The following is a 143,359-nucleotide window of genomic DNA, read 5'->3' as shown; positions in this document are numbered from 1 at the left end:
TGCGACATGACACGTCTCCATGCAAATGAATTTATTAATTGATTTGTTTATAAATGCAAGAAAATTAAAATAATTAAATATTGAATTGTTGATTAAAAAAACGCAAAAAAAACCTCCATAAATAGCGAGAAGGAATTGAAGCATAGCAGTATTACACAAAATCAAGCAAAACAAATAGTAAGTAGAAGTGAAATAACATTGTCTGATCGATCTGTGAAAATGGCTGCTATCTCAACACTCCAGTCCTCGAACCCAAATCAGCATGGCTTTCCTCCACATGCCCCCTCTCAGGTATAATATCATAAAGTATAATGGTACAAGTTTAAGACGGTTTTAAACAAAACTTATTACCGTTTGAGTTTTAACTTACTAATGTATAAGTGTTGGTGGTTGGTGTGGTGTGCAGATGACGGGGGATGATGCTGACGCTTCTGTCCTCGTGTAGAATGCATGCATTATCCTTTCCTCTTTCGCCTTTAGATATTTCCGTGTGTCTCAACTTATCTATTAAGTTGAATTGCGTCTGTTTTCTTTAATGTTTTAAGTCGGACTATGTTGTTTATATGTACGTACCTCATCATCAACAACTTTAATAAAATCTAAGGGCGTTTATCAAGTAAATATGTGTGTTTTTTTTTTTTTTTTTTTTTTTTTTATAATATATGGCTTCGTTCTCTTATTAGTTTCTTATTCCTCTCTTCACCGCATCTACACTCCATATTTGCACTTACTATCTACCTGCCTTTTTTAGGGCCAAAATCATATCGAAGATCGATGACCAACTCTATTAAATACGATGATCCATAGATAAAATCTGAGTATATTTATGAACATAAAATATAGTCGATTTGATATTTTGTAATGTGTGAGACAAATATAACTTTGTACACAAAATCTCATTTGTGACGCACATATCCGTCACTCTGGAGTGACGGATACCATTTTACCTCACAAAGTACCCACTTTTTCTCTCTCTGCAACACTATTCATGTGGTCCCCTTTCTTCACTAACCCATTTTGTTACTATTTTAACTCACAAAATATCCGCCACAAATGGTAACCCGTCATAAGGAAGACCAATTGAACTTTGTATTTATGAGACTATTGTGCCATATACAATAACAAGGCTCGTTTTCAAAGTTGAATATCTAACAATACTCCCTTCTATTTTGCTGGATAATAGTCACATTGTGTCCTTGAGACACAAGGAAATGATTTAAATAATATAAAGTATTGTGGTGGGGTGAGGTAATTGGGGGAGAGGAAGGTACTGTGGGGTATTAATGTATTCTGGATAATAGTCACGTTGTGGGCTTGGCACACAAATTAAGAAAATGATTTAAATAATGTAAAGTATTGTGGTGGAGTGAGGTAATTGGGGAGAGGGAAGGTATTGTGGGGTATTATTGTGAGTGAAATGATTAAAATCAGAATTGTTTTGGGTTGAGGTAGGATATTGTTGTGGGGTTGAAGTGATTAAAATAAGTATAAAAGTTTACCAAAAATAGACAATGGGACATTATTGTGAATAGACGAAAATGGACAATGAGACACTTATGTAGAATAGGAGGGAGTATTTATTTTCTTGAAATAAGTACATGATTAAAAATAACATGTTTACTCCTACATATACTAACTAGTGTTGGTGCTCGGCTTCGCTCGAGCTACCTCTACCTACCATAATTTTTTTTCCATTAAATAAAATTATTTAAAGTTGCTTAACCCATAAATTTATTATTAATATATTTTTCTATGACATATTCTAAAATTACGATGAAATAAATTTTGAGACAAATTCATTACTCCCGCTATTAATATTTTACTCTTATTAATGAAACAATAGTAATAATATTTCAATAATAACATTTCACTACTTACCCGTAATCATTGTTACTTTCACTACTCCTGCCATAACTATTGTTACTGTCACTACTGCCGCATTAATATGATAATTTCACTACTCCCGCCGTAACTATTGTTACTTTCACTATTGTCGCATTAATATTGGTTATTTTACTACTCATGTTGTTGTTTCCACCACTTTCACTAATCTCGCTGATAATATTGTTACTTTTACTATTCAAATGAGTGATTACTATCATATTAGTGACAAAGTTACTTTTACCACTTAGCCATGCAATTTTAAGAGGATTATATATTTATATAAATATATTACATATATGCGTTAAATTAAATTTGAAAGAATTATGAAATATTAATCTAACTTGAATTATTTATAACCTACTTATATTATATTTTTCTTATGTTAAATAATTAATACATCCAATAAACTATAAAGTTTAATAAAATTGCATAAATTTTAAATTTAATATATAATTTAATGATGATAATAGTTAATACCATAAGTGTGCATGTTTATATTAATTAATTATTTTATTTTAAGGAAATTGACCATGTTATAGTATTCTATAAATATTTAGGAAAATTACCAAACATCTTCTTTCTTTTAGTTTCCTTGAAATTGACCATCTTAATAAATTATTTTAATTTAAGGAAATTGACCATCTTAATTAGTTGTTTTATTTTAAGGAAATTGACGATGTTTTAGTCTCTTAATAATGTTTAGGAAAATTACCAAACTTTTATATAATTTAATTTTAACCCAAATTATATAATATTTGCATTGAGATCCCTTAATAGGGTCCATCACACGGTGCTAGTGATTTAAAACTATATAATATAACTAATTTGTATAACTTTCTTTAATTACATTAAAGTCCCTTGGTTTCTGGATTTAATATATAGTATTGATGGGTCAAAAGGTTGTCATTATGTAAGGACCAATTTACATCCAAAACAAATTATGTGGACCAATGTTTTTTTCGGGTTAAATGGAACTTTATTTTTTAATTAAAGAAACAAAGTTAACACAAATTCAAAGGGGGGTGGATTCAGTGAGAGTTTGGCACAACTAGACCTGGTAAAATAAACCCAAACTCGATTTCTCATTCTGACATTTAAAATTTATTTAACCGTTCGATTACTTTATTTGTTATTTTTAAATTATTTAATTTAATTAATCTCCTTTTGAACATAAATTTTATATAAGTTACATTTTCACAAGCTTGTTTATATAAAATAAATATTTTTGTCGGATAGTATTAATAGGGATAATAATAGTAATTTTCCGTCTTAAATTATAAGCGTATTTCCGTCTAGCAAGATCGTTGCATTTCTATTATAAAGCTGTTTCTTTTCGAACCAACCCGATTCCGACAACACATCACTCTCACCTACCCTCTTACACCCTACTTTAATAATAATTCTTTTATTGTTATTATTATTATTATTATTATTATTATTTTTGGAGACAAGGATCGATCTTTCAAGGGATGGGATTGTTGGAGATTGTGTGTGTGAATAGGGAAGAAAAATAGGGGTCTGCGTAAAAGATTTTGTTTCAAATGAGAAGATGAGGACCAAGACTATTGCTATATATATATATATATATATATATATATATATATATATATATATATATATATATATATATATATATATATATAGAGAGAGAGAGAGAGAGAGAGAGAGAGAGAGAGAGAGAGAGAGAGAGAGAGAGAGAGAGAGAGAGAGAGAGAGAGAGAGAGAGAGAGAGAGAGAGAGAGGAGAGAGAGGTCGTGATAAGCGACCCCTAGCCATTTAGTATTGCGTCGGAATTTGGTTCACATTCAAACGTACTTCTATAGTTTGACTGAGAGATATAACATTCTAACAACCTCTAAATGTTTTTATATAATTACAATTTGATCCAGCAATGAATAAATTATGGTTGTTATTCGAAAGAAGGGAATTTGTTGCATCATTGAGTTGATTATGCATAGTAGATATTATTGTTTTTCTTAACCAATTGAAAAACAAACAGACATTAATGAACAAATTCTAAAAACTATGAGTCCAAGTATCATATATATAAACTTTATATTGGTTTTATTTTCCTAAAAAGAAGTATTTTATTAATCAAACACTTTTTCATTCTTATGTCAATATTATGTTAACGAGAATTATTTATAGGTCATGCGGCATACATAAAATCTTAGACATAAACGATGTACTATATGTCTATATTTCATTTTATTGTGAAATTTATCACACATTATTTTAATATCCGTGCAACGCACGGGCAAGAAAACTAGTTATATATTATTGTGGTAGTGTACAACCCGTCCCTACCCCTTCATTTATCCCTCCTTGTTTGTACCACCTGCAACAACAACGAAACCAACAAAAATCAAATAGAACCATACAGCTCCATTCCCGTCGACATTGAACCACAGATCCCGCCTCCGTTTCTCAACCAAATTCGATAAATTTTGCACCAATCTCTTCCTCTTTCCTTCCTTATTCTTTCAAGGTAAGAAAGTATTGTTTTTGTGGTGATTTCAGTTTGACCCGTCTCATGAAAGTTCTGATTTTTAGCTCTTTTATCTCGTTTACCCGGAGGGAGGCTCTTACTTTTTAGACTTTTTCCTCGGAGTTTTGAAGGGCAAAAAGGTAACGGTGATAGGTTACTCGACAAATGTCGAAATTTCCGTCTTTTGTGTCATTTTATATCCTCTTATTTGTTAAAGTTTGGTCCTTTGTTCCTCTCATTGGTATGTTAATTTCCGTCTCAAAATTATACTGATCTGGGTAGCTGAATGGTTCGAGATTGTGCAATGATACTTAATTTGGATTAGCTCAGAACAAAGTCTGATTGGTATTGTCTTTTAAGCAAGAAAATTGATATGTTATGAATGGCGAACCGATAATCAATGGTCAAAGAATTTGAATGACCTTCTGTACGTGAGTAAGTTGTTAAGTGAATCACACATTACAAGTTTAATGTGGCCAAGTGGTCTTAAGGATGTGATTTTGGACTTTGTTAGAAATCTGGGAGTCGATTATTCTCATAACAGATTGACAGTTTTGACGTCTTTATTTCCTTTACTTTATGCGCTGTTTCTTTGTTACTCCTATTTGGGTCACTGGGGTTCAGTTGGCCAACTCATTGAAATCAACGTGGTAGAGGAAGGAAGGGCATATAATAAAGGCTAAAATTATGCGAGAGTTTGTATTAATGTCTGTGAGTCATTATTGCATTTGGTTTTGATAGTTACTTTGACATTGAGCCTCTGTCTTGATAGCTAGACGGGCCTGGTGGCCTGTTTCAGGCCTATTTTTGGACTGATTTTGGAACGGGATATGGAGTGGTGTGAATTGGGTAGATTGTAGGTAAGAAACCCCGTCCATTTAATGCTTAAAATTTAGTCTTAAGATGGCTTCACAAATTGTCTAGAAGCCATGTGTATAGATTGTTGATGGGTGTATTTTGTGGACTGTTTTTGGAGTTGGTTTCTTGGGTGGTTCGAGCCAACTTTCTTATTTCCGTCTCAGGTGCATATCCATGTATGAATTGGGTCATTTGTATGGGAAAGATTTCATCTTTTGTATGCTTAAAAACTCGTCTTAAGATGGGTTCAAACTGTGGTTTTGATCGAATAAGGGGTTGTGTCGAGTCATGTTTGGGGCTGTTTTTAGACGGGTTTCTAACTTGGGTTTGAGCCAATTTGTTTACGTCCGTCTCAAGTGTATATGCAAGTATGATACGGGTCATTTGTATGGTTTTTCCGTCTCCAAATGATGATGAAATGGACTGATTTATGGGCTAACAATGGTCTGTTACGGCCTGGCTGGTTGGCATAGTGGAGTTAGGTTGTGTGCTTGGCTTTGAGCTTCTGGGTTTTCATGTCATCATTACCTCTTTGATTGTTTCAAGTTAATCCTCCGGATTGCTGGAACTTACGAGGCTAGTTTCTTTCCAAGGAGCCTTAAGAGAATAGCACACCATTTAGCCAAAGAGACCATGTAAGCGTGGTATTCAAATAGTTGTGAAAAACAAGTAAAAGTTGTGACAATTTTCTTGGTATGCCTGTCAAAAGGGAGGGTCATAATGGTTTATGAACATAAGACACTAGCTGATGAATATGATTTACATGTTTTGATTTATTTAAATTCCGTCTCGTGTTTTATATAACGTAATTCGTCAAATATCATTCATTTACATATTAGTTTAATTGGACTTGTCTAGTTTACTTATTGGGGGTATGAATGAGTCACTTGAGCTTTGTCACATTTTATTCCGTAATTTCATATAACATAATTTATTCATTATCATTTATTATATTTTATTTAACCGGCATGTTAAATTAGAAAATGGAATATCTAGTAACATAAGACAAGTATGAGTTATCATTATTAAATAGTTAATTGTAAAGAGTCATATTCTTGATAATGTCTTGTATTGTTCGGTTGTGAGAGTCTTGGTCCTATCGGATACTAGGGGTGAGCTATAAGCCCTCTAGTTGCGATATGATCGTCGGGATTGATGTTCCCAGCCGTACTCATGGTGAGATGCAAGCCATGAGTATGAATGTGACATTAAAGATCCCGTGTCATATGATGTTTGCATGATCATTCTTACTCTTATTGTGACTCAAGTGTGACGTTTTACATTGTGTGACGACTTGACATTCCTTTTTACCCCTTTCGGACCTTTGGTTACGAGTGTGTGCCATGTTTCCGGATTGGGTTATCTTTCCTCTTTCGGACCTTTGGTTACGAGTGTGTGCCATGTTTCCGGATTGGGTTATCTTTCCTCTTTCGGACCTTTGGTTACGAGTGTGTGCCATGTTTCCGGATTAAGATATCCTTCCGCCTTTCTTCGGACCTTTGGTTACGGGTGTGTGCCATGTTTCCGATTAGAGGTTACTCGACCTTTGGTTACGAGTGTGTGCCATGTTTCGAGTCTTGGATACGATTAGTATATCGTATGTCGAATCGGGTGACGTCCATCCCGAGAGTCTGGATCCAGGTTTAGACTAGGACCGTATTATGATCGTCGTCCTACCAGGAGGTTGGAGTCTAGGATGTAGTCTTGTGTGTGGTATCTCGGACATGCTTTAAAGGTAGCCTCTGAGTCGGATACTCCGTCTACACTTTGTGTTGGTCTTACACTTGTGAGTCGTGTCAATATGAGTTGGTTGACTTGGTTGCTCCATGCCCTTGATTGCATGTTTATTTTAACATATCATGCCTATTCTATTAAGAAAGTATTATGCATGTCTCATCATGATTCTCATTATATCTTCTTGTCCTTCATTATCTACATGTGATGCATGACTAATATGTTCAATTAAGTGTTTGTTACTTGCATTTTGACATATTGTGGCTGGGAGAACCTTGAGTTACTCCCCACTGACTGTGGCGTTCGTGTTTACATGAATGACAGGTGGTGAAGATGTTTACGTGGGGAAGACGTGTGGGCTAGCGAGAACTAAATCCTTGGACCTTAGTTTCTAGTTTAAAAACCCCTTATATGTTTATTCGTGGGATATCTTTTCCCCGCTTTCTAGACTTGGGTTGTAATAACCTATATTGGTCTATTTTAGCATTTGTTTCATTTAGTTTTGGCACCCGCGTATTAATCCTTAACTTATAACAAAAAGTTTTTAAAAATCTCACAATTTCCGCTTTAATTTAATAGTTATATTTTCCGCTTTATCGCGGGGTGTCACACAAACTCGATTTAAAAACCGATCTAAAATATCCGAAATGATAAACGAGCGAACATCCGATATGAGCGAACATCTAGCGATCGAAAATATCCGAATTGATAACCGAGTGAACATCCGATATGAGCGAACATCTAATACTCGATTTAAAAACCGATCGAAAATATCCGAATTGATAACCGAGCGAACATCCGATATGAGCGAACATCTCATATAAATTCATATTTTAGGTGTTTTTTTTATTCTTTGTTTATTAATTAATGATATTATGAATTATTACAGTTAAATTTGAAAGTATCAGTCATATAATCTAACTTTATAACTATTAATTAACTCTAGAAAATTACGACCCGAAATTAAATTGAACTGAAATTGACCTGGCCTGAACTGAACCGGACTCGAAATAACACAAACTGAATAAAATGGCTAATTGAAAATCTGAAATCAACCCCACCGAAATCGAACTGAACTCTTAACTAAGGCCAATCCGATTTAAATCGATCCGAAATCAAATCGAATGATCCGTTTGCCAGGTCTAGGCACAACCCACTGACTTCAAGATAAAAGAATGTAGACAAATGCTGTTAAGTATTTGGATTTTACTCGACCCGGTAGCTTTGTTAAGTTAAGTAACTTAATTTTCAAAAGTAAAAAAATAAGTAATTAAAAAATAATAAAATAATTCAAACTCAACCTCCAAATCGCCCCTAAGTATTTTGTTTTAACTTAATTTATGTTCTTTACGTCAAGAAAAATAAAAAAATACAACTCATCTCTTTATTAACTAAAGAGAAAATGATATGAATTATGTCGTCGAAAGAAGAGCAATACGCTTCTAATTTGAAGATTAATTGTATATATTCAAGTTCGATATTTTTGTCATTAGAAGTTTGAATCTTTTTTATGTTTGAGTGGGTGATGTCGGTGCCGATGGGTTGGAATCACTACTACAATTCCCTTACTTTCTCGACGCTTTATGATCGGCGCTTTTAAAAGCGTCGGCCCACTTTTTCCACAAATATCTATTTTAGTGAGATAATAATCATTTTTTATTGAAAAAACCTCTAACGCTCTAAAAACATTACATTTCCGCGCCCTAGTCATTTTTCCCAAAAAAACCCAAACCGCTGTTGATTCATCTCCTCACTTTTTACCGAAACTTTTCATTCTTCTCGCTCCTCAGTTGCCGACCTAATCCATCGCTTCAATTCACTTTTTCCCCCAAAAAAATCCTAATTAATTAATTAATCAAAATCTAATTCATTTACTGTCCCTTCTTTCTCAATTGCTCATCACACTGAATCGCGCCTCTCGTTAATCATCATCGTCATCGGCTAAATAGGTACGTAATTATTCAAAACTGTATGAACGCTTGTGTTTAGTTTCTTGCTTTCGATCATGTTTTGTAGATGGAACTAGTTATGTTGGAATAATTCTCAATAACGCCATATATCCTGATTTTTCTGTTGTCTCTTATACGGAGTACATGGTTGAATGTCCATTGTTATTGATATTTCATAAGTGTCCTTATATTCGGATCATAGAGTAACAAAGAGGGAAGGAGGGAAGGCTATTGTAGCTTACTTCTGCTGATTAGGCTTGCTCATTGCGTTGCTATCTTCGAGTTTATGAATTGATTGTCTAATTGGTATAATCTTGATAAGTTAGCCCTTCAATCCTTGTTATTTGACGTGGTGTGGTTCACTCTTACTTCCTAGGTTTAATTCTTTCTGCTCTTTTGATAAGTTAGCCCTTCAATCCATGTTATTTGACGTGGATGTTCAATGATCTTATTTTTATTTAACGGTGTTACTGTAGTGTATAGGTTGCTCGAAGGACTCCAGGTTATGCGTTTATTGAATTTGACGACAAAAAGGATACATTGGATGCACTCCGTCAACTTAATGGTTTTTTCTGTGTGGTCTTGTCTATCTATCTTATTCTTAATGTGATGTGTACATTTCATTTAGCGTGTATGGATAGCAGTCATGGTTACACAAGGAGCTGGATGGTGGGAAGAGGGAATAGATTCACTTTTAAGTTGCTACGGAGAGCATGGTACTTAAAAATGTGAGTAACAACAAAGAGAATTTGAGGAATATGACAGATTGAAAGATAGAGAGCGAGTAGAGATCTTGAGGGACAGAATCAGTGGACATGTCCAGAGATGTTAGATTGGTATTTTCCTCCAACAGTCTCTTCCCAATTGGGATGTAATGGCTTTTGTAAAAAAAGTTAATTGTTGGAAATTAAAGCCCGATTCCTCTGCTGCTTTTCCACGCCTCATGAAGTTGGTTATCAAACAATGATTCCCCCATTCCCCAGCTGTTTTTTTAGCTCAAATTCTATTGAATCTTCAGCATATTTGAGTGGGTATTGGTGCATGGTTCTTGCTAGTAGTTGGTTCATATGCCAGTTGCATTATATTTCATTTCTACTCATGTAAACGCCTTTAATTTGTTTTATTGTTTGATCGTTAGCATTGATTTGTGTTGAATTTTCCTTGCTTTATAACTATTCTCGTGTTCGCCTTATTGGGTTATGAGTGTCATCTGGTTAATGAACATCTCAGGTCATGAGGTTATTTATCAGATCTCTCAAATACAATATGAAGCTTTGGCTTTGTGGATACTGAACTAAAATTTTTTAAATTCGTGTGAATAATTAATATTTTAGTTGACATTGTAGTCATGACATCCTAACTTGGTCCTTAGTGTAGTTTTCATCCAGTTAGGTCATTGTGTTAGTGGTATCTTTATAGCATTGACATCCCAACTTTGGTTCTTACTGTCTTGTTACACACACTTAAAGTTTCAACATTTACCGACTAGTTCTACGATTTTTGCAATCGAAACATTTACGAACTACTACCTCCGTCCCAATCATTATTTGCCTTTGATTAAATACGTCTCACAAAGATTATAAAGATTATTTACTGATCGTTCATCTCTTGTACTTAAGGTACCAATTTTTTTTAGTTTTCAAGGTCAAATTTATTGTCTTTGTGCCGGATTTAAATATAATTGTTGTTTGAAACTGGGCAAAGAGTTAATTATTTGATTGTATCTTTCATGGTTTTGGATTTAGACATTCAAATTGGATATTCGTTGAATTTCTTCTGATATTGTTTTTTCCCCTAGCATTTCCCCTGTGCGTCTTTCTTGGTTTAGTGTTAGAACTTGAAAGTCGAAGATTCGTCACCATGATGAGTTCAAATTTTCGCTCATATTGGTTTATTGTTACTATTAAATATTAATTTTCAATTGTTGAAACTCAGATATGGATAATTTCAAGAATTGCTTAATCTTATACATTTTTTTTTTGTTAGTGGTGCTGTGAAATAGGATGGCGAGAGATGATAAGTTCCTTCCATTTACCTGAACTATTTAATAAACTGCTATAATGCTAATATAATCATTAATATGCTGATTTCCATGTACTGTAGAGTATATTTTGGTGACCTATCAATTTGTTTTTGCTATGAAATTCAAGAAAAAGTTCAATAAGTCAAATTTCATGAGAAAACACTCAAGTCCATTTCTTGAAGTAATTGGATTTGTCGCTGAAGTTTGTAATTTCGACCATTACAATATGAAGTTGTGGTTGTTTGTTTCTTAAGTTTGGGAGAAGCCAGATTAATAGTGTATTTTTGGAGTGTTTCCAATCTGGGAATGTATATTTTAGGCTGCATTTCTTGTCGATTGAGTACGATTTGGCTTATGATAAAAATTATAATTTCTTATGTGCTACTTTAGATTGACAGAATGGATCTTTACTGTTGGGAGTATATCGCAACATGTACTATTGTGTGGTCAGTGGTTTGAATTGATAGCGTGCGTGATTTGATTGGAGTTTACCGGTTTTTAACAGTTGCTTTCTTGTAAATCTATGTGCAGATTAGTTAGCCAAACAGAGCAAATTCATGTGGAACGGAAGGTACAAATGTTAGATTTTATACTTCATCTTGACATTAATTAGTACTATTAATTACTGCTTATGAAAAAGCTAGCTGCAAACTGGCATCATTTTTCGATTATGGAAGCCATATTTATCATGCAGTTGATGGACTTAACTAACTCAGTTTCATTCAATCTTGGCTTATTGTCCAATAGGAACTTAGTGATTCCAAAAATCCTGTTCTTCCCAATTATGCGGTATGTACTGGATTACCTTTTCTATGATTTTATGTACAGCTACCTATGCATAGTTTGTTTGTAATCTCTTGTTGTCCTTGTTTTTGGTGATTTTAGAACAGAAAACTGTTAAAATATTCTCTTTCTGAAACAAACAATTTTATCAACTTGGAATGATTCTTTATTGTGTGGATTCATAGCAAGAAATTGCCTATATTTTAAATGTTTTAAAAGATCGTAGTCATGTAATGCTACGAATAACATCTGATAGGCAGTTTCAAAGTCATTAATGTAATATGCATGACTCGCCCAATTTATTTTCAGCCCCTCGGAAAGACATGGCGGTCAGTTCCGTCAATGAGCTGGTGCAAGCAGTAAAAAGGCCTCGGGCACTTAGCGAATCGGGGAATAAACCCTTCAGGAGAAATTCTGGGGGCACTCATGCAAAAGAAGGATCAACTCTTATGAGAAGGAAATCAGAAACTGTAGCTCCAGGTATGCGTCCAGTTTATTGATGTGCCTAGTAATGCTTATCTTTGACAGTAATTGCAAGTTTTCATCCTATGTGGTTTAAAGAGTAATGGCTCGATGTAGCTTGATACTTCCTCATTTCCCATCCCCTCACCGTGCCTTCCTCTTGCTACCCTGCAACCTTCAGAAAGCTATTTATTTAGTTCAGTGGTTAAAAGACTATAGTATTTGCTTTTGGAAAATCTCTATGGGCTTGTGTTAGGAAAGAAGCCAAAACCCTTTGTTGAATTCGCAAGGAGAATGATAATGTGGCCTGGTAATGCTGATCTTTGACAGTAATTGCAACTGGTGTGGACTATCTTCCTGTACGTAGTTTTCAGGGTAATTGGCGGAGATAGATGAGTGCGATGAGAAACGTATATTCAACCTTTTCGAACTCCCTTCTCCGCATAAATGAAAGGCAATATAAGAGCAAGTCTACTTTTGCTAATATTAAAGCTAACTAAACCATTGAAATTGTTTACTAGCTTAGAATGATTGTAGCTTATGAATTTGTCAAGCTAGTTGATTGTTGCTTACCATTATGCTTGCTCTAATTGTTTGGTGAAAAACAGAAGTATTATTAGAGGTTCACTTGTGATGTTACTTTTGCAGTCAGAAGGGGAACTTTAAAGGGATGCAGTTTTATCGGGTGATAAAGCATTATGTGATACAGGCAGGCGAGATCAACAGTATTGGAGCTACTGAAAAATGGATCCTTAGGGGGAAGCACTACGACCAACTTGATAAAAGGTAACTAATTTCTTATTGTTAATTCAATGCTTTGGTGTTTGTTGTTTATGTTTATTATAGCATGTCTATATAAGTGAACTTTTCATGCATATACAGTGTAAAGCACGGGGCAATTATGGTTGGTACCTCTATTGCAAAAAATGATCTAACAGGTTTCCAGCTTTACATAACGACTTAACGACAGCACCTATTTCGGATCTCAATGAGAAGATCAATGTCTTTGGAAGGGTGGTTAAAGGAGAGGATGTCGTTCAGGTAAATGCTTATGCTTTCTTCAATTTTTAAAAGCTACAATGCCGAACTTGCAGTTTTATGCATGTGTAGATCGGTCGGTACTTCCTAGGATTTCTTCGAACATAGTGGGCATAAGCCATGCTACACAGATGTGCAATTATTCATTAAGAGTTTGAGACTGATAAATTTACAATTTGCTCACTTGCTAATTCATAAATTTCCTTCTACTGATACGGAAACCTATATGAATCAAATCCCGCTGTTTTCACCTTTATAAGAGTGTAACTAATGGACAATCCATTCAAGCAAGTTCATGTCTTATTTGTATCTGCCAAGTATCCTCTAATCTTTACATATCCATTTGACCAGAAGAGCTTTGTAGATTGATTTACGATTTTTTCTTTTGGCCATGCAGGTAGATATCAAATCCATCACATACTCGTTACAGTTCATCTGGATGAAAAGAGCAATTTCTGCACACTTTCGGGAGCGCTAATTAGATAGAATTTGATTTTGTTTAGACATTTTTTATTTTTTATTTGCTTGTAAACATTTGTAGCAATATTTTTTTCGATTTCTCTTGAGTAGATGAAATAACTACAATACTTTTTAGGATTTAGAAATATATTTAATTTGACGATGCAATTTATGCTATGAAGTAATGTTTTGGATATATGGACTCCTCAAATTATTATTTTTCTATACCTTTTATGATGTCATTTGGTAATTTATATAATTTAATACGTTTTAAATGCTAGCATACTTCTAAAATATAAATGGTGGCAAAAAAATTAGGTGATGGATAAAAGCGTCAAGAAGGAAAGTATCTTGATGCTTAAAAGCGTAAACAATTAAAGAGTTTCTTGACACACCAAAACGTCGACAATTCCTGACAAGAAAAAGCGAGAGATCATTGACGCTAAAAAGCGTCACAAATTCTTGATGGCTCAAAAAACCACGCTTTTAAAAGCGTCGAGAAATAAAATGGCGACGCTTTTAGGCATCGAGAATAGCCTAAAAAAGCGTCGAGAAAGGAAGGGATTTGTTGTAGTGAATAAATTGTACTCGCCTGTAAATTGGCGAAAACAAATTCCTAACAAACATCACCACTATTCAATAAGATTAAAAATTTGGGCTGGTTTTGTGTGAAAACGCCGTAGGGTGCGATATAGTAAATGAGACTGTTTATGATAAAAACTAAGTACTACTCTATAATAATTTTATTTTAAAAAGTGATAATTTTTTAAAAAAAATTATAGGAATAATTCAAATTATTGGTCGTCTTCTCAAAATAATCCCAATTTTAATTTAACTCCCAATAAATCATATTGTACAGTTTGGTTTATTCTTGTAAAATAACTTTAATTTTTATTATTAAAAATTGACTATTAGGCATTTATTTCACATTAATTAATTGAGCAAGTCTCTTGTAAAACAAATTTACGATAAAATATTGTAAAATCATTAATTAAGTACTTAAAAAACCTTATTTAGCCAATCATAATTTTACATTAAGTACATATTACTCAATAATTTTACAATGAAGGTGAGGGTAATTAAGTAAATAACTACCAGTTTTACAATGACTTTGTGTGCCAGTGCAACTGATTTATTCAAGTATTATCGTAACATTAAGTACATACTAGTTTTAAACTCGTGCAAAATTGCACGGGTATGTATTTGGGCCAGTATTAATGTTTTTGGATGTAAATTTGTTTTTGCATTTCTATTGTACTTATCTAGTTGGTCTAAATCTACGATCTACATAATTTATGTTTAAATTTGTTACACACACGTGTTCGCATACACTGGTTTATAACGAAATAACGTAATCTACTCTTGTAAATAAAAATTGCATACATAAAAAACTTTACATCCGGTTAAAAGAAATATAATCTAATAATCAACTTTAACATATGAAAGTTATTCTAAAAATTGAAAAATTTAATGATACACTACATTAGTAGTCGTAGTAGAAGTACGCATAGTCACAAATTAGAATTTTCAAACCTTGTTTTTGGGTGACATTGGAAAGTGCGACATAAAGCTGGCCATGGCTAAACATTGGTCTTGGAAGATAGATGCTGACCTGAGATAAAGACTGCCCTTAACTTATCGTGTTGTTATTATTAAAAAAAATATTTATTACAACAATTGCGAATTATTTCTTATAAAAATTTTTAAAAAAAATTTATTAAATTTTTTTTAATCACTTGTAAATTAAATTAAAATTTATTTGTTTTTTTTACAGTAAAAAAAAATTAAAATTTGCTTTAAATTATAGTTGAAGACTAAATTAACTCGGTTGCCTATCATAGTCACCTACCATATTCGGTGTGCGCGGCTGATAGTTAAGTTGCTGAGTTTTATATTCCAAATAAATACTCCGTCATAATTGATTTTTTAAACAAAAATTTTTGTACCATGTAGTTTTAAAAAATTATGTTGTGATGTTGTTGCTGCATGGTACAATAATATTAACTAAAATACATGAATATTTTATAGTCCAAGTAAATACTCCGTCAAGATTTATTTTTTAAACAAAAATTATTGTACCATGTAGTTTTAAAAAATTATGTATGTAATTCATTTGCGTTTTATGTTCGATCTCGTATATAAATGTAATTCCTTCTTGAAATTATGTAATTTTATTATTTTGTTTTAAAAATTATGTAATTCAATTTCATTTACTCGCATTTGTAATTCATTATGCGTATATGTTATTAATTTTATTTACACAAAATGTATAAAATTATTTCATAATATTAATTCATAGAATTTTTTCATAATATTATTTCATAGAATTTGTTGTAAGACCGAATTTATCGAATGTTTGAAAAGACGAAAATCTGAAGAAATAAACACATTGCACACTCACGGGTCCCACCATTAACATGAATTTCAAAAAAAAAAAGCATGCATTAATGACGTGGCGCGCTGAGAATTGAGTATTGTCTTTTGTATTAATATAGATAAGATTACTCAATAATTTTAGGGTTAATTAATCATTACACCCTTATAAAACCAACTTTTCTAAATTGACACCCTTATAAATTTTTTTTAATATTTTACACCCTTATAAATCACTTCTGATCAAATCTTACCCCCTTAGTCGGATTCCGGTATAAAATATAGTTAATTTACGATATTACCCCCACTTATTAACCCATATACTCTCTTTACTCTTGTGTCGTTCCTTCTCTTACACTACATCACTTTTAACCCTTCATTTCCTCCTCCCCAAATTCTCTTTCAGTAATTTCCCCAAAAAATAAATAATTCACATTATTATCTATCATTTGCAGTCATCATCTTGTCGTCTTAGTACTACGGAAAGACAACCAGGTGGGAGGCCTCCTGTTCAAAATGAATGGGCAAAACTAGCAAGGGAAAAGAAGGAAAAGAGAAGGGCACAAAATAAGGCATATGCAAGGCAACAAGGGACTTCTGTGCAGCACCTACCAGTTCCAACATCAAGCTCTGCCACTTACCCACAAATGTCAAGCCCTTCATTCACAGAGTTGTTGACCCAGGCAAGCTCTTCAGTGGCAATATGAAATACATCAGAATTTAGTTAAGTTTGTTTTGAAACCATGTGTTTATGTAGTCTTTGTTGAACAATTTAGTTAAGCTTGTTTTGAAACAATGTTCTGTTTTAAGCTTGAACAATTTGGATGTAATATTCGGGTGAATTATGTTCTGGTTAGGAGTTTGAACAATGTTAGTGGAATGTTATTGTGGTTTCAAGTTTGCAACTCTTCAGAATTTAATTCGAACGGAAGTTACACCCATAAATTCGTAAATAAAACTAAGTACCCTAATTTGAAGGGGAAAAACGATTGACAATCTGAAAAAAATACAAGGAAGTATGCTTCATTTGAGGTTCAAGATGTCAAGTATATCATTATAGATATAATATAGAATGAAAGATAAAGAAGATATAAAGAAGAAATAAATAGGTAGAAAGAGAGGGTGAGATAAAAGAAAGAAATAAGGGTGGGGTATTTTCGTCACAAATTATGGATTTTAGAGGAAAAATTTAAAATTTGACGGAATATTCCCTTTTTCACACCGGAATCCGACTAAGGGGCCAAAATTTGACAAAAAGTGTTTTATAAGGGTGTAAAATATTAAAAAAAAAAATTATAAGGGTGTAAATTTAAAAAAATTGGTTTTATAAGGGTGTAAAGATTAATTGACTCATAATTTTACAATAACATTTACTCCGTCTCAATCCGAAAAACGATTGAAGATGCAGGGAAAGGAACAGGAAACTACAGTAAGACAAAAGTGGAGGAGTATTAATTACTTCCATAATTATTCAGTTAATTTTTTTAATTTGTTGGAATGCTCAAACATGTGGGTAGCGATATAGCCAAAACTAAAATTTTGTGTTTTTTTTCACCATCAATTAGAAATGATAAATACAACCCACTTGGTTGTATTTAAATATTTAATATCCTTCTATATTTAACATTAATTTAGAAATTAGAGAGTAAATTACACATAAATCAATGTAATTAATACATATATTAACTATTTATTTCCTCTTTTAGTTGCTTAAATAGAACCCACTAGATTGTATTTATCATAACCCATCTTTGTTAAGGCCTTTTTCCAAAAAAATTCGGTAATAAAAATCAATAACTTTAACTATTTTTTGAAACTTGAAATATTAAGTGCTACCATGCTTCAACCGTCTTGCGAGCACGAGTAGTCTCCTTGCATACCTTCAATTTATATCTAGCTCACAAGCATAAGATAAGAGGGAAAGAAAAGATGAAAGACTTGTCATCATCAACATACTAGGGGCAATACTCAAGCATGTGGCACCACGTGATGTATGTCTGAATTCAGAGGCGGTTCAAGGATTTGATGGAGAGGGGTGCGTAATATTTTTTAACAATGAAAATATCGAGTTATATGAAAAAAAAATATTGTTTAGTTGGATAAAATGTATGATATATAACATTAAATAAAAAATGTTCAATACAAGGATAGAGCCCATAACCTCTAACTAAGAAATAGTCTTAATAACACTAAACCCACATAACTAATGTGCTCCTTTACTAAAGAATACTGTAATTATTTTTCGGGAAAAGGGCCGGGTGCAGATGAACCCCCTGCACCCCCGCCAATAACGCCTATGTCTGAATTAGATGTCTCGGACTTGAATAAGGTAGCTAGGCGACAATTGCGTAGTTGCGTTTCGGACATGGGTACGTGCATACGCATCCATGCAAATGGATTTATTTTAATTAAGTTCGTTTATGAATGCGAGAAGCAAGCTAAAATAATTAAACAATTAGATATTGTTATTGGTGAAAATAATATGTTAGAGGCTCTATAAATAGCGAGACGAGAAAGAAAGGAAGGCGGAAGCATAACAATCAATACACAAAATCAAGCAACGAAATTAAAAGCAGTATTGATCATACAAGTTAAGTCCAATAACATTTTCTGTATCCGAAAGTGACTGCTATTTCAACCCTCAACCTTGTGGGGCATAATAATCTGTTCTTCCTCCGTTTCAGTCAATAAAAAAATAAAGTAAATATAAAATATTTACTAGGACAGTGGAAATAATCTTTATCATCTAACGATATATATACAAGATTATCCCACAATTGAATTGATGAATATAATCGTGATTAAATACTAATGCAAGTGTATCATGTATGTGCCGGAAACCGTTGATAACGCATCTGCCCTGGTGTAGCATGTCTTCACTTTCCTCTTTCGGCTTTAGATAATTTTCACGATTGATGATGCATGATCATTATTGTCATGCTGCTTCTTCTATTTTATCATTTTTTGAGTTTCAGTTTGTTTCTTTTTAGGTTTTTATTTAAGTCAGGCCATATTATACTCCCTCCATACCACACCAATGGTAACATTGATTTTTTCAAACTTGTCGAGACACGTTTTATAACGTGAATATCTTTCGTTACCTATTATTAAAAGTTATAAAAATTTGATATTCTTATAGCATTCATGACGATAAATCAAACAAGATCTCACATGACTATATTTTGTCTCATAGATTATGAATAATATCGAAGATTCTTTACGACCATGAATAGTGCCAAGATTCTCAATGTTACCATCGGTGTGGTATAGAGGTAGTATATGTACATGATCATCACCAATCTCCGCAATAAAATCTAAAGACATTTGCGACATGGGTGTGTTTTTTTTTCTATCGTGGTTTGTTGGGATTTTGGTACAAATAATATAAAAGTGCTAAGACACACAATATTTTGTTATGAACTTAACCATTCCCAACCTTATATTACTAGATTTTGTGCCCGTGCGTTGCACGGGTTACAAAATTGTTTCTCCTCTAATTGCTTTGGACTTTTTATTCGTGTTCAATAATAGAAGTTACATAGAAAACACGTTAAAAGATACGGAAGAGCTGACTTTCAATGAGTAGTCACTTGTTCCCTGATCGTCTTAAAATGTGAATTTCAATTAAAAAAATATCAAAATATTATTAAGTTATTGATCGCAATTTTTGACGTTAATTTGGTTTATTTCATCTCCAAAAAAAAAAATCCTCAAATCACATAATATTCTCCTATGTTTAGGGTTTTCTGTTGTTCCCAACAATGGCAGTTCGATATACCGCAAACTTCTCCGCAACCGTAGCACACAGACACAAGCGCCTCACCAATTCTTACCGTTTTCATGGACTCTTCTTTTAATCATACTTGGTTTTGAATTACGGTTGAAAAGACTATCAATAACAATACTCACAAGTCAAAAATAGTCTTCTCGTCGATTCTTAATCTTTGTGCCAAAACTAAAAGTAAATAAACGGCTGCGACGAAGGGAATATATTTATAGTAACATAATTGATGTAACTTAAATAGTGTAGATCACTGGATGAGAGGGCGAAAGGCAAAGAGTAATATAATTGATATATAGTTCTAAGAACAGATCATGAATCATACTACTTGACAAACTCATAAAACTAATCATACTACTAACTAAATTGATGTTTGTTAGATTGCTTTCTCAACACATGCACGTTAACAAACTTCTGCATGTCTACACAAATTCAAACACATGCTCTAAGCTGTTTATAGTCATTGTTTTCATCTTTTAGTCAAACTTGAAACTTACATTATCTTGTCTAAATATTAGTTCCATTTCTTACATACTGAAAACTATTGCTCATAAAAGCATTAAAAATAGGATGGCGATAGGGCGCCACCGGGTGGTACCGAATCTCGGCGCCACCGTAATTAAAGAAAAAGAAAAAAAAATAAAAAAAAAATTTGGGTTTCGATTTTGCGCCAAAATTTTAAGGGTATTAATGTCATTCATATGTATTCTTATTTATTCAATTAAAATTAAACTCTTAACTAAACTAAATTTTATCAATAATTTTACATCTAAACAACTTATTTAATATTAACCCAATTTACGATAAATTATCTCCATCGGTAAGTTTATTCATCATTGTATTATGTTCTGATCTTCATCTCCTCTGATTTACATCTCCCGAAGAGACGAATCAAATAAAATGGACACAAGCTTGACCTGACAAATAAATTTAAGCAAAATTTAGGCCATTGTGCTCCGTTGTTTGCCTTCTCACTAATTCACTACATCACCATGACTATTGTGGTACTGCTAAAAGCCTAAAACCATAATTATCAACTTATCACCTGCATAATATAATCCATTGTTACTCTGTATAGAAGAAACATAGCACCATCAAATATTCAAATAAGAGCTCGGAAGTGAAACCCGAGCCCGAGTCAAGCAAAAATTGAGTCGCCGTGGCTCAATCTTTTCGGGTCCGCCGCATCTCTTGCCACAAATCCACATATCCAACACCAAGAACCATTGCTTGTCCACCATTAGACTCATCTAAGTACGACGTCGGTGTATTCGTCCAACCATGGATGTTGCCTACACTAAGCTCTTTATCAATATATCATGTAAACAAATAAAGAACAAGCTTGTGGGATCGGAACAAACCGTGTAAACAACAAAGAACAATCTTATAACGCATCCCTCCTCAATAAGTGGCAAAATGTCAGGGAGATCCTACTGATATATATTTTTTATATTAGTTTTGACTATAATTAATTATGCATTAAGTTCCTAAACTACCCTTTTCGACTAATTTGTTAAAAATTCAAATTTTAAGGGAGATAATGAAAAATATCTATGCAATTTACTATAATATCCTCGGTGGCGTCCAATTTGGGTACCACCCGGTGGCGCCATCTCATTTTCCTTAAAGATATGGTCGTACTTTTTCACATACGAATTTTACAATATTACGCTCGTCATTTTTTCTCCTCTCCTCCACTCAAAACCTAATACCCCTCACTCATCCCCCTTTACCGTCCCCGCACCACCCATCCACCGGCGTCCTCTCGCCTATTCCAGCCTCCCCTGTCAAGATGAACCATAGAGTAATTCTGATCCATAATTTAATGGTCTATGTCTTATCATCCGTGCACTGGCGGCAACAATGAATTGTTCATCCTACAAATTGCTTAATGGCATGCGGCTCAAGTAGATATGCCCGTGTATTAGTCTTGTTGCAATAATGGATTGTATCAAAGATATTCAAGATGGTGTGTGTGTATCAGATTTGATTATATACTCCGTATTAGTTTTCCATCTGTCGCGCACCACCACACTGTCTCATCAACCATCAACCTTAATGATAAAGTGTATGTGAAAGAGTAAAGTTCGTATGTGAAAAAGTAACCCGTAAAAATAAGAGAACGTGTATAATTTGAATAGTATTATGTATGCTCCCTATTATTCATCTTGATCGAAAATTTGTTGAACCTGCGAAATCAAACCAACAAAAACTAATTAACGTTGTATTTTGTCACAAAAACTTTAAATATGTTGTAGTTATCCCGGTCATTTGTTTACCATTTTTATTTAAGGGTGTCTTATTCATTTATTTATCTTTCTATATTAGGTATGTGTCAAATGCGCAACCCCCACCACCCCCCACCCCCCTCTTCTTATTCTTTGTGCCACAAAAGTAAACAAATAACCCGAATGAATGAAGTATATGAAAGCAAAACAATGCGAGCAAAGATGTAAATACTATGCAAATTGATACCTTGCTAGTCAGTGTGGGATAACATCATCAAAATAATTACGATGAGCATATAGGATGATCCAAAGCTAATTTAATGTTCTATTTAATAAAGTTGAGCGTTCTCGCGTTGTGTTGGAATCAGGCTCCATGCTTTCTAGCATTTCGTTGGAATCAAATACTGGCACCTGTGAAAAAAACAGAAATAATACATTATTAAGAGAAGATTAAGACAAAATATCAACTATAATAATATCATCTCTATCTTTCTCAAGTAGTATATATATATTTATATTCAATAAAATTGAGCATAAAATTCATGTAATTCAAATAGGTATACACAGAAGAGTATGAGAAGCGTAAACGATAAATATGATCAATATATATAGTAATGAGATTGAGCCATTGAGGTGCGTGTTACTTATAGAAGGATTCAATAATGATCCATCATCTAGGAGACTCTTGAGAAAAACTAAATAATAATCAAATATACTTCAATATTTATCTTCTTTATTTATTTAATCTATATTATTTATCTTCTTTATTTATTTAATCTATATTTATTATTTATTATTATTATTCTGTTGTTATTTGTTATTATCTTTTATTTCAGTTTTATTTTTATTTTATTTTAGTGTTTTGAAAAAGTTGGAGTCTCTAGAATTGCCTGAAAAAAGCCTCTTTTATATATATATATTGATTATTCACACAGTAACAATAATACAATTTTAATGCTCCAATTCTTAGCTACTAGCTAAGATTTCCAACTATATGCTTAATTCGGGATATTAAGCATACACTCATTTTTTTTATCTACCCTCACTAGTGACCCTTATATAGAACTATAGAAGGTACCAAGTCCTAACTTACTTACCTAGTAATATTAAGACTCATTAACATCATCCTAAATCTAATTTCATATATTTACTCTTATTTACATCTAACATAAAATAACATCTCATTTTAATGCTACTAATTAAATTCATAACTTAAAGTACATTAATGTCATGTTGGGGTTACTTCCCAACGTGGTTCATCTATAAGTCTATAACCTCCATTACTCCGTTCTTCATTGCTTTATCCGCTGATCAGGCTTCTTCTATGTCAAACATGTATGATTCGCTTATAGAGATATCATTATATCAATTAAATAATTAGGTAATTCTCACTTTGTTTCATATCGAATAAATAAAGTTATTAGAATATAATACTCCCTCTCTTTATTTTATACGACATTTTTTATTTTCGGGACATTTTTTTCTTTCTCTTTTCAATATCTCTCAAAATATAAGAATAAATATAATGAAATGTATACTCATTCGAAAGATCTTTTCATAAGAAATTTTATGATATAACTTTTAGTCTGATATATTTTTGTAAAAATATATAGAACAGAGGGAGTATAATGTAGGATAATTATATACTCCGTACATTATAGAACAAAGGGAGTATAATGTAGGATAATGGGCAAGGTTTTAGAATTAGGTTTAAATACAAGTCTCTACAAAATACCGTTTTAATTATGTATGTAAGAGACGACTTGCGAAATCCTCTGTTATTTCAATTCTACCCTTCATCTTAGAAACAAATTAATAAGTTTTCTTCCTTCCCTCCCTATCAAAACTTAAATCAATTCGTTCATAATTCGATAACTATGAATCTTAATTCACACATATCACAAATAATTTCGCTGTTTTATCAACAATTTTGTTACTAAACGTCTTATAACCAATTGGATGAATGTTTTTTTAAGAAGGAAAAAAATCAGAGTTAGGTTTTGATTTTTAAGTTGTTAAACAAGTTTGGTTGTCGACCAAATTATTAAGGAGCAAATAGCTTTCCTCATCAAATGACAAAATTATGACGTGATGTATGTCTGAATTAGATGATTTGAACTTGCTTGCATGTAGGCGACACCGCGACAGGACACTTGGGCTTCGAATATGGCCACGTCTCCATGCAAATGAATTTATTAAAAAAAAAAGAAAAAAAAATTATTAATTGATTAGTTTATGACTAAAATAAGACGCTAGAGCTTCTATAAATAGCAAGACGCGAAAGAACGGAAGCATAGCAAGGAGTAAGTAGTAGTACACAAAATCAAAGCAAATAGCGTTAATCATATAAGTGAAAAATGGCTGTTATTTCAACATTTCTCTTTTTAAACCCAAGTTATACCCTTCGTCCCCTTTCCCCTCCCTCGCAGGTATATATAATAATACGAGTAATATTTATTTAAATATCATCTAATGGTACTACAACAACATTATTTGAGTTTTAATGTACGATAATTGACGACGATTATAAATAAATGAATTTTTTTCCAAAATGGGTTTAAATAACAAACAATTTAACGAAATAGGATAACTTTGAAACTAATTACCAAAAATGGGTCCACGTAGGCTCGGTTTTGGCGATGGTAGGTTCAGGATTAAGGTCGCTTAGCGGGAGAGCGACTTGAGGGAAAACTAGAGGTGATCAAATGGCCCAAGCTCATTGGCCCGGCCCAGCCCAGCCCGCTTTTTTGAAGGGCTTGAGCCTTTTATTTTAGCCCAAAAAAGCTCATGGCCCGGCCCAAAAAAGCCCAATGTACTTTTGGGCCGGGTTTGGGCCAAGCATTTGGCCCAACTTTTGGCCCGGCCCATATTTATTAATTAAAGAATATTTTTCTTATAAAATTTGTTTAAGTAGCGTAAATTTTATATATAATTCCTTATAAACTCATGTATATATTTATTGAGATTTAAAAGCGATGTTCACGTAACATAAATCATATCTACTAGATATGATTAAGCATTATAATGTGTCGATGATTGTCTTTTATTCTATTTTTGGAGATTAATTCATATGTATTTCATCATACATTGTACGATTTTTTATACTAAGTGCACATTTAAAGTACAAGTTGAAGGTATTATATTACTTATCTCGTTCGGTAAGTCGTAAATTTTAGGGCCCGAAAAGCCCATATAGGCCCAAAAGCCCGATTTAGCCCATAAGGGTCGGGCTTGGGCTTGCTAAATAGGCCCTCTCATTTGGCCCGGTCCGGCCCAACCCGCACATGTGGGCCATTTTTATCATCCCGGCCCGGCCCAAGCCCGCATAGGCCCGGCCCATGATCAGCTCTAGGGAAAACGCTCAGCGGCTGGGCGACTTAGTCCAAAAAAAAAAAAAAAAAAAAGATAAGTGAAGTGTAGCTGATGGGAATAGAACACGCGATCTAATAACATTTCTCTCCCAACCCTTACCATAACACCAAGTGTAATATGATGTCTTATTAAGGGGATTAAATTTTCATATTTAATGCTAATAGCAATAAATGTGTTTTGGGACTTGAATAACAATTACTTAATATTATCTTTAATCACTTCCTTTTAACATATAAACTTTCTTGCATTGATGGTTAGGTAATATTGAATAAGTGTTAGTTTTGCGGAAGGTCCTGTGTTCGACTCTGCATGTGACTTTTTTTTTTTTTTTTTTTTTTTTTTTTTGCGCAAGCACCTAAGTCGCTGTGGGGGAAGGCGATTTGAGCTAAAATCGCTCACTCCCGGAGCGACTTGCCCTTTAAGTAGCATACTGAGGTTTGGGTGGACATTAAGTGACACTTTGGGTAAGGTCGCTGAGCGGGAGAGCGACTTGAATCCGAGCCTAGCTTCGATGATGACGTGGACCCATTTTGGGTAAATACTTTGAAACTCAACCCATTTGGTTAATTTGTTTGTGTTTACGCCCCATTTTGGAAAAAAATTCTAAATAAATACTAATGTATATCTATCTATGTGTTGGCCGTTGGTGTACAGGAGACGGGACGGATCTTCATTGTAGTGCACAGGGGCCAGGCCCCCCCTGCCACATGCGCTTAACACGCATATTTTGTTAGTTAAACAAACATAAGTGAATAAATTAATACTATTGGCCCCCCTAAACTTTTGTGCAAATTGCTGAGCCAAGAATGAAGATTCTAATGAAGACTTATGATTGTGGGCTGGGCCATAAGTTTTCAACCGAAAAACAATGAAATCCATGTCAAATTAGAATTACTTGGCACAATAAATATTAAAAATACCGTAAATTTTAGACGGTCTCACATTTAAGACGTTCATTTATACAAGAAAACAATTCATTTATTGGTGTTAATACATAAGTTGTTATTATACAAGGAACTGTGAGATCGTCTTACACAATAATTACTATAAAAATACTTTCATAAATTGAAAAATAATCCATATAATTACTACTCTTTGGTCCGTCTTTTGATTTTTACCATAACAAGAGATACGGCTAATTGTACAAAAAGGTCATATTATGAAAATGGAGTTTAATGGGAAAATAAGAGGGAGAAAATTATAAGGTGAATCCTACTCTGTTTGTCTCAAAATAAACTTTTCATTTGACTTTTTTTTTTGTGTTCGAGATGTTACTTTTATTAGATTTTTATTTATTTATATTCTACTCCCTCTGTTCCAGTGATATGTTTACACTTTCTTTATTTTGTGAGGGAAAAATAAAGGAAGTGTAAACATATCACTAGAACGGAGGAAATACGTTTTTGGTTTAAATAATATATTATGAATTTGTGTATAATTTACTGTCGTGTTACATTAATTTTATAATTTTAGCTTACTTGTTTTAAAGTTTGACCCTAAAATTCAAACCAAGAAGGTTATTTTAGGATGGAGGGAGCAACTATTTACATTTCTTATAAATTTTTTCCCAAAAAACTATATTTTAAATAAAACTAACGATAATATATTAATGGAAAAAAATATAGTCAAAACATCATCTTTAAAACCATATAAGTGAAGACAGGGAGTCATTTTTCTGTATGCATGAAAGCGACTAATTGGCTCAAAATTATTCGGCCCCCCTCGAGAAACCGGTCAAGATCCGCCACTGAGACGGGTGATGGCAATGACACTTCTGTCCCGGTGTAACATGGATCAACTTTCGTCTTTGGCCTTTAGATATCTATCTATATATATTAATAAACACGGTTGTTGATGCTCCGTATATATGCTGTCCTTTAATTTTACGTTGTGCACGTCTCTACTTATGTATGTATGTATATATCTGTGTGTGTCTCTTTTTTTTTTTAATAATGGTTTGTTTGCTCCTTTTTTATGTTTTTAAGTCGGACTATGTTGTCCATGTACCTCATCACCAACCTCTATCCAATAAAATCTAAAGGCAATGTCAGTTTTATCTATGTACTAGTTTTATGCCCGTGCAGAAATTGCACGGTCTACATTGATAAAATTTGTTGAATATATATTTTGTTGTCAGAAAATCCACGATTAGGTATTATACTCATGATACGGAGTACTAATGTATATCTATGTGTTGGCCGTTGTTGTGCAGGAGACCGCTGATGGCGATGACACTTCTGTCCCGGTGTAACATGGATCATCAACTTTCGTCTTTAGCCTTTAGATATATTAATAAACACGTTTTTAAGTCAGACTATGTTGTCCATGTACCTCATCATCAACCTCTATTCAATAAAATCTAAAGGCAGTGTCAGTTTTATCTATGTCTTCTCTTTTTTGTTTAATCTTTCAACAATCTGACCGTATTACAAGTAAACATACACCTTTCACTCATATTATTGATTATTAGTTTATGTCCTTACCCGAATGTTTTTTGAGCTTGAAGTGTGGATTCAATTGTAGGCTATTTCATTCCTGTTACTAATATTCCATATTAGAATTGAAGGGATGGAATTCGAATCCATGAACTTTTGGTTACGCTAGTTCTGATATTATGTCAAGAAATCATCTCGATTAATCAAAACTTAAAATACTGATAGTTGACATCCGAGATCGATTTTATCGCCAAAACTTATGAAAGTAGATTGAAAGCCATAATCTTCTACAACTTTAATTATTTCCATACGTGCGTGATGACTTATGGATAGCAGCACAACAATACCGAAATAATTATTTTTATATGTTTGTATATTGCTTCTTACTCTGCATTAAATTACCTTACTCAAAAAAAAAAAAAAATCTCTAACAAATCTCGCTACAGCTCATTAGGATTTAAAAGACTGATGATTTATTATTTAATTTGATATGGTTTGCATTGCATCTATATGTGTGTTTAATTTGCTTGATTTTGTACACTGATGATGATGATATGCTTCCTTTCTTTCTCAGCTCGTCTTCCTATTTATAGAGGGATCGATGCGAGGGTCTAACATGTTGTGTTTTCATCAACAATAATATTTTTATATTATTATTATTATTTTAGATTCTGCCATTCATAAACTAATTAACTTAAATCAATTAATAAATTCATTTGCATGCATGCATGCCCGGAGACGTAGCCACGTAGCCTAATTCCAACCGCAAGTGTCTTCTACATTCAAGTTTAGACATACATCACGTGATGCCATATGCTTGAGCATTCCAACAAGATGAAAAACTAATTAATTTAATCAATTAATAAATTCATTATTATTATTATTATTATTATTATTATTATTATTAATATTATTATTATTAGGGTTTTTTTAACCTCTGCTCACTAGGCATAGGATAAGAAATCAAAAAAAGGAAAGAATTGAATGCATTTCTTGTAAAAGAGAAGTAAAAGTGATGAGATATTGCAATTTCCCATAAAAATAACATTTAATTCTTTCCTTTTTTGATTTCTTATCCTATGCCACGCATAGGTTAGAATTATTATTATTATTATTATTATTATTATTATTATTATTATTATTATTATTATGTATTTCCTCGCTTGTATCGCCTCTGCTCCGGTCACATACTTCATTCCATTAGAGACTAGCAGTGTTAAGACGATATGAGGGAAAGGTTATGTACTTATGTTTATTGATTAGCCAAACGATGACATATATAGTTACATGAACGGGCTTCTATGGGCCAATATAGTTTTAGTCAAATCAATACATCGTAATAATCCTAACACCCCCCTCAAGCTGGAGCATGGAGATCAAGAATGTCCGGCTTGCGGAGAAGATAAGAAAACTGGTTCACACCCAAAGCCTTTGTGAAAATATCGGCCAACTGCTCGGTCGTAGAGACATGTGCCGTGGAAATCAACCTCTCCGTTATCGCATCACGAACAAAACGACAATCTATCTCAATGTGTTTAGTACGTTCGTGAAAGACCGGATTCTGGGCAAGATGTATGGCGGACTGACTGTCACAAAATATGTTTATAGGCAATGGCAAAGTCATCCAAACTGACTAAGAGACCGCGTAACCATTTGAGCTCACAAACAACGGTGACCATGGACCGGTACTCAACTTCAGCGGAAGAAAGAGAAGCAATAGTTGTTTCTTGGTTTTCCAAGAAATCGGTGAACTTCCAAGAAACACAAACCATCCAGTAGTCGAGCGACGAGACAAAGGGCAACCAGCCCAATCAGAATCAAACCAACAAGAAATAGGAAAATCACTATCAGACTGTAAAATAAAGTATTCCTTGACCCGAACTACCTTTTAGGTAACGAACCACGCGAATAACTCATAAGCCACTAGGTCAAAAGGTTGCTACTCGTATTATATAAGAACCAATTTACACCAAAATTTTTTTAAATGTAACGTTAAATTTTAATTAAAGAAACAAAGTTAACACAAACTCAAAGGGTGCAGGGTTCGATGAGAGCTCGGAATAACTCATAAGCCACCGAGTTAAGGATATAAAAAAGTTCAAGACAAAAGTGGTGGAAAATATTGTTTGAATTTGAATTCCACTTTAGACCGATGGAGCGAATATGATCTAATCGGTAGAATCAGATCACAGGATTGTAAGATCCTACGTACAAACTCCATAAATATAGTTTTTTATCAGGTAAAAACATATAATTTAAGATCAAAAAACACGTATTTACTAAAATTATTTATAAAATATTGATAATTAATATTTTAAGTATCATTGTATGAACATAATTCTACAATTTACACGAATTTTGGCTTTTACAATAATGTCATCATTTTTATATATTTCTTCTTTTACGATAAATCATGTTTTATCATGTTGTAGATCATAATTAGATCGTTTACTATTACAAAATAAAGTTATAGCAACATCACGAAAGTGTTGCAAAATGTCTTAATAATATCGCTGTGGGGTTGAGACAATGATAATACTTGTACACAAATTCTCATTATAGACGGACACTATCCGTTTATATGTATAGACGGATACCATTTTCCCTCACAAAATACTCATTTGCCATAAAGTGGGAAGCACATGGGGGTGCCCCACCTTGTCCCCCTACCCATTTTATTAGAGGTCTTTACCCGTCTGTTCGCCCCACCCGTCTATACCAAGACCTATTGATACTTGTAAGAGTGCTACCTAAGTATCGTTACATTAGTCCAAACAACACTTTCTTCTTAAGATTAAAGCAAAGCCCTTTAAAGCGTTGCAACACTTTTAATGTTAACATGCAACATTTTTATGTTGTGAAGCAACACTTAAAATGAGAAGCAACCAAAGTGGCTTGAGTGTAGTGGAGTGCGGGAGTGCCTCAAAGCGTTGCAATGGCAACGAATTGAGAGGTCCCGGGTTCGACTCCCTACACGGGAGTGCTGCGGTTACCTGTCATCCTAAAGGATGTCTTACATGACACATGTGGTTTGCAGGGTATTGTATGTGTCCGGGGGAATTCAACTCCTCGTCAAAAAAAAAAAAAAAAAAAAAAAAAAGCAACATTTACTTTGTTTTGTTCAAGAAAAAATTGCAACATTTATAAAATGTAATGCAACAATTCTCCGATTACAACGAATAGATCATATATCTCACCAATTCTTTCTAGTCTTGATAAAGAATCTTGATGAAAGTTAAAAATAAATTTTGGAAACAATCAATCAAAATCAATATAAATATAAATATATTTGAGTCTTTTTCGAACGATGTGATAGTCTCCAACTTTTTTAAAACACTGAAAAGAAATTTTAAAATTAATTATTTACAATTTTCATACTAATATTAGGAAATAATTAATTATTTACAATTTTCTTATTACAATTTTCTTAATTATTTACAGTTTTCTTCTTTCCCTCCCTATCAAAACTTTATTAATTTGTTCATAATTCGATAACTATGAATCTTAATTCACACGTATCACAAATAATTTCGCTGTTTTATCAACCATTTTGTTACTAAACGTCTTATAACCAATTGGATGAATGTTTTTTTAAGAAGGAATTGAAAAAACTCAGAGTTAGGTTTTCATTTTTTAGTTGTTAAAGAAGTTGATTGTCGACCAAATTATTAAGGAGCAAATGGCTTTCTTCATCAAAAGACCAAATTATGACGTGATGTATGTCTGAATTAGATGCTTTGAACTTGCTTGCATGTAGGCGACAGGACACTTGGGCTTCGAATATGGCTACGTCTCCATGCAAATGAATTTATTAAAAAAAAAAATATTGATTGATTAGTTTATGACTAAAATAACACGCTAGAGTTTCTAAAAATAGCAATACGCGAAAGAAATAATCATATAAATGCAATTACATAGAAGTAGTATTTACATTTACATTTACATTTTCTGTGAAAAATGGCTGTTGTTTCAACATCTCTCTTTTTAAACCCAAGTTTAGGTGGCGTTGGTATCTTTATGCCCTCTCAGGTATATATAAATAAATATAAATATATAATATGAGTAATATTTATTTGTTATCTAATGGTACGACATTATTATCCGAGTTTTAATGTACGATAATTGACGATTATACTCATGATACGGAGTACTAATGTATATCTATGTGTTGGCCGTTGTTGTGCAGGAGACCGCTGATGGCGATGACACTTCTGTCCCGGTGTAACATGGATCATCAACTTTCGTCTTTAGCCTTTAGATATATTAATAAACACGTTTTTAAGTCAGACTATGTTGTCCATGTACCTCATCATCAACCTCTATTCAATAAAATCTAAAGGCAGTGTCAGTTTTATCTTTGTCTTCTCTTTTTTGTTTAATCTTTCAACAATCCGACCATATTACAAATAAACATACACTTTTCACTCATACTATTGATTATTAGTTTATATGTCAACACGCTCCCTCACACGAATGTCCTTTTAGCTTGAAGTGTGGATTTAATTGCAGGCCTTTCCATTCCTGTTACTAATATTCCACATTAGAATTGAAGGAATGGAATTCGAACCCATGAACTTTTGGTTACGCTAGCTCTGATATCATATTAAGAAATCATCTCGATTAATAAAAACTTAAAATAATGATAGTTGACGTCCAAGATCAATTTTATATTCTTGAACATTATGGATCATGAATTTCATCAAGCATTTTGTTAAGTTATCACCAAAACTTATTAAAGTAGATTCAAAGCCAGAATCTTCTACTCCCTCCATTCAACTCCACTTTACAAGTATTCTATTTCCGTCCATTCAACTCAACTTTACAGGTTTCCTTATTTGGACATGTAAAAGACTTTTCTATCCTTATTGAAAATCTATATTTACAAAAAATGACATTCATACCCCACACAAATCCACCATAAAACTCACCTTTATATTTTTGTAATATCTTTAACCCCACCATTCCCTTTCCATATGTACTTTTAATAGTTTTTTAATCCGTTTCTTAATACCCGCGCAAAAAGCATAGTTGCAAAGTGGAGTTGAATGGAGGGAGTACAACTTTAATTATTTCCATGCGTGCGTGATGACTTATGGATAGCAGCACGACAATACCGAAATGAATCGCTCCCCACCTTGCTAAGGTCGTGATGTCCAACGAGAGGACGAGCCCCCTACAAATGGAATCAGGCTAAATAAGGAAACATGACTTTCCTTTAATATAAATTGTTTTTTTATTAATATAATCTTTTAATCATAATACTCTTTTCCAAACTCCAAATTATATTCATTTAATTAAACTAAAATAAAATTAGAATAAATTTAAAAATTATAAATTGCTAAATCTTTTATTAGTTTGTATAAAAAAAACTATAAATTGATGTTATTAGTTTTGCGACAAAAAAAAATCATTAAAATTACCAGATTATTCATCTTTCTAGATTCTCCTTCATCTTCGACATTCCTTTTATTTTTCCTTCCTTTTTTATCTTTTCTCTATTCTGTTTATCAGATTTCCTGTCACAGTGAAAAAGGGTGTGTTGTCATACCTTTCTCGGCCTTTTGGCTAAGATCAAGTGTAGTATCTATCTGTTCTAATATCTGATATGTGGACAATTGGTTCACACGATATTAAATTTATTTTTTAAGGGGAAAGGTCCATCAAGGTAGCTTGCTATATGGGCCTTCACATGTCGCCCATGCGTTGCACTATTGCACGGGCCTGGCGCACTTCAAAAAAGAAAAAGGGTGTGTTGTCTTCATCATCTTCAAAGTTCAAACTCCAATTTAGACAATACTTAACCATTGATGATGAATTGATGACGACCGTTCAACAACATTACCAGGTTCGACAACATTACCAAGTGCGGCGGCGCCTTAGGATACTCGACACCACTAGCCTTGTCGAAAATACAAAAACTATTTTCAATTGACACGATAAAATCGGGTTCAAAAATAAATCAATCAATTGTTACCGACTAGCCATTGAGATGCTCGACAAGATCACAAAAATGTTGCTCACATATACTTAACGTGTCAATCATACACAGTACAATAAACAAGATCACTGAACAAGGAGCTACGACACGATTCTAAAATATTCATCGCTTACATAAATTACGTTTTGTGGAAGACGCCATGCATCTTACGCAACAATTTGACTGGTTTGTGTGCGACAGGAAGACAAGGAGGTTGTCCTTCTTCTTCGGACTTGTTATGCTTTTCTTTTTCTTTCTTTCTTCTAAGTTGGAAGAACTGCTGCATTGCTTGAGCGCATTCTGATTCAAGTACCCCTCTCCGTATTTTCATATTTGGGTGAAAAGGATGAGCAGGCGCAGCTGGTTTATCTGCTACTTCCGAGCGCACTTCTCCTTCGACCCCTCCAGGGAAAAGTCTGATGGTCGGGTCAAAACGAACATTTGAATGAATATCTTTATTAGGATGAAATAAGATACAGTGAATCAAAAGATATTAACATACCTTATCCAACTGCCATCTGCTCCTAGAAGTTTATTAGGAGCACCCCATACAAGTGTACCAATTCGAGCTTGAAGAATGGCTCCCGCGCACATCGGACATGGTTCAAGTGTAACATACAGTGTGGTTTCCTGTACAAAGAATTTTTTTTCAAAACTTGCTCAAATGAACCCATCTGAAATCGAACGATTTGTATGCAATTTCCAGAAAATTAATACTAAAAACTTTGGTATACTTCCATCAAGAACTGGCAAGAATAGTAGTGTTTGATAATCGAATAAACGCACGTGTAGAATACAGACACACAAGTCCATTTGACATTAAATCAGGCTGAAATGTTTGGTTGGTGCAATAAAATCCAGTTACAATTGCTTTAGCGCTGCTCTAATCGAGCAGAGATCCTACTATTATATTCTATTTATTATAAGACTCGCATTGTTGGCTCCAGTTACTGCGATCTCGCTGGCATCGTTCATACAGCTACCTTCTCAGAAAGATGGCAAAGCTGAAATATTTTGAGGTCTGTTCACATTGTTACTAATAGAAAAAATAAAAAAACTAATAGACTATTTGCTGGATTGTCTATAATATACTCTTATACCACTGATAGTTCCTCTCTCATTTCGGATATTGTATATCTCAACAGCTAAAACAGAACCCTGACATTACCCTAGTGCCTTAACGGTTCTTACCTATGTCAAGAACAGGGGTAAGATGTACAGTCTTACCCATGTGTTGAAAACATCGAGAGATTACTATCAAATAACCTATCGAAAATTGCATTGACCTTCAGTTCAGGATGACCTAAGGTTAAGGGGGTCATTTTGTTTTATTCCCTTATATTTCAAAACCAAAGAATAGCTAGTCTTTGCACCTAGAATCTGTAATTGACAAATGTCCTACTTCACTTTCAGTTCCATGTTGAAGATAAGAGTAATTAGCTCGAATTAAAAGGTTAGTAACTGGAACATTATCTAACACACACGAAAGAGAGCTGAAACGCAAAAAAAAAAAATGTTCATGGACATTATATCACACGTATTGCACACTTGCACATGGTTATATGTCTACTAACAGAAGAAATAGTTTCCAATGGTTACAGGAGAAGTATAAAGGATGTTACCGAAAGCCTCCATGTTCGAAGAGCATTTGAGGCCTCCCTTATGCAAATCATTTCAGCATGAGCAGTAGAGTCCCTTAATGCCTCCACTCTGAAATGTGCAAACTGATTAGATAAAGATAATATAAAGTTGTTACAGATACTTTCTGAACCAAAGACAAATACTACTTACAGATTATATCCACGAGCAATAATTTTCTCATTTTGCACCAGTACAGCCCCAACTGGCACTTCCCAGGAATCAGCAGCCTTTAATGCCTCTCCAAGTGCTTCCCTCATGAAGATTTCATCAATTTTTCGCAGTTCATTTTCACGTTTAAATGCCTCTTCCCATTCATCAAATCTATCTGATAAAACTTGTTTGCTTCTTAGAAGCTTTCTTTGTTTCCGCTGAGCGTCTGTTTCTTCTGAAGAAGGAACAACACTCTCCGTCACATCAACGGAGTCACTCTTTAATTCACTAGTTGAACTAATGAGTTCCTCATTTATTCGAGCCTTTTTAGACTCTTCAAAGGCATCGGATCTTCTGAGTTGTCCAGCCGAGGAAACGAATAAATCTTGAGAACTGGACTCCCTCTGTTCACTTGTAGAACTAAATCGCTCACTGATTTCCTCAGACTCTTCAAATGCATCTGATCTTCTCAACCGTCCAGCAGACGGTACCAATGGACTTAAAGGGCTGGACGCTAATGTCTGTTGGGTCATCTTCGAGTCAGTATTTGACCCAATAGAAACACTTCCGGATATTGAACCTCCCTGTGAGGCACTAGCAGGGGATGAAACATATCCTTCAAGAGGCCTTGGTCGGTCATCCAAGCTTAGTAACCCAGAATCTCCCTTTTGACTTTGCTTCATGGAACTTCTGAGTAGGGACTGGTCCAAAGTAGGCTCTTGTGACGTGTTTCTTTGCTCTTTTCCAATACGGTCCTTCTTACGTCTCCTAGTTGCATTTTCCTTTATAAGAGATTGTTCAGAAACAGGTTGTTGCGGCATGCTCGCTGATTCTTTCTTCGTCCTATTCTCCTGTCGACTCCTAGTTGCATTTCCCATAATAAGAGACTGGTTGGAAGAAGTGGGTTCCTGTGACAAGGTTATTTGTTCGCCTTGCATTCTATCATCAGTGCCTTCATCGTGTTCATTTCCAGAAAACCATGTTTCATCACTCTCAGAATCATTCAGTAAGCTGTGCTGACTTGTTTTAACTGAAGACTTCTGGGTTACAGAACTTGAGCCCCATCGAAGTCGAAATGGACGACCAACAATATTCCACAAGGACTTCCCTGGTCTTCTAACAACAAACTCTGACTCCAAAGCTTCCTCGGCATTGTTATCTTTAGCATCTTGCGTGTCATCTACCACTACCTTGGTCCCAGAACCCCCAGACACATGACTTGATTGCTGCTTCACAACCAATGCCTCGTCAACATGGAGTTGAGAAGATCCAGTCAGCATGTGTTTTTTATCAACTTGTGATAATTCCTTGTCAATACTGGTCTTAGAAGCTGACGAGTCATGTCTCATTGTCTCAACAAACTCACCAACAATTTGAGCGGAGGATTCGTGCATTCGTTCCAGTGAACTGATTGCGTCCTCAGGAGAAGAATCCTCAAAAAGCCCGGTCCCACTCTTATTTGCTTTATCAACGAATGACGATCTCCTTGCTTGAGGCCGTGAAGACCCACCATCACTGTCAACCCTGGTTGTCCTTCCAGTACTATTTCTCCTCACTAGACTACTTTCTGGTTCACTACCCGAAGAATTCAATTCTATTAACTGAAATGATGGACGCATCGCTGAAACCTGTAAGTCACTCTTAACTTCTACCTCAGTAACTTGCTGAGCTCCTGTCTGAGAAGTTGCGCAGAAAGTAGGTTGACATGTTTCAGCATCTCCTGAAAAGTTTCCAGTTTGCACAAATGCCTCGTCAACCAGCTTGTGTTTCTCTACATATTCCTTCACTGACTTTAACTTTGATGCCAAATAAATTTTCTCATCATTTATTTTACCAGAAGCAGAAGGACGATTAATCTCCACGCTTGTCAAATGAACTTGAGAATCATTTATCCCAGTTTGCAATAAATTGTGGGATTCAATTTCCTTAGTGGCTCTACCGCCTCCCTCCTTCAACTTTTTCACATCTTGACGTGATTCAACTGAGGTTGAGTTATCCCCCAGAATCTTTATTTGCATTTCTGGCTGCTTCGGTGACCTCAAACTACCTTGATCGTAAGTACTATAATCACTCTCTAATGTTTCACTGTACTTTCCAGAAGTTTTTCTAGCATCAACTTGTCCAGCTGCCAAGTGCAATTCATTCCACTCCTTACTCCCCTCCTTAACTAATGTTTGAGATGAGCTTGTAACCATTTCCTGTTTATTGCGTCTACTTTCAGATTGACTCTGAATGGATGTAGTCCATCTAGCATCACCATGAATCTCTGAAACCTCAGCATGATGTTCAATGTTAACTTCTGACTCGTTTTCTTGCATACTTTTCCCACATGTTCTGCAGTAGTCACATCCTGTCTCTTCCACTAACTGACCAACAATCACTGCTCCTTTTTCCGGGATAGGTCTTCTCATCGTGGTGGCAGCTGATTCAACATTTTGTCTATTAGTTTGTGATGACTGATCATGTTCCCAGCTGGATTTCAAGTATTCAGTTGCTTGATTGTCAATCGTCATTCGGGATTTTGATTGCCCACTAGAACTCGCAACAGAAGTTGACTGCTCACGTTGATTGCCAGATACCAAGTGTTCACTCACTTGATTGCCTGTTTTAATATGAGAATTTGAAAGCTCGTGGAGTCTTAGATCTGTAACTGAGTGTTCATGCTGGCCACTGAATTTCGTGTTCCCAGTCACGCTGTCATCTTTTCTAGTACGAGTTCTCGACTGCCTACGGGAACTCACATCTAAAGTTGATTCCTCTTCGACATTACTGGACTGCTCTTTTGAACTTGAAGCCTCGTGTACTTGAGACAACTTAGACTGCCTCATGATAGATTCCTCCCTAGACCCGGCAAACTCAGTGGATTCATCAGTAAGCTTCTTCTCCGACTTCTTTCTCCAATCCCATTCCGCAGAGCTCCCAATTCTTACATTATCACCTCGACTACTTCTCAATTTTTGATCTTTCTCATCTTTATAGCTCTCTAACACATCATTCTTCACTTCACTAATAACAACACCCCCCATTTTTCTTGAACCCTTCCTCTTGTTGGATAACGACTCTCCACCAAATCTCTCGTGTTTTACATCAACCTCATTATCCGTCTCACATTTATCCGATCCTGAAAGAGAATCATCTGTCGCAATACTTTCTCGTTCTCCTCTCCTCTTAGCATCCCTGCTGGATACCAGTCGTTCCTTCTTACATTTACTTTCCAAATAACCCGAACCCCACAATACACTAACCTTCACATCCTTATCCTTCTCAATCAACACATTTTGCTTCTTCAAAGCACTCGCACCCGCATTCAATCTCTTTCTCCTCTCCCTAACTACCACACTCTCTCCAACCCCTTCCTCACTCAACAAACTAAGCATAGCTTCAGCATCACCAAGTGCATTACACCTAAAATCACGCTCACGCTCGCGCTCACGCCTAATCACCCTACCCCTAATTTTATCAACATTATTACTCTTACCCTCTTTACAATTCCTCCCCAAATATTTCCCTTCACCACCACCACCACCCCTACCACCACAACAACAACAACAACGACAACGACCTACATCGTAAATCGAGGAGCGATCACTAGACCCTAAAACAAGTCTCCTAGAAGGGGGAAAATTAATAAGGGTAGATTGCCTTAACCCATATAATAAATTAGGGTTTATATTAACAGGTAACATTAAATTAAACCTAGTTGAATTAACAGGAAATGAACAACAACAAGAACAAGAGTAATTTAATGGGCATCTTTCAATTGGATAATCATTAAATGCAATAAATGTTGTTCTTAATGATGTGATTGAGCTGCTGCAACTGATATATGTGTTGTGCATCATTTTAATTTCTGGGATTTCTGCAGCTGAAAATTGATTAATTAAAGGAATTAGAAGAAAGAAGATACCTTAGAACTGAAGAGATTGAAGAGATTTAAACGTTGATGATATGAAATTCATCTGGGTTTTTCATTTTTGAGTGAATTGGATCTTCAACTTCATTATCAGTTCACTTTTACGGGAGTGTATACGTACAAAATTGTTACAGCTCATTATTTGGAATTGTGTCTTTTTAATTTTTAACATCTTAAATTCTATGTTACTCTGATCCTTCATTTGGCTATCGTATCGCGTGTTCGACAGCTAACGTCCTACCTTATCAGATACTGGCATAACATTTCGACATTTCATTTTAGACCAAAAAACTGAAAAATTCTTACAAAATAGTCGTATTCGACACTTGACACGTGTCAGACACGACACTCATATTGGAGAGTCAGGGTAACATAGCATAAATTACTGTTTTTCGTTTTAGGAGTATGTTAAACTAATTGTTGTAAATGGAGAATGTCGTTGCACAAAACAATGGTTTTACGATGTTTTTTCGTTTCCGTTAAGGGGAATGAACATCAACGTGGTTTTATCTCCAACCAGTAGTTACTTTTAGGCCTTCCCTTTTAAGAGTCGCCACCTGCACGACTCAACCCGCCCTTGAACGCGGCCGCGTTGAGTCTCTCATAAAAGGCTCATCCCGCCCAAGCCCTCCAAAAAACACACAAAAAAGAAAAAAAATTATAGCGTCGGGAATCCCAAGATAAGGCGATGTGTAAGCCAGCTCGGCCCAACCCTACCCACAACATTGGCCCATTTAGGGCTTGGTCGGTTCTAATCCGGTCCATAGCCAGGTGAGCCCAAGTCTAGTAAAGTGGATGACTCGAGTCAACTAAAGACTACATTAAAAATCACTTTTACAAGTCTACAGACTACATACACTCTTTCAGATAATTAGTTTGATCTCAAACTTAAACGATACTTACTTTCGTTCAAAAACATTAAAAATGTTACAAATTTACTTTTAAAATTTTACTTTCAATTTTTTTTTTTCTGGTATTTGGGCTATTTTTTTGGATTGGCCTCTTTTAAAACAACTATAGCGGTTTAAGTTGCAAAACAGATTAAATACTAGCTCATTTAGATAATTAGATGGGATAAAATTATAAGAACTCTTGCATTATTCTTTCTATCTCAACTATTAATCTTACTTGTTTTTTACGAGTATTTAAGAAGGACATCGCTTTAGATAAGAATTTGTGGTTTTTTTGCTTGTGCATTTTGTGAATTTAAACCTCGTATCCGATATTCCCGAGGTTGATAAGAATCGTAAGATTCATGTGAATATGGGCTAATTGGGCCAAGTGCTGATTTGCATTAAGCTGACGAGTGACGACGATGCATGCTATTTGTACTATCCTACTCTTGTACGAGTATATTCCAAAGTCCATACTTAGGCCCACTTAGTTTATGACAAGTTGACAACTAAAGACGATTTTCTTGGAAACACAAATTTTCATTTAAAACGTTACAAATATATACCAAATCACATAATAAATTGCTTTAAAAATGTCTAATTATTTGTTTCTATTACCCACATGTGGTCGAATTTAACTTGTATCCGTCTTAATCAAAATTTACTACTCGAAAATCAGAATATGCACGGGAGTAGGGCTGTAAATGAACTGAGTCTGCTCGACAAGCCCTCGGGATCGGCTCGGTCAAAGCTCGGCTCGAGATCGGTCAAACTAAGCTCGAACTCGGGCTCGAACTAAGCTGAACCCAAACCGAGCCGAGCTAGAACACACTAAGACTCGGCTCGCGAGCTCGATTGAGCTTGTTATTTTTAAAATTACTTAATGTTTTTCAATATATTTACTTAAATTGTATCAATTTTAAAAATAATAGATTAAAATATTAGTTTATAAGATAAAATTACATAATAATTGCTATTATAAGCTAACAAAAAGATAATATTATCGTTTAAATTTGAATTTTTAAATCAAAAATTACGTTATAATTAAAATAATGCTCGAAAAAATGGTATGCAAACAAAGCTCGGGCTCGGGTTCGGGCTCGGGCTCGTAAAATATTATATGAGCCGATCCTGAGCCTTGATTTCAAGAGCTCGGGTTCGGGCTCGAACTCAATTTTTATAATATGAGCCCAGCTCGATCATAGATAAGCTCGAGCTCGGCTCGGCTCGGCTCGGTTACACCCCTACTCGGGAGGAAAACTTGGAACATTTTGACATTAATTAGGAGTAGTTTATTATTACTAGGGTAACACTTATTAAAATTTATGGGCTTGTTTTTTAACTTTTAAATAAAGTTCATTAAATATTTTTGTGAAATGAAAGTTTTTGTGAAATGAAAGTTAGACGTGCACGCTAATATTATTGTATGGATTATGGAGTATTGGTGAATGATGTATAGGAACAGAAAATTATCCCTTTTTAACATGGTTACGAATCATAATTTTATTAACCCTAAAAAAATGTGGAATTTTCGACAAAAATATTGTGTCATCATGGTCATATAATTATCAAATTAATCAAATGCAATTTATAAAATGCACACATTGTTTTTGAGCACTCCACGGCGTCAGTCTCATACTTTAAGATCGTCTCAAATAAGATTAAATGATTTCACATTCCTAATTTATTATAAATAATTTTTTAAATATCAAAATTTGTATGACTTGCTTTATTTCATACTCTTATATTTTGTACAGTAATTTCATAATTCGCTAAACATCATAAAAAAAGAATTGTACTATAAAATTTAAAGTTATTTAATATTAGGCTGTCGTATGCATAACTTTTATAATTATCCAAAAATTCTTACTTGTAACGACTCACAACTGATTTAAATAATACGGAGTGTTAAGAAGGGAAAGGGTTACAAAACGTCAAAAGTTTGAGACCGTCACAAATAAGACTTGTTGATATTTCTATAGCATGATTTCTCATTTGAAACATCATGCACACACTCTTGTCATTATTGTTCTATTCCCTATTTTGGTAGGAGGCCATGGTTGACAACCAATACAATAAGTGAGGAACTTTCCTGGTCAAAATTAGAATGTCTTGACCTGAAAGGAAGCCCAACGGAAACCACTATCATTTCTAGAATCCTTAAATATCTTATAAAATCTCAATCAATTTGACTCAAATGATTATTATTATTATGATTTATTAATTGTTTTGAGTAATCCTAAAGTTAATCAAGTCGAATAACATGCCAAATTGCCAATTAAGACTTAAAATTGCACTTTTAGACACAAGAGAGAACGAGTCTCGCTAGCTAGCTCGGTCTCTTAACTTTTGAAAAATCGTATTCCCTCCATCCTAATCATTTATTTATTTTCTATTAAATATTTTTCACAAAGACGATAAAAGTAAACAAATAATTGAGACGGGAAAGTATTAGTTTAATATTAATTATTCAAATGATCAATAAAAGCACTAGATATCGAGTTAATTTTTTGGGTTGGTTTGGAGGCAACTTTGTATATGTTGTTGTTTCATTACATGATATAATCTAATCACGCATGTAAGTATGTAACATTTGACAATTAAAGTACGACTCTCATTATTGAATAGTGCATTAATTCTTTTAGTTGCCACTTCGAACAACTAGCACGGGAGTCGACCTGGGAAATAATACGTCTAGGTTAGAGGTTTGTTTATGAGCTTAGCTGATTCTCATTAGGTTTTAGAAGTTTTCCATATATGCTCTTGTTGTTATCTCACCTCGCAGTTATGCATATCATAACTTTTGCATTCTGAATCCAAAATTTGAAACTTTCTTAATATCAATAAAATATTTCTTCCTTCTACTAGTGGACGTAGATATCACATCGATATTGATTGAATCACGTAAATCTAATTGTCTGTTCACTTGTTTATTCTTTACGTTTTCTATTATCTTTCTTGCGTCTGTTATAACACTACAAAAATTCAAAATCCAAAATCTAGGTTGCTTGTCATCCTAAAACAAATCGACGATACAATCGTTTTCCTGATTTAAAATGTTGCTAACTCCGGTCTGTTTTCTAAACATAACACAATTATAGGCGAACAAATCTACCTTCATAGGCGCGTGAGAGGAAGAACTCTTCCACAATTCCACAAGCAAAGGATAATGGTTAATGGTTACACAAATTCTCATCTAAGACGGATGTATCTGTCTTAATTTAAGTTTAAAATGGGTTAAATAATAACTCATTTGCATAAATATGACAAATATCTTGTTATTTTCTAGATATTTCAATTTTGTCTTATCCATATAAGTGAGATACTACTTAACCCGTTTTAACTTAAGAATATCCGTCTTAAGAGATACTTATTTGGCAATGGTTATGTAAAACTCTATATGACCCACTTCCTCGAATTAATGCTGCGCCATAATTGTGTAACAGCGTGATTATGTTGGTATCTGTTAATTATATAAGAAAATGTCACTTGTTATTTAATATGTAAACAACTAACTTTTGGCTAAGATTGTGACCTTGCTAGATCAATTTCATCACAGAATAAAATTTAAATCTGTCCACACACCCCATCTCTCAAATTATCTAACTAGTTTTAAACTCGTGCAGAAAATGCACGGGTCGTAATTAATAACATGCGTTATCAATTTATCATTGTATATAAGAACACTTAAATGAGTATGATTAGCCTTGACTTTTTTTATTGCCATCGCAAAACAAACAACGATGAGAATATATTCAAGCAAAATATAAGTTTTTTTTTTGCCAGCAGTAAAGATAAAAGCAAAATATAAGTATATGTTTTTAAATGAATTTTAAATTCATGATCAATTAAATTGGTTAAAAGTATCTAGTGAATATAACATGATTTTAATACATTTAAACTGATATAAAGAACAAAGAAAAATCTTATATGGAGGGCCGACGGAAGTGAAAATAACTATATATTATCTCGACATGTTAAAATAAATGTACATCTATAAATTATACTCCTATAATATTTAGATCAACAATCCTAATGTGCCTAAATTGTAATTGGACCGACATTTTCAGTTCTTTAAATGCAAATATGACTAAAATATGAGTTCAAAACTATTATTCCCTCCGGCCGAATAATTTGTTATCTGTTTATTTTAAGTATATTATTCATTCGTTATCTATTTTCATATCGGGTAAATAACTTTTTACAAAAGGACAAATATTCCCCTTACACAAATTATAGAATAGTATGACATCATACTGTAAAACGGTCTATTTTTATTAGAAAACTTTTTATTTAATGCTGATAAATAATTTGTATTTTTAGACAATAAAATCGTCTTGTCGGCAAAACCGCTTCACAAAAACTACCATATCCCATATTATTCACTTCTATCGTACGCTCTATTATTCACTACTATCGTACGCTCTATTATTCACTACTACGTACTCCGTAAGTCCGTATTATAAATTCTGATTTTGACATATAAACGGATAAACCTACCAAAACTTAAAAGCTAAACAAATTATACATAACCAAAAATATGTTTTAAGTAATTAACCATACCCAGCCACCTCCTCACTCATTTTACCCCCTCGTCCCATTTCATGTGGCTCTCTACCCCTATCTTAAACTCTTAAAGTTCCGTCGCACTCCTCATCAGTCACCTCTTATATTTTTAAGCTCATTTAAACCAATCTTTGTCATCATCATCTTTCTCCTTTTGTGTAGCTACCCATTCTCAAGTATCACCTTCACACTTTTCACCTCTTATTCCGATCTCTATCGGGTCTCCACCCTAACAGAAAAAATAAAGATAAATTTTCCTCTAATTTTTCGCCTATCGACAATTTACATCAATATATATATATTCTTTAATCTTTAATGCCTTTTAGATTCGAATTTAATAAATTTAATGTCAATATTGGAGTTAATTGAAGAGTATAAGTAGAAGAAATTCATGTAAGTATGATCCAAAAATTATACTCTGGGTTCTTTTATTCGCTTGGTCCATTTCAATGTACATGTTTTTTTTTTCGATTTTTAAAATTTTGTAAATATGTTTTTTCCAAGATTTTTTCAGATCTAATATGCTTCTTATTTGACTATTTCTTATTTATTATATTTTAGTATATTCATTAAAGTGTTTTTTTATGTTTCTTTTAGAGAATTATTACTAAATATTTTTTTTTTTGCTTTTTTTCTCCAAATATCTCCACTTCTACATTCATTGTTACTCGTATTTTTTTCATTTTAAAAGATTTATCAATATTTTTTTTCGAAAACCTTCAAATCTACAGTTTTTAAAAGATTCAGTAGTATAATTATAATTATAATTATTATGGTGATTTAATTTTTTAAATAGGTCGATGTATTCCGAATGATTAGATTTATTTCCGCAAAACAATTATACACATAATATTTTTAGATACCTGATATTTTTTTTATTAAGATATTATTTTTTAAGGAATTTATAATTATTTACTATTCTCCGTACTTCTTTTTTAAACATCATTTTTTTTAACATGAAACTATTTTTTTTTTTATGTAACAGTTGACTTGTTGAAATTAAAAGCCAAGAAGATTATTTAAAATGGGTTGGAGAGTGATAACTGGTTTACAATTATTATCACTAATTATTGAATTGAGTAATTAAGAATTGACAATTGAATAATCAGAATAAAGTAGAAATTTATTAGAGAGGAGAGAGGGTAATTAAATAAGAGGTAAAACATGAGGGGACCCATACAAAGTTGAATTTTATCGGCCAATTAAAAGTCTTTAAAGAACCTAGCTTTTATACTAGGTAGATTCTCCTTACCTAAAAAAAATAAATTATAATTCCATTCAACTTTTTAATAGTACTATTAATAATTTCAATTTCAAATAAAGATAATCTCATTGTGTTGAAACTTGAAAGGTAATAGACATTCACATATAGTAATTTTTTTTTAGTCTTTTTTTAATGAAAAATTCTTGTATCGTTCTCCTTATAGCTAAACATTTATTACGTACTCCGTATAATGTTTCATTTGGTAGATTGTCTTTAGGTGTAAGGAGGACGCGCGGTCCTCCCGGAGAACACAAATTTTTATTTTTATTTTTAATATTATGAGACGATGAGATCTCCTTAATTCTCACATGATGACTCGCATAGACTCTACATTACCAAAAGCCCTTTATAATTAGTATTTCTTCTTTTGCTCTATAGTTGTCCACACAACATTATAAAAAAAATTCCAGTGAAATATATTGTCCTAGTAGTTTGTAAGTAAATTTTCAAACACTACTCTTATAAAATTTTGTTTGATAAATGTTATATAGGGGGTCCTTTTTTTTTTGGCACAAGGCTCTCGAAATCTCCAAGACAGCCGTGACAACCACCACCACTTTCCACCTCTACCAAAACTCTCCTTAAACGCCTTTAGAAATTACACATCCTCTAATTGATATCACCACCACCTTCTAAACGAGTGAAACGACAACCACCTCAACCTCTCATAGCAGTATATAATTAAGGATTTCATGGCAGTAACTAGTCTAACTTTCTATTGATATGTGTACAAATGTACAATAAGCTTGGATTAGAACATGTGTACACCAACCCATTTTCTAGAAGTAGAACTAACAACAATAATAAATAGAGGATTTCCATGTCCTCACGAGTCACGATTAGTTACATCAGTTAATGAAACTGATGGAAAGTGTAGAATCGTTAACAAAAAAAGTAGGCAAAACTATTAAACTGCAGTATAATATACAAGTAAATATTACTCCCTCTATTTTTTTATATATGACTTTCTCACATTTCGAGACACTCTCTTCTCTCTTCAATATCTCTTAAAATATAAGACTAAATATTATGATATGTATACTCATATAAAAGAGTTTTTCGTAAAGAATTTAATGGTACCATTTTTATATTTTTTGAACAAATATACTCCTATTTTTGTAAATATTAAAGTCAAAGGCTTACCTCGTAAATACAAAACGTCATATATAAAAAAGTGGAGGGAGTATTATAAAATATGATGGTTTATTTCTTTAAAAAAAGTTACTCATTTTTTATTAATAAATGAATAATTGTTACTTTATATAATAATGAAATCGTCTGAAAGACTAGGGCCTAATAACGGTAAAAATTAAGTCAAGGCATTCTAGAAAATCAAAGGTGGAATAGTAGTATAGGTAGCCACCAATTGACTTGTGCAGTTCGATTACTTCGATATGATCTTCTGAAATTTATGGTTAGCACACATATTTATGTTCTTCCTTCCACCAAAGCTGGCGTCTCATCTGTTGTTGCTTTTAAAACAGGTTTTGTCAAGCTATTGGATAATCATTTAACGACCATAATTAAAGACCATCTTGTTTGTGACGGTTAAAAGCTTGTGATATTTCACAGCCCCTTTTTCACTTGTCTTCCCACTTGTTTTTTGTGAAAGGTCACAAGATTATGACGGAATAATGCATTAATGCGGTCACAAATGAGAAATGTGAACTAATAATAAGTGACTAATGTTGATATGGCAAAGGCCTATGATAGAGTGGAATGGGTCTTTCTGCGACGGGTTCTGACAGTGATGGGGTTTGATACGGATTGGGTCCAGCGAGTTATGGCCTGCGTTTCTACCGTGACCTTCTCTGTGTTAGTCAACGGGTCCCCTTCGAGAGAGTTTAGACCGAGCAGAGGATTGCGACAGGGTGATCCACTATCTCCGTATTTATTCCTCCTTTGTGCTGAGGCTTTATCGAATATGCTTCGTAGGGCCGTTGAAAGTCAAGCTCTCCATGGGGTCCGTATATCGGCTGAGGCACCACCCATCTCACATCTTCTGTTTGCTGATGATAGTATTTTCTTTGTACGGGCAACGATACAAGAAGCTGATGTTGTGAATGAGATTTTAAGGAAATATGAAGCGGCTTCGGGTCAACTCGTGAGCTTAGAAAAGACGACCGTGGTGTACAGTAGGGGAGTAATTCAAGGCCAACGTGATGCTGTGTCGGCCAGATTGGGGATTGAGGAGGTTCGGGAACATGCTCGGTATCTTGGGCTCCCGACGGTGGTGGGACGGTCGAAGAAGGTGATTACTGATATTATTAGAGATAAACTTAGCAAAAGATTACAGGGATGGCGCGGGAAAATTTTGTCTAGGGCTGGTAAGGAGGTTCTTATAAAGGCTGTGGCCAATTCACTCCCTACCTACGTGATGAGTGTGTTTAAGATCCCGGCAAATTTCTGTGATGAGCTAAGAGCAATTGTAGCACGCTTCTGGTGGGGTCACGATGAGAGTAAGCGTGGGATTCATTGGGTATCTTGGCGAAAGATGGCTAGGCCGAAAGGTGAGGGTGGATTGGGTTTTCGGGATTTCCGACAATTCAATTTAGCTCTTCTTGGTAAGCAGGCATGGAGATTGGTAACAAACCCAAATTGTTTGTGGTCACGATTGATGAAGGCGAAGTACTTTCCCAACAATGAGTTTATGACGGCTGGGGTTGGCTATAACCCAAGTTATACTTGGAGGGGTATATTGGAAGCGAGAGAAGTGATGGTTCGAGGACTGAGGAGACGAGTTGGTGACGGAAGGACAACTAGGGTGTGGGGTCATTCTTGGCTGCCCAATACGCACACGGGACGCCTAATATCACCGTGTCCACAAGGCTTGGAGGATATGTGTGTTGATGAGCTGATGATACCGAATACTGCTGCGTGGGATGGGTTAAAATTGAATCAGCTACTCCTTCCTTTTGAGGTGCAGCGTGTGCTTGACACTCGCATCAGTCCGAATAAACCACCGGATATTTGGTATTGGGGTCTTGAAAAGGATGGTGTCTATACGGTGAGAAGTGCGTATAAGATGTTGGTGGGTGAGCTGGGAGACATGACAGGGGGCTCGGACTGGACTAGAGGAAGATGGCTCTGGAATCGGCTCTGGAAACTTTCGGTTTGGCCCCGTGTGAAGCTCTTCTTCTGGCAATTGTGTAGTGAAGCGCTCGCCACACGAGCTAACATTGCAGCCCGGGTCGGAGGTGAGTATTCTCTTTGTCCTTTTTGTCATTCTGATTTTGAGTCGAGTCTCCATTTGTTTCGGGATTGTGGGGTGGCAAAATGGGTCTGGGATGGCTTGGGTCTGGGAGAGTTAACGGCGGGAAGGGGAGGGGATGTGAAGGAATGGGTGGAGATGTGCTGGAAGAATATGTGCATGGAGGAAGGAGCACGACTAATGGTTGGGTGTTGGGCTATTTGGGAACATCGAAATAAGGTTGTGTTCGATAATGCTACTGTGTTCCCGGTGGATGTGATTCGAAGAGCGAAGGATGTCATGCAAGAGAGTGGTGAGTGTGAGGGGACGTGGATTGGTGAAGGGAGGAACGACAAAGAGGGAGCTCGAAGGGAAAAGACTGCGGGCTGGAGACCGGCGCGGGATGGTTTTGTCAAAATCAATGTGGATGCGGGGGTGAAAGAGGGTGAGGGGGTTGGTACGGGGATTGTTTGTCGAGATAGCAATGGTGACGTCTTGTGGGGTTTGTCGATTGGGAGGGACCAGTGCTGGGAAGTCCACTTTGCAGAAGCGACCGCTATTATGGATGGCCTTGAGGAAGCAGCTGCGCGTGGAATTCGGAAAGTGGAAATGGAGAGTGACTGTTTACCGATTATAGAAGCTATTCGCGACAAACAGACGGGTCGAAGCATGTTCCACCAGCTCCTAGATGATATTATTATGTTTAGTTCGAACTTTGAGTCTGTTGTTTGGTCTTATGTTAGTCGGGTCAATAATTGTGTTGCACATGGTCTAGCTCATTGTATACCACGTGCCGTAGGAAAGGTTGTTTGGGAGGATGGTCTTCCACCTTCTGTGAACTCTGCTGTTATTTTTGATCGATCTTTAATTGAGTAATGCCGATAGGCATTTTTCTTCAAAAAAAAAAATGTTGTTTGTCTACTTTAAGTTATATAATCGAAAAGTGGCTATTTAGATAGTTTGTATAGAGTTATTTGACTGAAACTTTCCAATAATGTATGTAAATAATTAGTGATATTACTAATTAGTGATATTTAAATTTTATATACGAATACTTTTTTATTTATAAAACTGAATAGTTTAATAATATACGAACTAGCTTGCATTGGATTATCGATATCAACCTCATATAAGTATTTTATTTTCATGGTATTTATAAACACGTATGTAGTCAAATACGAAAGAACAAAAAATATTATATTAGATTGAATGGTCAAGCGGAATAATAAATTGAGATTAGAAACCAAGAAGAGTTGCAAAATCCGCATTCTTTTGATTTAGAGCAGTTATACTTTCAAATCTTGAAATCTTAATAACGTGTTCTATTGTCTTAAACGATACAAACATCTGAGTTTATCACTCTTTCAAATTTAGTAAATAAATTATATTTCCGAGCATTTGATATTCAACTAAAATTTTCATGTATCCATCTTTCAATATATGGATAAATACATAAAGTGCATGCATATTTTTATTGCAATTATTATCACAATTTTATTTTCTTATCTTCCTTTTTTCTGAGAGAACCCACAAGGGTTTTACTTCATTGATAACAAATCGAGCGTTACAAAATAAGTATCGTTGTGAGGTAAGAAATCGAGTCAAAACTGATTACTTGGCGACCGCATAGGAACATGAGCTAAATAAAGCATTCAATGATGTGTTATTAATTCACTAATTTTGTTCTTTAACTCACATATTTGCAAGAAGTACAAGATTACAAGTGGCTAATTAAACTAAAAGATTAGTATAATAATAGGGTAATTAAGGAGTGCTAAATTGATGTAAGATGATCACGAGTCGCGCCGTCATGTCAGGCAAACTTGCGTACCTGTCTGATGCAACCGTAAGATTGGGTCAATGCTTTTTAAAAATGCTACTCATTGTATCTCATAACTTTGTTACGTAATCACTTGCGTTTTTTGCTTAAAGGATTTGCTATTTCTCCTTTCTCTAATTAAATTTAAATTAATTTGACTTATATCATTATCATAATATCATGGGGAGAATATTTTTGTTTCATATTATATTATATGCCCTACTATATGATTGTTAAAATTCAAGTGGTACTTTTAAATTGCTTAAAATTAAATTAGTTTAGATCCCGCGCAATAAATGCACGGTATTTATAGAGTTACTAATATAATATAGAACTCGTGCAATATATGCACGGTATTTATAGAGTTTTAATTTTTAATGTATTATTTATAGAATTTAAATTGACAATTCACTTATTTTTCATGTTTCTCCTTAATGTCTTTTGATTAGAGAAATAAATAAAAGTTTAAATCGTAAGAAGTAATAAAATGAGTATTTTTTTTTATTTTTTTTTACCGAGAAATTAATGATGTTAATTTACAAATATTTACTAATATAACTTATTTTTTAGCTGCAAATTTTTATCATAAAAAGTCAATGAATTTTAACAAATATTTACTAATACCATATTTTTTAGCCGCAACTTCTTATCATAAAAAGTCAATAAATTTTTATCAATAAGTTTTTTAAAAAAAGAATTTCCTTGTCCTAAAAAGATCGGAGATAAATTTATGCAAAATGTGAACTATTAAGTGTTATAAATATTTAAATACAAAAGATTATATCCATTTATAATTTATCATGTCCACATATATAGTATATGCTAAAAATACCAAACACTACTCTAGAAAATATTTTTAGGCGGGAAAAGTTGGAGTTTCGTCTATTCATTTAGTAAATAGGGGATGAAATGTTATTTCTTTTTCAGGTGTCGATTGAGTTATAATGGAACTATAACGTATATGAGGAGGAATTTGAACCTATGACATATTGTCGATAATTCCTCCATTTAAACAACTTGAATAAGACATTTTCGATAATTTGAGTTCTTATTTCTTAGACTCAACTCTTGGTAGTGTAGTATATTTGGTTTGTGTAATTGGTAAATGTATTTCCTTATTTCATAGTATTTGCATTTTAGTTGAGGTTATATACGTGTTTAAAGATTCATTTTCTCATAACATATTTTTTAAATATGTCTGATAATTCATATTATGTAGTTGTTTGATTGGCATAATGATTTATATTCATTTTGTTTCATGTAGATTATATGTTTATTAGCATTCTTGGCAAATTAAATGAAACATTTGCTATATTAATTTATTTACGATTAACTGATAAAAGTTAATCATACCTACAAATTAGAATAACACAAGAAGTTAGTTGTAACATGATACTATTAACACCTATAAATTCAATAGCGTCTCGAAGTTAAGTTAATCATACCTATAAATTAGAATAGCACAAAAAGTTGGTTGTAACATAGTACTATTTAGCACTTATAAATTCAACAGCGTCTCAAAGTTATTGTGGATAACAAATAATACGAGTACATGTTATAATGGTACCTAATGGAGTAAAAGAATTTGGTGACAACAAACATTAATTTTGGGTTAGATTGAATTAATTATATGAATAATATGAGAATCGTGTTTATAATGAAGTAATAATGAACTAATTTATGTGAATTTATTTTGACATGACATGCATCAAACAAGTAGTACTTATTTGACATTGATTTCATTGTCTAGATATGTAGTAGGTTTACTATGTTATTGAAACCTTGTACTGTAGTAATTTCTATCTTTAATCAATTCAAGACTATTTACGTTGTGACTTCATGTTATGATGTGAAAGAATACGAGGTAAGTAATATTTGTACGTTGTGAAGATCATCATTTTTTATTTATCTACCATCTTCGAACAAAAAAATTCAAGGACAATGAACCAAAAAAAAAAAAAGGACAATTATAATAACAGTAGAACAAATGTTTGGCTACGCATTCATGATAGATCATTTTTTTTTTTTTCACGAGAATTCCAAAATTAATGTCATATCATGATCTAAATCACCGGTCTTTTTTATTCATCATCCCCCTTTGTCTTTCAACTGTTTCAAGTATATTTTCTTTTACTTTTGTATTATGTATATGATGTCGATTGAGGATAATAAAAGAGTAATTAATAATTGTTTTTTGGAAATACTCTGATAGAATAAAATAAAGATATATTACGTCTTGAACATTTACTATTTGAAAAATTATATATTTTTTTGATAAAATTCGTAACAATTTAATTCATATATGGAGTATATCTCAAATCCCTTTTCAACTGATGTTCATAGAAATAGACCCAGACCAGAAACGCCTACCTAGACCCCGAGGATTGAAATGAGCTAAGTAATGAGCATTCTTTTATTTTAGATATCTTACAATGTACTGATTCAGAATATTGATAATAATTAAATGATAGATTAAAGAAAATAAATAACAACGCCAACCGTACAACTTGAGAACAAAACAATATTCATTTTAGCAGTATCATCCCTATTTTCTATGAAGTAATTACATGTGTAAACGATAAAGCGCAAAATAACTCTTTTAACATTCCGACAACTCTCTCAATCTTAACTCTGACTTCTCTTCAATCAATTTTTTTTTTTCCTAATTTATCTCATATTTCCACTTATAGAGCCATCAATTACAAATTAACATTTCTTTTCTTGTATTTTTTTCATTACAAATTCACAACAATTCACCACATCTAATCACTTTCTTAGATTTTTCATCTCATTTAATGATTAATTAATGAGTGATTAGAGATTGAAATTAGGCAATTTCTTGTCAACCAAACAAAAAGATCACAAGTCAAACTTGGAGGGATATGATATGATGTAAAAGTCTTCATTCAAAGCTCCATATTACTAGAAGAAATTATTTTCTAGTAAGAGAAACTCCACATCCCTTTGAAATTTCCTTCCTTTTTTTCTCTCCCTCTTCTTATTAATTCACTTATTATTTCTCATTATTAACATTTTCTTCATTACCATTTTTTCATAACTTCATCCTCTTAATTTGTTCTTTGTAATAATATACTTTTGTAGAAGATAACTATTGTAGATTTCTTTCCAAATTTTCAAACTTTTTTGTAAACTTTTTTATAATCTTTGGTAAGTTATTGTATGATTGTATCCACCCTGATTACAATTACCCCGTAATTTGCTGGAGCCATTGAGACACTGGGTAAAGTCGTAAAGACGAAAGTAACCTTTTTTATACATTATTTTACTTGGGTATAGAGCTACAAAAGTCAGGAATTTGTTGGGTTTTGTTATTTGTAATTTGGTGGGTAACTTACAGAGTACCCATTTATCTCTAAGATTTAACAATGGTGAATACAAGGAGGAGAAAGAGATTAAGGTTTAGTAAGATCTATTCATTTCATTGTGGAAAAGCTTCATATGAAGAAGAAGAACATTCACAAATTGGTGGACCTGGGTTTTCAAGAGTAGTTTTTAGTAATGAACCTGAAGATTCTGAATTTTCTGTAAGGAAATACCCTGATAATTATGTTAGTACTACAAAATATACACTTGCAACTTTTGTTCCTAAATCTTTGTTTGAACAATTTAGAAGAGTTGCCAATTTTTATTTCCTTGTTACTGGGATCTTAGCATTCACTTCTATAGCTCCTTATACTGCTGTCAGTGCTGTTGTTCCTTTGATTTTTGTTATTGGGGTGAGTATGTTGAAGGAAGGAATCGAAGATTGGCGGCGACAGAAACAGGTTTGTGGTCTATCTTGTTTGGTTTTATTGTTGTTGGGATTGTTGTTGTTTTGTGGTTTAATTTGTGGAGCAAGTGAATTTATGATTTGCTGTATGATTCTAGCTGTTGTTGTGACTTGCATTGTTGAAGTGGTTAAGTGGGTTGATCACATGTGAGACCGTCTCATGATAGTTTTTGGGATTATCAGACTCTAAGTTATGTTGGTGTTGGATTAGATGAGTGGGTTGATTACATGTGAGACCGTCTCATAGTTTTTGGGATTATCCAACTCTAAGTTATGTTGCTGTTGGATCAGATAAGTGGGTTGATTACATGTGAGACCGTCTTATAATTGTTGGGATTATCCAACTATAGTTATGTTGCTGTAAGATCATATAGAGCTTGCATTGTTGAAGTTAAGTGGGTTGATTACATATGAGACCGTCTCATAACAGTTGTTGGGATTATCCAGCTGTAAGTTATGTTGCTGTTTGATCATATAGAGCTTGCACTGTTGATTTAATTGGGTTGATTACATGTGAGACAGTCTCATGATAGTTTTTGGGATTATCCAACTCTAAGTTATGTTGCTGTTAGATCATGTGAAGCTTGCATTGTTGAAGTCAAATGGGTTGTTTACATTGGGATTATCCAACTCGAAGTTATGTTGATGTTAGATCATATGATACTTGCATAATACATGATAGATGTTTTTGTAGTACTAATAGGTTGCAATGGATGATGGCTGAATTATGAGTTGAACATGAGAAATGAATAGATTGCTCGATTGTGATGTTTGAAATGATTATATTTTTCAGGATGTTGAGGTAAACAACAGAAAAGTGCAAGTGCATACAGGAAATGGGGTGTTTGAAGTGTTAGAATGGAGGTATCTTAAAGTAGGGGATGTGGTAAAAGTTGAGAAAGACGAGTTCTTTCCAGCTGATATCCTTTTGCTTGCGTCTAGTTATGAAGACGCTGTTTGCTATGTAGAAACTATGAATCTTGATGGAGAGACTAACTTGAAGCTAAAACAAGCATTAGAAGTGACTTCATCGTTGCTTGACGACTCTAGTTTGAGCAATTTTCGAGCGACGATAAGATGTGAAGATCCTAATGCCAGTTTGTATACATTTGTGGGAAGTATGGATTATGAGGGTCAACAATATCCACTTACTACCCAACAACTTCTGTTGAGGGACTCGAAACTGAGGAACACTGATTATGTGTATGGTACTGTCATTTTCACTGGTCAAGACACAAAGGTTATGCAGAATTCTACTGATCCACCTTCTAAGCGAAGTAGAATCGAGAAGAAGATGGATAAAGTAATTTACTTTTTGTTTGCCGTGCTGTTTTTGATGGCATTTGTTGGATCTGTGGCTTTTGGTGTTGCCACAAAGAAAGACCTCAAAAATGGGGTGATGAAACGGTGGTACCTCAGACCCGACAACTCAAAAGATTTCTTTGATCCTAAGCGCACCCCACTTGCTGCATTTTTTCACTTGCTGACCGCGCTCATGCTATACAGTTATCTGATCCCCATTTCCCTATATGTGTCCATAGAGATTGTTAAAGTCTTGCAGAGCCATTTCATCAACCGAGATATTAATATGTACTGTGAAGAAGCCGACAAGCCAGCTCATGCGCGTACATCAAATCTTAACGAGGAACTTGGTCAAGTCGACACCATTCTTTCTGATAAAACGGGTACTTTGACTTGCAACTCTATGGAGTTTATCAAGTGTTCTGTTGCGGGGACTGCATATGGTCGTGGTATCACCGAGGTTGAGAGGGCCATGGCCAAAAGAAATGGGTCTCCTTTACCCAATGGACTAATCCCCGGCTCACCGTTATCAGTAACATTTGATGATCAAGATGAGGCAGAAGATGTAGTTGAGGCGGGTTCTGGAATCAAAGGGTTCAATTTTAAGGATGAAAGGGTTATGAATGGGAAATGGGTAGATGAGCCACACTCAGAAGTTATACAACTGTTTTTTCAGTTGTTGGCAGTCTGTCACACGGTGATTCCTGAAGTAGATGAAGATACTGGGAAGGTCTCTTATGAAGCCGAGTCCCCTGATGAGGCAGCTTTTGTTATTGCTGCTAGAGAACTTGGGTTTGAATTTTACAAAAGGACTCAAACCACTGTGTCTCTGCACGAGCTGGATCCAATTTCTGGTCAGACAATTGAAAGGTTAGAAGATTCTACCACCCTAACATGCAACCTGGCTTCTAATACATAATTAAAAGCAGTGCGTCTTGTTCGAGATGTTCTGACACGTGAAACTAACCCAAATCTTTATATATTCCTCGTTTCATATTTTCATTATAGGGTTAATGAGTTATCATGAATTTAAAGAAGGGCTAACTTGTGCTGCATTTAGTTATTAGTTAGTTGTTATAGCAATGCAATTGTATCTGATGCTTGTTACTCCGTATGTGTTACTATTACAGGGAATACAAAATCTTGAGTATCTTGGAGTTTAATAGCACCCGGAAAAGGATGTCAGTTATTGTCCAAACTGAGGAAGGGAAGATATTTCTACTCTCCAAGGGCGCTGACAAGTATGAATTGACGCGATTACTTATGTTTCTTTGTTTTAAAATAACAATGATGGTTTCTGATTATAAACATGCTGTTTCTGTTTCTGTTTCTTTTTCTTGCAGTGTCATGTTTTCACTGCTTTCCCCCAATGGTAATGACTTTGAGAAGAAGACCAGGGATCATCTGCATGAATATGCAGATGCCGGACTGAGAACTTTAGTACTTGCCTATCGAGAGATAGATGCGGAAGAATTTAGAGAGTTCGATGAAAAATTCAATGCTGCCAGAAATTCAGTTAGTGCAGATCGGGAAACACTCATTGAACAAGTTGCTGAAACTATTGAAAGAGACTTGTTTCTTCTTGGTGCCACTGCCGTTGAGGACAAACTTCAACGAGGGGTAATTTTGCTCATCTCTAATCTAACTGTTTCCATTCTCCACTAGTCAAAGTCTCACATTTGACATCACCTTACCGGCATTGACGGATGCCTTTGAGGCATTGGGCAATGTTGTTGTTTCCTTTTTGTCTAGTTGTTACACTATGGTAGTTGGGATTATATAAAAACCGTGTTGCTAAGTGTCGAAAAATATCTAATTTTTTGAGCTGAATCTGTGTACAGGTTCCGGAGTGTATTGACAAGCTTGCACAAGCAGGAATAAAGATATGGGTCTTGACTGGTGATAAGATGGAGACAGCTATAAATATAGGGTATGGGTTCACTTTTTACCGCACTTGATTTTGCGCTATGTCTCATTATTTGTCTAACGGAACGTGGTGAATTACAGGTTTGCTTGTAGCTTGTTGAGACAAGGGATGAAGCAAATAATAATCAACTTAGAAACACCAGAAATCTTAACATTGGAAAAAATGGGTGACAAGAATGCTATTACTAAGGTGAGTTATTCACAATGGTGATGAGAATTCGGTCAAGTCAAGTCAAACCGTCTTGATGGTTAACTTCACTTTAACTCTTTTAAGTTTAATTCATTACAGTTATTGATGTTTAATCTCATTATTATAGGCATCCAGAGAATGTGTGCTCAAGCAGATTACTGATGCGAAGACCCAAATGGACGCGTCATCTTCTGAGGCGTATGCTTTAATCATGGATGGGAAGTCTCTTGCATATGCTCTAGAAGATGACATGAAAAACTTATTCCTAGAGCTTGCAATTGCATGTGCTTCAGTTATTTGCTGTCGCTCATCTCCGAAACAAAAGGCATTGGTATGTTCACTGATTGTTTGTTGGAGTAATACGAGATTTTAGCTCCCCTTTTCTTATTTTGTATTCTAATTATGATTATTGCAAACTGTAGGTCACTAGACTAGTGAAAAATGGAACCAAGAAAACAACATTAGCAATAGGTGACGGAGCTAACGACGTGGGAATGCTTCAAGAGGCTGATATTGGGGTTGGGATTAGTGGTGTTGAAGGCATGCAGGTACATAAACCGACATTTGTCAGCGGTTTGTTTGATTTTACATTCTTTTATTCCTCTGGCTCAAAACTCTGGTTACTCATTTTTTTCTTGATTTGTATGATTTGGCAGGCTGTAATGTCGAGTGATATTGCAATTGCTCAATTTCGATTTTTGGAGCGTTTGTTGCTTGTACATGGACATTACTGCTACAGGAGAATAAGCTCAATGGTACATCTCTTCTAGAAAATTCATCTCGCTGATTGAACATGTTTGAATTGCTCAGCAAATCTAATACTGTAAATGGCTATGTATTATTCTCTTGGCAGATCTGCTATTTCTTCTACAAGAACGTCGTTTTTGGAGTCACTCTCTTCTTGTTTGAAGCATATACATCGTTCTCTGCACAACCGGCATATAATGATTGGTTTTTATCTCTGTATAATGTGCTGTTCACTTCACTTCCCGCAATTGCTTTGGGCGTGTTTGATCAAGACGTCTCTGCTCGTTACTGTCTCAAGGTAAATGAATTATTACTCATCTTGTTGTAATGGATAATGAATTATTGACTTCCCCGAAAATGGAGCCAAGTTGTTCAATTCATGGACTATACAACCAGTTGTATATGTTCAACGGTGTAGAATCTGAGCTTTGTGATAAAGTATCTGAGCTTTATGTTAAAGAATATGAGCTTTATTAGAAAGTATTGAGCTCATACATTTAAACATTAAAAACATGAACTTTGAATTAGCTCAGAAATGTATATATACAAGCTCGGATTCTTATACCTTGGTTGTACAATGCTTATGGTACAACTGGATGTATAATCCTATTTGTGCAAGTTGTTAGTGTTGCTCATCTCACTGTTTTGTGCTGTTTTTCTGACAGTTCCCGCTACTATACCAAGAAGGCGTCCAAAACGTCCTCTTCAGTTGGCTACGAATACTCAGTTGGATGTTCAACGGAACGTGCAGTGGGATAATCACCTTCTTCTTCTGCAAATTAGCCTTATCATACCAGTCATTCACCCACCACGGACAACCCGCTGACGTGCAAATCTTCGGGGCTACAATGTACACATGTGTCGTCTGGGTTGTTAACTGCCAGATGGCACTCTTCATAAGCTACTTCACCTTAATTCAACACATTGTCATCTGGGGCGGAATTGCTCTATGGTATATCTTCGTCTTGATCTACGGAGCAATGAGTCCAGACACATCCACTACAGCATATCAAGTATTTGTCGAGTCACTCGCCCCGTCAGTTAAGTATTGGGTCCTGACCCTTTTTGTGGTGGTCTCCGCTTTAGTCCCGTACATCACTTACTCTTCCCTTCAAATGAGGTTCCTTCCCATGTACCATCAGATGATCCAATGGATTAGGCTGGAGGGAAAGACAGAAGACCCTGAGTATTGCAACATGGTCCGCCAAAGATCTATTCGGCACACCACTGTTGGGTATACAGCGCGTGTAGCTGCAAGTCGGAGGGAAAGACGTCGTACTAAAGGCTGATATTAATATTTTGATGGCCTGATCAAAGTAAAATTCGAAGGGCTGTTGAGGTCGGGTTTTTGTTTGGCCTCAATTTTTGTCTGCCAGCCAGCCAACCAACGTAGCTGGTAAAGGCATTGAGTGGTGACATTCATCCCCTGGCCCTGAAACCCGTCTATACTGTCTGTCTCCCTTTACACGAAACGAAAATCAGGGTTCTCAGGGCAATGTACAGATCAGAAATACATTCAAAAACTGTAACATGTGTGAAATAGAGCAGGAAAAATAGCTTCATTGACTGTAAATTCTACTGTATGTTTTTTTTTGGATCAGCGGCGACAAAAATGTTACTGTAAGAGTATAGCTCATAATCATTTAGAATGTTTGTACAGAAACACATTGTTTATACATTAGCAAATAATAAAAGTTTCATTTTCTTCATCATCTTCTACATAAACATACGATTATGATAAATTCAGTTTATTCAGCTCTGCAGCACCTTTTGTATTGTCTAAGGCTTGAGGCAGGACCTCGGAGTTGAAGACGTATTATCTAGTAAACTCTATATATCAAACATACATTTATTTTCGCAGTATGTTTTTTTCTCGATGCATGATGATAAATGTGTCGCTTTACTTGGAACTTTCATAATCCTTGAATTTTCAAAGTTTGTAGACATTTGTGAACTAAAGTAGGCTAATTTTGGGTATAATTGTCAACATATGGAAGAATCCAATGAGCAAACCATAATTGACGAATGTCACTCACATGGGACTTGTAAAGTTGTACCTAGGAAAGTTCTTTGATGCAACCACTTTAGTAGAAACATTTATTCAGAGATTTTGACAGGATTAGCAGGAAAGTTTTAGCAGCTGTGAACAGTTTCAGTCACAATCATTACTAAACTACATTATTGACATTCTGGCATCACTTTTGATTAACATTTCAGTAGTTGTTTTAAGATGATTAAACAATTGGTGGATAAAAAGTCGGAATAAAATGGTATGAATTCAGTAAATCAGACATAAAGTGCGTAAAATAGATTTCGTCATTAGTGGGATTTGGGAAGGTCATTAGTGACATAAAAATGTCACTATGTTAGGGTTAATTGTCTTTAACTTTGTGACAGCTAATCCCGTCATGCAGCATGGACCTCTCACAAAAGAGAGAGACAGATGGACCCCCACGCGTGTCTTCCACTCACCTCTCTCAACGATGGGTATTTTGTGAGAGAAACGGTGATCTCATCGCATGAGTTTGTGACGGATCTGCCGCCTGGCCACAAAAATGAGAATTTGTGGTTAGGGTTTAGATCATATGGTAGTTGCTTTATATTCGAGTTGGGTGGTTTCGTTTTAGCTTCGTTTTAGGTGTTCACTTAAGTAGTAGAGAATTTTACCATTCTCATTTCTTCTTAGAAACTATGAATTTACCAGCACTTAATTTTTTTTTCGGGCGATTTTAATGCTGATGGGGTTTGAACCCAAGTCATGACATGAGTATCACATTACATAACTTTATCAACTAAACTAGCTGACATCAAAATTGGGTGATGTGCGCAGCGCATCACACACGGTTGTGTATTATGTCGACAAGAACATTCGAGTGTGCGAAGACGGAAATCGTCAAAAAAAAAAAACATTGTTGAATTAAAACTCATTAGCTCAATTTCCTTCAACAAGTAACATAAATGTCACATTACTTTGTACAAACATTAGCCAAATCCTTAAAAAATTACATTAACCCATGACACATACAACAACATAGACCCACACAATTACCAATACTGTTATTATGAGACCGTCTCATACCAGAATTAACTATGAATTATTAAGCCCAAACAACTCAGAAGCAGATCTCCCCATAATAGCAGCAAACTCATTAAAACTAATAACACCATCTCCATTAGTATCAGCTTCATTCATCATTTGAGCCAATTCTTTGTAAGTCAAAGGTTGACCCATCTTAGCCATTGATCCAGCAAGCTCAGCAGCAGTAATATACCCATTACCGTCACGGTCAAAAGACCGAAAAACTTGTAGTAATTGCTCTTGGTTAACCAATATTTCATGGTTGGTTAACTCAGGGATTAGGGCTTCAGCTAACTCATCAAATTCTATGTAACCATTACCATTTGAGTCCATGTTTGTTAACAATGCATGGAGTTGGTCTCCTGTGGTTTTAACCCCAAGAGACCTTAACAATGCAGCTAACTCTAGTTGGGTTATGCTTCCATCTCCATCCATGTCGAAACGGTCGAAAATATGCTTTAGTTGGTCTAAATGCTCTTTATTTGTTGTTGTCATGGGTTGTGGTTTGATTTCTTTTGGGATAATTTGGGTTTTGATCATTTTGTAAAATTTTGTCTAGGGTTTTTTTTTTTTTTTTTTGGTATTTTTGGGTTTTTTTGTAGGAATTTGTTGAAGGGTTTGAGGGTTATTTTGTATGAAATAAATTAATAATTTGAGATGAAGGGATGATGGATAGAAAGGTTGGAGTTTGATTGTTAAAATGAATAAAAGAGAAGAAAGTAGGAGAAAAGTCTTCTATATATAATAAGACCATTTCAATGAATAAAGGATTATGGAGATGCAAATCTTGTTCATGGAGAACATGTAATTATGTGTGATGGAGATGTGTTGTTTGTTTATCATTTTACTATTTTTATGGAATATTATTTCCAAATATAGGTAGTAATATTCAATGGTTTTAGAGTTTTTAGTTGGAATTTTCGGAATTTACCTATCGCATGAAGATAAACTAGTTTTCATAATTTTTTGTTATGGGTATTGACGTATTGTTGTAGTAGTTTTGATGACGAGGTTAAATTAGCTCTGGTAAATCTTATCTTATCATATACATTGCGGGCGGATGGTCTAATCTATAAATTTTGCCAACAAATCTTGATGAATAAATCTACAATGACAACAGTTTTGATGACGAGGTTAAATTAGTTCTGGTAAATCTTATCTTATTATATACATTGCGAACGGATGCCAACAATTCTTGATGGATAAATCTACAATGTGAATCACTAGCCGGAGCCAAAATTTGTGTTTAGCGGAGACGAGCGAGTAATAGTATAAGAAAAACTCGATTTTTTTTTTCAAAAAATCAAGTAAAAACTTGAAATATTAATCCTCCAACGAAAATGAGCGCCAAGCCATTTTCTAATTCCATTGGTGTATAATGTAATATCCGGTGGGCTAGAGCCTAGAAGGTGGCTTATTTTAAGGAGATTACATTTACCATGGATGATACACAAGTACATGTGAAGAGATGCTCCCTAACGTGCAGGTTGAATGTAGGCCGTTTGACAATTGACATGGTATTTTAACATTTGACTTCCCAATCCAAGAAAACTTAATCTATCATATCACCACATTAGTGATTAGAAATGAACTATAAGAGTAGTAAACTAAATCAATGCCAACTTTCGTGGATAATTCCGAAACCTAGAAAAGATGGATACATTCTTTGAATCACTAAGGAGTAGGAGCTCGGGTGTTTCCTATTTATAGTAGTTGATAGACTTGGCAAATGGAACGACCGAGTCGGGTTTGGGTTGGGTTAATTTCAGGCTTGCAGAGTTCGGGTCAGGCCAGGTTAATTTCAGGTTAAGGCTCTGTTTGACAAAATTACTTGAAAAGCTAGCTGAAACCTGAAAAGGTAGTTGAAAACTGAAAAGCTAATTGAAACCCGAAAAGGTAACTGATAAGGTAGCGGAAAAGTAGGAGTTAATAAAGTAACTGATTATATAAAGATGTGTTTGGCAAACTAGCTGAAAAGGTAGCTGATTTTGGTAAAATGACATGAAAATTATTTAATATTATAGAATAAAAGGGTACAAAATGGAAAATAAGTCATTTCAGGTACCTGATTTCTCAAATCTTCCCGAGGTAAGCATTTCATTCAGTCTTATTTGATCAAATAAGCTACTTGCCAAACACTTGCAAAAAAAATCAGGTAGCTGAAATTTTGGTCAAATAAACTACCTGAAGTGTCGTGCCAAACGGAGCCTAACTATTATTAAGTTATTTATGGATAATAATTAGTATGCAACAATAAACATTCATTGGTCAGGTTATATTGGGTCGGGTCAATTTAAATTTGGGTCAATCTCGGGTCTTCAATTTGGGTGTCGGGTCAGGTATGAGTCTCGGGTTATTTGGGTCGGCTCAATTTTACCAGGTCTAGTAGTTGATAAGGTGATTGACAATATTTATAACATGGGTTCGAAAATCTACACTAAAATCGCACATATGCCTCCCTGAATAAACAAAAGCAGCCCCACTTTCTACACCCTTGGTTAATTTGACACACTGTGTGTCTGTGTGTCCCTTCATGAGTTCATGGGACTTGTGCTACACTTGCAAATGAAACTCATCCCCTCCAAATCCAATATACCTTGAATTTAGTCTCCATCTATTGCCTCAGTGCCACATCATACCGCCTTTGTTGCCTCCATGAAGCCTCAACAGTCAACACACCTTACACCTAGATTGTCGATACTCTTCTCTTTGACGGGCCCTGTCTCATCGACATGAGACCCATGTTACCTTTTGCAAACATTCTTTCTAGTTCTCCCTAAAGCTTTGAGTCCACTACATTCACATTGTTGTGCAGAAGTCTTAAGCCTGATACTTATTTTTGTGCCTAGCCCAAATCAACCTTGAACTCTGATACCATTTGTTGTGCAGAAGCGTTGATACCTCTTATTGAACCCCTTTTGCGCCAATGTCCACGGTCCACATTAGTACGATATTATCATCTTTAAACCAAACCCTCACGATTTTATACCTAAACTCCTTCCCAGAACACCCCCTACTATTATATTTAAACTACAAAAATATTCTTTCACCTCTACACCACCGATATGAAACATGTTTTTGAACCCTAACCCACACAATGCATTCACATTGTACAACATACGACCCAAACCAATAGCATTCACACACCAGCAGTCTCATGAGATACCGTCTCCCACTAATTTGGTGGGAGACATAATAGGGAAAAAAAAAATACAGTGGGTCCCTCACCCCATTATGTGAGAGGTCTCTCAATAACGCTATTGAAAGACCGTCTCTCCGGAATTTTTGTGTTCACCTAAACATTTGCATTATACAACCAACCATTTAACATATAAAGAAAGAAAAGAGTAGAGAAGCAAAGGAGTGGTTGTTAAGAGCCAACTTCCTCCATATATACATAAAACATTTATTTAAGCAAGTAGATATATATGAGGATAACCACTACATAGGAGAATTAGTTAGAAATATGATGATTTATGCCAACAACTTCTATGAGATGAAACTGTACAACGTGATCACCATATTCTAAAAACCCTCCATTTTCTCTTTGATGATTTCCACCCCAAAAACTCCCAAATGCAAACTCTCCCTTCATTGACAATCCTTCCAATACTTTCTCTACTTCATCTAAACAACTCCCCCATCTATGCAACTTGCTCATAGCATTCCCTTCTAATTCTAACATTTGCATCGAGACCGACCGTCCATCATCGGTCTGCTCATATGTCCTTTTCCCTTCGTTTCCACTAGTTTTCCTATGTCTTAGGCTCTTCTTAGTGTAGCAGTCCTTCGTCTTACGAGCAAGTTTACGAGGGAGTTGTGTGAAGACGAAGACGACAAATTGTAGGATCAAGCATTGGCAACAACATGATATGACGATGCAGTCGGAGACTAGTGTGTTGCAATCCTCCGCCATCAATATCAAAAGGTAATGAAGAAAGGAGGAAGCTAAAGAAGGAAAAACCGGTATGAAGAGACGGTTTTCTTTCACATTTTTGCAGGGTATTTAGAAAGAGGAGCAAACATATACCAAAGAGAAGCATATAAGCCGTCACATTGTTGTTTCTTCAGGCATACTTCTAGGGTAAGCACATTCAGGTATCTTCCTTTTGCAAGTTACTTAAGATAAACTTGTCTTGCAAGCAATATAAACATCCTAAATCCTATATGATCCTTCCACAACATCGGCAACTAACTTCTAAGGTAGCACATTTATCGAAAAAGAATCAAAGAAAGTGTAGGCCAACCCGTAAAGTTAAGTCTAATACTCCTTCCGTTCCAATTATTTGTCTACCTTTGATTAAAATACACCCCATTAAGAAAAAAAAAAGGTAAACAAACGACTAAGACGGAGAGTAATTTGTTCTCTTCATGTTACAGTGTACATGAAAGCTAAGAATTAAGCCGATTAAAGACGCAGAAGCGAAAACTTTCATTCACACACACTTTTCTTTTACTTACAGGAACAAAAAATAGTTAGGAAAGTCGAAAGCAAAACTTTCTGTGCAAAGTTCAGGGTAATAGTTACATGATCTAAGTCGAGAATTACCATTTACCATTAGCACAAATTTCACATGAATGGGTTTTAACCAACATAAGAATTACCTTGAGATGAATTTAGCGATCCTCAGACTACAGTTCTGGTTCTGTCATTGGTTTGGGGTATCTTCTTGGAAAGGATTCATGCTACGACTACCACGGTTTGAATGATCAACATTCTGACTGCGCTGATCAGTTGACCAATGTGCGTTCTGGTTTGACTGGCTTGAATAATTGGCAGCTGGTCCATGCTCATCCAAAAAATTTAAATTAACTGCACGTTGATCCACGAAACTTGGGTTTTGGGAACTGTGCATGGGCTGAGCTGAGAAAGACCGATTCTGCCGGCTATGGGTCGAAAAGTCAAGGTTTTGGGAAGGCTGACTAAGAGAATCAAAGATGCTGCTATCCTGACTGCCAAATGCCATTCTTCTAAACCATCTTATTTCAGCAGATTGTTGAGCAGAATCATAGATTTGACTTTCACCAACCTTCAATCCATTTGACAAGTCCCCGGAGTCTGATACACTTAAAGCTCTAACAACCTGCAAAAGATAGCAAGCGTAAATTTTCGGTTTACTTCATATCCTACTGGTGAGCTGTATCAGTGAATGGCGCCTAGGAGTTTGTATACATAATTAGGCAGTAGCAAGTTACAAAGTCACCAAGGTATCCTTAGGTCCTCCGATAACCACAGTTACAATTAACTAAATACAGATGTAAGCATCATAGAAAACTTTCGTCTAGGGTTAGGGCTCTCGTCCAAAAAATTCCTAGGGTTTCCTCGTCTATCGATTCTTAGATTCTCCTTTCTCTCGAGGCTTCCTCTCATAATTTCGATTGTGAGAGAGGTTTCTTCTGGTGTTGTTTTGTTGCTTTTGTCTTATTATGCAGGTACAGGAGATGGATTTTACGCGTGGTCAGAGACGGGTTGGGAAGGAGATTGTCGAAGGGGAGGAGGATGCACAAGACGGGTTGGTGTTTGAATGGGATGATGATCTGAGTGTGGGAGACCAACGAAATCAATTGATGCTAGTGGGTAAGATATGGGCATCGAGATCGATCAATGTTAAGGCCGCCATTGACACTATGGTGAAGTTATGGAATCCTTCGAAACCAATGCTTGGTAATGTTGTTGATGCGAAGGAGAAAACCTTCGTGTTCAAATTCGGATCGGAGCGTGATAAAAGTAGGGTTCTTGAGGGTCAACCCTGGCATTTCGATAAGTTCGCGTGGTGTTTTAACGAACCCAATGACAAAGGTAAACTTTCTGATGTACCTTTATTTCGTTTACCGATTTGGGCTCGAGTGTATGACCTCCCCATACAAGGGAGAACGAGTAGAGCAAATGTTGAAAGGATAGGAGCGAGTCTAGGGTCGTTTATTGATGTCGATATGGGACCGAATACTGAAGTTGAGCGTGCTATACGAGTAAGGGTACTTCATGATGTTCGTCAGCCGCTTAAATCGTCTATTCCTATTAGGATGAAAGCGGGGAGAACGGTGCAGTTCGATGTCAAATATGAGAGATTACCAATCTTTTGTTATGGCTGCGGAGTTGTTGGGCATGGGGAAAAGGATTGTGACGAAGGACCGTATGAGGAAGGGGAGCTTAAATTTGGGGAATGGCTACGAGCATCGCCATGGAAAATTACCAAAACCACGAAGGAAGGGACGGGGAATGGGAATGCTCGACGGTCCCTAACCTCTGACTTTGATGCGATAGATAAGCAGAATAGTGAAGATGATATTGTTCGAATGATAGAGAAGCTACAAAGGATAGCTATTGACCTGAAGAAAAGCAAAGGGAGAGTGGAGAAGCAGGCGGTGGGGGAGAAGCTATGTACAGCGCAGGGGGGAGTGGAGGAGAGGAAGACTAGGGATAGTGGTGAGGTGGAGGGGACATGGGAAGGAGTAGAGCAAGAAGGAGGGAGTGACGAAAATGTGCAGAGCCTTTTGTTTAGCGTGACTGATATGGAGAATCCGCATGGGGCAGATTTGATGGGAGAAGGAAATAGTGGGATGGTTGAGGGGATTGATGATGCTGGGGGGAGGAAGGAGCAGGGGGAGGATGCGCTGCAGTACCGTAAAAGGAGCTGGACGAGATTTGAAAGAGTTGGGAGTGGGTGTGTACACGGGGAGGGAACGCATGAAGCTGGGAAACGTAGTAGGGAATCAGAGGCTGGTGACGAGAGGGTCAAGAAATTGAAAGTGACGATAGACGGGGGCGTCTTAATACCTGAGGCGGAGGTTGAGGGCACTCAACCCCGCTGGGCACAATGAATCTTTTAAGCATTAACTGTCGGGGATTGGGCAACCCCGATGCAGTGAGAGCCCTTCGCGTCCTTGTGCGAAGGGAAGCCCCGGCCATGCTTTTTTTATGCGAGACAAAATTGTGTGGTCGTGATATGCGGAGGGTTAGGGAGAGCTTTGATGGGTATTTTGGTTTGGACGTGGACAGTAGAGGAAGGTCGGGGGGTCTTGCTTTTATGTGGCGGAAGGAGATTAACTGTACGTTTGTTTCCGCTTCGGCACATCATATGGATTTTGTGATTCGTGAGGATAGTAAAGAGTGGCGGGTGACTGGTTTTTATGGGTGGGCTGCGGTGAGTGATCGTCATTTGTCCTGGGAGCTTCTTCGGGTGCTTCGAAGACAGTCCGATTTGCCATGGATATGTATGGGTGACTTTAATGAAGTCCTCTACTCTACAGAGATGAAGGGAGGGAGCCGGCCACAATGGCAAATGAACAATTTTCATGCAGCTGTGGATGAGTGTGGACTGAGGGATGTGGCTTGGGAGGGGTATCAATACACTTTCGACAATGGGCAGGTTGGTGACGCCAATAGACAAAGCATGTTAGATCGGGCGATGTGTACTAGTGACTGGATCGATATGTTCCCCTATGCGAAGCTCTTTCATCTGAATCGCGAGTGGTCTGACCATGCGCCGATAAAGTTGGTCTTGGATAAAAGAAATGCGGGGGAAATAAGGAAGCACAGGTTCCGGTTCGAACAGATATGGGTAGGGGAGGAGGGGTGTGAGGATGCGGTCATGCGTGGTGTAGAAAAGGGGAATGGCAATCTGAGTAGAGCTATTAATGAATGCGCCAAGGAAATTCAAGCTTGGAAAAAAATCAATATTGGTAAGATTAATTGGAGCTTGGAACGCAAGAGGAAGCAACTGGAACGATTGAACAGTGGAGCACGGTCTGAAGTGGAAGTTCAGCGGAGGAAAAAACTAGTGGCGGAAATTGCGGATTTAATCCGACAAGAAGAGCAATATTGGCGGCAAAGATCGCGGGCTCTATGGTTGCGAGATGGAGACCGTAATACGAGTTTCTTCCATAGCAGGGCTGGGGAACGAAAGAGAAAGAACTACATTGGCATGCTCATTGACGATGCTGGGAACGAAAAAGTGGGGGATGAAGAGGTGGCAGCGGTTGCTATTAATTACTTTCAGGAATTGTTTGCGACTTCCGAGCCCACTAACTTGGCAGGGGTGATGACGGGTTTAGAGGGGCGTGTCTCTGAACCTATGAATATGTTGTTACGGGAAGAGTATCGAGAGGAAGAAATTGTTGCAGCAATTAGCCAAATGCATCCTCTAAAAGCTCCGGGTCCGGATGGAATGAACGGCTTATTTTACCAATCATATTGGCATGTCATCGGTCCAGATGTGGTTGCCACGGTCCTGGGCATTTTGCGAGGGGAGATTTCACCATCAGATTTTAACAAAACAAATATTGTTCTTATCCCGAAGAAAAAGGCTCCTGATAAAATGCGGGATTTCCGACCCATTAGCCTCTGCAATGTAGTGTATAAAATTGTGTCAAAGGTCCTAGCCAACCGATTGAAGCTGTTCTTAGGAGATATTGTCTCGGAGAATCAGAGTGCTTTCACGCCGGGGCGACTGATTACGGATAATATCCTCATTGCCTTTGAGCTGTTTCACCATATGAAAAATTCAAGACAGACGGACGGCCACATGGCAATTAAACTGGATATGGCAAAAGCTTACGATCGGGTGGAGTGGTCTTTTTTACGAGAGGTTCTTGTGACTATGGGGTTCGATGGTGAGTGGATACGACGTGTAATGGACTGTGTCTCTACTGTCACCTTCTCGGTTCTTATTAATGGCTCACCTTCGGAGGAATTTCGACCGACTAGAGGAATTAGACAAGGTGACCCTTTGTCCCCTTATTTATTCATTCTCTGTGCGGAGGCGTTGTCTAATTTAATGAGAAGAGCTGTTGAAGCGAACACACTCCATGGCATCCGTATAGCAAGGAGTGCTCCTACTATATCTCATTTGCTATTCGCTGATGATAGTATATTCTTTGCTCGAGCTACGGTGGAGGAGGCTGAGATTATTAACCACGTGCTACGGCAGTATGAGGCGGCCTCGGGGCAGTTGGTTAGTCTTGAGAAAACAACTGTCTCGTTCGGCCAAGGGGTACCACGGGAGCAGCGGGCTAGGGTGGCGGGTATTCTCGGAGTTGGGGAAGTGGAGGAGCAGAAACGATACTTGGGCTTGCCTACTGTGATAGGAAGGTCTAAAAAAGTCATTACGGATATTATTCGAGATAAGCTGAGCAAAAGGCTGCAAGGTTGGCGCGGGAAATTATTGTCCAGGGCAGGTAAGGAAGTTCTCATAAAGGCAGTCGCCAATTCTCTTCCTACCTACGTTATGAGTGTTTTCAAAATCCCAGCCAATTTTTGCGACGAGCTTCGATCGATGATATCGCGTTTCTGGTGGGGTCATGAGGAGGGAAAGAGGGGTATTTCGTGGGTCGCGTGGAAAAAGATGTGTAAGCCGAAGGAGAGTGGAGGCATTGGGTTCCGTGATTTTCGGTTATTTAATCTCGCTCTGTTGGCGAAGCAAGCTTGGCGTCTGTTGACTTGCCCGGACAGTTTGTGGGCTCGTATGATGAAAGCGAAGTACTACTCGGGGAGCGATTTCCTTGGAGCCACGATGGGGCACAACCCCAGCTACACTTGGCGAAGTATTATGGAGGCTCGTGGAGTTCTGGAGAAAGGCCTGCGACGGAGGATTGGAGACGGAAATAATACGCGAATCTGGGGTGAAGCTTGGGTGCCGAGTACACAATCTGGGAGAGTGATTTCTCCTTGCCCGAATGGCCATGATGGTATGATGGTAGCGAGCATTATCACGGAGCAGCAAACTTGGGATGTGGAGCGAATCAATGCGCTTTTCCTTCCTTTTGAAAGAGAACGTATTACTAATATTCGCCTAAGTCCTAATAGGCCGCAGGATAGGTGGTATTGGAGTGGGGAGCGTGATGGGATTTATACGGTGAAATCAGCTTATCGTATGTTGGCGGGGGAATGGCTCGATATGGCGGAACAGTCGGATTCGACTAACTTGAAATGGCTCTGGAATAAGGTTTGGAAAGTACCGGTCTGGCCACGCGTAAAACTATTCTTCTGGCAGCTGTGTAATGAGGCTCTGGCAACCAAAGCTAACATCGCTGCTCGAGTGAAAGGTGAGTCCTCTTCTTGTCCTTTATGTAACTTATCTGACGAATCTAGTATCCACTTGTTTAGAGATTGCAGGGTGGCACGGTGGGTGTGGGAGCAGCTGGATTTAGGACGTGAGGAGGAGGAAAGAATGGGTGGTGTACGGCTCTGGGTGGAGGAGAGGTGGAGGGAGATAAGTGAAGCGGAGTATGGGAAATTTGCTTTGGGGTGTTGGGCGATTTGGGAGCACCGGAATAAGGTAGTTTTTGATGAGGTTGCGGTGGAACCGGAGAGGATTGTCAGACGGGTTTGTGATGTATTGCAAGAGGGTGAGGGGGAAGGGGCAGTAGGTTGTTCGCGGAAAGGAGGAGGGAGACCTGGTCGTTGTGGGAGTGGGGAGGCAGTGGAGGCGTGGAAAGCAGCTCCTAGGGGCTACGTCAAAATAAATGTGGATGCGGGTGCGAAGGAAGGAGAAGGGACAAGTACGGGAATGGTTTGCCGTGGGGAAAGAGGGGAGTTGCTGTGGGGGATTGCGATTGTTAGACCGGAGTATTGGGAGCCGAGTATTGCAGAAGCGGTAGCAATGTGGGAGGGTCTAAATGAGGCGAAAGCGAAAGGATTGCGGAAGGTGGTAATGGAAAGTGACTGTTTGCAGCTGGTCGATTCACTTAAGGAAAAGCGGAGCGGAAGAAGTGTTTTTTCACAAGTTGTCGATGATATTTTAAGCCTATGTAATGATTTTGAGTCGGTTTTATGGTCTTACACTAGTCGCGTCAATAACTGTGTAGCGCATTGCCTAGCACATATCGTACCTAGAGTTACTGGTCGAGTAGAATGGTCGGACTCTTTACCGATAAGTGCTCAGAACGCTGTACTTTTTGATTTATCTATGCTATAGTAACACCTTTTGGTGTTTTTATCAAAAAAAAATACAGATGTAAGCTAGCTTCCTCGGAAGAGTCATGCAATGTGGTCCCACGACCTGAGCTCAACTCCTGTTAGAGTCCAACTTGCCATTGTGGCTCCATTTATACCAAAACAATCAATTAACTATATTCAATCCAGATAGTTACCTGTCCCATTCTCGGTCTCTTTGAAGCTGAATGTCTCACACAAGCTGCAGCTGCCTCAATCATTCGGAACATCTCACTCTCGATATAGTTCTTTTCAAGACGAGGATCCACCAAACCATCAAACTCTCCCGTATCAAGTGCACGAGGAAGCAAAGGACGGGCCTGAGATGTGAATCATTTTGATTCAAAATGACGGTAACAAAAAGTACTTGCAGTTGAATAAGAACAGATAGAAATTAGCATGCACAATGGCCACTTGTGTTAACAGTAATTGCATGAGAACGGGAGACGAGGGAGAGAGTGTGTCAGGAAATTTAAACTTTTCAAAATAAAAGAGAACCATTTCTTTTAACCCAGAAAGAGCAATAACCTTTGCCTTATCTAGCTCTGTCTATAAAAGGACCATTGTTGTTTCTGAAATTTACTTCAGCAGTTCATCTACATTTCTGAACCTTTCTAAGGGTAACTTTTAAACGACTTATTTTTGTCTCGCACGTTTATAAACATGTCAGAAAATTTTAAAAAATTAAAAATTAAAAATTAAAAAAAAAATTGACAATCCCTTCACTCACCTGGCCTGTACATTTAGTTAATTACTTCACCTATTTCTTGAACGACTCCCAAGACAGTTAGCCTGTACATCATTCAATCAGTTGACTTGGTCTTATTATGCTCTAGGTTTTGACTTTGTGATAATTCAATATTAGCTCTGCTGGTAAGTAGTCATTGTGATGAGATACGATGTGTCTTAGCAAGAAATAAAAATTAGACCTCATTATCTGTCGCAAGACGATACACGAAACATAACCATGTAAGTCAATAAGCCTGCAAGGGTCGTTATTATCAGGAGATGCAAAAGACCACAAAAAGGTATCTCTGCAATAAAGGAGAAAGCTACAAGCACAAAAGAAAAAGAAAAGGCCAACAGCACTTCATTCGGATTAAGACAATGACATACCCATTCAACTAGACTTTCATCTCCCAAAGGTTGCGATTCATCAACAGGCCTACGCCCTGTTATAAGCTCTAGAAGAACAACTCCGTAAGAGTATACATCTGATTTTTCAGTCAGTTTACCAGTTGTAGCATACTCAGGAGCCATGTATCTGAAAAGAAACAGAAAGGTCATTTAGTCAGGGTACCACCCACATCCTGCTGTCATTTCCAAGAAACTGATCGCTGTATTATCGCTTCATTAGATATTGTTAAGGTACAAATGTCTATAAAGGCAGTCACGTTTATATAATTACCCAAATGTTCCCATGACACGAGTGCTAACATGTGTATCTGCGTCCATAGCCAATTTAGCCAACCCAAAATCAGCAACCTGTATGAAAATTGAAGAGCATAGTATGAGGAAGTGTATTGGGAGGACGATTGGCAGTTGGGGAAAAGAAATTATGGACAGAATAACATACCTGAGCTTCATAGTTGTTATCTATAAGAATATTTGAGGACTTAATGTCTCTGTGGATAATACGTGGATGACCTGGTAAGGGCACATACAAAAACAGGAACTGTAAGCAAAAATGCAAAATGGTGGCACATAAAATCCTTCACAAAAAGTATATTCAAGACAACGAAAACAGCAAAAACTTCCAGATATGAGGTTTACAGGACTCCTCATATGGTTGTGGATATCCCCCCTACCCCTTATTTTTAACTTCCAGAGATGAGGTTACAGCACTCAAGTTCAAATACAACAACATTAACCGAGTGCATCAATGGGCTCCCACAAATTGCGGGGTAGGAGTGTCGCATGTACGCAACCTTAAGCCTGTGTTAGAACATAAAGAATAAGAAGATAACATCGAGAACTACATCGAAGGGTTGTTACTTCATAATTGAAAGAAGCATGGCCACTTTATGAGCCATTTTGATTTATTCCATCGTAACAACACTAAGGGCTTGCTTGGAATGAGAGTAATTATTAAGGAAGTAATAGAGCTAAAATGAACTAAAAAATGGAGAGAAGGGATGGGGGTTGGAGATAGAAATGGATAGAAACGGGGAAATATAGTGTAATAGTCACTCCATTAAGGGAGTAATTGTTCCCTACCTCTCCCCCCCAAGTAACATTACCTCCATATGGAGGTAATAATTCCTCCCTCACCTCCACTTTCCACCCTCCACAACCACCACTAAACACCAATCTCCTCCTATTTCTTCTTATTTTAGCTCCCATTACTCCCTTAATAATTACTCCCATTCCAAGCAAGCCCTAAAGAGTAATGAGAACATGAAGATAATAGATCAACAAAATGATGCACTTCCAGGCTTCCAGCTCAATTTGAGAACATGAAATTAGATCTATATTTACCCTAATAAAAATTCGAAAGTGACGAAACATTCAGAGAGAGAGACGACATTTAATTCATCAGATGAAACATTCAGATTGAGATAGCAATTTAATTCATCATTAAAAAAGGCAACTACAGAAGAGTAACACTCACAATCTTCATGGAGATATGCAATACCCCGAGCAGAACCAATAGCAATCTTAACACGCATAGCCCATTCCATAACTGGTCTGCCTTCTTCTACAACAGTTTAAAGTCTGTATAAGTCTTAGAAGTTGCAATATGCAAACATGACACATGTTAAGGTAGATGGATCAAACTTTTACCGTGAAGATGGAAATGAAGGGTGTTGTTAGGAACATAGTCATAAACAAGTAACCTCTTACTTTCCCAAATGCAGTATCCAACAAGAGAAACCAAATGGCGATGGTGGATACGACTAATTATTTCCACTTCTGCTTTGAATTCCCGCTCCCCCTGCCCACCTCCAATTTTTAGCTGTTTCACAGCAACTATGCGGCCATCCACCAGGTGGCCTTTATATACACAACCAAATCCACCTTCACCCAAAAGATTTTCATCAGAAAACCCGCCGGTTGCGTCAGATAACTCTTGATATGTGAACCAAGATCTTGATTGACCAAATCCACCATGATCAGTAGGGGTAAGAGTACCAGAACCCCCTCCATAATATGAAGTTGGGTAATCTGCTTTCGCTAACAGTTTTATATCTGAAATTAGAGTAAAAATCACGAGTGAGTTTCAATCTGTATAGGATCTTCTCGACGATCAGGTAACATTTTAGTCAGTAGATAGTGGTCTAGAGGTTTTACAGAAGTTTACAGGCTAAAATAAGGGCCACCAAAGGAATAATATACGAACATATGCACTGCATGACGGATAAAATTATAAAAAGGCGCAAACATAATATTACCTGATCGCGGGGAAGACCCTATAGAGGCAGGATTGACATGGCCATCATTGACTCCATGAGATCTTTTTTTACGCTTAATCATCCACAAAGCAACCAAACCAATGAGTCCAAGTATTAATGCCCCCGTAATTACACCGATAGCAACAGCTTCACCAGAACCAATTCCCCCCTTACTTGGAGCATTATTACCAGTTTGTGGAAAGCCAGATTTATTGCCAGGTAACCCAGAAGAAGGTGGAACGTTTCTCAAACTACCGGGAGGAGAAAGCGAAGAGGATGGAGGAATCTGAACAAGAGGTGGCGAGGGTGTCCCTTGTATCACAGAAGGTGGAGCCGCCGAACCAGTAGAGGACGGAGGTGAATCCTTCGGTGGTGGCACCCCTGGTCGAGACGGAGAGCCACGAGGCGGCGTTGCTGTCGGTGGTGTGGGTGATTCATCAGGTGGGGTTGAAGCTGGTGGAGATGGTGCATTTCTCGGAGGCTTTGATGATGGTGGAGGTGGTGGAGATTCTTCAGGAGGGTTTGGCGACACCTGCTCCGGTGGAGGAGGTGAAGTAACAGGTGGGCTTGGTGGCGGAGCTTTGTCGGGTGGAGGTGAACTTACTGGCAGGTCTGTTTGTGGCGGGGGTGGGGGTGGGGACACACTGGGTAAAGGCGGTGAGGAAGCAACGGGTGGAGGTGTTTGTGGTGGAACAGGAATCGTAGGAGGCAATAATGGCGGAGAAGGGGGTGGTGCACTTGGTGTAGGTGGCGGACTTGACTCTACTGGCGGTGGTACAGCAGGAGGAGTTCCTGAATTGCTAGGTGGCAGGGCATTTGGAGGTGTAGGGTTTGAAGCCTCAGGTGGATTAGCCGCAGGTTGAACACTAGCAATAGGTGGTGATAGGATAGAAGGAGGAATCGTAGAAGGCGGTGGTGACGTGGTAGTAGGCGTTGGTGGCACAATGGAAGGTGCAGAATCAGGAGACGGCGAAATGGCCGCCATCTAACAGGATATTCAAATGTTCATATACTCCATTTCGAAACCCTAATCTCACAATCATCAGCACTCATAAATTTCATAAATCTTCCACCAACAATACTATCCCCAAATACACTCCACTCCAATCCAGTCCAATATTATACTGCAAAATCAACTTCAGCAATGCAAAATTCTCAATTTTTCAGACCAAACCCTAACTTACAAGCTAAAGAACCTAAATTCTCAACAGCCAAACTTGTAAACTTGTACTACCTCCGTCCCAATCATTTGTTTACCTTTAATTACGACACCCATCACAAAGAATAACAACGTTAAAACAAATAATTGAGACGGAGAGAGTATAACTATAAGAAATCAGGCAAAATACAGCAGATCACATACAGCAAAAAGACTAAAACTTTGAATCAAGTAAACATAATCACGGCAAAATTAAACATACCCAGTAAATTTCTGACAAAACCAAGATCTTCAATTACCATCCAGTAAAACCCAGATCACCAACAGTAAAATTCAGCCTGTTATAGAGATTTTAAAGCGATACCCAGATCAAATTATCAGGTTTTTCTGGTAAATCAAGTTGATAATTCACAGAATTATCCCAAAACAGAAACTTTTGGCAGTAAGTTTGAAGTTTGAACTTAGTACGCTTCAGAAACGCTGAAAAATGAAGAATTTGTTGAATGTGATTGATGGAAATGAGGAAGTTTAATAATGTTTGTTTGTTTGTTGGTTGAATCAAACGTAAGGTTACCGCCCCTGGATGATTCTGATAGAAACAGTACAAAATGAGGAATTCTTTAGATTATGGCAGTAATTCTGTAGATCATCATTTTCATAGATCAGCTTTTTTAAAAGACTTATTATGTGGGAACTTTTGGACTTTGGTGTTGGTAACAAAATAAAAGCGCCGTCTACTTCAAAACCCGGGGGCCTACGTGATAGAAAGCAAAATATGTATTTCACATCCGTTAATAAATTTATTTAGGGCTTGTTTGGAATTTATGGAATAATCGGGGGTAAATTTTAATTGAGTGATAATTATTGGAGAAGTTAATTAATTGGGTAATGAATTCCTCGAATATAGGTTTGACATATATGAATAATGATTACTGAGTAGATGTTTATTCCATTAATCATTACCCGAGGGGAGGGTGGGTAATGTATTACACTCCATGAGGGTAATAGTTTCGGGAGGATTATATACGATCTAGAAAAGTATGAATATAGAAATTCTTGTGAATTTTTTTATGTTTTTTCGGTCATTTCTTTATATTGCATTTTATAGTATATTTTTAGCAAGGAATGATGATCGTATGACCAAAACTTCCGATTCTAGTAATTGAGATTGAGAGAGTAAGTTATAATTTTAGAGGAAGTTTATCAAAAGATTACTCGACAAAATTGAATAATTTTCTGGCCACGATGTCACGAGGCAACATTATTTTTGTACTCACTATTGAGTACGAGTATTAGACGCGTACCAAGGCATGCGCTTTCTTAACACAAATGTATGTATGGTCCCACCAACCAAGATATACTTAGTGGAGAATGCCTTTCTTTTTACTCCATGTCGGTTTAGATATACAGTACAAATGTATGAAAGGCACAGATGCCCTTATGGCCACCACAATGAGTGCTCCAATCCTTTGCTATTTCCGATTCACAGTTCCGATTGACGTATGCTTAGAGTACGGCGATGCAACACAAGTTTACTGTAAAACGGGTTTTTAATAATTATTTTAACCACTAGTATAAATGTATAATTATGTTTGAGTATCGTTTACATTCTCTATGTAAACCGTTTTACGACTACGACTCCTGATCCGTACTGTTTGTTACTCGTACATACTAAACGTAATTACATTAACTTGTACTCTCATCATTGATTATCCTATACCTGCGAGGTCACGATTACTAACAGGGGTTAGTATTTCCCATATTGTTCTGTATACATTGAAGATAGAATTCCCCTTATACATAGAATTACCCTTATACTAAAAGAATAAGAGATGTTCAAATTTTCCCGTCTAAATGAATTTGGCTATAGTTGGGCTTTTATTATATCATATCTATAATTGGGCTTTCATTATATTATATCTACAACTGGATCATACTGAACTTTCCATTTTCCACCGATTAATACAAAACATTAATAATAATAAATTTACAGTTAAATTTCAAATTAAGTTAATATCAGTTGTATAATTATTACCGTCTTTAATATTCCTATTTAAAAAACCTTATTCGGGGTTGTGGTTGGGCGGGTGGGCTATGGGATAGGCTGGGTTTGGAAGTGCGAATGGCGGATGGGTATGAGCGGGTGAGGGAGTGGGTGGAGGATGTGTGGAGGGAGCTTGAGGATAGTGAGATAGATACCTTCATGATGGGATGTTGGGCGATGTGGGAAGCACGGAATAAGTTACTATTCGAAGGGGCCGTGGTGGATATGTTCAAGGTGGTGAGAAGGGTGGAAGATCTTAAGAGGGAGCTTAATGTCGATATGAGGGTGGCTGGTGCAGAAGTTATGCGGGAGGAGGAGAGTGGACAATGGCAGAAATCGGATAGAGGGTGGGTGAAGGTGAATGTAGATGCTGGTGTTAAGGAGGGGTGGGGGGACAGGTATAGGTGTTGTGGCTCGGGACAGTGAAGGGGTGGTTTTGTGGGGGATGACCGAGTATAGATGCGGGACAATGGAGGTGCGGTTGGCGGAGGCTGAAGCGGTGTTGGCTGGTTTGAAGGAAGCAAGACGAAAGGGATGCAAACGAGTGATCTTTGAAAGCGATTGCAAGACGTTGATTGACGAGTTGAAGTCGAAATCCCAAGGAAGAAGTGATTTCCATTTGCTTTTAGACGATATTAATGAGTTTTGTAATGTTTTTGATTCGGTTTTATGGTCTTTTATTAGTAGGAAACATAATCGAGTAGCACACGAGTTAGCTCATCTTTGCTCTTCGCAGCTAGTTAGGAGAGTTTGGGATGTACGCTCCCTCGATATGTTATGGATTTGTGCCACGATGATATTTATAATACGAGGTAATACCGCCTGGGGTGGTTTTTCACAAAAAAAAAAAAAAAAAAAAAAAAAAAAAAAAAAACAACGTACTTTCACGCAAGATCTATACTTAGTATGTGATTAATTAAATTAATCACTTAAGCTTTGTCAAAGACATTTAAATAAAGATTAGGACTTTAAAAGTCAAATTCCCGTAACTATGAGTCAGACTTCAGAAATCAGGATCCCAATTGTTTACTATCAACCGTTAGCCTTGCTGAAGACGGGTCGGAGCAAGTGACGGGTAATATCACTCACAAAACGGCTAGGGGGGACAAGGTGAGGGCACCCCCATGTGCTTCCCTCTCTCCTCTATTTGGGTCATTTATGAGAGGAAATGGTATCCGTCACTCCGGAGTGACGGATATGTGCCGTCTTGAATGAGATTTTGTGTACTATCAATAACTCTCTTTGGTCAAATTGCTCAACTTGATTTTGTCAAACCTTAGACATTTCCCCATCATTCTGACTCTTACCATTATTTATTTATTCACATCTTTTCGGAAAATTAAGTTAACATCTAGAAGACAAGAATACTACCACCCTATTTCATGTTTTTTATATAGGTATATGAAGTTTACAATGAAAGAAAAATTTAAGACCTGGCAAAAAAAAAAAAAATGGTCTCACTATTCTTCTCAATAGAACAGTACCTGAACTTATTATATGATGCCAGTGATTTCGCAAAAGCCGGACCCTATTGCTAACAGAGGAAAAAAAAGCAGCTCTTGTGCAGAAATGCAGAATAGTATTCGATTTCCGGTAAAAGACAGATGATAGAACAAAGTCAAAAACCAAAAGTTTAGAACCTAAAACTTAGGATATCTGGAATTGTTAGAGAAAATGGCACAGGCTTTGATATATGAGCTATTTCGAGATTCATACTTGAAGGCGGTGAGGTTGTTAGACGACTAGTCACTTAAAATGCCGCTCTGGGTTTTGAGAGGTCGTCAGAGACTTCAGAATGTTTCAATAGTTTGGATGGTTAGCCGGTTAGTTTCCGGTATTAGAAGGCTTTGTCTTCCTTCTTGATATTATCTCAGCTGCCCAGCTTTTTCCGATCTCAGTCTGGAATTTCCCTGAATTGTCGATCGACAGAAATTATAAGATGTAATGTCAAATGGCTAGTAATAATAATGACATTTTAGTGGGAATTGAAGAAATCTGAACTCACCAGCTGTTGACAAGAAAAATTCGTCCAGAACCATCCCGTGCTCTATCAGATGGAAAATCAATAAATGCATCAATACAAATTCTTATACGAGACTAAAAGTAACAATCGTGAACTATGAAGTAATCCTCATAGGTCATACTTCATAGACTCAAGTCTATTAGCCATAATACTGACTGTTACAAGGGTTATGTTTGAAACCAATGAAGATAACCTATGAGCCGCCCAAAAAATTTATTACAAGACGGTCTACATGCCGGACCATCTCAGCCAAGACTCACAATAGGTGCCATCTCATACAATGGTGTAGCATATTAAAGCTCTTTCTAAGACTCTAACTTGTCCATAGTCACAGAAAACACTGTCCTTTGACACATTTTACCGACTCACCAGAGCAGACACTAGTTCAGTGATTCCTGCAAACTACTGTTAGTCACACTAGAGCAGCAAGAGACGGTATTAGAGTTTCACGGCTTTCACCTAGTATCCTAAATAATACTTCTCATGTAGACCTGTGTCAACTTTCAATACCGAGCCTAGACAAAGTGCTCATAAACAAACAACTTCATTTTGAAAGCGTGAAAAACTTAATACTCCGTATTATATTGGTGAATTGCAGCAAAGCAACAAGGTCTTTGTAAGGCGAATGGAAGTTTATAGTCTTACCAGTTTCATACTCCAGGGCCTGAAGAATCATCTCAACCTGAATGAGCATTAAAAATAGTTGAGAAAGGAAGAATAATAAGTCAAATGCGGAAACAAAAACAAAAACAAAATGAGAAAATCTTCGAGTCTTTTTGGGGAGTGCGCTATTAAATAATCAATACAATGTCAATTAACGAAAATATGGCACTATGAATGCAATATGAATCAATAATGTTAGTGTTGGTTCAAGTTGTGCATGTGAAGCATCATAAGCCCCAAGGGAGTGTCGATATAGCCATATCGGTATAAGGGATCGGTAAGGGATCTGAGCAAACAAGCGTTTAAGGAAACACTTAGCCTGACGACTTTGGGAAAAAAAACTAATTCTCCATGAACGTTAATATTAGTAACTTTATATATGTAACAGGTAAAATACAGCAGTTACACAATGAGCATATGACAAGACCGTATACATCAACCTGAAATCTCAACAAAAATGATTCGTCAACTGCTCGCCAAGTGTCACGGTCCGCTACTTTTGTCGGACCGTGGCGCGCACCTTTGCCCGTCTCAAGGCAAGATGCAAGCGACAAGGATCTTCGTACTAGTGAGGGATCGCCCACTAGCACGATACTCGGGTCTCGGGGTGTGAGTCGGGATCCTAGTGTCGATCCCACAAACACGGCTTGTTAGTAAAGTGAAGGCAAAGAGTCGTTCACAACAAAGCAACAACAAGCAATACGAAGGCACAAGGTAGGAAGTAGATTTTCATTCACTAGTACTCCCTAAAGAGGGAAATTTGATTATTACATCCTGGTAGCAGGAGACATTGATTTTACAAGTTTAGTTCAGAATAGCGATATACCTATTTATGGAAACCTATTCTAAAACTATTAAGAAAATACTTACTACAAATGTACAAGGGAAATGAAATTACATAAGCATAAATAAATCTAAGGGTTCGAAGTGTGCGGATCGTCACACCAAGGTACGAGGGTGGAAGAGGAAAAAAAAGTGGTATATTCAGATAGTGAGGAGTGACGAAAAGAACTAAAAGAATGATAAGAACAGCCAAGCATCAATCAGCTAGAAGCTTGCTGCAAATGAAGTTCCACCACAATTTAGCACTTCCACAACCTTTGACAAAGTTTTCAGCATTTTGAAAGGGTTTTACATAGCATTTAAAGTGATTGTAGAGCATCTATGAAGGGAAACAAACTAGACGAACACACATGACAATGAGAGCTAAAAAGACACCCAGCCAAGTTGGTTCATCAAGTTAGGCATTAATTAATGCCTGAAACAACATACTTTGTCAAAATCTTTCACCAGATTGGCCTCCAAAGAAGAATTGGTCTCATACTCCATCCAAAGCTCTTTAATTTCATCCGCTGCAATAGTTCAAAAAATATAAGTTTCACTTCATAACATGAGAGCAATAAGCTAACAATATGCGAGAAGCAGGGAGACCATACAACATACCTCTCATGCCGCCACCAAGAACTTCACACATCTCATTCAAAGCTTTCTGTTCTCTTCTGCTCTTTTCTTCTTTTGGTACGCCATCAGATGGTGTTATATCTCCGACAATAGCTATATACGTAATCAAAAGGTCAACAAAAAGGAGTAACGAGTATGCTCGACAATCTAGAAAGACCTTATGACAGAGTAACACCTAAATGCAAAATGCTCTGCTTATTGAGTTTTAGCATTATAGAAATGAATCGAAGTATGTCAATAAAACGTCATACCAAACCATTACCTTAACCTCTCAAAAGGTTCCTGCTAACTAAAGCTAAAGATGAATGCTCAAACTTATACAGTATCATTTACAATAGGCATCCTAAATTCCAGCATTCGACAATACCCTACCCAAACATGATCGATTTTTGTTAAAAAGAAGCTCGTACTGAAAATACTCATTGTGTAGTGTGCTATGATGAGAAAAATTGTGAAACCAAAGATCACGCCACGAAATCAAAAAGATGTTGGAACCTATGTAGTAGTATTTCTTTGAAAGCTTAATTGAACCCTTTAAAAAATAGGTTTGCAGCATAATAGCAGTGAAATTCTACTGCTATGCATCAAAGCAGACAATTTGGGATGCCAATCAGATAGAACCAGCCTACTTTCCCCGTTACAGTAACAGAAAATCCAATGATACTAAGCACTACTGCCAGCCGACAAGAGAGATATAAGTTACCATGGCAAAGGATATACCTTCAGCAATATCATGAACAATTGCTATCTTGATACATCTGTTACAACAATTGTTTAAGGAAGAGTTAATAATTCATCAGCAAGGGACAGCCTACAAGACATTATAGCAGCAACAACAACCTAATCCCAATGCCGTAAAACTTTCTCCCTACGATGAGGCAAGGGTGAAGGGGGACAAGATTGTCTCGACTAACTGCTACTCAAAATATAATAAGCAAATATGATTTCATGAGCCATTTTACTTCATCTGTTATACTCTAGAGCCAAAGAATATAGAATTTTTGCTCCCTTGGAATGGAAATAAAGATAGTAAGATACTGTAGGTAACGCAACATACCTCTCTCTGTTCACACCTGGAATGTCACCAGCAATCAGACCCATCAATGCCATTCTATACATGTGATCAGCAATTGATTCCGGTCCCTTAATTCCATGATTAATCCACCCCTTTCGTTTTGTGGTCTGTTCCAATTTGACAAAGGTGAAATCAAGAGCACTATTAATATCCCACGCCCTAAGAATAATACAATACAGGTTCAGAATATGACATTGTGTGTCTTGCCCTAATCCAATCATCTATCGGCAATGTACTCATTATGTCCCCGTTATGCTGTGCTCGGATAGTCGAATAGTCAGATTGTGGCAAGTAACACGTAACTTGTACATATACTTAGTAAGGACTAAGGAGAGGGATAGGATGAGAGGGTAAGTGGATGCTCTTGTCCTTTAAATAATTCAAATTTTAGAAAGCATCAAGACTCCTAACGGAATAGAGCCCTACTTTTTTCTTCCTTCCTTAAGGGTTGAGCACCATATTAATGCGCAAACAAAGGCAAACAATCATCCTCTATTTCTTTCCAAATACTTTCATAAAAACACCCTATAAAAGTCATAACACTAGCAAAAAAAGGAGTATAAACAAATACTTTCTTGGTTTTCAAAACCCCTATGGAAACATAATTATGCATTTATTCACCTCAATCACTCAATGTACGACATTTTGTATCCCAACGCATGAACGCGAAAGAACAAGGTACATGAGCAACAAATGTATTTCAAAATGACAATGAAATCCAAATTATACTTTCCAAACTCGGCATAGTTGTTGCCTAGCAGACGAACAACACGAAAAAAAAGGAAAAAAAATGATCAATGCAGATGACTGATGACTGATGAGTGTCCAAATCATCCTGATTACTCAATTACACTCCCTCCTAAGGTAAAAGGTCACCATAAGCGGGTTCCGAAATCAGTCCACTCCTTATCTTCAATACGGAGTATCATATAGGAGTAGTTCTCTGAAACACAATGAAGTATAGGCAACTCACAAATACGGGTTTCGAAACCCACAACACAAACTACCACATAACCCCATTTCCCCTAAATACTGAAAGAAACACAAAAGATACAACCTTTATACTCCCTCAGTCCCAATAATTTATTCTTTGTATCGGGTATTTTAATCAAAGGTAAACAAATGATTGAGACGGGAAACCCACAATCAATTTAGCTACAATTGACAAAAAAAATAAAAACTTTTACAGTATGTAAACCCCATTAATAAAAAAGGCGCAAACTTTAGAAATAAAAACACAAAAGTAGAGAAGAAAGGAGGAAAGATGGTACCTTTAAACGATGACATAAAGTGAGGAAATCAATGGAGGAAGAAGAGGAATGTTGGGAAGACATGGGAGTTGTTGAGAATGTTGAAGAGTTGGGATTATTTTGGCAGAAAATTGACAAGTATTTTGGTGATGATGATGAAGAAGATGAAGAAGTGAAGGAAATGGAAGGAAGCGTAGAAGGGTAAAAATGGCGGCTAGTATGAAGAATGTGATGACAGGATTTGGCTGCTGCTACTGCTGTTGTTGCTGACATCTTTGTTTGCTGATCTTGCTTTCAACTTTTTCTGAGAAAATTATGAACACAATTTCTATTGTTTTTTACCAATTGATGATCGGTAGTTTGATACATATACGGGCCCAATATACCCAATTCAATTGGGGAAGAAATTTTCTATTGAAATCGATTTTTAAGTAGGGTTAGCTCCTCTTGGCAATCGGGTCGCCATTCTACCATCCGCACGACCCGTCCCACGGCTCAAAACCTTTAAAAAATGGTCAAGGACGTCCGACCCTGCCCGAACCGATCCAATACACCATCGGGCACCGGCCAACTTAAGGTCACATAGTTGCATAAGCCAACCTGCCTCAGCACACACTATCCACTCAAAATATTTAGAAATTTGTCAAGGACGTTCGACCCTGGTACCCGATCCGATCCAATATACCACCGGGCAGTGGCACCGACCAAGTGTTAGACTATGACTTGAATCTATCAAACGTCACACTTAAGCCGCATTCTAGCGATTAGGCATAACATAACAATTGAATATGAACTCTGGAATTCATAAATCTTCAATCAGTAAAATTTATCCCTTTCGTCTGTGGATGTAGGTCACGTAGCTGACACATCATTAGTGAATTATATAAATTTGGGTGTTGTTTTCTAGACTTTTTTTACTACTCCGTATCTTTTTTTTTATCTTTGTCCTAACACATTTATCCTTCCAAGTTACCATTCTAAACAGCTTTAAAATGTTCACTTGAAAAGTGGTTATTTATAGCTTTAGACTATGCCTTTTGCCCTTTGAACATATCACCCTTAATTTTTTTTGTAGTTTAGTTTAAAAATTAGATTGATCCTTTAGGTACGACCAACTTATCACATCCTTTCGAATGAGTGAAGTGAGTTGAAGCCACCGGCTTTTAAATTACCTCGAAAGAGTTGGACATGAATGTCCAATAGAAGCCATAAAGTCAGCAACCTTGTTGGCTTTACGGAAATAATGTTTAATTATCACTTCATCGAATAAATGAAGATCTAATTTCACATCCTTGATAATACTAGAAATTTCCTAAGGAATCTGTCAAGTACTACGAAAGAAGTTAATAACACATAAATTATCACCTTCGATAATTAACTTTGAGATACCTAAGTATTTCGCCGCTAAAATGCCTTCTTTTAAAGCGAGAGCTTGCGCAACAAGAATACTATTTGACCCGCACTTTTTTCTCCCAACAAAATGACTTTACCATTATAATTTCTTATAAAATATCCTTAAGTAGTTGATCTGATAGCGATCTATCACGTATTCACGTGTACTCAAAATTTATCCAAAACATAGCGGTTATGAATTCTCTCATCCTCCACAAACAAAAAAACAAAATTTTATTGATGAATCTCCTATTTATGATTTTATGATGAAATCATGCTCTTGGACTTCTATAAATGATCAAAACTTTATCTCCAAAACTCTTTTGATTTATTTCCTCAAAATCAACTAAATTTGCATATGTTCCCCCAAACAAAACGAGGCCAACAATCTTTTTCACCCATGGTTGTTGTTTCCCCTCACAAACAACACAAACTTTGAACCAGTAACAGCACACAAGGGTTTGCAATGGAACATCATCCTCGTCACATAATTCACAATTTCATCCCTTTACATATTTGCAAGGTAACCCCTTTTTATATTTGCAATGTATATACTCCTTCCGTCTTAATCATTTATTTACCTTCGATGAAAATACCGCTTCCAATAGATGATTTGAACTTTAATTGATATTACTGTTAATAGGAACTGGAGTTCATACACAAGAGCAACTGCACAGTTGGGTACAGACCCAATGTATTTTCAACTACTCTTTCTCATCTGATTGCCACTAATTGCCCTCATCTTATCATGCCCTTCATACCCATTAGAGGTTATTTCTTATTTTTCCTTGATTTTTAGCATTTTATGTTGATTTGAAGAATTGAAGTACTCCCTCTGTCCCGGTCATTTGTTGTCCTTTTCCATATTGGGGTGTCTCAGTCATTTGTTGTCCTTTCTATTTTAAGAATGAATTTGATGAGTAATTTGATCATTCTCATTCAATTTGTTCCACTTGTCATTTAGTTATTGGCCTTCACCTCTTTCCTTGGTCTTTGTGCCAAAACTAAAGGACAACAATTGACCGGGACGGAGGGAGTAATGGGTAATTTGTTATTTCACAAATACTTGTATAAGGCGGTCTTACAGCCTTACGCAAGTATATTGTAAAACGTTTTGGTCTAGCTGGGATCCGTTTTAGACAATATTATCATAAAATCGCCTTACAGAAGACTAATTGTTGTTATTTTGATGTTTATAGAGATGGTGAAGGAGAAAGTTGAGGAATTGTTTGGTTGTGAGTTTGAGTTGTTTGTAGAATTCACTGGCTTGATCAGGTGATGAATCAGTTGTGTTATCTAGCTAAAGTTGACATTTTTTATGGGAAATTTTATTTTTGGTCCATTATTTTTGTGATGTTTAGATTTTAGGTTGTACTGTACTTTGTAGTTTAGGAATTGTAACTGAGTGATTTTTATGATCGTGTGAGGTCTGAGCACTCTTGTATCATGCCGCGAAGATTGTATTGTGGCAAATGACTTGGAACATATGGGGCCATGGGGGGGACATGGGTGTTTGCGTACTTCACCCCGTTGACTGAAACAACCAAGTTATGCTGCTAACACCATCTTGCTGCTGCAGAACTCTTGAAAGGAATTGTTTTGTGTTTGGTCATAGACCATAGTGTTGTTTGAAAACATCGATTTCTGCTCAAAACTTGATTGGTGAAAGGATCTTGATTCTTGTACATATCATTATAGCATGTATCTGCTAGGAATACCCCAAAGTCCTGCACTCTAAAACTTAAAAAAGTTTTTGAGGAAGCGAATGATGCTAGAGTGCTAGACAACCTTTTATAATAGTTGAATTTTATTGCAAAAATAGTTCACAGCCCAAGATTCATTTCTTTCAAAAACTAAAATGAAGCAGTTAATCTTGAGCTCTTTTTAGCAGTCATTCTAGTTTTGCGGTCTACAACTGCATTTTCCCTATATGATGGTACAGTAGCTTGTTTCCTTCTCTCGCATTATTTGTAAAACTTATTATTGTATGATAGCTGGACTAAAGGAGCGAGTATTGGTTGGCATAGCGATGACAACAGATCCTATCTCAAGCAGCGAGATTTCACGGTGTGTATGCAATGTCTTTTCGTTTATTAAGCTGTGCAATGGTGCAGTAAGAATTTGTTACTAAAATATTGTGACTGTATACCTTCTCCGCAACATCTATCCATTTTTTATGATCCTCGGAAACATTGCAATATATGACTGAAATTTGTTCAGGAAGACGATATGTCTGCTGCACACTCACTGTTCAACAAGGTTAAAAGAACTTTTAGTAAGAAACTATTCTACTAGCTCCGTCCTGATCATTGTTTACCGTTGATTTTGGCACGACGATCATGGAGAGAGGAGGGACTATTTGTGGTTGTTCTTATGACAAGTGGATAATAATGAATGTGGAAGATCAAATTAATTATTAGAAACATTCCTAATATAGAAAAGTAAACAAATAAATGGGACACCCAAAAATGGAATAGGTAAACAAATGACCGGGACGGAGGGAGTTCTTGTTAACGTAATATATTACGCATACTTAAGTACGTAACACAATGCTGGCCAATACTCATATACGACATGGTGGGCCTGTTCAAGGCCCAATTTATATTATGGGTATCTGTATATTTTTCAAGAGTTATCACTAGTTTGCACTCTTATCTGTGAAGGCAGTCTGCTATTTAAACAGCTATGGGGAGAATTTCAGTGGGGGCATATTTCACTTTCAGGATGGAGAACCAGCAAATTACGTACCAATGGCTGGGGTAAGTTAGTATTCATCGCTGGTATTCAGTTTCTACAACTCGTATCCATGAATTATATAACTGTAGTAGTCTTTGAATTGACTGTTTTTGCTAACTTTATTTGTTAATTGTCTAACAGGATCTGGTCATGTACTCAGCTGACGACCGGAACATACATTGTGTCGATGAGGTAATTATGATTGTACTTATCTCTTACCTGTTGTGCTGGTTGTTATGTGTTCATTCTTTTAAATAATCATTGGATTCTTAATACCCAATTTCCTCTTTACATACCATGACGTATCTCTTTCTCCGATAACTTGAGTTTTGTAAGCAACACAAGTTCTTATAAAGATGTATTCCATAGTCATTCTTCTCTTAAACTTAAAAATTGCAATACAAATTCCTGTCAATTTTTCTTAAGAGTTTACTTGTAAGCCGCAATTGCATTGATACTTATACATCTGTTTTGTGGAGGCCTGGAGAGTTTGTCCTACATGTATGGCTATGGCTATCTTGATGACGTCGCAATTGATATGCTAGAATATACGTCGAGTCCGTTACAGTTTTGATGGTTTAAGCACTTGTTGGAAGTTGTATCAGAACAAGCCGCGAATGCCACATAGTAATGAATTGCTTCGTCATAAATCGGACTTTGAACCTGCGCTATATGTGTTTTGATGCATTTTCTAAGGTCTTTTTATGTTGTTGATAGAGCTTGGTTGAACTTTTGCAGTCACTGGCACACCTTTTTCGTCCTCTTTTACCCTGCCTTCTCTTTTAATAGGTATATAATGGGTAGAATAGATGCACACTTTGCAAATCACTAGAATATATATAGCCTAATGTTACTCCGACGCTTTACTTTGGTCGCGCCGCGCGTCCGACACTTGAAGTGCCTGACATGACACGACACTTGAACGATTCATTTTAGACCAAAAAATTCAGAACTTCACAGAAAATAAGTATTATCCTTTATACACTGTAGTTCCTTAATATAAGTATTAAATTACTTTCTGATCCTTCTTTTTCTTTTGAGTTTAATTCATTGTTATTCAGACATTTTTGAGTTATACATTGTTATTTAGTATCTATAAATCATCCCTGTTTTGTTTCCCTTATGGAGCTCTTTTGGGATGATTTGTGGATTTGTTTTTTCTTTTTCTTCTTGATAATAGCTGTACAACAGATAACTGATGGGGAACGCCTGACTTTAACCATTTGGTTCAGCCGCAACAGCTCATACGACGAGGATGAAAAACTTATCTCCCGTGTGGCTCAGACCCTTTCAAATAACGAACTTACGTCATGTATCCCCTTACCAGGATCCAGCAACATGTATTGGTTTTCTTCTGTCGAGGGGTCTGATCAGCTACAAGGCTTCGATATACGATATGCGAGACTATTATCTTTGGGATATGATATAAGTACTACACAAGGGAAAACTAGCGATGAAATGAATTCAACAATTGATGTTTCTGATGTATTCACCGAGCCACTCAGACTGGCCAGAGGAGACACGCTATTCAACAAAAAATTTGCCAATCTATTACATGCCCTGCAGGTACTTTCTGTGGCTAATCATAGCATACTTACTGCTTGTAAATTGTATCAGCTCGATGAATACCCGATTATGTGAAGACTGTGTCCATGCATGTCCGGATGGTTATCAGACGAGGCATATCCTTTGAATTGTTCAAACATTTGTTACGTTTAGGTGACAAGTAACTTCTGGATATTATGCAGTCTTTGGTTTTTCATATGATGTAATTCTTGGAACTCGACTGTGGATTTGGCTTCGTCAAGTCTCGTTTGATACCATAGAGATATTATCATTCCTTTTCATGTTACCCTACATCCCAAATTACCTTGAGATTAATGCTTTATTATTATTGTTAGTTGTTGTTGTTTTGACTGTCATCACCTTATGAATTGAGCTTGATAGACACACTGACGTGTTTTCAGAAGCTTTGTCACCTCATTTTAAACCGTAACACATGAACTTTCTCTACTGATGCATTCTAATTTCCAAGAGAATAGAAGACTTGAGGTTTACATGCTCTAAAAGTCTAAATTAAGTGATGTGTTTTCATCAGTTATAATTTGTTCCATTTTTCTGCATCGAAGAATCCTAAAAAGACATTCGGAATTGATTTTAATTACCAAGAACCTAATGTCTTTGTAGGTTTTGAATCTTGATTCTCGTCGATTGCTATTTCCTAACTTGGAACTGTTGCAGCTGAATGTATGCCTTAACTACCCTTTTTTAAACAGGCTGTACAATTTTATTACTGGAGTCGGTCCAATCTTCCACAAACTGAAGGTGTAAGAAATACAGGCGATATTATACAATTATCTGAATCTCAGAAACAAGACATTTGCAACTTACGATGCTTGTTATCAAGCACCATGAAGTTGGATGCTTCAATCTTCTGTCATCCATCTTCAAATACGATCAGGGACTCGCATTTTGATCCCAAAATCTTTTCTGAAGCTTTGACATCATGGGAAGAATACGCATTCAAGTTGCATGAACAACTTACGGTGCATTTACCGTTCTGGAAAGAGTATACATCATTATTTTCTGTTTCACTTCAGGTAGTGAACAACTGATTGTTTTGCTCTTTTTTGTTTTCTCTAGACATAACTTGTGTCGAACATTGACGGGAAACCCTGATCAGACCTGGGATGGTGTAACCTCATACTGGGTCAGCTAGTTGGGGAGCCATCTGGATAAGGTCGTGGGGTGGCGATCCGATGGCTGAACCTGGTCAGGCCGACCTGCTAATGGTTGGAATGCGCAAACATGTGGCCATAAAAGGCAATCGCTCTATTTGGCAACCCCCATACACCCCCATACCGTAGATTAACTTTTTTTTTGCTTAAATTAACTCGTTTTAGTAAACTTAGCTTAATTAAGTTCAGTTTACCTCTATTAACTTATTTTAATTTAATTCAGCTTATGTCCGCTAACCTCTATTAACTCGTATTTCAGCTTTATCTATTCAGTTTAGTTTCACATTGATGATTTTAAGGCGACACTTGTGAATGGAACATATGCATGAATTCATTTAATATTACTAGTTTGTTTATAATAAACCAGAAACTAATTAAAATAATAAAATGATGAAATTGTTGATTATAACAACACGCTAAAACATCTATAAATAGAGACAATCAAAGCATTATTATAACAATAGACAAATATCAGAAAGTGATCATTCTTCACCATACAAGTTCTCTTATAATCCTACCCAAAATGGCTGCTATTTCAAAACTCAACAGTTTGAATCCCAGTTCTGCTGTTTGGGTCGCCGCTCCTTGTAAGGTATTGTATGACAAGTGGATAATAATTTATACATTCTTCGTTCCATTTATTTATTTACATAATTTATTATTTGTTATGAGAATGATTAAATTGTAATACAAGTGTTGTTGGACCGGCCGTATGCAGGAGTTGATTGTCGGGGACAATGCTTCCGCTTCTGTGTAACGTAACCATGCATTTACTCGACGGCCTCTAGATCGTCATCCTAGTGTTGTTGGCGTCATGTAATAAAGTCATGGTGGTTGTTCTGAAGATCAACTTATCTTTTAAGTTTGATGTTTTCTTTTCTTATATTTTTCTATCGTTTTTTTTTCTTTACGCTTTTAATAAGTTGAACCATGTACCTCGTCATCAACATTTTGAATAAAATCTAAAGGCCTTTATATCCGTGTCTTCTCTTATTTTTTTAACGTTTTTTAAGTTCAAACATATGGTATGCACTGTGCACAATTTTAAATTTTGGTGATCATCAGGGTTATTCCCGCATAAAATCATAAACACAAACGCGTTTCTTGGTTTTTTTCGACTTGAGGTTGAGACTTGAGCATATTGGTAACTAAAAAAATGCATACAAAGATTCAAAGAACTACTTTCTTTTAACGATACAGAGTATATAATAAGAGAGATCATAATATCGGAGAAAATAAATAACTACGACATATCTATCATCTACATAGTATAAAAGCTTCTACATAGTATAAAAGCTGAATTTTGTAAAGAAATCTCAATAGTTGTTGAGTTTTAACATGCGGGCCCCCCCATATTTTCTATTCTATTTAATTACCCTCTCTCCTCAACCCAATTCCTCTTATTTTTATCTCTCATATTTCTATTTTAACTACTTATGTTAAAACATAAGTTAAAATGTCAAAATTTACATAAAATGTTGCAATTTACATACATTTAACGGGTCTAACATGTCAAATACCTAAAATATAATTCTAATAAAATACGGTTATATATTATCTGATATTTAAATCTAATATTTATCAAATATTCGAATCTTCAAATTTCCGCTAATGTTTCTCATTTTAGTATGAAAATAAAGTAAATATAAAAAAAATGAAGTATCGACTTAAAAATAAATGCAAGTAAATATAGAAAACCAAATATAAGTTTCCGATCATAGTTACATGAACATATTTTTGTGTGGCGATGTAATTATCTAATACTACATGTATGTATATTTATGTCAGAGTTTTGAAACTATCTACATTTTCAAATGACAATTTTATTAGTAGGTTCTATTTTTAAATTTTACTAGTATTGGTGCCCAGCTTCGCCCGGGCTACTTCTAATTACCATTAAATTTTTTTCATTAAATAAAATTACTTAAAGTTCCATAACCCATTATCATTAATACGGAGTATATTTTTTATAACATATCCTAAAATTACGGTGAAATAAATTTTGAGACAAATTCACTACTCTCGTTATTAATATTTTACTATTATTAATGAAACAATAGTAATAACATTTCACTACCTGCCCGTAATCATTGTTACTTTCACTACTCCCGCCGTAATTATTGTTAATGCCACTACTGCCGCATTAATATTGATAATTTCACTACTCCCGCCGTAATTATTGTTACTTTCACTATTGCCACATTAATATTAATTATTTCACTACTCCCCTTGTTGTTTCTACCACTCTCACTAATCTCGTTGATAATATTGTTACTTTTACTATTCAAATGAGTGATTACTATCATATAACTATATCCAATGTTACTACAATTCTTTTCTTTACTGACGAAATTACTTTCACTACTTAGGCATGCAATTTTAAGAGGATTATATATTTATATAAATATGTTACATATATGCATTAAATCAAATCGAAAGAATTATGCAATATTATATATTATAGAATCTAACTTGAATTATTTATAACCTACTTATTATATTTTTGTATGTTAAATAATTAACATCTCTATACATCTAATAAACTATAAAGTTTAATAAAATTGCATAGATTTTAAATTTAATATATAATTTTATGATGATAATAATTAATACCATAAGTGTGCATGTTTATACTAATTAATTATTTTATTTTAAAGAAATTGACCATCTTCTGGTCTTCTATAAATATTTAGGAAAATTACCAGACATTTTCTTTCTTTTAATCTCCTTGAAATTGACCATCTTAATTAATTATTTTATTTTAAGGAAATTGACCATCTTAATTAATTATTTTATTTTAAGGAAATTGACCATGTTTAGGAAAATTACCAAGCTTCTATATAATTTAATTTTAACCCAAACTATATAATATTTGCATTGAGATCCTTTAATCAGGTCCATCACACGGTGCTATTGATTTAAAACTGTAGCCCTCACTCCCTCAGTATCAGTGAGACAGTGACGGAGCTAGAATTTGAAGTTACCGGGAACGAGAGAGTAATAACATAAGGGAATTTTAAACATATTCGAAAAATTTAACTAAAAATAAAATCAATTTTTTATCGCTTCTGCATTGAGTACGTTTACACATGTTTATTAAGAGATTAGAATATGTTAATTAAGATTATAGAACTTACATTTTTTTTTGTATTTTTTTATTTGGTTTAAAGAGATCCACAAATGTGCACAAATTATTCTATAAGACCTATATTTAGGTAAGACTAACCCAATAGCATAAGGCCCAACAAAATTACTTAATAAAAATTTGAAATAATATTTTTATTTTAGTAACCCAATATTTTAAATTAATAACTTTAATACGAAATAGAAACATATTATTTGGTAGAATAAGCCTAGCTAGTATACATGGTAGTGTATAAAGTATATATGGTAGTGTATGATTGTATGATCAAGTCCTCACTAAATTTGTAGCTTCCTTTAAGGTCCTCAATTAGGCCAATTATAGTTGTTTTGTAACCAAAATAAGTAACTTGACATCCTCTCATAATTATTGAACATATGATCATAATCAAGTAGATTTTGTAAAATGAAAATAAGACCATTATATACATGGTATGAAACCAATAGATTGTGAAACCCAATTAATAATTTAGATTTTGTGTACATTCACGTTAGAAAAACCGTTAAAAAAGTAGTATAAATAAGACCATTTACATCAATGACATGCACAATTGCACATTCACTACAAATAATCATCCAAAAGTAAAGCAAACATGACAAAACTCACACTTGTACTTTTGCTTCCCCTCTTCCTTGCATTGGATCAAGTCACAGCCACTTCTCGAAGCCTAAGCCCCACCTTAGCTCCGTCCCCATCGCCCTCAGAACAACCCAAACAATATACACTTCTTGATAAGAAACACTACCATGATGCCTATATACTGGAGCTAGCAGATTCAGCCATCTCTTGGTTTTTCTCCAAGAGACCACCACAACAACGCTACGGTTTACCTCTATTGAATGTGTTGAAAGTCGAGTACTTGAAAGACAAGCGGCAAGGGGGAACTTTTTATAATATGGAGCTAAGTGTAAGGCGAAAGGATCTGAAGAATAAGAAAGTTTTAGAGGACTGTGTTTATGATGCATTTATATATTCAGACCCCAAATTGCCTAAACATTCATCGCTCAAAACCATTGCTGTTGCTCGAGATAAATGCAAAAAGATACATAGTTTTGTTTTTTAATCTTTGATTTCATTAGCTCATTGATTAATAATGCGGATATGATTGTAATGAGTTAGTATGATTTTAATAAGAGTTTGTGTTATTGCAACGAATCTATTATGATTAATTGATTACTACTAATAGTGTAACACATAAATCCGTTGTCAAATGATGCTAAAAATATGAATTATGGATTGTGAGTGGTGATGTTCATGACATGAGTTCAAATCCCGTTGACATTAAAATACAGTATTCAAGAAGGGTTAAGAAAATAAAATATAACATGAAATATTTATCAAACTGTTCAGTTAAATATTTATCGTCATTGTTTTTAGGTTAGGCTTTTGTTTATGCTGAAATAACATCATAAGAAACCTCACATAATACGATGCATGACTATTGGCTCGAGGTATTTTTACTTAGAAAATAGAACTTAAGTCTTTTATATGACGATTTTTCTTATAAAATGACTATATGTTTAATCACCAATCATGAAGTTGGGGTACCCACAATATAAATGCTCTCATTTGAACCAAAAATAATAATTTGCTTAATAACAATTAGGATAATTTGTAACAATTTAACAAGTCAATACTTGAATACTCAAAACATATTTATATAATCATACTCCGTATCATTCATAATAAATGTTGAAAAACGCGTTAGAAAAAATAGTTTAACTAAAGGTTGATAACTAGTCTGCATCAATGTAGCCCTCACTCCCTCAGTATCAGTGAGACAGTGACGGAGCTAGAATTTGAAGTTACCGGGAACGAGAGAGTAATAACATAAGGTAATTTTAAACATATTCGAAAAATTTAACTAAAAATAAAAATCAATTTTTTATCGCTTCTGCGTTGAGTTTACACATGTTTATTAAGAGATTAGAATATGTTAATTAAGATTATAGAACTTACATTTTTTTTGTATTTTTTTATTTGGTTTAAAGAGATCCACAAGTGTGCACAAATTATATTGATGCATTTTGATTTTTGATAGATATATATTAAATGTTAGTGCATTTACGGTTAAACGTGCCCATGGTATTTGACTATTTGGACATGTTTCGGATTTGTACGTGTTCATGGTATCTGGACACAATTTATGCACACTTTTAAAAGAAATCAAGTTGAATTTAAGTGAATAAGATGCGTTGTTTTAAGGTGAGGAAATGAGTTGAATTGGGGCGAATGATGTTCTTTAGACGAGGAATAAATGTCGAAAGAGATTGATTAGAAGATAAATTTGAGTAAGAAATGAGAATGAATTATAGTATGATCAAATTTTACCCGATTAATGTTGGAACCTGGTACTAAGTGGTTAGTGGAAGTTATGTTGATGGGATTATTTAGGTAAAAAATAATTAATTTTACATCAGTTTTATATAAAAATTGTTGTACTTACTCAGTACACGGTTTCAAAGGTAGCCTTAAATAGAAGGGCACGAGATCTTGAGCATGCATATGTGAAACAATTTTATTTTCATTCACTTTGTTCTATTTTTGTGTTACAAATATCGAAAAATTGTAACGATTGGGTTCTCTCTTTATTTGCAACCAGAATAAGTAAAACTCTATATATGGAACTCGAGATCTCCTCATAATTACTCAACATATCATAATCAAGTAAATTTGGTAAAATAAAGATACGATCATTATATACTTGATATGAAAATTTATAGTCGCACGTGTCCTGAATTCTTGTAGTGTATAAATATGACCATTATTTTACATCAATAACATGCACATTCATTACAAACAATCATCTTCAAGTGAAACAAATTAAAGATGACAAAACTCACGCTTATAATTTTGGTTCCCCTCTTCCTAGCATTATTGGCTCAAGTCACATCCACTTCTCGAAGCCTAAGCCCAGGCTTAGCTCCGTCACCATCGCCCTCAGAACAACCCAAACAATATACACTTCTTGATAAGAAACACTACCATGATGCCTATATACTTGAACTAGCATATTCAGCCATCTCTTGGTTTTTCTCCAAGAGACCACCACAACAGCGCTACGGTTTACCTCTATTGAATGTGTTGAAAGTCGAGTACTTGAAACACAAGCGGCGAGGGGGAACTTTTTATAATATGGAGCTAAGTGTAAGGCGAAAGGATTTGAAGAATAAGAAAGTTTTAGAGGACTGTGTTTATGATGCATTTATATATTCAGACCCCAAATTGCCTAAACATTCATCGCTCAAAACCATTGCTGTTTCTCGAGATAAATGCAAAAAGATATATAGTTTTGTTTTCTAATCTTCGATTTCAGTAGCTCATTGATAAATAATGCGGATATGCTTGTAATGAGTTAGTAGTATGGTTTTAATAAGAGTTTGTGTTGTTGCAACGAATCTATTTGTAATAGATTAATTCATCACTACTAATATTGTAACACATATATTTGTCGTTAAATGATGCTAAGAAAAATGCATTCTGAACTACAGAACCGTAAACGGCGGTGTTCACTATTCATAACTCTAGTTCAAATTTTGTTAGCATCAAAATATATACAGCATATCAAAAATAATTAAGAAAATGAAGTATACGGTATACCAGGAAATATTACCAAATTATTCATTTAAATAATGTTTTTTTAACACGTGCCCTTATTATTATTTAAACGGATTTTCTAACATGCATGTGCCCTTAGGGCACTTGTTAATAAGTTAGAGAAAATTTATTGAGAAAAAATAATGAAAAATAGATGTACAAACTCACATTTACCATAATTAGTAAAATATTCTCAACAAATTTTCTCTAATTAACTTATTAAAATCCGTTAAAATTATCACTCATTGTTTTTAGGTTAGGCAGTTTTGTTTATGCTGAAATAACACCAACAGAAAAATAACATCAGATACGTACGTACTAAAATGTATTGGACATCTATAAAGTCAAATCTAATTAATTTTCTTCATTTATTTGGGCATGTGTCTATGATATTTGGACAGGTTTCAGACTTATGTCCATGGTATCTCTGGACACATTTTATGCACACTTTTATGGTGGAAAATGAGTTGAATGGGGTGAATGATGTTCTTTAGACGAGGAATAAGAGGTCGAAAGAGATTAATTAGAGATGGATTTGAATGCGAAATAAGAATGAGTTATATAAGATAGTAAGGTCAAATTTTACATTCATTTATTTAAATTTAATATTCAATATTTTTATAAAAATAAAATCATACGTTTGTAACTATAAAATAAAACTAGTATTGATGCCCGGCTTCGCCCGGGCTACCTCTACTTATCACCATTAAATTTTTCTTTCATTAAATAAAATTACTTGAAGTTGCATAACCCATAAATTTATCATTAATATATTTTTCTATGATATATTCTAAAATTACGATAAAAAAAAATTTGAGACAAATTCACTACTCCCGCTATTAATATTTTACTCTTATTAATGAAACAATAGTAATAACATTTCACTACATACCCGTAATCATTGTTACTTTCACTACTCCCGCTGTAATTATTGTTATTGTCACTACTGCCGCATTAATATTGATAATTTCACTACTTCCGCCGTAATTATTGTTACTTTCACTATTGGCGCATTAATATTGATTATTTCACTACTCCCGTTGTTGTTTCTACCACTTTCACAAATCTCGCTGATAATATTGTTACTTTTATTATATTCAAATGAGTGATTATTATCCTATAACTATATCCAGTGTTACTACAATTCTTTTTTTACTACTTAGGCATGCAATTTTAAGAGGATTATATATTTATATAATTATATTACATATATGCATTAAATCAAATCGAAAAAATTATGCAATCAATACTATATATTAAATCCAAAAACCAAGGGACTTCCATTTAATTAAATAAAATTATACAAATTAATTATACTATATAGTTTTAAATCACTAGCACCGTGTGATGGACCCGATTAAGGGATCTCAATGCAAATATTATATAGTTTGGTTTAAAATTAAATTATATAGAAGCTTGGTAATTTTCCTAAACATGGTCAATTTCCTTAAAATAAAATAATTAATTAAGATGGTCAATTTCCTTAAAATAAAATAATTAATTAAGATGGTCAATTTCCTTAAAATAAAATAATTAATTAAGATGGTCAATTTCAAGGAGACTAAAACAAAGAAAATACTTGGTAATTTTCCTAAATATTTATAGAAGACTAGAAGATGGTCAATTTCCTTAAAATAAAATAATTAATTAGTATAAACATGTACACTTATGCTATTAATTATTATCATCATAAAATTATATATTAAATTTAAAATCTATGCAATTTTATTAAACTTTATAGTTTATTAGATGTATAAAGATGTTAATTATTTAACATACAAAAATATAATATAAGTAGGTTATAAATAATTTAAGTTAGATTCCATAATATATAATACTGCATAATTGTTTCGATTTGATTTAATGCATATATGTAATATATTTATATAAATATAGAATCCTCTTAAAATTGCATGATTAAGTAGTAAAAGTAATTTCATCAGTAAAGAAAAGAATTGTAGTAACATTGGATATAGTTATATGATAGTAATCACTCATTTGAATAGTAAAAGTAACAATATTATCAGCGAGATTAGTGAAAGTGGTAGAAACAACAACGGGAGTAGTGAAATAATCAATATTAATGTGGCAATAGTGAACGTAACAATAATTATGGCGGGAGTAGTGAAATTATCAATATTAATGGGACAGTAGTGATAGTAACAATAATTACGGCGGGAGTAGTGAAAGTAATAATGATTACAGACAAGGAGTGAAATGTTATTACTATTGTTTCATCAATAAGAGTAAAATATTAATAGCGGGAATAGTGAATTTGTCTCAAAATTTATTTTATCGTGATTTTAAGATATGTCATAAAAAAATATATTAATGATAAATTTATGGTTATGCAACTTTAGGTAATTTTATTTAATGAAAAAAAATTTAATGGTAAATAGAGGTAGCCCGAGCGAAGCCGGGCACCAATACTAGTATTATATATTATGAAATTTAACTTGAAATATTTATAACCTACTTATATTATATTTTTGTATGTTAAATAATTAACATCTCTATACATCTAATAAATTATAAAGTTTAATAAAATTGCATAGATTTTAAATTTAATATATAATTTTATGATGATAATAATTAATACCATAAGTGTGCATATTTATACTAATATTAAAATATATTTTCAGTTAACTAGAACTACTTTAAAGTTGCATAACTCCTAAATTTATCATTAATATATTTTTTTATAAAACAGAGTATATCATAAAGTTACAATGAAATAAATAATGAGACAAATTCCCCTACTCCCGCCATTAATATTTTACTTAAATCGATTGCTTAGCTAATTTTTCATACATACTTACTTTTGTTCTTAGAATTATTAATTTTATTATATTTGTTATTATTATTACTTTTACTTTCACTACTCCCGCCGTAATTATTGTTACTTTCACTACTTGTACATTAATATTGATAATTTCACTACTCCTGTTGTTACTTCTGTTACTTTCACTACTCTCGCTCGCTGCTAATATTGATCTTGACTATTCAAATGAGTGATTACTATCATATTACTATATCCAATGTTACTACAATTCTTTTCACTACTAACAAAATTATTTTTACTCTCTAAGTATCCAATGAGTGATTACTATACTTAAGGTTACTTTTATTACTCTCACTACTCGAAATAAATATATTAAATATATGCATTAAATTAATTAAGTCGAAATAATTATGGAATATTATATTTTTTGGAAATCTAGCTTGATTTATCTACTTTTTAATATTTTCCAAAATATAATATACTTATATTATATTTGTTTATGTTAAAACATCTTTATACTAATTAATACCATAAGTAAGGCATGATTATATGTTTATTTTATGGAAAATCAATTAATAATTATTTTTACTAATTAAATTAAAAATCTAGTGAATTATGGAATATTATATTTTTTTTGGAAATCTGAATTGATTTACTTACCTATTAATAGTTTCCAAAATCTAACATATACTTATATTATATTCGTGTATGTTAAATAATTAACATCTTTATACTAATTAACACCGTAAGTGGAACCTGTTATTTTAAGGAAACTCGCCATATTCTAGTTTTATCTAAATTAATTCTTTTAACCAAAACTATATAATATTTACATTGAAGTCCATTGTTCAGGTCCATCACACGGTGCTATCGATTTAAAATTATATAGTATAATTAATTTGTATAAATTTCTGTAATTACATTGAAGTCCTTTGGTTTCTGGAATTAATATATAGTATTGATTGATTGATTGATTGATTGATTCAAGTTCTTGAATACTAAATCCCGTGTGATTCTATCCGCTCTAGCTTAATTTATAACAATGTTATTATTATTATACATCGTATTGTTCCAAACTTCCAATATTACATAAAAATATTACGCCATAACTAATCGTATTAATTAATATATTTTGGTTGTTATAATTTAAAAAACAAGCTGTGCATTATTTTGCACGGGCCTAAAACTAGTTTGGTCTTAAATCCATGTTTCTCTAAAATATATACTTCCTCCGATCATTTATTTATCTTTAATTTTGGTACAAAGACTAAAAGAAAGAGGAGGGGATTATTTGTGGTGCATGGTTGTTAGTGGATAACAAGTGGACCATAGAGCATCCGCAAAGGTGGGGAGGTGCCTCCTCATATGTCCCCTCTCTCCTCAAATGGGGAGCCTAATTATTGCACACACTTCCCCTTAATTAGAGGTTCCACCATTTATAGAGGAGGTCCCCAAAAAAATAAGGATAATTTGTGTTCTTTTGAGGAGGTTCCCATATATTTGAGTGTGTGTTGGAGAACTCCATTGTTGCATAGATATAGATATGAATTGAGGAGAGTAAATGGAAAAGAGCCTCACCTTTGCGGATGCTCTAATGGATGTGTATCATCAAGTTACCCATAAAAATCTTCCTAATATAGAAAGGTAATCAAGTGAATGAGACACCCTAAAATGTAATAGGTAAACAAATGACCGGAACTGAGAGAGTATGAATCTCTACGAATGAATTAGAATCGAAGATTTTTGTAAGGCCTCGTTTGGTTGCCCACCCAATTCATGGGAATTCTAAAATCCCATGAATTGTGGTTTTGGGAGATTGTTTGGTTACCCCATATTTTATAAAATGGGGAGTTTCAAACTCCATAGGAGTTTCCAACTGATGAGGGAATTGAACTACCTACCCCACTCATGGTCATTGAAAACTCCTAGGAAATAAACTCCAGTGTGAGCAACCAAACATATTATTGCAATTCATGTGAATTTCGATGTAGGAGTTTAAATCACGTGCATTGCAGATTAACACATCAATTCAATTCCGGTATGAACCAAACGAGGCCTAAATGTTCAGAGAACGAACATTTTGGATTAAGGCTCTGATGTTGTTGTTGTTGTTGTTGTTGTTGTTGTTGTTGTTGTTGTGGGAACGAACCTCGGACGCCGCTCTTGCTATTGATATTACCTTATGTTGTTACTTGAGATCTTTAATTTGTTTGTGAATTAAAGACGGTAGCAAATAGCCAAATATAGCTATTTATGGTAAAATATATACCTAACATAACATCATAACGATGATAATACATATGATGATGAACCTGACCTGACAAACTTGATCGACTTAATAAATTACTATAAGTATTTCCAATCACATATCAACTAGTTTATCGGGTAACAATTTAGGAAGTTTTTAACACCAACATCAAATGTTACTCCCATTTGGTTTTAATTTGATGAGTATGATTAAAATCACAAGTAAAAACCAAACTTCCATCCATCCTAGTAAGAACAAACCTCTCAACAAGAACATAACATCCAAATTTAACCCACCAACCAATTCCACCATATTCCTCTTCTTTAACAATTCTAACTTGTTTTTCACCTCCATTTACCCAACCAACTCTTCTTTGCTCCCAAATCATTCTCTCAACAATTAATCTACTCAACCCAACACTTACCTCTTCACCTACACTTCCAATTGTCCTAAACCATACTACCTTATTATTTGAATTACCCTCATCAATTACACCATCTTTTCCACCAATTTTCACCTCTTGTATCGGAACAACGACATCCATCATTATTTTACCACCGTAACTATTACCATTATCCGCGGTAAAAACCCTTTCCCACCTTTGTTCAAGTGTCAACTCATAATACATTGACTTCTTCACTTGATCACCCAATCCTACACCCCCTTCATGAATGAACATAAAAGGACACACCCATTTACCCACATTAACCGACTCCGAATGTACACGGGTTAATGGGAAATCAAACCCGGGTTGTTTCGAACGAAGGACTCTGTCTAGACCCTTGAATGATTCTTGTATTATAAAATTGTTGGATTTTGAAACATTAATTCCCGGTATGTTCCTTAGAAATCTTGGGACATGACCATCCTGAGTTATTGATTTTGCATTGAATCCATTGTTGTTAGTGCAAGTTATCATAGTGGAGAACTCAAACTGTTGATACATGTCTTGTGGATCAAGAGGTCTTGGTTTTTTGTCCTCTAGGTAGCTCTTCCCACAACCTATGCCTCTGTCTTCCTCCTTTGAACATGAATATGCTTTCCTATTGCACCCAAAAAAAAAATTAGAACTAGAACAAATATGCAAATTAACACGGAGCCACAAGAACGATTTCTTATGTTGACGGGATGAGAACTCAGGTCATACGTACAATCTCTCGTGACTTTATCAACTAAGCTAGTTGACATCTACATATGACATTTTCATGATATCATATAATACAAGTAGTTGACTAGTAGTTTGTTGATCATGGCATCATGGTACACAGTTTTTGGATAATGAGTGTGTATTAGCAAATTAATTAGTTAATTAGTGTTCGTTTGAAACTATTTTGGTTCATACTGTTCACGTCATTATTTGTATTTTTTCTATGTTTTTCTATGAAACCGCTAAGATTGTTAGCGGCTTTACCATTTTTATAACCTTCTCTATAAGGCTAGTAAATTAAAAAATCAAAAAAAAAATAAAAATAAACCATAAAAGCCGCTGAAATTATTGGCGGCTCCCACAAACATCAATATTTTGCTAGCACTAACAAGATGTTCAAGAAAATATGAAGGGCCGAAACTGCTAAGAACATTAGCCGCTTATCCTTTTACGTTTTCTAATACTTACGGTATATTTTGAAAAATAAGAACGACTCCGCTAATTATCCTAGCAGCTTCATATAAAAACACGAAAATAAATACAAATGATGACGTGCAGTGGACATTATGAACCAAAATAGTTTCAAACGAATGCTAATTACCTAATTAATTTACTAATAAACACTCATTATCCAAAAAATTCGTAGTTATATGGTGAAAATACAAAGAAACTATTTCTCGACGACTCATAATGAAAATTACGTAGTACATCCATACACAAGCGATATGTGTACTCGACGATGTATAGAATGCTTACCCTTTGTGTTTACCATGTGCCTTGATCAAGTAATATCGATTCGAAGAAAGAGGTTGATCAAGAACAGGAATAGCAAAGACATCATCATCTTCAAAAGGTCCATGGTTGACTTTTAGGATTTTGTTTGAAGGAAAAGGAAGGTCAACAATGGAGGAAGCATTAGAAAGACCAAAACATGTTGGTATTGATTCTTCATCATGGATAACAAGATAACCTGAATTTGGACCTTCAGGAGGAGGACTTAGTAAGGATTCTGAGGATTTCTTGTAAAGAGAAAGGGGTCTAGTTACATACATAGCTAATTCCCAAGTTTTGTTTTTAATCTTTTCGGGTATATATACGAATTTCAAATTACCCGAATTTTGCAGATATAAGGTCAAACCCTGTCAGCATTAAAATCGCCCTTATAACTCCATTTATACAATATAATTATGAGTAATAACATAGGATATGATTGCATAACTCTTTATCTTGTATAGGTGTGAACATTGAGGCTTGAAGCATAATTGTTTAATTTTTAAATACTCAATCAAACAAATGATATGGGACTTGTTCAAAACTATGAATTATTGACTTGGTAATGCTTTAGGCATGGCCTACTTGTAGGAACAACTACGACGATTTAGTCCAAGTTAAAATAGTTTGATTATTACATGCATAATTGTGACATAAGCAGACTTATTGTTTTCTCCTGGTAGATAAGCTAAGATTGTAATTAGAAAAATCTTAGATATGATAAATTCTAGTTGATTTTCATAGCTTCTTCTGCAATGATGTTTTTCATCAAATGAAATCATAGTTTAAATTTACGGATGAAATAATGCTTCATGGTTTATGAATTTGTAAAAATCAAATATTATCGTACGCATGCAAACTGAGCAAACTAAAGTGTTTCGTTCTACCACTAAAACACCTCATACTAATTCAAGTGTATGACTAGTCTAAAACTCTAAACATGTTTTCAATCGACGAAACACGTGAGGATCTAACACTTTTGTTATGCGGAAGCTTTAATATCTTATATTGAGCCCCTATTATGTCGGTATTTAGTATTTACGGTGTATAATAGTATAATATTGTCCCGTTTAGGAGTAAGCCCTCACGAACCGGACTGGAGAAGAGGGAATCCAAGGCAATATTTTTTGTTTTTGTTTTTTGGTGACCAGTGAACCAACAGTCGCTACCTTCGGTGCGCTCTGGGTAAACCCTCGGTATATGTAATGTTGGAAAGATAAATCGTAACAATGGTAAAAAGACAGAAACTTTAATAATACAAAAGACAGAAAAGGACTTATCGAACAGAATTGCAGCGCCGTGGTAAAAAAGCCACTGACTTGAAAACTATTACGGCACGACCGTGGTGGTTATCGTCTCACGCTGGTAGTTCCCCAAGGTTAACACTGCAGCCTTGAACCGCACCATCAAGTAAGAAGACTTTGGAAAAAAAGACAACGTGCCGGAAAAATCAGAAGAAATAGAAGGAGAGCATATTGAGAAGAGAGAATGTGGAGTGTATTGGTGTCATCTTCTGTCAAGTGAACATCTCTATTTATAAGGGAAAATAGAGCTGTTACAGAGACAAAAAATCTCAGCAATTAAGGGACGGTCAAACGTAATTAAGGGATTAATTACGCTCCCTTAATTTCTGCAATTAACAGTCATAAAAACATTTGACTCGAATGAATATTATCGATACACTGAACCTGGACCTAAACCAAAAACACACAGCCCAAAAAGAAAAGAGGGCCTTTGGCCCGCCCCGCAGGGGCTCTACCCAAACCCGAGCCCGAGCCCGAGCTCGAGCCGGTCCGGGCCGGCGCGCGCGCGCGTGTGTGTGTTTGGATCAGACTCACAGGCCCAACACTCTCAACAAAAGCCTCCTTGGTCCAACTCTTATCCACTTGGGGAGAGAAAAGTAATATAAACACAATATACCTCCTTCTCCCCACCGATGTGGGAGAAGAGGCAAAAATGCTTTTGGCTTTAAACAACCATTACTTCCAACAATCCCCCACTAATGGCGAAGAGAAAGCTAAAGAAATATTCCGGGTAAGGAAGGGTTGGATACTTAAACGTTCAATGTCTTTCGACTTGAATTGACGTATTAGTGAAGCGAGGCAACAACTTACTTTCAACAAGTGAATATCTTTCGATTTGAATTCCTCGTCGGACTTCAGTCGTTGAATTCCCCACAACACATATCATACCTTCAAAATCTGTTTTATTCCGCGATTTCTAAGTGTAACGCTTTTAAAGCCATGCGTTTACCCTGGTTTAGGTGAGTGCTCTAGCGAGAATTTATGAATTTATATATATTCTCACATAGATGGTGGCTGAGCCATCACACTCCCAAAGGTAGCTCAAGTGCTTCTCAGTAGCACTTCTCACAAGAGCTATTAAGGACAATAGTCCAACCTCATATAAAAACACAATCCATCAAGTGCGTCTCAAAAGCACCACCAAATTGGCTATGGATATCAAATGTCATAGGAATGAGCTATAAAGTCCATCAAGTATCACATTCAAACTTGATTCAAGGACTTAAGCCCCATTCCCCTCGACATATCAAGGACTACTCTCCTTGTTAACCCCTTAGTAAGGGGATCAGCAAGATTACGTTCGGACTTCACATAGTCCAAAGCAATCACCCCATTTTTCTGGAGTTGTTTTACCACACCGTGCCTGATCCGAATATGTCGTTTCTTACCATTGTAGACATTATTCTTAGCAACACCGATAGCCGCTTTACAATCACGAGAGAAGGGAGACTGTGCAACTGTCCCCCCACATAGGCACGTCTGCTAGTAAGTTCCTCAACCAATCTGCTTCTTGACCCGCCAACTCAAGAGCAATGAACTCGATTCCATGGTGGAGCTAGCTATACAAGTCCTGCTTTTGCGGACTTCCACGATATAGCTCCTCCACCCAAGGTGAACACATAACCACTAGTGGAATGAATTTCATCATTACCTGCAACCCAATTTGCATCACAATATCCTTCTAACACAGCAGGAAATTTACCATAATGCAAACACAAATCAATTGTTCATTTCGTATTTAAGTAAACGATTTAAGTGAATTCCAATGCTCAAGATCAAGGTTATGTGTATATCGACTCGATCTACTAACAAGATAAGCAATGTCCGGTCGAGTACGTTCATGAGGAACATTACACTTCCTATAATCTTAGCATATTCTTCTTGTGAGACACTATCACCCAAGTTCTTACACAAAGATATACTAGCATCATAAGGAGTTCTAGCAGGTGTAACATCAAAACTGTTAAATTTCTTCAACACTTTTTCAACATAATGTGATTGACTAAGGGATATACCATTTGGGGTTTTCATAACTCTAACTCCAAGAATGACATCAGCTTCTCCTAAGTCTTTCATCTCAAAACGTGATGACAAAAATTGTTTGGTTTTATTTACAACAAATAAATTACTACCAAGAATTAACATGTCATCAACATATAAGCATATAATCACACAATCTGATCCAAACATTTTAGAATAAACACACGAATCAGAATTGTTAGTAATATAGCCATCATCAATCAAAGTGTTGTGAAATTTCTCATACCACTGTTTAAGTGCTTGTTTAAGACCATATAGTGATTTTCTCAGTTTACACACTTTACTCTCTTGACCCTTTACCACAAACCCCTCGGGTTGCAACATATAGATCTCTTCATTTAGGTCACCATTCAAAAAAGCGCTTTTCCATCCATCGATGTACCACAAGATCATGAATAGCGAAATAAAGCAATAAGAGTTCTAATGGTGGAAATTTTAGTCACAGGTGAGTAAGTATCAAAATAGTCAATATCTTTCTTTTGTGTAAACCCCCTCACCACAAGTCTGGCCTTGAACCTTTCTATTGTTCCATCAGGTCTCATTTTCTTTTTAAAGATCCATTTGCTACTAATGGGTTTACTACCTTTAGGCAAATCAGTTAACTCCCAAGTCTGATTAAAAACAATAGAATCTAGTTCATTTTTAATAGCTTCTTTCCAAAAAACAACATCTATAGATCTCATAGCCTCATCATATGTTTTTGGATCATCTTCTATTAAAAAGGCAGAAACAAGCTCATCACAAGCACAAATATCACCTGCGATTTCAGATAAGTGAAGTCTGATAGCATCAGTTCTGATGAAATCACTCCCGTAGCTCTTTTTAATTCTGGGCCTTTTGCTCCTTCTTGGTTCAACTGCATGATCCACGAAGTACTAGTACTCGCATGCATAGAACTCGGTAGGGTTAACAGCATAGTAGAAACAACAGGGCATCGGGTAGTGATACGCTTTCCTTCTTCAAAGGAAATACCGCTCAAAAAACTCAAAGATCTCTAGCCTCGTATATAGACCTGTCACTTAAATACATGAACCTATAAGCAGAACTGTTTTGAGCATAACCAATGAAAACACAGTCATAAGTCTTAGGTCCAATGGTTGGCCTCCTAAAGCTAGGTAAGCCTACTTTAGCCAAACACCCCCACACTTTAAGGTAACTTAAGTTAGGAGCATAACCTTTCCACATTTCATAGGGTGTCTTGTCTAGTTTCTTATGAGGTACCCTGTTAAGAATATGACAAGGTGAAAGCACCGCTTCCCCCACATATCATCGAAAGGCGAACTTAAAAGCATAGCATTCATCATTTCTTTCAAAGTTCTATTTTTACGTTCAAATACTCCATTCGATTGAGGTAAGTACGGTGGGCTCTTTTCATGTATTAAACCATTTTTCTCACAAAAATCTACTAAATAACCAGAGCCATACTCTCCTCCTCGATCGGACCTGACTCTTTTAATCTTCCTATCAAGCTGATTTTCTACCTCAGTTTTGAACTTTATAAACATGTCCTCAGCTTCACTTTTATTTCTAAGCAAATATACTTTGGTATATCTAGAAAAATCATCAATAAAAGTGACATAATAGTGTTTACCACCTCTACTCATGGTGTTTTTGAAGTCGGCTAGGTCGGTGTGAATTAACTCAAGAAGACTCGTTTGTCTAGTTGTAACAGGTCTACTAGGTTTCTTAGCAAATTTGGCCTCGACACAACTAGGACACTTCTCATGAGTTTCTGAAGATAACAAAGGAATAAGCGACAAAGATTTGAGCCTTTTAATCGAATCAACATTTACATGACCTAATCTACCATGCCAAACATCAATAGACTCAGCAATATAAGCAGAAGTAGAAGCATTATTATTAATGATAGGAGAATCAACATTCAAAACAAATAAACCCCCACAGAGATAACCCTTGCCCACAAAATCCCCATTGCGCGACATTACAACCTTCTCAGCCTCAAAAACAAGTTTCACACCAGCTTTGTTTAGCAAGGCACCAGACACGAGGTTTCGACGCAAAGTAGGAACATACAAAACATTATTTAAAGCAATAGTTTTCCCTGAGGTTAGTTTGAGAAAGATCTTGCCTTTGCCTGATAACAAAGCAGAAGAAGAGTTACCCATGTAGACACATTCACCATCAAAGAACATCTTCAAATTCAAAAAGAGATCCTTGTTAGCACAAAGATGCCTTGAAGCCCCGTATCCGAGAATCCAATCACTAGCATTTGCAACCGATTAGCCTCAACCACTACAAAGAAAGAATAATATCATCCTTTTCAAAGAACATTAGCTTCAAAGAACAACTTTCTTTTGAGGATATTGATAAGCTTTGTGACTCGTTTTCCCACAAACATAGCAAACCGATTTGGTTTCGGATATTTGAGGCGGGTTTGGTGAATTTCCCTTGACCAACTTTCTTGGCATTCGACCCTTGGATTGACCCCGACCACTTTAGCCTTTCCCTTACCCTTGAACCTATCTTCTTTTGAAGACCCACCGCTTCAACAAGATTGGCTTTGACATAGTAAGAGACAATTGGGTGACTTATCTTTCAGACGATTAGCTTCTTCAGTCCTCATGTGGCCTACTAGCTCTTGATGGGACAAATCTTTCTTCTTATGTTTCAAATGGTTCCTATACTCATTCCAGGAAGAGGGAAATTTTTCTAGCAAAACATTAGCCAAGAAAATTTCATCTAGTTTCATTCCCTCATTAGTGACATCAGCACACAAGTTCTCATAAACATGAACTTGCTCCATAATTGGTTTGTCATCTACCATTTGAAACCCAAGCCACTGCCCGACAACACATTTTTTCTTACCCGCATCGTCAGCCCCATATTTTTTCTCTAACAGTTCCCATATGGTCTTAGCAGATTTATGGACCGAAAATAAGTCAAAGAGGGTATTCGACATATGAGTAAGGAGATGGAACTTAGCAGTTTTGTTATCCTTATCATGTTTCTTAATTGACTCCTCGTTCGACTTAACAGCAAGAATGACGAAGGTGGGGTAGACTCTACACTAGCAAATGCGATTACTGACGACGGAGGGTCGAAAAAACAAAACATAGTCGATTTCTAGTTGTTCAAAATACATAAGCGCTTTACGAGACCATCTCTTGTAGTTCATACCGTCTAAGGGTTCCAATTTCGACAATTCGATGAATTTTGTTTGAGACGACACCATTGTTACGACAAATATAATAGTTTTCAAATTGTTGGAAAGATAAATCGTAACAATGGTAAAAAGACAAAACTTTAATAATACAAAGAAATAGGAGGGTCGAAAAACAAAACATAGTCGATTTCTAGTTGTTCAAAATACATAAGCGCTTTACGAGACCATCTCTTGTAGTTCATACCGTCTAAGGGTTCCAATTTCGACAATTCGACATGAATTTTGTTTGAGACACGACCATTGTTACGACAAATATAATAGTTTGCAAATTGTTGGAAAGATAAATCGTAACAATGGTAAAAAGACAAAACTTTAATAATACAAAAGACAGAAAAAGGACTTATCGAACGAATGCGTAGCCGTGGTAAAAAAGCCACTGACTTGAAAACTATTACGGCACGACCGTGGTGGTTATCGTATCACGCCGTAGTTCCCCAAGGTTAACACTGCAGACCTTCGAACCGCACCACCAAGTAAGAAGACTTTGGAAAAAACAGACATCGTATGCCGGAAAAATCGGAAGAAATAGAAGGAGAGCATATTGAGAAGAGAGAATGTGGAGTGTATTGGTGTCATCTTCATCAGTGAACAACTCTATTTATAAGGGAAAATAGAGTCATTTATTAGAGAGACAAAAATCTCGGCAATTAAGGGACGGTCAAACGTAATTAAGGGATTAATTACGCTCCCTTAATTTCTCGCAATTAACATCATAAAAACATTTGACTCGAATGCAGATATTACGAATACACCGAACCCGGACCTAAACCAAAAACACACAAATTAAAAAAGAAAAGAGGGCCTTTGGCCCGCCCCGTAGGGGCTCTACCCAAACCCGAGCCCGAGCTCGAGCCGGGCCGGGCCGGCGCGCGCGTGTGTGTGTTTGGATCAGACTCACAGGCCCAACACTCTCAACAAAAGCCTCCTTGGTCCAACTCTTATCCACTTGGGGAGAGAAAAGTAATATAAACACAATATACCTCCTTCTCCCGACCGATGTGGGAGAAGAGGCAAAAATGTTTTTGGCTTTAAACAGCCATTACTTCCAACATGTGATAGCCTGCAAACCACGTATTCCAGGGTGACATACTCGAAGTCTATATGGCATGGACTCAGGCCAAGAATGCTCCACAAGATTTTGCTCTTAGGGAGACTTGAACCCGTGTCTCCTGAAACTCAAGGCAATATTTTTGTAAATCCATAGTTTACACATTTTTTCTTTTAAGTTTGAACCATGAGGTGGCCACGAGCTGGTTTAGTCTCGGGTTGGCCAGCCATCCCGGTCTACCCTAAACCGGTCCTTGGGGAGTAGCGGGTTGGTGAGGCCGTAAGGCAGATCCTAAACCGACCCTTAGGCAGTCGTGGACGAGTCAAGATGGGCCTATAGGGCGGGCTAATCAGGCCGAAGATTGACATAGGAGCGGGTCGACCCTCGCCAACCCGGGTGCAATTAGCCACTTCTATTTTGAACCACATCATATGCAACTTAAGCCCATCCATCATATCCAAAATCACTAATACAAGCTTATGATTGTATGAAAATAGAACTCCGATAAAAAATGATGAACACACTCTTAAAACACCACCATTGTTGTCCACCTCATCTTCATCTTCTCTTCACTATTCCCTCCATTACCAAACCTTCAAACTCTTTCTCACCCACTAAACTCACAATTCCCTTTAATTCCAATAATACCCTTTCACCATCCTTCTCTCTTTCCTCTTTCACACCAAAAGCTTCCAACTTTTCCAACCCAATTTCTTCAATTTGGGTCAATGGAGAAGAAAAAGATTCAAACTTTGATGGTGGGTCGGGTCAAATTGATGATTTGGCCCATGATAGTCCAGTTTATCAGAAAACCTTAAGATTAGTTGAGTGTTCTATGTTTGCTGCTGTTGCTGGTTTGGCTTATTTGCTCAGCAATTCTCTTGCTATTGAGGTTATTATTTCTGGTTTTTTTTTAATTGATTGTTTGATCTTGATTGGATGATTTTTGGTAATTATAATTGTGGGGTTTTTGTAGTTTGAATGTTCTTTGGTTGTTATTGAACAATTGGATAATTTGACATTCTAATTTGGGGTAAAGATGCCAAATTATCATGACATGGCTTATTCAAACTGAGCAATTTAGTTCTAAACTATGTTACTCTGACTCGTTTAGAAGTACTCGACATGAGTGCATCTCCAAAGGGTTATTTTGGCTTAAAATAGTGTCCAAAGTGTCATACCCATGTCAGAATGTCGAGTATCATAGGCTCTAAGTAGTTTATTTCATGTATTGAAGAGTGCATTTGCTTAGTTGGACAGAAATAGGATAGTTTTGCCTAAGCAGTGACTGAATTACTGAATTCTCAGTAAAAGCTCTATCTAGATGGATTGCTAGATGATTGTTATAACTTCTGAGAAGTTCATAAGGCTAAATCCAACAGTTCTTATGAATAGAATACTCCGGGACTCCGGTTTCAGATTCCCTGTTACTTTAATTGACTATCTAATTAAGTGGTGCTCCTGTTGTAGGTAGCCAGTGTATGTAGACTGGCAAACTCGATTTTTCTGTTCTACTCCTAGTTTGCAATATAGCATATTAGATGCAACATTTGCAAAAAAAACTACTGTTAATCCTAAATCCCACTCAGATCACATATATGATATATTAAAAATGTTAATACCGGGGTAGTTCGTGTTCACTTTGTGATGAAGGTTCTACAGTCTCCTTATGTATTTGTTGCTGCGAGTTTCTCACGGAATTCTTACTGAATTTTATTTCTGATATCTTACACTAACTGAAACTGTTCAAGGAGAAACTCTTAGTTGATTATGAAAGTTACCAACTTATCGTGCAATGTACTTATCGAGAAACATCTTTGTTGTGAGCCTCTGCAGAATTATTTCGGATGCTTTTTTGCTTTGCCAATTGTAATAACCTCTATGAGATGGGGCGTTGCTGCCGGGCGTAAGACTATGGTATACTTTAAATTGTACTCTATCATTGTGAATACCTGACCTGCACGATTTGCATACGGTTGAAATGTAATAGGGTTTGCTATTCTCTTAGGTAGCAACAACAGTGCTATTGTTTGTACTATCGGGACCTGTGAAAGCATTGACCTATGTGGTAAGTTCAATTCCTTTCAATAAGAACGTTTCGTGTTTCTCATGTTTGTTGTTGGTGCTTAAATTTTTTGGTTGTGAGGTTTATCGTGTGGTCGTGGCAGTTGTTGCATGGAATACTTGGATTCACCATGGGTTCACTTTGGAGGTAAACCGTGGTCTGTAGACTTTTAAGCTATGTTTCTAGAATACAGTGTTTGAATATCGGACTTGGCTATATTAATGAAAAAGTTGCTTGCTTTTGGCCTAAAATGAAATGTTCCAAATGTTGTGGTTTGTCGGAATGTTAAAGACTTACGAGTGTTGGGTACGCGACAAGTAGACAGTGAAGTATGAAGTAAAATATCTTTTAAAGTATCAGAATTTTCCCATGGTTAGTGGGACAAGATGTGTTATAGCTTTGGTTTTCTGCATTCTCCTTTTGTAGTTGTTTGACATCTTTTTGGTTGATTACTTGTTGCATCTGTGGGTTTCTATCACTTTGTAGAAAATAAGGGGTCACAATGCTACGCTTTGGATGCAGAACTTTGACAACCTTTACGAAGTGAGTACTGTAGATAGATGAAATGGAAATGTGTGAATGGTTAGGTTAAGGAGAGAGGGAGTGTAAGAGAGAGCCATGACAATATGATGCTTCTCGTTTGTGTCCTTAAATAGCTTCATATTCTGTCCTCAGAAAAATCAAATTTCCCGTGATATTCTCGCTTGTGCTCGTTAATAGCTTCATAATATTCCTTTTTTTTCCTCGCTATCCAACCTGTATTATTTTGGGAGCAAGGCTTCTATCGTTTTATATTGAATCCTCTATATTGGGTTTGTTTTCTCAGGTTGCGAGTGAACTGGCGTCTTTCAATCTTCTTATGCACATTGGTACTACTGTCTTTCACCGTATATTCAAAGTTTGAATAAACTCAACTTTCTGTCAAAGTCGCACTACCATTACAAAACCTATTTTACTCTGAAATGCAGGTTAGAGCAATCGGGGCATTGGGATATGTTCTGACATCGTCATTCCTCATAAGTGAAAACATACTTGCACTGGTAATTAGTGACATCCTCTAAATTCCGTACTGTTCCTAATGAGATTACCTGATACACTGACATCATTTCAATCTTAGATCACCATCAATGTACACGCCACGCTAACAATGATATTCAACTCATTGGGGTTCACCACAGTTCCATCGATGAATACAATATACGGAATATTTGGTACCCTGGTTAGTACTGTCCGCCTTTCTAAACAAAACAAAATAAGATCTGGTCTTGCTATATGAGTGCTGATATTTGTTCGCTGTGTTTGGCAGCTCTTGATGAACTGTTGCTTCTTTGTGTTTCTGCTTCATATCCTATACTCCTTGTTCTTGACCAGACTCGGAATGAAGTCTTCATTGATGATGCCAAAATGGTTGGAGCGTGCTCTCTAGTGTACCAGCATTCAATAGTTGACCCGACAAAAGGATCATCCGTGTCCAGACCGGGATGAGGTTCATGTCATTTCTGGTTTGTGTACCCGGTCATTACGGATTTTGGTCTTTTTGGGTTAATGGTTACGAGTCGAGTCAAAGGGTCATAATGTAGCATCAATGTATATATATCTCCACATAGTTCTATATTGTCCATGCATTCATCTCGAGAAAATATCAGTCGAAGGAAGGTTGTAGCTTGTAACGTTAGCATCCATCATGGTGTCATTCAAGTTGTGAGTCGTTTTGATCTGCCAACATATGAGATCAACTCATGTTCGGTATTCATGGCAGTTCGGTATTCTTTAAAGACTAGACGTAAATTTATTCTCTTTTCTGTTACATTAAAACTTACGAAAAGAGTTTTATCGTCCATATGATATTCGACACGTGAATTCAACATTTTTGCACGGGTACAGATCCGAGTTCCGACATAAGTGCATGCGTTAGCAAAAGCAAGTGAACAAAAAGAGTGGGCAGCATAATTGAAGGAGGAAAGGCATCTTTTATCCGGAGGAAAAGGGCATATGATGAGTCAGGCATCATATAATAACAGTATTATTAGAGACAGAATCAGACTATCTAATCCTCATTTGATCTTTTTAGCATCAGAATCTGATTCTTTTTGGCTTCTTAAATGTGAATCATGTGACCCTACTAACCTTCATTCTCATCCACCAATATAACAGTCGGACCATACCTTCCTTGGACCATCGTGGACCAAGTCACCAAACTACTACGAGTACTATCAAATTGGTGACAATTAATGAGTGGCAATTGGGTTGTGGGACAAGGGACAAATTTTGGTGAAAAGAGAGATTTTAAAGGATGATTGAGCCAATTTGTTGGTTTGATTTTGACCCAAAGCCTAAACTGAGATTAATTACTAGGCTTGTTCTTTTCGTCTGAAAAGAGCTAAAGTATTAAAGTGAATTTAATGAAACTGAATTGAACTGAACTTAACTGAATTGAGCTAAGCTGAGTTGAATCGAGATGAGTTGAACTTAACTAAATTGAATTGAATGGAACTGAACTGAATTGAAATGGAATGAGCTAAAAATAGGTCTAAGGCATCTTCATGCCCTCCTAATCACTAACATATTCCACATTTCCTAAAGCGGAAAATTCACAAAGATTTTCACTTTCTTTATTTGTCTATCATTTGTGGTTAACATAACATGTAAACCTACATTCTCTCTCCTATTTTCATTTTCTCCACATATTACCATTGCACTAAATATTGATCTAAAACCAACGTGGAAGATCATATAGAATAGGAGAGAGTAATATCTTGTTGTTATTTTATTAAATTTTTATCATAATTATATGTACCATCATATTAAATGTTGAAATGTCCAATATTTTTGTACCTAACCTTCAAATTCTATTCGGATTTAAAAGTTCATAAGCTTGATATGAGCTCATTTTTAAAAAATAAAATAAAATCGGGTGAGCTTGAAATCGGCTCGAGCATGAGTTTCGCTTTATGAGCACAAATCGAGTAATACGAAACTCGTGCTTGGCTCAACTCCTTATTACTTATTATCCCCATTTAAAACACATGATAAACACGCAACTCACACAATATCTCCTCTATAATGACCATTAATTTCTCTACGCATTTCATATCCACCCATTGACATTTATTACAAGTGATAACACCTCAAAATCAAAATAGTATGAGATTATTCACTTTCTAGTTTCTACTATACCAAATTTAACAAATCCTCCAAGATAACACCAAATTTTGTTTAAGACGAACAAATGTCTAATGTCCTTTTTTCTTGGTAGAAAGGAGCTGAGCTAAACTAAAGTGAGAGTTAATTTGTGCAGAGATCGAGCTAAACTGAACTAAACTAAATTGAACTAAGCTGAAATGAACTGAAATTAAGCTAAGAAAGAACAGGGTCTAAAAAATGACAAACTCTGATTTCACATTTTAGAAAAATCCTTATATTTAACGTAATATTCAATGAATTTTATAGTTAAGACGAATACAACCGTTTTAATTGGAGACCAACCAAGATAACATAACGCTCCCTTCCTAATACTTCCAGAAAAAGAAAAAGTAAATCCTCCCTCTGTTAATCTCTCATCCACGAAACAGTACACTCATAAAACACCGCAAATTAATTCCAGGGTTAAACGTATCTGTATCCACCCAAATGCTGCAAATCAAGTAACGTCCACGAAACCATCCAAGGGCAAATCTGTCATTCCACTAGGTCGACCCCCCTATAAAAATAAACGCGCCTCCTTCCTCTATTCATACCCTCGAAAAGCCGCAGCTACTCATCATTTCCTTAACCTAATAATAATTCCCAAATCATATCCCAATTCTTTTAATCTTCATCTTTTAGGGTTTTGATTTGATTTAAAAGGGGTCAATTATTGTCGTAATTTCCAGATCTTCATCCATTGTTCTTGATTATTTTATCCAGATATATTTGTATGTCTCTCGATCTATTTTTCTTGTTATTTTGATTTTTAATTTATATAATTGTGTTCGTTATTGAATAATCTATGATGATACCGAATTATTCTCGTTGTTATTCATTAAATTATCGTGTTTTGTGGATAAAATTTGATATGAAATCAGTTACTCTCGTTGTTATTCATTAAATTATCATGTAAATCCCCTTGCATGTTGAATCAGGATTAAATTCTCGTTTCAATCGATTTACTGAATTATTCTCGTAGTCATTCTTAAAAATTGTGAGATTTAATCTTGTATGAAATCTATTAATCTAGGGTTTCATCTCGTTGTGTGTTGAATCAGGATTAGGTTGTCGTTTTAATCGAATTACTGGATTATTCTCGTTCTTATCCGTAAAAATTGTGAGATTTAATCTGGCATGAGATAAATTGTTCTACGATTTCATCTCGTTGCATGTTAAATTAGGTTTAAATTGTCTTTTTAATTGAATGTCTATGATACTGATTTTTTTCGTTGTGATTTGTTGAATATTCTCGTCTAGGGTTTCATGTGGTTGTTTGTTGAATCAGAATTACGATTTTATTCTTTGTTGAAATCGTACTCGATATGTTGGTTGACGTGATCTACACAACAATAATCATGGTAGCTTGTCAAAGACTTTAACTTGAAATCGTTAGGGCCTTTCCTTTTCGATCTTATCGTCTAAAATATAAAATATTGGATTAGAGGATAACCTTAGTGAGGGAATTCTAGGATTTGATCGATGGGGATGTGAAAAAATTTTACAACGAAAAATCGAGTTATACATTAAAAAATTTTATTTAATTGAGCAAAATGTATAGTGAAAAAACATTAAAAAAAATTTGCTCAATTGAAGGATTGAACCCATGACCATTTAAGGTGAGAAAATATATCACAAACTACTAGACCAACATAATTAATATGCTCCTTTATCAATCAAATTTGTATTTATTTTTGACAAAGGCCGTCATAACCGCCCCTGACCTTAGTGAAGGTTGATTGGAGAAGGTCAGTATCATCTCTATATGAGATATACTCTGTAAATTTCTAAATTATGACCATTTCCTCAATATATTAATTTAAATTATACAAATTTTCATTTATGACTATTGCAAGCGTCAACCGGATCTAATTGGTTAATAATGAGCAGTTCCTAGTGCTTGATATATAAAAGAGTATTTACGGATGTTAGTTCGCTTAAAAGAACTTGATAAGTGATCTTGATTGATGTTCTTTGTGCTCATTTAATTTATATCCTTTTTGTGGTTATTAATGTATATATTTGGATGTTTTTTGTGACTACAGATTGAATGAGCTATGGAGTCGAAAGGTGGTAAAAAGAAGTCTAGCAGTAGTAGTAGTAAATCGCTATTCTCCCCACTCGGCTACAGCATTGAAGACGTTCGACCAAAAGGAGGAATCAAGAAATTCAGATCAGCTGCTTACTCCAACGTATGCTTCTTTCTTGTTATTTCCTCTTCCTCCCATTATGAATTATGAATTGTTTTCGATTGTTGACGGTTACTTACCTATGTTCATTTTTTTTTTTTTTTTTTGCAGTGCTCTCGCAAACCATCCTGATATACCCTAACTAGATACACCTCTGACTACTACAAGTAGTCCCATTTTTATTTTCTTGCTTTAATAAATATTAGGTCTTTTAGTTTTAAACTCCTTTCTTCTTCGATTTCCCTCTTTCCTGTACTGTTCGGCTTCCTCTTTACGACTGTAACACTCACTTCTAAACAACACAACCATGACGGTCCCTATGATGGGAAACAACGACGCTGTGTCTCACATGGATGGAGACAACAACACCATGACGATTTCTGCTATCGGTTTCGAAGGGTTTGAGAAGAGGCTTGAAATTTCATTCTTTGAGCCTGGTATTTTTGTCGATCCTGAAGGGAAGGGCCTCCGTGCATTATCTAAGGCCCAGTTGGATGAGATTCTTGGCCCAGCTGAATGCACCATTGTCGACTCGTTGGCTAATGAGAGTGTGGACTCATATGTTCTTTCCGAGTCCAGCCTGTTTGTTTATTCTTACAAGATCATTATCAAAACTTGTGGGACCACCAAGCTGCTCCATTCTATCCCACCAATTTTAAGGCTGGCTGCCTCCCTGTCACTTGACGTGAAAGCTGTACGCTACACTCGTGGGAGCTTCATCTTCCCAGGTGCGCAGTCGTACCCTCATCGGAGCTTCTCGGAAGAAGTTGCTGTGCTTGACAAGTACTTTGGAAAGTTGGGATCAGGCAGCCAAGCCTTTGTGATGGGGAGCCCTTCTAAACCCCAGAAATGGCATGTTTACTCTGCCACTGCTGAAGCCAGCTACGACGACCCTGTCTTTACTCTTGAAATGTGCATGACAGGTCTCGACAAGGAGAAGGCATCTGTCTTCTTCAAGTCCCAATCCGCATCAGCTGCTGAGATGACGGAAACTTCTGGAATTCGCAAAATTCTCCCAGATTCGTCGATATGCGACTTTGATTTTGAGCCCTGTGGGTACTCCATGAACGCCATTGAGGGACCAGCCGTCTCCACCATTCATATTACCCCTGAAGACGGGTTCAGCTATGCAAGTTTTGAAGCTGTTGGGTATGACCTGAAGGTAGTTGATCTGAACCAGCTGGTAGAAAGGGTTCTTGCTTGTTTTCAACCCAAAGAGTTCAGTATTGCAGTCTCAGTTGACACGGCTGACAAGGTCCTCGAGAAATATTGTGCCGTTGACGTGATGGGTTACGGTCGTGAAGAGGGTGGCATTGAAGGGCTCGGATTGGGTGGATCCGTCTTTTACCAGAAGTTCTCCAAGATGGTTACTGTTTCCGCCCCCAAGAAGGCTCTGAAATGCTACTGGAAAGAGGAGGAAATTGAAGAAGAGAAGGTTTAAAGTATTTTATTGTGCTCATTTTCTATTTTCTAAATAAAGATTCAGGTTTTGAACCTGATGATTGGATTATTATTGTTTTCGTGTTTGGTTTTGAAATGTACTATGACGTTGGTTACTTTTATTTTAAGTTATTTTTATTATTATTGTTGGATTAGTTAGACTGATTTAAATTCTTCTTCAATTTACATCGTATTCAACTGGTTATATTCAGCGACAGTCCAACAAGTTCCGGGCACAATAAGGGGGTTTATCAGTTTATGTTGAGTTTTTACTTCAGACAATGAAGCTCTTCCGGCGTGATTGAACAGAGGTGACGTGATAGAAGGGTGAGTGGTTGCCAATTTGTATTTGAAGAAAGAAATGTGAATGAAGAAGCCAAGTGAAGGCAGCTTCGAAGTAGGTCAAAAGTTCAAAAGTACATTGCAGTTTTAAAACCAGTTCAAACAAGTAACTGGTTTTTCGGTTTCAGGAATCGGACAACTAGTTTAAATCCTGACTGGATCCATTTTGTAAAAACATGATTTTAAAAGAAACGGTTTATGAAACTCGGGTACGCGATTTTGCTAGGCCGTAGCTACATATATGACATTTTTGTTTTTCAAACATTTTCACGAGTACACATTTGAATATTTCAATACATATTAGTTTCAGTTTTATACCTTCTCTTCTACGCGCTGGAAAAAAAGATGTCCAATGTAGCAGCGATACCTCCTTGTCCAAAGTAGCTAAGCAATAAGCGCATTCACACAATGACACAAGTAGGAGTAGGAGTTTATGACGAGGCAAGTTGAACAACTTGTATGGCATGGCTTGTTCACGGGCAAAAGACCAAATCTGTTGGGGCCATGAACCAAATCCAAGTGATCTTCCGAAAGTTTAGGTTAATTTTGAAAATGGGCCACTAATGTCCCATTTTTTGGCATTGTTCTTTTAGACTTAAATTCAGCTCATTTCTTTTCGTAGTTACTCATTCATGTACGCCTTTTACTCAATTATGGACTTTTTTTCATAATATTTCCATACACTACCCTTTTCTTAGAAAGAAAACAAAAAAGAGAGAAAAAAGAAAGAAATGTTCTCTATTACCATTCCCAGAAACTTCATCAAACATTCAAATTAAACTCTCCCAAATTTGCAATTAGGAATATCAATTATCATAGTAGACAATAAATCATTCGTTTATCAATATGTGAATTAATTTTATTTGGATTAAACAAGAAATCATCTCAATTAGGGTTTGTCTTTTACAATTAGGGTCTTTTACAATGAAGGATGGTGGTGGGGACGGGATGGTGGTGATATTTGGGAGGGGTTAGGTGGAGGCGGCATCGGTGTCTTAGGTGGGGCGGAACGACGACGGTGGGGGAGGGTGGTGAATCTAGAAGGGGCGGTGGTGCAGGAGAAGGACGTGCATAGGAAAGTCAGGTGCTCCGGTTGGCGGGTCTTGCCGGAAAGTGACCGGACTCGCTAGAGAGGGGGCCGATCTGGGACTGGTGGACGGTTGCTGTGGTGATTGGTTGGTGGTTGTATTGGTGGTAGTTAGAGTGAGTAATTTGAGAGGATTTAATGAATTAAAATGGAAGTGTAAAAATAGAAGGGTATAATGGTCATTTATGTACATGATTTAAGTAAATCATGTACATGAATAAACACCACCCTTTCTTTTTAGTTTAATTTTATTCAGTTAACTTCAACTTAGTTATGCTTAGTTTAATTTCAATTCAAAAGAAAAAATATATAAAAAAAATGATACATTATACTTAGAGTTGTGCATCATAGCGGGCCAATCCGCCCACTCCGGCCTTGTGGGCCGCTTTCCAGCTGTCGGGCCTGGCTAATGCCACAACTTTTTCAACTCGGCCCGATCCAAACACTAATAAAAAATAAATATATGAAAGACCACCCCTTGTAGTGTCATCCTAGACCAACCAATCACTAGACCCTCCATCTTTTTGCAAATACGTAACTAACGATATTTACCGCGTAAAACACGTGTTGACAAACGTGAAAGGTAAGGTGGTAGAGTGGAGTTGAATGGAGAAAGTATATGAAAGGCCAACCCGGCCTCACTCACTACCCAGTCGGCCAGGCTCGGACTAGATAAAACTGGCCCAACACTAATTCAGCCCAATTCTCATTTAATGTCGTGCAATGGGCTGTTGACACTCAACTCGACCCAGCTCATACCAACCCGACCCATCGCACAACTCTAATTATACATTCACAAAATCTCATTGAAGACGGGCGATATCCGTCACAAGCTTGTGACGGATACCGTTTCCTCTCACAAAATGCCCATTGAAAGGTGAGTGGGAAGCACATGAGGGGTGCCCCCACCTTATTCACTCTCCCTTTTTGTGAGAGGTCACAAGCTTGTGACGGGATTAACCCGTCACAAGCAAGACTAGCTCTTATACATTTATATACTCCATATGAATAAAGTTGAAACAAAGCATATATCCTCACTTATCCCCATGACATCCCTATTCCCTACCCTATTTCAAAAAGAATACCACACTACTCAAAAACCAAATGCATGATTGAAGGAATTTACCTTTTCCCTACACCAAACACTACCACAACTTTTGAATGTACCCAAACAATCTATAATAGTCCTAACAAGTAACAATCCTATCTCCTATACTCTTAATAATTTTTGATATTCTTTTCTCAATGTTTATGCAAACAAAGCCAAGCCAAAACAAAGCATGGTAGGCCGCATGTTGATGTTTTACGCCCTCTCACTTTCTACTTTTTCCTCCACCAAAGCATTCTTTTTCTTCCCTTCCCTGACATATTGTGTCACACTTCCACTTTGTATTATTACAAGGAAAAACATAAAATATTCATTCCGTCTTATTTAAAACGGGTCATATTTGTCTTAAACTAAAAACCGAGTCAGATAAGAATTTGTCATTCCTTAGACATTATTATACTTTTTGTCTCATCCATCTATTTAACCCATTTTATGGAATATATTATATATAAGACAGATATGTCCGTAATTCTTAAACGGTTCTAAAATACATAGTGTTGGGTTTCTAAGACGGTCATATCATATCACGACTCATATAGATAAATAAAACAAAAATCTGTCATTTTCTAGACATTTTACTTTTTATTTCATCCATTTATTTGACACGTTTTATGTTTTAATGCGGAGAAGTCTGTATCGGTCTTAAAACAAGAATTCGCATAAAAACAAAAGGCGAACTTATATACTTATTGTTCATTCCACATTTTCATTTGAACTAAAACCCCATTTGCTTTTTACCTGCTCTTCAACTTATTTTGTCATTTTTCCTTCTTTTGTACATGCCCATATAGTAAGTATTTAGACCAACATTTTTAATCAAAAACTGTAAAAAAAATGAGAGAAATTTTGTTGTTTACTTGGGTATTTTTTAGCTTATGGTATTGTTCTCTTGGTTTGCTTACACCCGATGGAGTCAATTACGAAGGTATTTATATATATTACTTCTTCCGTTCGGTCCAATTCACTACATTCGACTTATATCGTATCGGTTACTTGACGAGTATTAATTTTGTTGTATAATGTGTGACAGTGCAAGCTTTGATGGATATAAGAGACTCATTGAAAGACCCACATGGTGTTCTTGATAATTGGGATAGAAATGCAGTTGATCCTTGTAGTTGGGCTATGGTTACTTGTACACAAGGCCTTGTTACTATTTTGTAAGCTTTCTCTTTCTCTCACTTTTTTTTTTTTTTTTTTTTTTCTGTTTTTAATGTTACATTTTTGGATGTTTTAGGCTTAATATTTGTATTAATGAGTTGATTAGTGTCCCATGTAACATAAGTGGGTAGTTTTGTTTTTGTTTTTCCGGTTTAAAAGGAGTCACAATGACAATTTTGTTGTAGACGAGTTTCAAATTAGGATTATGGGTGCTAGCAGCGGGGCACCCCCGCTGGCGTTTGAAATTTTCGAAATTTTTAGTTAAAATTTCCAAAAAACTTCGAGGTCCCCTTATAAAATTAGCCTTTCGTTCGGCTGACTTCAAATCCTGGCTCTGTCACTGGTTTCCTATATTCTTAACTAGTACAATGTGAAATAAATGAAGTTGTGAATAATATGGGTTATGAATGTTGATTGATTCAACACACAGGGGGATTCCAAGTCAGGGCTTATCTGGCACACTTTCCCCAAACATTGGGAATTTGACAAATCTTCAGACTATGTAAGTACTAGTGTACTTCTATGATTGAGCATTTAATATGATAAATCATTTATTATTATTATTATTAATATTATCTGTTTTGATCATTTGATGTCTTACTGTTTTCATAATGTTATGTTTTTATGTCAGACTGTTGCAAAATAACAATATATCAGGTCATATTCCTGCTGCTATTGGAAAACTGTCAAAGATTCAGACTCTTGACCTTTCTGATAATTTATTCATCGGAGAAATTCCGACTTCACTTTCTCGCTTGAAGAACCTCCATTACTTGTATGTGTTGATGATTTTAATAAATTTGCGGTTGATACAAATGTCACAGGTTTATGCTTGTTGTGATAACCGCGACTCATGAAGTTTCTGTGTTGATTTTGGTTAGGAGGTTGAGAAACAACAGTCTTTCGGGTGATATTCCTCCGGGTTTTGGTAACATCACACAACTTACATTCATGTGAGTTTCACCTAACTTTGTCTTATCATTCATGAACTTTTCACACATTGTAACAAGAACATTACCTTAGGGTGTGTTTGGATAGGAAAAAAGGAGGGAAAGGGAGGGGAGGGGGAAGGAGGGAAGTGAAAGGAAAGGAAAGGGAAGGGAGGGAGAATGGATGAGGTGATTTTCCCTCCAAATCTTGCCTGTGTTGGTTGGGAAATAATTTGCCTTGTATGAGGGAAATGGATGGATCCATTTTCCCTCCCCTCCAAATCATTCTACCTTCATTTTGCTAACCAAACTATGGATTTCTCATCCTTTCAATTCCCTCCCCTCCCTTTCCCTCCAAATCCCTCAATCCAAACACACCCTTAGCATCTTGAAGGCTACGACTGTGGTGGTATGGCGTGGCCGCGTGGTTAAGTACTTGGATGTATGCGCTTTATAGCAGGCAATCATATCACTGGAATCAAGGTTGGGACGGGTTAAGGAGGGTCTAATGTCCTATTAAGTTTGGTTGTCGGGTCATTATTGATTTATTGCCATTCTAGTTGAATCGGGTCAATGCTTAGTTGTGAGTTGTGACGGATCTGGTTAGTTTGAGACTTTCGGTTAAACAATCTTTTTGGGTTAAGGGCAATCTGGTTTGGTTTCACAGACCAGGTTAGCCAATGCTACCTCTAGCGCCGTCTTACCCTTGCATTAACAACACGCTAATTACATATCACATTTACTGTAATAATTGGTGGCCCCTAACTTAATGAGAATTCCTTTTTTTGGGTGTATGATAGAGATCTGTCCTACAATAATTTGAGTGGTCCTGTACCAAGATTCCAAACAAAAACCTTCAGGTGAGCAACATTCCACTTCAAATGCTACCTGTTCATATGCCTTTTCTTTTCCCATTACGAATGTGTCGCGCTAATTACTGCAAGTTGTTTCATATAGTGTTGTAGGAAACCCTCAAATATGTGCCACAGCTGGTGAGAACATTTGTAATGGGACCGCTCAATTGCCGCTGTCATTCGATGTCAACAATTCAAGCAGTGAGTGCTTATAATCAATCTGCATGACTTTTTACGTTTTCAGGTTTAATGATGATAATCTGAGTGTTTAGTCGAACATTAACGCTTTAATGTCTTTGTTACTGAAGGTTCTCAGCCTTCTCGAAAACCCAGGGGTCATTCGAAACTTGCCTTGGCGTTAGGTTCCAGTATAGCTTGTGTTTGCCTTCTGATTGCTGGTTTTGGATTCCTTTTGTGGTGGAAATATAAGCACAACCGGCAGTTATTCTTCGATGTCAATGGTAAAGTAAACGAGCTACATTTCAGTTCAGTGGCCGACCTAGGAATTTATTTGGTGTCGCGTAATTACATTTCAGTTGAGTGTTGTATACAGAATTGGTAATTCCATTTTAATTATGTCAGATCGACATTATGAAGACGCTTGCCTAGGAAACTTAAGGAGATTCAATTTCAGGGAGCTTCAGAGTGCAACGCACAACTTCAGCAGCAAAAATATACTCGGAAAGGGTGGTTTTGGGATTGTATACAAAGGCCAACTTTCAGACGGGACAATTGTTGCAGTAAAGAGGCTTATTGACGGAAATGCTGTTGGTGGAGAAATTCAATTCCAAACTGAAGTCGAAATGATCAGCTTGGCTGTGCACAGGAATCTTTTAAGGCTTTGTGGCTTTTGCATGACAACATCCGAAAGGCTTTTGGTTTACCCGTACATGTCCAATGGGAGTGTTGCTTCTCGTCTCAAAGGTACTAACCTGCGTAACTTTATGATGAGACCGTCTTATACTTTTGTTAATTTTATTATCCATGTCAATTTGCCTTGCAGCTAAGCCGGCTTTAGATTGGGGTACCAGAAAACGAATTGCATTAGGCGCAGGCAGGGGTCTTCTATATCTGCATGAGCAATGCGACCCTAAGATAATCCATAGGGATGTCAAGGCTGCAAATATTCTGCTTGATGATTACTGTGAGGCTGTAGTAGGAGACTTTGGGCTCGCAAAACTTCTAGACCACGAAGATTCCCATGTTACCACCGCTGTTAGGGGCACTGTCGGGCATATAGCTCCTGAGTATCTCTCTACAGGGCAGTCCTCGGAGAAAACCGATGTTTTTGGGTTTGGAATTCTCCTACTTGAGTTGATCACTGGTCAAAGAGCACTCGATTTTGGGAAAGCATCAAATCAGAAAGGCGCTATGTTAGACTGGGTATGTACCTTACCAAGTTGCATGTACTTCCTCCGTCCCAGTCATTTGTTTACCTTTTATATTTTCTGTGAGAGGTATTTTAATCAAAAGTAAACAAAATGATTGAGACGGAGGGAATAATTCATAGTGGTTTTCATTATTGGCCTAACGAAACTGACCAAACCTGTAAATGACACGGAATGACTAATTTGAAAGTACGTTAAATTTTATACACGACAAGTGACAATAATTTGGTCGTTCAACCTCACCAAGAGCAAAATCTTGTGGAGCATTCTTGACCTGGGTCCATGCCTAATAGACTTCGAGCCTGTCACTCTCGGGTGGCTTACCTGGTATACGTGGTTTGCAGGCTATCACGTACACCCGAGGGTTTACCCAGTGCGCACCGAAGGTTGCGGCTGCGGGTTCTCTCGTCACCAAAAAAAAAAAAAAAAAAAAAAAAAAAAACTTGGTCGTCACAATTTGATGGACTCGGTTGCTAGGTCTAGTTCTCACTAACCTAAACGATTTTGGTTATATCTTTTTCGGCAGGTGAGAAAAATTCACATAGAAAAGAAGTTAGATCTGTTGGTAGACAAGGACTTGAAGAATGATTACGATAGGATTGAGTTAGAGGAAATGGTTCAAGTCGCGCTCTTAAGCACACAATTCCTTCCAAACCAGAGACCTAGAATGTCGGAAGTAGTAAGGATGCTCGAAGGAGACGGCCTTGCTGAGAAATGGGAAGCGTCTCAAAGATCCGATTCCACTAGGAGCCGAGCCAACGAATTCTCCTCTTCAGAGCGGTACTCTGATCTCACTGACGATTCTTCGTTGCTTGTCCAAGCAATGGAGCTCTCTGGACCTAGATGACACAAATTCTTAGCTGAGACGGTCTAGCTAAATTTTTCCTATAAGGCCGCTCTGGAGACTTAATGGTGCGGTATATAGAAACATGAATGCCAGTTGAACCCATGAAGATAGTGGGCCGGAAAGCGGTGTCAGTGCCATTATCAGGCTTGAGATGCCAATAGAATTCCACAAATTTCAGAGTGTACAGAATCATATTCCAGAAAATAACTTTCTGGAAAGAACATTAGAAGCGACCCTCTTATAATATCCATTGATTTTTAGCTATTATTATTATACGCGAGCTTATAGAAAGGACAATGAAGTTTGTAATAGTTGATCTAGTACTTGTTAAGATGAGTGTCGAATATATTCTAATTCATGAACACTTAAGGCGTTGAGCATATTATGCTCAACGCACTGGATTTGGCTTGTGAACTTTCGTTGGAAAGTTAAGACGAATATCTTTACGCTCCAACTTGAATCACCTTAGCCGCAGCTCGACAATTTCAGATACGACCCTTTGAAATTGACCCTTCTGGATATGGCCTTTTGAAATTGGCCAATTTTGTAAAACTAGATAAGCCTTTTTCGGGCCGATTGACCTGTTTATTACCAGGTCTAGACAACCCGCGAGGCTGCCTCATGGCTTCACTTCTTTTCCTTTCAAAATAACAAAGACTAAAGCCACGAGGTATAGCTACGATTTCACCTAAAAAATAGAAAAATAAAATCAATGACGTGGAGCCATTGGTCCTAAACAATTTGAAATAATAAACCTATTTTGCCAAAAAAAAAATTCAAACATTTTTGTGCAAAACAAAAACTACTTTTTTTATTATTTTATTTTAATAAGTTTTTTAAATGGGATGAAATTGAGATTTAGTACCGTCAGGGCTTCAGGTAGGGGTGTGCAAAATCCGGTCTCGACCGGAAAAATGGACCGGCCTGGATCGAAATCTACCGCACCGGGCCAGAATTTTTAGTTATTCCGGTCTGGTCTCCGGTCCAACATTTTAAGATCCTGGCCCGGTTCGGCTCAAGTCCGGTAAATTCCGATCCGGACCGGAATTATTAGTTAGTTACTTATTTTTTCTTAGAATTATATTTTAATCCGGTCCAAAGACCGGCATTTTTGGACCTAAATTTTAAAAAGTTGACTTGTTATGGAGAATTTTTGTAATCCGGTCAGTTACAAGCATTAAATGGTCCCAAAATTTAATCCAGATCGCGCAAAAAAAGGAAGTTGTTCTTTTCAAGAAATGAGATAGATCTTCGCTTGATTTATTAGACCATCCCCAAGCAAGAGTCTCGCTAATTAGGCCGCGACACATTTTTACTCTTAATCTCACCTTATTAATCTAGACCCACTTTTACCCTCCCAAGCAGAAAGTCACGACCCGAGTCACGACCTAGGTCATCAACCCAATCATTTTCTACTTTTCAATTTTTCACATTTTCTATCCCACCAAAACTCTCTCTCCTACTCTTTCAATTATCAACAATTTATATACTCTTATTTTAAACTTTTATTTTATAAATTAATTAAGTATGTTCATTGCAAAATAATAATTAGATGATACGAATAATGTTAAGAATAATGGGGCGGAAATTAGAAAAAGGAAAAAAACTCATAACAAAAACTAATAAAAAAAAAGTAAATCTCACCATATCTATCTAATTTCCCTAATTACCTTCCCATCTCTTTCCAAAACATTACCCCAAAGCAATTTCCCATTATATCCTTTTACCCAGATCAATCTTCAACCCAAATAATTTTTCCCAAATTAAATTAATCCATCCCTTCCCATCTATTTACCCAGATCTTCCCCTTTCATCCCCTTCACCGTAGTTAAATGATGAACTATTGTCATTTATCCCCTTCCATCTACCCCAACCTTCATCTCTTATGTCTACCTTACACTATGAACTCGGGTAAATTAATTTTTAATCGTAGCATTTATGTTTGAATCTAGTTACTAGTATAATTTACGGTTTTTTTTATGTCAAATATATTTATTTATGTATATATATAAAAAAAAAAGATTTAAAATATGTCAAAATGGAGTTCATTTTATAGATAATTTAAAAACTAACTCAAAAAAAATATACTCAGATTTTATTTAATCTCGATGGGTAAATAACCATAGATTTACTTCCTATTTAAATTATCTTATTTTTTTGGTAGAAAAGTAGAAAGTGGCATGATGATGTGCAAGATTGTAGGCTTTCAAGTCTCAGTCTTCGTCCTTTTTTTTTTCATTATATTTCCCTCCAACCACCAATTAGATAGTGCTACGTACTAGGTCACCAAATGGGTCAAGGAAGCTCAAAAGAGGTCATCCACCTCTGCACACCTTGGGTCTTCTTAATCCCTTGCTTAATTTTTGATTAGCATGACCCACTCCTCTCATGACCTAGGTCATGACCTTGCTTAGGAGTGGTCTAAATGAATGGATTTTGAAATTTTTAGGAATTTGTGCATATCTTTTTTTCTTGTTTAAAGCACCAAAGCAGTAGCAATAGATAAAGTTCTTCTTTTGCCATGTCATATTTTAGTAATTTTAATGTGTAAGAACTTTTGTTTACAATAGATCACATTTATATAAAATTCTTAAATTGAAAATAGATTATATGTAATTGGTCTTTTACAATTTCAAAGTCATATTTATTGGTCCCCAAATTCCAATATGTAACAAACTAAGTTCTTATTTTAGAACTTGGTTCTTTATTTTAAGAACAATTTTTAGTTGCAATAGAGGAACTTTATAATTTGGGGTTCTTATTGACAACCCCAAGAATAAAAAACAATATTGTTATTGCTCTGAGTCCCCAATTTCCTTTTGGTGGCCCAGATCGCATCTTGTGATTATCTAACGATTCTAAATTTATGGGTAAAAATAAAGGAAAAATAGGATGTAGTGGAAAAAATATATATTATTTAAAGGGTTTAAGAGAGAAAATGGACAAGACTCGATTATATACATACATCATATCTTCTCCTAAGGCAACTAAATAACTCAAATAAGGAAAAAACGATACAATTCCTAATATTACAATATATCCTACTTGCACTAGGAGTATTTACAATATACAATATTGAATAATATCTTTGGATATTATTCTCACAACCCAATTTAACGAAATGGAGTAACTTTAATTTGAAACAAATTGTCCTAAATGGGGTTCACGAAGGCTTGATTATAGCGATCCTATGAGGTCGATTAGTGAGACAACGATTCGGGATTAAGTCGTTGGGTATGGTATAAAATATGGGGGCGAAAACAATTTGATTAAAATATATACAAAAATTGGTAGGTGCGTTGATCCGTCCTAATAAACTACTTGCTAGAAAATACAAACAAGGACTATATATTAGCCGAACAAAAAAATTAAACGAAAAAGAGGACATATAAACACATACACACGTAAATTCACAAGTGCCTTTAAATTTTATTGAAGATGTTGATGATGTCGAATTACATTAGACAACATAGTTCGACTTAAAAGTATAAAAAAGGAACAAACTGAAAAAGATAAGTGAAACACAAGAAACGGAAGTAACCATAGGTAGCATCAACAAACATTGGAATTATCTAAAGGCTAAAGACGACGAAAGTGTAAGCATGCTACACGGGGGCGGAAGCGTCATCAGCGTTACCCGACTCCTGCACACCAACATTTACATTTGTATTTAGTTGAGATTGTAATCATCACTTAAATTAAATTTCAAGTAATCTTATATATACCATTAAATATAATTAGTTTTAGGGTTTTTCTAATATGCTTGTCCAATGAACGTATGTTAAAATGTCAATTAATTAAAAATTGAAATATAAATTCATAATTACTATACTAGGAGAATTAGTGTGGAAAAATCGATATTTTTATACTCGTATCTAACAAGGTGGCCATACTCTATTGCCAACAACATATTGGGGATCACAATTATTTTTCTTACTAAATATAGAACTAAAAAGGGGAGAATAATTTTGGGATAAGTTAGAGCAAAAAGAGGCAATAAAAGTGAAATAAAGAAAATATTTTACCTGACAAGGAGGAACTGGGAAGCGAAATTCGTATAAGGTTGGGTTGAATGAGTCGAGTGTTGAAATAACAGCCATTTTCAGAGAGAATGTATGTAATTGAACTTGTATTTTTATTATGTTTGATGGTTTTGTGTATTGCTATGCTTCACTTCTTTGTCTCTATTTATACAGGGTTCATTTAACAATTTAATTATTTAATTAGCTCGCTTCTGGCATTCATATAAATGAACGAACATTGAGACGTGCAAGCCATGTTCGAACCGCAAGTGTCGCTTACACTCAAGCATTTAATTAATGGAAACAGATGCAAACCCCCTTTGTATAATCAACAGTTTTAATTTTTAAATCCTAATAATGACTACATACCTATGCAAACCTCGGTATCAATCAACAGTTTTACATTTTTAAATCCTAATAATTAGCTGTAGCCTGTAGTGGGATTTGTTAGAGATTCTGCTTCGAGGACGGTAATTAATACCGAGTCAGATATAAAATGAAAAATTAATAGATTATTAGGCCCTTCTTTTTTGGACCAAATTGTCCAATTGAATCAATCAATCAACTAAACTCAATGGAGCTCAATCAATCGAATCAATCAATCAATCAAATAATAATAAAAAGATTATATTAATAATAATAATAATACTAAATCTTATAATAAAAATAATACTAATAACAATAATAAATATTATTATAATATTATTCATTAATAATAATAATATATTAATATAATCTAAGAATAATAATTTAATAAGATATATAAAAAATAAAATAGTAATAATAATAATATATTAGTAATATAAATGATAACATTATTAATAATAATATAATATATTAATAATAATAACTAAAAAATAAATAATAATATAATAATAATAATAGGTCTAATATAATAACTTATTAATATAATAATATTTAATATAATAATAATAATAAATATGTGATTAATAATATTAATAATAATGAGTATATTAATAAAATAATAAATATAATATTATAACTTATTAATATAATAATATTAAATATATTATCAATAATATTAATAATAATGAATATATTAATAAAATAATAAATATAATATAATAATAATGATGATGATGATAATGATAATAATAATAATAAATATATTAGATATAATAATAATAATAATAATAATAATAATAATAATAATAATAATAATAATAATAATAATAATAATAATAATTGGGTTGGTTAGGAGAGGGCTTCTCTCTAAAAGAAAGGCGATTTTCTGGCGATTGCAACTGCGATGATCTCCGATTAATCTCCTTTCTTTCCAACCATGGGACGACCGAAGAAGCTTACTGTCACTGTTCTACAGCCACGACGGGGTAGATCTGAGACGGAGGATCAAATTTCTACACCCATAGGTAAACCTAATTCTGTTAACTCTTTAATAGTTTCGGCGCTTGAAAAGTCTGGGGGTAAAAGTGTCAGTGGGAAGGCTACTGGAGTTGTGAAATCGACTCCTAATGTTCGATCTTCAGGGGATAAGGGTGTCAATTCTACGAAGGATGGGCAGTCCTCGACTCCTGTAGTTACTGTTGCGGCAGTTGTGGGTGAGCCTGTTGTGGAGGCTCCTGTTCCTAAACCCACTGCTGAGACCCAGGGTGCTGTTTCTATTAAGACTGTTCCTTCTATGACAGGGAAATCTCGTTGGGTGGATAAAGTTACTAACTTTGCAGTGGGAATGGAATTACATTCTGTTCCTGATGCTTGTTCTTCTGGGGTAGTGGTAATAGAGGTTGAGGATATTCAGAGTGAACTTGTTTACTGGAAGAATACATTAGTGGGTCAATTTATTGGAGGGAAACCGGCTATTGCACAAGTTAAGGAGTTTGTGAAGAAGCATTGGACTCATGTTAGTCCTCCTGATGTTCTTTACTTTAAGAAGGGTTGGTTTTACTTTCGTTTCTCAAAGTTGGAAGATATGCATACCATTCTAAGGGGTAATGCCTGGAACTTAAATGGGCACTCTCTCATTCTTAAAAAATGGACTCCACAGTTCCCTACTGAGCTTGACAGGATATCCAAGGTGCCTGTTTGGGTCCTTCTTCATAATTTGGATCCACATCTCTGGTCTGCCAAGGCTCTTAGTAAGATTGCCAGCCAAATTGGGACTCCATTGTATGCTGATCCTGTGACTACGAATAAGGGGAGACTATCCTTTGCCCGTGGCATGGTGAAAGTGGATTTAGCTCAACCATTGCCTGATTTTGTGGCCATCCACACTCCTTTTTTGGGTCAGATTCTGCAAGGAGTGGAGTATTAATGGCTTCCCTTTTACTGCACTCACTGTAAGAAGCTTGGTCATGAAGAGAAAGTGTGCAAGTTAAAGAAAAAAGAAACTAATCAATCTCAAGGAGAACAGGTTAAAGATAGTGGGAAATTGATTGTTGAGGATCCTGCTGTCAATCTTTTGGATAAGGAAGTTCCTGTCCCAAATGTCACTAAGGAGGTTGGGGATATTGGGGCCCCTAGGGGGAAGAGGTGGCTACAGTGTCTGATGGGGGTGGTCAGTCAGGTGTTGTGCCTGCCCTTTCTTCTCCTAGGGTGTCTAGTGGGAGGGCTTCCTTGGAGCATCATGAGCATGGTAATTGCCCAGTTCATGCTCTGCCCAATAGCTCACGGATCACTAGTACTGAATTGGTCCCTGGTACTCAGGATGAGACTGGGGGGGAGTCCCAGGCTCAAATTCCTGTTTCACCAAACCAATTTGCTCTACTGGAGGCTAGGCATGTGGAAAGTGCTAATATTTCTGTTACTAAAAATTCCTATAGGGCACAACCAGTGGTCACTCAGATTCAAGTCCCTGTCAGATCTTGGGCAGAGCAAGAGGTTAGAGATGAGGATCCCCCCCCCTACATTCTCCATGAATATAGGGGTTTGGAATATTAGGGGGATGAATAAGCTACTAAAGCAATCAGAGGTTACTTCGTTTTTCTCTTCTGCTAGGTTGGATATTTTGGGTATTGCTGAGACTCGTATCCGTAGGAATAAAGCTAATAAAATTCAAAGGAGTCAGTTCAAGCATTTCTTTGTTCTGGATAATTATTCCTCCTATATAAATGGTAGAATTTGGGTTATTTGGAAGGATTCTAGTATTGTGGTCACAGTTCAGCAGAGCACTAGTCAGTGGATTCATCTTATGGTTACTAAGGGGGCTCTTTCTATGAATGTAACCTTTGTGTATGGGTTCAATCACCCTGCACAACGGTTGCCACTCTGGGAGTTTATGGTGGAGCATCATCAGAGTAATCTGCCTTGGCTGTTACTAGGGGATTTCAACTGTGTCAGGACTCTGGAGGAAAGGATTAGTTCTGATTCTCCAAATCTGGTGGCTCTGGGGGAGTTTAATGATGCCATCTCTCATGCTGGTTTGGTGGAGTTGAACACTCAGGGCTGTTGGTACACCTGGACCAACAAGCAGGAACAAGGGGATTGTAGGTGGATGAGGTTGGATAGGGCGTTGGTCAATTCTTCTTGGCTTTTGACTTTTCCCAATTCTAATGCTGAAGTTTTGACCCCTGGCATCTCTGACCACTCCCCTTTAGTGGTTACTTTGGGAGTTAGATCTCAGGCTAAGAAGACTTTCTTTCAGTATCTAAACTGCTGGGGACAGGATAGACTCTTCCTGACTCTGGTGCAGAAGGAATGGCACAATTACGTTCGAGGTTGTCCCATGTATAGGTTGACTCAACACCTTCATGGGATTAAGAATCAGTTGAGGAGACTTCATAAAGACCGTTACTCTAACATCTCTGAAAGGGTTGCTAAGCTTAAGCATGATCTTCAGTTATGTCAGCAACGTGTTCATTCTGATCCTACCAATGTGGCCTTCCATGAAGAGGAGGAACTGTGCAATAAAGCGTACTGCTCCCTCAGAAACACTGAGCTTAATATTGCCTATCAAAGAGCCAGGGATTTTGATATTAAACAAGGGGATGCTGGGACTGCGTATTTTTATTCTAAGGTGGCTTCTAGACGGAATTATGCTAATATCTCCAAAGTTCTGGATATTCATGGGCAACCTTGCACTGACATGGAGGGCATTTCTAAAGCTTTTCTGGAGTATTACACTGGTCTGCTGGGAAGTAAGGAGTCGGTGGCAGATTTTGATGGGAGGGTTATGGCTAATGGGCACTGCCTTACCAGGGATGAGGGTCTTGCATTGCTGAGTCCTGTCACCCCTCAGGATGTTCAGGACGCTTTATTCTCCATTGATGTCAATAAAAGCCCTGGCCCTGATGGTTTTTCTGCTGGGTTTTTTCGTGCTGCTTGGGGTGTTATTCAACACGAGTTCACAACTGCAGTCTTGGATTTTTTTGCAACTGGGAAGCTCTTAAAAAGAAGTTAATGCTACCATTATTTCCCTTATCCCAAAAAGTGCCTCCCCCTCTTCAGTGCTTGATTATCGACCTATCTCCTGTTGTACTACCATTTACAAGACCATCAGCAAAATTTTGACGGCTAGACTTAAAAAAGTTATGCCTCTTATAGTTGGTATGGAGCAAGCTGCTTTCGTTTCTGATAGATCTATATATGATAACACAATGCTTGCCACTGAGCTGGTGAGGGGATATAGTAGAGCTTATAAGACTCCTCGATGTGTGGTTAAGGTTGATATACGAAAGGCTTTTGACTCTGTTAGTTGGGATTTTCTTGCCTCCATCCTTCCCCGTTTTGGCATCCCTCAGGGCTTTTGTGACTGGATAATCACTCTCGTTACTAGCTCTAGGTTTTCCTTAAAAATTAATGGGAGTTTGGTTGGTTTCTTTGAGGGTAAGAGGGGACTCAGACAAGGAGATCCCCTTTCTCCTCTTCTGTTTGTCCTCTGCATGGATGTGCTGACTAGGAGTTTGAAGGACCTCAAGCTTTCACCTCAATTCAGTTTTCATCCAAAGTGTAGCAAGTTAGCTCTCTCCCATTTAATATTCGCTGATGACTTGTTGGTTTTTGTGCGAGGTGACCTGCCCTCAGTTCAGGCAGTTCATAATTGTCTTGCTCAGTTCTCTAGGGTGTCTGGGCTCACCCCTAATCCAGCCAAAACGAACATATACTTTGCTGGTGTGACTAATGTGGTTAAGCAGCTTATTCTTGCTAATACAGGGTATGTGGAGGGTTCTTTCCCATTTAAATACCTGGGTACTACTTTGCATTCTTCTAGGCTTACTCGTGCTCTCTTCCAGCCTTTAATGGCTAAAATCAAAGGTAAGCTTGGCTATTGGACATGACTGCAACTTTCCTATGCTGGGAAAGTGCAGCTCATTAACTCAGTTATTTTTGGGATGGAGTCTTTTTGGTGTGCCTGTATGTTGCTCCCCTAGGGCATCATCCAGGGAATGGAGAAAGCTTGCAGGCAGTTCCTCTGGGGATCTGGTGAGAATAGCAGAATGATTTTCTTTAGTTGGGCAAAAGCTTGTCGAAGAAGGAAACAAGGTGGGTTTGATATTAAGGAAATCTTAAGTTGGAACAAAACCTTGATGCTTAAGATGTTCTGGAATTATATTCATCATTGTACCTCTATCTGGATGATTTGGTCCAGGGAGTACATTTTTCAGAATCATTCTTGCTGGGATTTAACTCCCACAGATTGTAGCTCTTTCATTTGGCAGCGTATTTTGGGAGTAAGGGATAATTTTGTTTTGAAGCTGAGTTCTCAGGATGCTGCTCAGCTGCTTTTCCAAAATTGGCACCAGCAGGGTAAGTTCCCCTTGAATGAGGTCTATGATATCTTTCATGGTACTTCTCATGGGCTTAGATGGATGAAGCCTCTTTTGGATAGCATTGTTGTTCCAAAGCATGCATTCATTGCCACTCTTGCTGCCCATCATAGTCTGGCTACGGTTGATAAGGTCTGTCAGAGAGGGATGCTTTTAGTAAATCGGTGTACTCTCTGTTATGCTGCAGCTGAGACGAGTTTGCATCTCTTTTTTGAGTGCCCTTTTTCTACTGCCCTTATGCATGGTCTGCTAGCCTGGCAGGGAGTCACTAGGCGTGTCTTAAGTCTGAAGCATGAGTTATATAAACTTGCCCTTAATAGGACTCGTAAGGTGAGGAGGAAGCTGGCGTGTTGTGCTCTTGCTGCGGTGATTTATGTGATATGGCAGGAACGTAATTGTCGGATTTTTATGGGAGCTCGTAGATCTGTTGCGCAACTAATTAATTTAGTAAAGTATTGTGTTTGTTTACGAATGTACTCTTGGAGACATGGACTAGAGAATGATCAACTCTTGTCCTTGCTCTTAGATTAGACGGTCTTGTTGCTTGTTTCCCCTAGTTGGTTCTTCTTGTAAGATCGGTTTCTTCTCTTATTAATGAGAATTACTCACTTCTTACAAAAAAAATATAATAATATAAACAATACGAATTAGTTATTAATAAATATAATAGTAATATAATAAATATAAAAATAATATAATAACAATAATAACAACAATAACAACAACAATGATGATGATGATAATAATAATAATAATAATAATAATAATAATAATAATAATAATATTATTATTATTATTATTATTATTATTATAAAAAATAATAATAATGATATCAATAAGAATAATAATAGTAATGTTGAAATAAACTAATATGAACTGAACTGAACTGAACTGAACTGAACTGAACTGATCTGAACTAAACTGAACTGAACTGAACTGAACTGAACTGAACTTATTAGAACTGAAATTAAGTCCAAAAGAACAGGACCTAATTAAATTATTGTCTATGAGATAATTCTATTTCAATACAAGAAAACGGAGATAGGACTAAACACAAGATTTAATAAACTTTCTCGTAGGTTCTGTTTCATGAAATATTCGGCCTCTCATTAACTGTGAATCGTATTATCATCAAAAGTTAACGTCCACCAACCGAGCAATAATATAATGCTAGCTCTCTGACACGCTCGATCTTTTCCGATCTTCCCGATAAAATATAATGTACTATTCTAACAGTATAACTATTTATTAGCTAGTTACTACGGAGTATCTTATAAGGGTTTTTCTAACCTATGCCCACTAGGCATAGGATAAGAAAATAAAAAAGGAAAGAATTAATTGGTGTTTTTATGGGAAATTGAAATATCCTATTAATTTTACTTTTCTTTACAATAAATACATTTATTTCTTTCCTTTTTTTGTTTTCTTATCCTATGCCTAGTGGACATATGTTAGAAAAACCGATCTTATAATTATCTTCTCGCATTCATAAACCAACTAATTAATTCGTAATTAATCAATTTGCATTAATTGAGACGTGTCGACACTAAGCATCTATAGTAGTGTACTACGAGTATATTTATTTTTAATCTTAATGAACAGTGCTGTAAGGAAGCAGACAAATTAGGGGGAATTTTTTTGTGTTTTTATTGATCTGTTTGATACAATATAGAAGACATGTATATATAGGTTTACAATATACTAGTATTGGTGCCCGACTTTGCCCGGGCTATCTCTACTTACCAATAATTTTTTTTTTCATTAAATAGCGAAAGTAACAATAGTTACAGTTGGAGTAGTGAAATTATCAATATTAATGCGGTAATAGTGATAATAACAATAATTAGGGCTAAACACAAGATTTAATATTGATTATTTCACCGCATTAATATTGATTATTTCACTACTCCCGTTGTTTCTAAAACTTTTACTAATCTCGCTGATAATATTGTTACTTTTACTATTCAAATGAGTGATTACTATCATATAACTATATCCAATGTTACTACAATTCTTTTTATTACTGACGAAATTACTTTTACTACTTAGGCATGCAATTTTAAGAGGATCATATATTTATATAAATATATTACATATATGCATTAAATCAAATCGAAAGAATCGTGCAATATTATATATTATGGAATCTAACTTGAATTATTTATAACCTACTTAAATTATATTTTTGTACTTATTTTAAGGAAATTGACCATCTTAATCAATTATTTTATTTTAAGAAATTAACCATGTTTAGGAAAATTACCAAACTTCTATATAATTTAATTTTAACTCAAACTATATAATATTTGCATTGAGATCCCTTAATCGGGTCCATCACACGGTGTTAGTGATTTAAAACTATATAGTATAATTAATTTGTATAACTTTCTTTAATTACATTGAAATCCCTTGGTTTCTGGAATTAATATATAGTATTGATAAGAAACCCTATATTCTACCGACATAATATAAACAATATAAACGAAATCTGGAAACATGACCATACAAAAAATATGAGGAATAAAACCGTATCAAAACGTATCTCGTAACAGTGCAT

The 143,359-nt window shown here is 35.8% G+C and overlaps 13 protein-coding genes, 3 long non-coding RNA genes and 1 other non-coding gene across 20 annotated transcripts; 9 read left to right on the top strand and 8 right to left on the bottom strand.

The window, feature by feature from the left end:
• Positions 1–8,676: 8,676 nt before the first annotated feature.
• On the top strand, positions 8,677–12,283 carry LOC141632088 (uncharacterized). Its single transcript, XR_012537755.1, has 4 exons — positions 8,677–8,913; positions 9,390–11,507; positions 11,684–11,725; positions 12,029–12,283. It is a non-coding gene; the product is annotated as an uncharacterized LOC141632088 (long non-coding RNA).
• Positions 12,284–33,411: 21,128 nt separating this feature from the next.
• LOC141645454 (U2 spliceosomal RNA) lies at positions 33,412–33,602 on the top strand. Its single transcript, XR_012544937.1, has one exon. It is a non-coding gene; the product is annotated as a U2 spliceosomal RNA (small nuclear RNA).
• Positions 33,603–33,873: 271 nt separating this feature from the next.
• Positions 33,874–39,754, bottom strand: LOC141644019 (uncharacterized). Its single transcript, XM_074453428.1, has 4 exons — positions 35,636–39,754; positions 35,467–35,554; positions 34,347–34,474; positions 33,874–34,260 (listed from the first exon to the last, which is right to left on the bottom strand). The coding sequence occupies exons 1-4, from the start codon at positions 39,475–39,477 to the stop codon at positions 33,984–33,986; spliced, it is 4,335 nt and encodes a 1,444-aa protein (XP_074309529.1). The 5' UTR covers positions 39,478–39,754; the 3' UTR covers positions 33,874–33,983.
• Positions 39,755–54,188: 14,434 nt separating this feature from the next.
• On the top strand, positions 54,189–60,947 carry LOC141644022 (putative phospholipid-transporting ATPase 9). The gene is made up of 11 exons (XM_074453431.1): positions 54,189–55,065; positions 55,864–57,242; positions 57,503–57,613; positions 57,716–57,992; positions 58,214–58,302; positions 58,380–58,488; positions 58,616–58,819; positions 58,911–59,036; positions 59,145–59,243; positions 59,342–59,533; positions 59,901–60,947. The coding sequence occupies exons 1-11, from the start codon at positions 54,667–54,669 to the stop codon at positions 60,522–60,524; spliced, it is 3,609 nt and encodes a 1,202-aa protein (XP_074309532.1). The 5' UTR covers positions 54,189–54,666; the 3' UTR covers positions 60,525–60,947.
• A 1,218-nt stretch (positions 60,948–62,165) lies between these two features.
• On the bottom strand, positions 62,166–63,068 carry LOC141644026 (putative calcium-binding protein CML16). The gene has a single exon (XM_074453437.1). The coding sequence runs from the start codon at positions 62,852–62,854 to the stop codon at positions 62,324–62,326; it is 531 nt and encodes a 176-aa protein (XP_074309538.1). The 5' UTR covers positions 62,855–63,068; the 3' UTR covers positions 62,166–62,323.
• Positions 63,069–65,622: 2,554 nt separating this feature from the next.
• Positions 65,623–66,324, bottom strand: LOC141644024 (uncharacterized). The gene has a single exon (XM_074453436.1). It carries the CDS (start codon positions 66,228–66,230, stop codon positions 65,769–65,771), a length of 462 nt encoding a protein of 153 aa, XP_074309537.1. The 5' UTR covers positions 66,231–66,324; the 3' UTR covers positions 65,623–65,768.
• Positions 66,325–66,722: 398 nt separating this feature from the next.
• On the bottom strand, positions 66,723–78,749 carry LOC141644023 (proline-rich receptor-like protein kinase PERK8). Of its 4 annotated transcripts, none has more exons than XM_074453432.1 (9): positions 78,061–78,749; positions 76,640–77,775; positions 76,032–76,436; positions 75,859–75,945; positions 74,824–74,894; positions 74,656–74,732; positions 74,364–74,511; positions 73,406–73,567; positions 66,723–67,398 (listed from the first exon to the last, which is right to left on the bottom strand). In XM_074453432.1, exons 2-9 carry the CDS (start codon positions 77,622–77,624, stop codon positions 66,964–66,966), a joined length of 2,370 nt encoding a protein of 789 aa, XP_074309533.1. In that variant the 5' UTR covers positions 77,625–77,775; positions 78,061–78,749; the 3' UTR covers positions 66,723–66,963. The 4 variants fall into 4 exon arrangements, with proteins under 4 accessions (XP_074309533.1, XP_074309536.1, XP_074309534.1 ...); XM_074453435.1 differs by having other exon boundaries at positions 75,859–75,942; positions 76,640–77,763; positions 78,061–78,487; XM_074453433.1 differs by having other exon boundaries at positions 76,640–77,763; positions 78,061–78,485.
• A 2,531-nt stretch (positions 78,750–81,280) lies between these two features.
• LOC141644021 (uncharacterized) lies at positions 81,281–86,686 on the bottom strand. The gene is made up of 8 exons (XM_074453430.1): positions 86,336–86,686; positions 85,047–85,171; positions 84,710–84,747; positions 83,972–84,082; positions 83,801–83,880; positions 82,511–82,547; positions 81,848–81,889; positions 81,281–81,752 (listed from the first exon to the last, which is right to left on the bottom strand). Exons 1-8 carry the CDS (start codon positions 86,585–86,587, stop codon positions 81,667–81,669), a joined length of 771 nt encoding a protein of 256 aa, XP_074309531.1. The 5' UTR covers positions 86,588–86,686; the 3' UTR covers positions 81,281–81,666.
• A 1,302-nt stretch (positions 86,687–87,988) lies between these two features.
• Positions 87,989–93,379, top strand: LOC141644017 (uncharacterized). The gene is made up of 8 exons (XM_074453427.1): positions 87,989–88,229; positions 88,350–88,476; positions 88,906–88,981; positions 89,701–89,773; positions 90,370–90,465; positions 90,584–90,634; positions 91,634–92,008; positions 92,719–93,379. Exons 1-8 carry the CDS (start codon positions 88,173–88,175, stop codon positions 93,055–93,057), a joined length of 1,194 nt encoding a protein of 397 aa, XP_074309528.1. The 5' UTR covers positions 87,989–88,172; the 3' UTR covers positions 93,058–93,379.
• Positions 93,380–93,584: 205 nt separating this feature from the next.
• On the top strand, positions 93,585–94,159 carry LOC141644018 (uncharacterized). The gene is made up of 2 exons (XR_012543872.1): positions 93,585–93,772; positions 93,899–94,159. It is a non-coding gene; the product is annotated as an uncharacterized LOC141644018 (long non-coding RNA).
• A 10,704-nt stretch (positions 94,160–104,863) lies between these two features.
• On the bottom strand, positions 104,864–107,362 carry LOC141644016 (uncharacterized). The gene is made up of 2 exons (XM_074453426.1): positions 106,853–107,362; positions 104,864–105,992 (listed from the first exon to the last, which is right to left on the bottom strand). Exons 1-2 carry the CDS (start codon positions 107,146–107,148, stop codon positions 105,125–105,127), a joined length of 1,164 nt encoding a protein of 387 aa, XP_074309527.1. The 5' UTR covers positions 107,149–107,362; the 3' UTR covers positions 104,864–105,124.
• A 2,012-nt stretch (positions 107,363–109,374) lies between these two features.
• LOC141641835 (uncharacterized) lies at positions 109,375–110,247 on the bottom strand. The gene is made up of 3 exons (XM_074450482.1): positions 110,082–110,247; positions 109,737–109,822; positions 109,375–109,620 (listed from the first exon to the last, which is right to left on the bottom strand). Exons 1-3 carry the CDS (start codon positions 110,245–110,247, stop codon positions 109,375–109,377), a joined length of 498 nt encoding a protein of 165 aa, XP_074306583.1.
• Positions 110,248–114,892: 4,645 nt separating this feature from the next.
• LOC141644015 (uncharacterized) lies at positions 114,893–118,313 on the top strand. Its single transcript, XM_074453425.1, has 8 exons — positions 114,893–115,335; positions 116,280–116,360; positions 116,452–116,511; positions 116,612–116,655; positions 117,335–117,377; positions 117,477–117,548; positions 117,626–117,727; positions 117,815–118,313. Exons 1-8 carry the CDS (start codon positions 114,955–114,957, stop codon positions 117,932–117,934), a joined length of 903 nt encoding a protein of 300 aa, XP_074309526.1. The 5' UTR covers positions 114,893–114,954; the 3' UTR covers positions 117,935–118,313.
• Positions 118,314–120,034: 1,721 nt separating this feature from the next.
• On the top strand, positions 120,035–123,464 carry LOC141644014 (S-adenosylmethionine decarboxylase proenzyme 1-like). The gene is made up of 3 exons (XM_074453424.1): positions 120,035–120,422; positions 121,737–121,883; positions 121,992–123,464. Exon 3 carries the CDS (start codon positions 122,188–122,190, stop codon positions 123,319–123,321), a length of 1,134 nt encoding a protein of 377 aa, XP_074309525.1. The 5' UTR covers positions 120,035–120,422; positions 121,737–121,883; positions 121,992–122,187; the 3' UTR covers positions 123,322–123,464.
• Positions 123,465–125,770: 2,306 nt separating this feature from the next.
• LOC141644013 (protein NSP-INTERACTING KINASE 2-like) lies at positions 125,771–131,398 on the top strand. The gene is made up of 11 exons (XM_074453423.1): positions 125,771–126,782; positions 126,888–127,017; positions 127,449–127,520; positions 127,650–127,793; positions 127,900–127,971; positions 128,748–128,807; positions 128,905–129,002; positions 129,110–129,262; positions 129,384–129,725; positions 129,805–130,184; positions 130,716–131,398. Exons 1-11 carry the CDS (start codon positions 126,692–126,694, stop codon positions 131,034–131,036), a joined length of 1,863 nt encoding a protein of 620 aa, XP_074309524.1. The 5' UTR covers positions 125,771–126,691; the 3' UTR covers positions 131,037–131,398.
• A 3,043-nt stretch (positions 131,399–134,441) lies between these two features.
• LOC141632085 (uncharacterized) lies at positions 134,442–135,231 on the bottom strand. The gene is made up of 2 exons (XR_012537754.1): positions 135,062–135,231; positions 134,442–134,680 (listed from the first exon to the last, which is right to left on the bottom strand). It is a non-coding gene; the product is annotated as an uncharacterized LOC141632085 (long non-coding RNA).
• Positions 135,232–140,421: 5,190 nt separating this feature from the next.
• LOC141641834 (uncharacterized) lies at positions 140,422–141,333 on the top strand. Its single transcript, XM_074450481.1, has one exon. The coding sequence runs from the start codon at positions 140,422–140,424 to the stop codon at positions 141,331–141,333; it is 912 nt and encodes a 303-aa protein (XP_074306582.1).
• The last annotated feature ends 2,026 nt before the right edge of the window (positions 141,334–143,359 follow it).

Source organism: Silene latifolia, chromosome 2 (assembly GCF_048544455.1).
Source record: "Silene latifolia isolate original U9 population chromosome 2, ASM4854445v1, whole genome shotgun sequence".
Taxonomy (NCBI): domain Eukaryota; kingdom Viridiplantae; phylum Streptophyta; class Magnoliopsida; order Caryophyllales; family Caryophyllaceae; genus Silene; species Silene latifolia.
Note: the sequence above shows the minus strand (reverse complement) of the source record. Positions and strands in the feature narration are given on the sequence as shown.

What these genes read in the sequence shown, in the direction of transcription:
- LOC141644019 (XM_074453428.1), bottom strand. Translation starts at nt 39,477, where the DNA reads ATGATGCACAACACATATATCAGTTGCAGCAGCTCAATCACATCATTA. An exon ending in ATTGCTCGTGGATATAATCT is followed by an intron (nt 35,555 to 35,635) that starts GTAAGTAGTATT and finishes TGCACATTTCAG; the next exon opens with AGTGGAGGCATTAAGGGACT. An exon ending in GCAGATGGCAGTTGGATAAG is followed by an intron (nt 34,261 to 34,346) that starts GTATGTTAATAT and finishes CCCGACCATCAG; the next exon opens with ACTTTTCCCTGGAGGGGTCG.
- LOC141644022 (XM_074453431.1), top strand. Translation starts at nt 54,667, where the DNA reads ATGGTGAATACAAGGAGGAGAAAGAGATTAAGGTTTAGTAAGATCTAT. An exon ending in GAGACAGCTATAAATATAGG is followed by an intron (nt 58,303 to 58,379) that starts GTATGGGTTCAC and finishes GGTGAATTACAG; the next exon opens with GTTTGCTTGTAGCTTGTTGA. An exon ending in CTCCGAAACAAAAGGCATTG is followed by an intron (nt 58,820 to 58,910) that starts GTATGTTCACTG and finishes TGCAAACTGTAG; the next exon opens with GTCACTAGACTAGTGAAAAA.
- LOC141644026 (XM_074453437.1), bottom strand. Translation starts at nt 62,854, where the DNA reads ATGATCAAAACCCAAATTATCCCAAAAGAAATCAAACCACAACCCATG.
- LOC141644024 (XM_074453436.1), bottom strand. Translation starts at nt 66,230, where the DNA reads ATGGCGGAGGATTGCAACACACTAGTCTCCGACTGCATCGTCATATCA.
- LOC141644023 (XM_074453432.1), bottom strand. Translation starts at nt 77,624, where the DNA reads ATGGCGGCCATTTCGCCGTCTCCTGATTCTGCACCTTCCATTGTGCCA. An exon ending in TGCATATCTCCATGAAGATT is followed by an intron (nt 74,895 to 75,858) that starts GTGAGTGTTACT and finishes TGCCCTTACCAG; the next exon opens with GTCATCCACGTATTATCCAC. An exon ending in CGTGTCATGGGAACATTTGG is followed by an intron (nt 74,512 to 74,655) that starts GTAATTATATAA and finishes GTTTCTTTTCAG; the next exon opens with ATACATGGCTCCTGAGTATG.
- LOC141644021 (XM_074453430.1), bottom strand. Translation starts at nt 86,587, where the DNA reads ATGTCAGCAACAACAGCAGTAGCAGCAGCCAAATCCTGTCATCACATT. An exon ending in CTTTATGTCATCGTTTAAAG is followed by an intron (nt 85,172 to 86,335) that starts GTACCATCTTTC and finishes AAATTGGAACAG; the next exon opens with ACCACAAAACGAAAGGGGTG. An exon ending in TCTTGGTGGCGGCATGAGAG is followed by an intron (nt 83,881 to 83,971) that starts GTATGTTGTATG and finishes GAACTATTGCAG; the next exon opens with CGGATGAAATTAAAGAGCTT.
- LOC141644017 (XM_074453427.1), top strand. Translation starts at nt 88,173, where the DNA reads ATGGAACATCATCCTCGTCACATAATTCACAATTTCATCCCTTTACAT. An exon ending in ACATACATTGTGTCGATGAG is followed by an intron (nt 90,635 to 91,633) that starts GTAATTATGATT and finishes GCTGTACAACAG; the next exon opens with ATAACTGATGGGGAACGCCT. An exon ending in ATCTATTACATGCCCTGCAG is followed by an intron (nt 92,009 to 92,718) that starts GTACTTTCTGTG and finishes TTTTTTAAACAG; the next exon opens with GCTGTACAATTTTATTACTG.
- LOC141644016 (XM_074453426.1), bottom strand. Translation starts at nt 107,148, where the DNA reads ATGTATGTAACTAGACCCCTTTCTCTTTACAAGAAATCCTCAGAATCC. An exon ending in GCACATGGTAAACACAAAGG is followed by an intron (nt 105,993 to 106,852) that starts GTAAGCATTCTA and finishes TGGGTGCAATAG; the next exon opens with GAAAGCATATTCATGTTCAA.
- LOC141641835 (XM_074450482.1), bottom strand. Translation starts at nt 110,247, where the DNA reads ATGAAAGACTTAGGAGAAGCTGATGTCATTCTTGGAGTTAGAGTTATG. An exon ending in TGATGCTAGTATATCTTTGT is followed by an intron (nt 109,823 to 110,081) that starts GTAAGAACTTGG and finishes ATTGGGTTGCAG; the next exon opens with GTAATGATGAAATTCATTCC. An exon ending in AGTCCGCAAAAGCAGGACTT is followed by an intron (nt 109,621 to 109,736) that starts GTATAGCTAGCT and finishes ACAGTTGCACAG; the next exon opens with TCTCCCTTCTCTCGTGATTG.
- LOC141644015 (XM_074453425.1), top strand. Translation starts at nt 114,955, where the DNA reads ATGATGAACACACTCTTAAAACACCACCATTGTTGTCCACCTCATCTT. An exon ending in TGAAAGCATTGACCTATGTG is followed by an intron (nt 116,512 to 116,611) that starts GTAAGTTCAATT and finishes TGGTCGTGGCAG; the next exon opens with TTGTTGCATGGAATACTTGG. An exon ending in CAATCTTCTTATGCACATTG is followed by an intron (nt 117,378 to 117,476) that starts GTACTACTGTCT and finishes TCTGAAATGCAG; the next exon opens with GTTAGAGCAATCGGGGCATT.
- LOC141644014 (XM_074453424.1), top strand. Translation starts at nt 122,188, where the DNA reads ATGACGGTCCCTATGATGGGAAACAACGACGCTGTGTCTCACATGGAT.
- LOC141644013 (XM_074453423.1), top strand. Translation starts at nt 126,692, where the DNA reads ATGAGAGAAATTTTGTTGTTTACTTGGGTATTTTTTAGCTTATGGTAT. An exon ending in TTGACAAATCTTCAGACTAT is followed by an intron (nt 127,521 to 127,649) that starts GTAAGTACTAGT and finishes TTTTTATGTCAG; the next exon opens with ACTGTTGCAAAATAACAATA. An exon ending in ATCACACAACTTACATTCAT is followed by an intron (nt 127,972 to 128,747) that starts GTGAGTTTCACC and finishes GGTGTATGATAG; the next exon opens with AGATCTGTCCTACAATAATT.
- LOC141641834 (XM_074450481.1), top strand. Translation starts at nt 140,422, where the DNA reads ATGGAGAAAGCTTGCAGGCAGTTCCTCTGGGGATCTGGTGAGAATAGC.